Source organism: Theropithecus gelada, chromosome 8 (assembly GCF_003255815.1).
Source record: "Theropithecus gelada isolate Dixy chromosome 8, Tgel_1.0, whole genome shotgun sequence".
Lineage (NCBI taxonomy): Eukaryota > Metazoa > Chordata > Mammalia > Primates > Cercopithecidae > Theropithecus > Theropithecus gelada.
Window position 1 is genome coordinate 69,218,976 of NC_037676.1, and position 144,179 is coordinate 69,363,154.

The 144,179-nt window shown below is 40.3% G+C and overlaps 4 protein-coding genes and 2 pseudogenes across 13 annotated transcripts in view; 2 read left to right on the forward strand and 4 right to left on the reverse strand.

The window, feature by feature from the left end:
• Window positions 1–19,633: 19,633 nt before the first annotated feature.
• Window positions 19,634–28,388, reverse strand: TCF24 (transcription factor 24). Its single transcript, XM_025395179.1, has 4 exons — window positions 28,142–28,388; window positions 27,692–27,802; window positions 27,191–27,603; window positions 19,634–21,311 (listed from the first exon to the last, which is right to left on the reverse strand). The coding sequence occupies exons 3-4, from the start codon at window positions 27,578–27,580 to the stop codon at window positions 21,198–21,200; spliced, it is 504 nt and encodes a 167-aa protein (XP_025250964.1). The 5' UTR covers window positions 27,581–27,603; window positions 27,692–27,802; window positions 28,142–28,388; the 3' UTR covers window positions 19,634–21,197.
• A 1,501-nt stretch (window positions 28,389–29,889) lies between these two features.
• On the reverse strand, window positions 29,890–96,217 carry PPP1R42 (protein phosphatase 1 regulatory subunit 42). Of its 2 annotated transcripts, XM_025395267.1 has the most exons (10): window positions 96,147–96,217; window positions 88,500–88,599; window positions 84,961–85,173; window positions 80,661–80,827; window positions 79,191–79,329; window positions 76,953–77,069; window positions 53,678–53,795; window positions 47,265–47,396; window positions 36,794–36,953; window positions 29,890–30,116 (listed from the first exon to the last, which is right to left on the reverse strand). In XM_025395267.1, the coding sequence occupies exons 3-10, from the start codon at window positions 85,087–85,089 to the stop codon at window positions 30,005–30,007; spliced, it is 1,074 nt and encodes a 357-aa protein (XP_025251052.1). In that variant the 5' UTR covers window positions 85,090–85,173; window positions 88,500–88,599; window positions 96,147–96,217; the 3' UTR covers window positions 29,890–30,004. The 2 variants fall into 2 exon arrangements, with proteins under 2 accessions (XP_025251052.1, XP_025251053.1); XM_025395268.1 differs by lacking the exons at window positions 29,890–30,116; window positions 36,794–36,953; window positions 47,265–47,396; window positions 88,500–88,599 and having other exon boundaries at window positions 52,944–53,795; window positions 96,147–96,210.
• On the reverse strand, window positions 50,232–51,076 carry LOC112630732 (annotated as a pseudogene).
• Window positions 78,008–78,182, forward strand: LOC112630916 (annotated as a pseudogene).
• Window positions 96,218–111,079: 14,862 nt separating the features above from the next.
• Window positions 111,080–129,639, reverse strand: COPS5 (COP9 signalosome subunit 5). 4 transcript variants are annotated; one of them, XM_025395262.1, is made up of 10 exons: window positions 129,396–129,593; window positions 129,144–129,314; window positions 127,788–127,836; window positions 126,502–126,736; window positions 125,239–125,367; window positions 124,534–124,599; window positions 123,732–123,817; window positions 118,441–118,552; window positions 113,829–113,977; window positions 111,080–111,317 (listed from the first exon to the last, which is right to left on the reverse strand). In XM_025395262.1, exons 1-10 carry the CDS (start codon window positions 129,451–129,453, stop codon window positions 111,233–111,235), a joined length of 1,140 nt encoding a protein of 379 aa, XP_025251047.1. In that variant the 5' UTR covers window positions 129,454–129,593; the 3' UTR covers window positions 111,080–111,232. The 4 variants fall into 4 exon arrangements, with proteins under 4 accessions (XP_025251047.1, XP_025251049.1, XP_025251048.1 ...); XM_025395264.1 differs by lacking the exon at window positions 127,788–127,836 and having other exon boundaries at window positions 129,396–129,639; XM_025395263.1 differs by lacking the exon at window positions 127,788–127,836 and having other exon boundaries at window positions 129,144–129,617.
• Window positions 129,640–131,629: 1,990 nt separating this feature from the next.
• Window positions 131,630–144,179, forward strand: part of CSPP1 (centrosome and spindle pole associated protein 1) — a 130,332-nt gene continuing 117,782 nt past the window's right edge. For 2 of the 6 annotated variants that reach the window (XM_025395259.1, XM_025395260.1), the window contains exons 1-2: window positions 131,632–131,804; window positions 142,302–142,410. In XM_025395259.1, the coding sequence (XP_025251044.1) occupies window positions 142,312–142,410 (99 nt within the window). In that variant the 5' untranslated portion in view covers window positions 131,632–131,804; window positions 142,302–142,311. Of the gene's footprint in view, window positions 131,805–142,301; window positions 142,411–144,179 lie in introns of those variants that run through there. The other 4 variants (XM_025395256.1, XM_025395258.1, XM_025395257.1 and 1 more) reach the window with 4 other exon arrangements.

Genomic DNA, 144,179 nt, shown 5'->3' on the forward strand with positions numbered 1-144,179 from the left:
ATTTCAATTTGCCTCAAGTCACATAGAGTATGAATATCTAAGCCTAGTAAGCCTAGCAAAACAAATTGTGATTGTACCTCCTTTAACAAAGGATTGCAAAGTACTTTACAGGAGCTTAAAAATCTTTGCTTGGGCCTCCAAGTGGAAGTTGTTTCTCCTGTGAAGTAGTGACATGGACCTCAACCTGCTTCATGGACCTCCTGGGTTCAAGCTATTCTCCTGCCTCAGCCTCCAGAGTAGCTGGGATTATAGGTGCCTCCTGCCACACCCAGCTAATTTTTGTATTTTTAGTAGAGATGGGGTTTTATCATGTTGGCCAGGGTGGTCTTGAACTCCTGACCTCAAGTGATTTACCCGCCCCGGCCTCCCAAAGTGCCGAGTTACAGGCGTGAGTCACTGCACCCAGCTATGTCTTCATATAACAACATTCAAAGGTGGGAAGGAGGGACATTTCACATGTTTCTCTTTTAACTAGGTTGGAAAATCTTCCCGAGAACGCCCACAGTTGACTTGTCTTCTGGTCTCACTGGCCTTGATTGGGTTACAAGTCCAGGCATTATCAGCTTATAACATGGGAAAGTGGACTCTGACAGAAAGGGAAGGGAGATGCCTGTTCCGTAGGCTGCTAATAGTGTCTGCACACAGGGGAACCTTAACTTTAAAGTGTGAGGGTATTGCTGTGAATCCATGAGCTCACCTCTCATTACTATTCAAAGTGAGAGAAGATTACAAGGATATGATGAAAGATACAGGAATTCTGACAAAGAATGGATACAGATTTTCAGTTCCACTTCTGTTACAAAAGCAAAAATAGCTTTTCTTTAGCATAGCTTTATTGACATACAAAAACTGCACACATTGAAAATGAAAAATTGGATAAGTTTTGACATATGTGAAATCATCACCTGTGAAATCATCACCACATTCAAGATAATCAGCATACTCATCATCCCTAAACATTTCTTCATTCCCTAATCCAAAAGTCACCCTCACATCACTCTCCTCAACTGCACCAGGGAACCACTGACTTGTTTTCTGTCATTATAGATCAATTTGCTTTTTCTATAATTTGTTTAAATGAAATCATTCAGAATATACTTTATTTACAGTGTTATTGAGGTATTATTGACATACAAAAAAACTGCACATATTTAATGCATACAATTTGATGGGCCAGGATGCACTGTGTTTTGGTCTGGTTGCTTTCACTCAGCATAATTATTTTGAGATTCATCCATGCAGTTGTGTGTTACAACAGTTAATTCCTTTTTATTGCTGAATGGTATTCCCTTATCTGAGTATACCACAATTTTTTTTTTCTGTTTTTTGTTTGCTTGCTTGTTGGTTTGTTTGTCTTTTGAGACAGAGTCTTGCTCTGTTGCCCAAGCTGGAATGCAGTGGTAGGATCTTGGCTCACTGCAACCTCTGCCTCCTGGGTTTAAGCAATTCTCCTGCCTCAGCCTCCAGAGTAGCTGGGACTATAGGCGCCTGCCACCAAGCCTGGCTAATTTTTGTGTTTTTAGTAGACATGGCGTTTCACCATGTTGGCTAGGCTGAGCTCAAACTCCTTGCCTCAAGTGATCCGCCTACCTTGGCCTCTGGAAGTGCTAGGATTACAGGTGTAAGCCACTGCACCAGGCTCCTGTCTTCTTCCTCTTCCTCTTCTTCCTTTTCTCCTCCTCTTCTTCCTCCTCCTCTTGTTCTTCCTCCCTCTCTTCTTCCTCCTCCTCTTGTTCTTCCTCCCTCTCTTCTTCCTCCTCCTCCACTTCCTCCTCCTCTTCTTCCTTCTCCTCTTCTTCCTCCTCCTCCTCTTCCTTCTCTTCTTCCTCTTCCTCTCTCTCTTTTTCTGTTGAAGCCTTTGTATTTCTTCATCTCTATCGAAGACCTCCTTGACTTCCTCTCTTCTTTGAGTTCATTTCTCGAATTTCCTCTTCCTATGCAAAACTTTTTTTTCCTATAGTTTCTTGTTGGAAAAATGCAGTTTAATGTTCACTACTTTATGTTTTGCTCTTAGTAAAGAGATTTTTGGAATTTAGAACTCCCTTTTCCCTTTTGAGTCTGTCATCTCCAAAAGGGCTTAAGAAAGTTAATCTAGAGACTCAGAGTTGCCTAGAAGCCTTGATTACTAGTGTCCATCATTTCCCATTGTACTTTTAAAATATTCACTTGTGTGTATGGTCAATTGATTTTTGGCATGGGTGCCAATACCATCTATGTGGAAAGGACAAACTTTCCAACAAATGGTGCTGGGAAAACTGGATATCCAATGCAAAAAAATAAAATAAAATAAGTTGGACCTTTATCTGATATTATATTAAAAAATTAACTCAAAATGAATCAAAGACCTAAATTTAGGAGTTAAAACTATAAAATTCTAGAAGAAAACATAGGGGACAATCTTCATGACACTGGATCTGGCAGTGATTTTTTGGCTATAACACCAAAAGCACAGGCAACAAAAGGAAAAATAAATTGTACTTCATCAAATTAAAAAATTTTGTGCATCAAGGGATACAGACAAGAGAGTGGCCAGGCTAGTCTCCAACTCCTGGCCTCAAGCGATCCTCTTGCCTTGGCTTCCCAAAGTGCTGGGATTACAGGCATCAGCCACAGCTCCTGGCCAATCTCTCCTTTAAAAACTGGAAATCTAAGAAACAAATACAAAATCCAGTATGAAATTTCAATTTGCCTTAAATAACATAGGGTATGAATATCTAAGCCTAGCAAAACAAATTGTAATTTTTGGTCTTTATATATTCCAAATATTTTCTCCTAATCTGTAGATGGTTTGTATTTAATAACACTGAACCATACACTTAAAATTGGTTAAGATAGTAAATTTTGTTACATGTATTTTACTACAATAAACAATGTTTTTCTTTTCTTTTTTTTTTGAGATGGAGTCTCACTCTGTCGCCCAGGCTGGTGTGATCTGAGCTCACTGCAAGCTCCACCTCCTGCATTCAAGCGATTCTCCTGCCTCAGCCTCCCGAGTAGCTGGCTTTACAGGTGCCTGCCACCAATGCATGGCTAATTTTTGTAATTTTAGTAAAGACAGGATTTCACCATGTTGGCCAGGCTGGTCTCAAACTCCTGACCTCAAGTGATCCACCCACCTCAGCCTCCCAAAGTGCTGGAATTACAGGCGTGAGCCACCACATCTGGCCTACAATTAATAATTTTTTAAAAGACATTTTAAAAAGGAAAGAAATCCACCTATCTTCACATGGCCTATCTCATTTTCTGCTTCTCCTTTCTGGTGATGCTACAGTCACCATGGCCTACTCTTAGTTCTTGGAATATGTCAGATAATTTTCACATCCCAAGGCCTTTACTGTTGCCTGGAATTCTCTTGTCCCAGATTTTTTAGTAGCTGACTTATTTTCTTTTTTTGATCTCAGTTTTAATGTCAACTTCTCAGAGAGGCCACATTTCCCCCACCTGTCTAAAGTGGGCCAACTCCAACATATCTCCCTTTTTATTTCCTTCATTAACACTTAGCATAGGCTGGGCGTAGTGGCTCATGCCTGTAATCCCAGCACTCTGGGAGGCCAAGGCGGGTGGATCACCTGAGGTCGGGAGTTCGAGACCATCCTGACCAACATGGAGAAACCTTGTCTCTACTAAAAATACAAAAATTTAGCCGGGCGTGGTGGTGCATGTCTGTAATTCCAGCTACTCAGGAGGCTGAGGCAGGAGAATTGCTTGAACCACTGCACTCCAGCCTGGGCAACAAGAGTGAAACTCCGTCTCAAAAAAAACCCAAAAAACCACTTAGCATAATCTGCAATTTTCTTGTTTATTTACTTACATACTTTCACACCCTCACTGCATATAAATCCTGTGAGAGGAAAGTTCTTGTCTTATTCACCTTTTTATTCCTGGCACCTAATATAGTCCCTAGCACTTAATAAATATTTGTTGAATGAATAAATAAATGAATCACACATATGTGCTGATTTGGAAAAATTTTCAAGATATTTAAAAATTTTAAAGCTAGGTGCAGAAGGTATTTGGAAAGACTGCATTTTTGGTTAGATTTTAAAAATGCAGGACGGGAGGGAAGATCACCTGAGCCTAGGAGTTCAAGACCAGCTGGGCAACATAAGGAGACCCCATATCTACAAAAAATTAAAAAATGATCTGGGTGTGGTGGTACATGCCTGGTGGTATAGTCGCAGCTACACCAGAGGCTGAGGTGTGAGGATAGCTGAACCCAGAACACTGAGGCTGCAGTGAATCTGATCTCACCACTGCACGCCAGCCTTGGTGACAGAGTGAGACCCTGACTCAAAAAAAAAAAAAAAAAAAGAATAAAATAAGCATATATGTGATTGTTAATGCATAGGACTTTTTTTTAAGAGACTACAAAAGCACCTGTTTATGACTGGGCATGGTGGCTCACACCTGTAATCCCAACACTTTTGGAGGCCAAGACCGGTGGATTGCTCAAGCCCAGGGGTTCCAGACCAGCCTGGGCAACATTGTGAAACCCTGTCTCTACAAAAAAATACAAAAAAATTAGCCAGGCATGGTGGCACGTGCCTGTAGTCCCAGCTACTTGGAAGGCTGAGGCACGAGAATCACTTGAGCCCAGGAGGTGGAGGTTGCACTGAGCTGAGATGGCACCACTGTACTCGAGACTGGGTGACAGACCAATACTCTGTCTCAAACAAACGAGAAAACGAAAAAGAACCTGTTTGTAATTTTATAATGAATGCCTCTAGGAGTGAAACTTGAGTTTGTGGGGAAAGTGATCTTCTTATTTTTTAATATATCATTCTTTCCTATTTGGATTTTTACTATGCATATGCATTGATTTTGTAATTAAATTAAATTGAAAAAATACTATTAAAGTAGTACATTTTCTCTGCAGGGTGCAAAACTAGACCATTTCTAAGATTTGCCCCATCAGCCCATTATTTCTTCATCCTGAGTGGCATTATAAAAAGGGTTCAGTACTTTCCAGCAATGAGTGCATCCCTGGGGGTCACTGGTCTCTAAGTTGCTGAACTGAGCTAATGCTGACAATTACGAATACAACTAAAACCACTTCAAGGGGAAAATTTCATGGTTTAAATGTGATATACTTAGTTTATCAAAAGTAACTTTTAAAAAATAGCACTTCTTTGATGATATAATCATGATTACCTACCTTATGAAGTTTATGTTGTATAGATAGACATACATGTCGATTCAGGGACATATAGGATATTATTTTTTATGGGCTGTCATAATCTATAGTCTGCACTTACATATGTGAATCTCATTAGTAATTTAATACATTTGGCCCTTGGCCCTTTTTTATATTAGTGAATGATTTAGAGAACCTCCCATGTCCCCTAGATATTTGCAGCAGAAAATGGGGTTGGAACTGGTAGGAAGTTGGCTGTAATAACTATATCCTTGTGCTTTTCCTTGCTCAATAGTAAGCATGTCAAAATAGAGTTAATGCAAGAGAAATGTAAATGACCCTAGTCAAAAATGCATGACTTTTCTAGATAAGATTCTTTTACCTGAAGCAGAATTATTTCTAAACATAATATTGACATTGAGATAATCGTAGTATTTATACCTCTCATCAAGGTTAAAGTTCCAAATCTGTGGAAAAATACATTAAATTGTCAGAAACTAGGGCACTGATCTAAATGAAAATTGATTCTTAAACACTTGAAATATATGAACTTTACTGAGATAATTTTGGTGAAAATTAACTAAATTACTTATTATTTCTGCCAGGATCCAAAATAATGAGGTAGTCACAGTGGCTTTAATTGTCAATGTGAGACACTAGTGTTCTCCTTTTCTGTTTAAACATTTAAATTTTATGTTAAGAATAAACTTTGCAAATAACTACTTAAATACTACAAATTCTGAATGCAAAGGAATGCTTTAAAATTATTCAAGCTGGCCAATGAGACCTGATGGGAAGTCTGCTAGGGGACTTGAGGGAAGGTTTTCTTCTGTGATGAAGAGACACATATGGGAAGAAATGCCTCTTCTTCCCTGGATATTCTTATCTAGACACTGAAAGAACACCTGACCCTGTTGCAAATGTCTTGTTAAATGAGGGGGAGGGGAGTTTATCTCAGATGGCAAAGTGGAAAAGAGAAGGAGCCCAGCAACATAAAGACACCTAATAGTCACCAAATTAAATAGAATGAACTAGCCAAGGAGCCACTCCAGCGTAGGCTTCTTGTTAACATAAAATAATTTTTTTTAACTCTTAAAAAAGTATTCAAGAATGATTACACAGAGAGTCCAGAATGTGGAAGTAATTGAAACATTCAAATGAAGGTTAAATTACGTTATTCACGCTTCGGGGATAATATAATATAAATTATGTCCTGAAATTAACATCCCATTAAAGCTTTCAACAAATTACTATAAGGAATCAGCAACCCTTTTCTCAAATTTTACCAGCTTCACTTTTTTTTTTTTGAGATGGAGTCTCGCTCTGTCACCCAGGCTGGAGTGCAGTGGCGCAATCTCGGCTCGCTGCAACCTCCACCTCCCAGGTTCAAGCAATTCTTCTGCCTCAGCCTCCCAAGTAGCTTGGTTGTGCCACCATGGCCGGCTAATTTTTGTATTTTTAGTAGAGGTGGGCTTTCACTGTGTTGGCCAGGTTGGTTTTGAACTCCTGACCTCATGATCTGCCCACTTTAGCCTCCCAAAGTGTTGGGATTACAGGCGTGAGCCACGCTCCTGGCCACCATCTCACTTTTAAGGGACAGTAAGTATGCTGTTCTCGAAAGTCTCCAAGGGAAAAAATAATGATTGACAAGGAAGATATTAACTGGAAGGAACAGTTAACTAGAGGGCATAATGTTGCAATTGCAGCCATGTAGAAAACTGATTTGAATATCCTTCGTGTGTGTGTATTTACATACGTGTTCTTGTGTGTTACATATGTGTATGTCAGAGATTCCTGTGCCCCAAAAGACAAAAGTCACCTTTCAGAGAGTGTCATCCTTCTGTGTATATGAGCCCTCTCCCAGGAACCTGGAAACTTTGGTCCACTGGTGAGGTTATACATGGTCATGGGCGCTCTACCCCCTTGATAACCACACAGGACACAAAAACAGCAAGGCCCTATTTAAAGAAAAGAAAATGAATGACTGTCTTCCATTTTGCAACAGCCATCATACATAAATCTTGTAGTTCTTCAAAAAAAAAATAACATTTTCTCATGTGGATAAGCCTTTACTCTCTGGCTAGCTGCTATACCTTATCTACTGCCTCCACCCCACCGAGGTGGGATATCTTGGAGCAGAGGTGCTTAGAGATCATAAGTGGATTCAAAGACTCCCTGATTTGTTTGTGATGGGTTAAGTAAGTGAAGCTTTGTCTAAAACCTTGGGGTCACCAGAAAGGAAGTTACAGTCTGGCCCATGGGCATGACTTCCTCCAGGCCCCTCAGGAAGAAATTTAGAACAATGAACGGAGGTCAGATTTCAGTCCTCAGTTCCCCTGCATCTGAGGTCTATATGCCAGCAGATCTACCTGGTGGGGGTCCAGGTTTCTGAAAACAACTCAGATACATGTGCTAAGATGTTGAGACCTGTAATTCCAGCTACTCGAGAGGCTGAAGAGGGAGGATCGCCTGGGCCCAGGAGGTCGAGGCTGCAGTGAGCCATGATAGTGCCACTGCACAAAGTGAGACTCTTCGCACAAGTGAGCTACCCTGCCTGGCCGACTATTTGTATTTTTAAAAATTGATCTAGGGGATACTAATCTTTTTTCTTTCTTTCTTTTTGTTTTTATGGAGACTCACGCTGTCACCCAGGCTGGAATGCAGTGGTGTGATCTCAGCTCATTGTAACCTCTGCCTCCTGGGTTCAAGAGATTCAGCGATTCTCATGCCTCAGCCTCCCAAGTAGCTGGGATTACAGGCGCCCACCACCACACCCAGCTAGTTTTTATATTTTTAGTAGAGACGGGATTTCACCACGTTGGCCAGGATGGTCTCCAACTCCTGATCTCAGGTAATCCACCCACCTCGGCCTCCCAAAGTGCTGAGATTACAGGCGTGAGCCACCGTTCCCAGCCTAGAAGGTTCTTTTCATCCCTTTATGCCTTCCCTGATCGCTTATAACTGAGTTAGGTGCCCCTGGCAGACACTTTTTGTTTTTTGTTTTGTTTTGTTTTTAGAAATGGGTTCTCACTTTGTTGCCCAGGCTGGATTCAAACTCCAGGGCTCAAGATCCTCCTGTTTCAGCCTCCCTCACATTCGGTCCATAGCATCCAGAAATAATGTTTAACCAGTGATCTGAGCATCCCTTGGCCCAGTCAATTTGACACAAAAAATTAACCGTCATGTATGTCTAGCAAAGGCATCATGCTTCCAGAGTCAGTCACTGTAGGGCAGCTTCCTGTTTGGCAAGCAGAGTTCAGGTCATGATAGAAGTATCAGCTACCTTGGCAGCCCAGTTCCATGGAATGGATTTAGAAATTGTTACTATAAATCCAGCCCAGGTTAGTTTCATCTCATGATTCTGTAAGTCATTAATAACCTAAAACTTCTCCCTTCCCTTCCCTTCCCTTCCTTTCCCTTCCCTCCCCTCCCCTTCCCTTCCCTCCCCTCCCCTCTCCTCTCTCTCTCTCTCTTTCTTTCTCTCTCTCTTTTTCCCTCCCTCCCTCCCTCCTCTCGTTCCTTCCTTCTCTTTCTTTCTCACTCTCCTTTTCTTTCCTTTTTTTTTTTTTGAGACAGGGTCTTGCTCTGTCACCCAGGCTGCAGTGTGGTGGCTCAATCACAGCTCACTGTAGCCTTGCCACCCTGGTAAGCCCCTTTCTATTTAAACTAGCTAAAGCAGATACTGCAGCCAAACTGATATACCTTCCTTACACGTGGGGGTAACTTTATGACCCAGTTCTGGCAATAAAATATAAGTGGAAGCAGCCAGGCACGGTGGCTCACGCCTGTAATCCCAGCACTTTGGTAGGTGGAGGCGGGCGGATCACGAGGTCAGGAGATCGAAACCATCCTGGCTAACACAGTGAAACCCCGTCTCTACTAAAAATACAAAAAATTAGCCAGGCGTGGTGGCGGGCGCCTGTAGTCCCAGCTACTTGGGAGGTTGAGGCAAGAGAATGGCGTGAACCTGGGAGGCGGAGCTTGCAGTGAGCCGAGATTGAGCCACTGCACTCCAGCTTGGGCGACAGAGCAAGACTCCACCTCCAAAAAAAAAAAAAAAAAAAACATATATATATATATATATATGTATATGTATATTTGTGGACCAACCAATGATTGATGAACAAAGGCACTGAAGCATGAAATAGCTGTGTTTGCGTGCATGTGTTTACTAATAATTAAAATGTAAAATAGGAAATGGTGGAGGGCAGTGACATAGGAAGAGGGTTCATAAATCAAGTTAAGGGGTTGGACTTCATCCTTAGATCATGGGATACCACTGAAGGGATTTGAGCAAGTATGTTACATCTTCAGGTTTGCATTTTTTGATAGGTTACTTGGGTGCAGCCAATACTGAAGGCTGGGAAAACAGTCAAGGCTACAAATTATAAGGTAAAAATGATGAATACCTGAAATAATTATTCTTACATACGTTTACAAATGTAAGAATATTAGTAGGGATTTTGTTTTTTGTTTTTTTTTTGAGAGGAAGTCTTGCTCTGCTGCCCAGGCTGGTGTGCAGTGGCTCCGTCTCGGCTCAGTGCAACCGCCGCCTCCCCAGGTTCAAGCGATTCTCCTGCCTCAGCCTCTTGAGTAGCTGAAATTACAGGCTCCTGCCACCACGCCTGGCTAATTTTTTGTATTTTCAGTAGAGATGGGGTTTCACTGTGTTAGCCAGGCTGGTCTCAAACTCCTGACCTCATGATCCACCCGCCTCAGCCTCCCAAAGTGCTGGGATTACAGGTGTGAGCCACTGCGCCCAGCCTGGTAGGGAAATTTTTTAACATGGCATTGCTAAGTCAGAGTGTGTACACTTACAATAGTGGGAGATACTGTCAAATTACATTTAAAAGAGCTTATACTCCCAACAGTACAAAAGTCCTCATTTCCTCACCTTCACTAATGATGAGTATTTTTTGTTTGTATCATTGACAGGTGAAATATGTTCTTCCATTGCTTTTAAAATGTGTATTTCTTTTGAGAAATGTCTGTTCATATCCTTTGCCCACTTTTTGATGGGGTTGTTTGTTTTTTTCTTGTAAATTTGTTTGAGTTCTTTGTAGGTTCTGGATATTAGTCCTTTGTCAGATGAGTAGATTGCAAAAATTTTCTCCCATTCTGTAGTTTGCCTGTTCACTCTGATGGTAGTTTCTTTTGCTGTGCAGAAGCTCTTTAGTTTAATGAGATCCCATTTGTCAATTTTGGCTTTTGCTGCCGTTGCTTTTGGTGTTTTAGACATGAAGTCTTTGCCCATGCCTATGTCCTGAATGGTATTACCTAGGTTTTCTTCTAGGATTTTTATGGTATTAGGTCTAACATTTAAGTCTCTAATCCATCTTGAATTAATTTTCGTATAAGGAGTAAGGAAAGGATCCAGTTTCAGCTTTCTACTTATGGCTAGCCAATTTTCCCAGCACCATTTATTAAATAGGGAATCCTTTCCCCATTTCTTATTTTTGTCAGGTTTGTCAAAGATCAGATGGCTGTAGATGTGTGGTATTATTTCTGAGGACTCTGTTCTGTTCCATTGGTCTATATCTCTGTTTTGGTACCAGTACCATGCTGTTTTGGTTACTGTAGCCTTGTAGTATAGTTTGAAGTCAGGTAGCGTGATGCCTCCAGCTTTGTTCTTTTGACTTAGGATTGTCTTGGAGATGCGGGCTCTTTTTTGGTTCCATATGAACTTTAAAGCAGTTTTTTCCAATTCTGTGAAGAAACTCATTGGTAGCTTGATGGGGATGGCATTGAATCTATAAATTACCTTGGGCAGTATGGCCATTTTCATTATATTGATTCTTCCTATCCATGAGCATGGTATGTTCTTCCATTTGTTTGTGTCCTCTTTTATTTCACTGAGCAGTGGTTTGTAGTTCTCCTTGAAGAGGTCCTTTACATCCCTTGTAAGTTGGATTCCTAGGTATTTGATTCTCTTTGAAGCAATTGTGAATGGAAGTTCATTCCTGATTTGGCTCTCTGTTTGTCTGTTACTGGTGTATAAGAATGCTTGTGATTTTTGCACATTAATTTTGTATCCTGAGACTTTGCTGAAGTTGCTTATCAGCTTAAGGAGATTTTGGGCTGAGACAATGGGGTTTTCTAAATATACAATCATGTCATCTGCAAACAGGGACAATTTGACTTCTTCTTTTCCTAACTGAATACCCTTGATTTCTTTCTCTTGCCTGATTGCCCTAGCCAGAACTTCCAACACTATGTTGAAAAGGAGTGGTGAGAGAGGGCATCCCTGTCTTGTGCCAGTTTTCAAAGGGAATTTTTCCAGTTTTTGCCCATTCAGTATGATATTGGCTGTGGGTTTGTCATAAATGGCTCTTATTATTTTGAGGTACGTTCCATCAATACCGAATTTATTGAGCGTTTTTAGCATGAAGGGCTGTTGAATTTTGTCAAAAGCCTTTTCTGCATCTCTTGAGATAATCATGTGGTTCTTGTCTTTGGTTCTGTTTATATGCTGGATTATGTTTATTGATTTGCGAATGTTGAACCAGCCTTGCATCCCATTCATACAGCCAACAGACACATGAAAAAATGCTCGTCATCACTGGCCATCAGAGAAATGCAAATCAAAACCACAATGAAATACCATCTCACACCAGTTAGAATGGCGATCATTAAAAAGTCAGGAAACAACAGGTGCTGGAGAGGATGTGGAGAAATAGGAACACTTTTACACTGTTGGTGGGATTGTAAACTAGTTCAACCATTATGGAAAACAGTATGGCGATTCCTCAAGGATCTAGAACTAGATGTACCATATGACCCAGCCATCCCATTACTGGGTATATACCCAAAGGATTATAAATTATGCTGCTATAAAGACACATGCACACGTATGTTTATTGCAGCACTATTCACAATAGCAAAGATTTGGAATCAACCCAAATGTCCATCAGTGACAGACTGGATTAAGAAAATGTGGCACATATACACCATGGAATACTATGCAGCCATAAAAAAGGATGAGTTTGTGTCCTTTGTAGGGACATGGATGCAGCTGGAATCCATCATTCTTAGCAAACTATCACAAGAACAGAAAACCAAACACCGCATGTTCTCACTCATAGGTGGGAACTGAACAAGGAGATCACTTGGACTCAGGAAGGGGAACATCACACACCAGGGCCTATCATGGGGAGAGGGGAGGGGGGAGGGATTGCATTGGGAGTTATACCTGATGTAAATGACGAGTTGATGGGTGCAGCACACCAACATGGCACAAGTATACATATGTAACAAACCTGCACGTTATGCACATGTACCCTACAACTTAAAGTATAATAATAATAAATAAATTAAAAAAAATATGTATTTCTTAATTATGCCTGAACTTGTGTATCTTTTCATAAATCTCCCTCCCTCCCTCCCTCCCTCCCTCCCTTCCTTCCTCCCTTCCTTCCTCCCTTCCTTCCTCAGATTCTCATTCTATCACCCAGGCTGAAGTGCAGCGGGACAATCTCAGCTCACTGCAACCTCCGCCCCCTGGGTTCAAGTGATTCTCCTGCCTCAGCCTGCCAAGTAGCTGGGATTACAGAAGCCTGCCAACATCCATGGCTAATTTTTGTATTTTCAGTAGGGACAGGGGTCCTTGTTGGCCATGTTGGTCACGAACTCCTGACCTCAAGTGATCTGCCCACCTCAGCCTCCCAAAGTGCTGGGATTACAGGCGTGAGCCACCGTGCCCGGCCCTGTTTGGTTTCTTTGTATGAACTGCTGTTTCTTACCATTTGTGGAAGTTTTTCTTTTTTCTTTTTATTTTTTGGTGGGGGAGGAGGGACAGTCTCGCTCTGTCACCTAGGCTGGAGTGCAGTGGCTCGATCTTGGCTCCCATTTGTGCAAGCTTCTACTAAGTTGTTGGTGTTTTGCTTTTTTGAAATCTGAGAACTGATTTTATGTAAAGAGATTTACTGCTTTATCATGTGTTGTGATTTTTTCCTCTGGCTTGTGTTTTGTCTTTTGACCTTGTCTTTTGCGAATTTTTTTTTATGTAGTCAAAATTAGCCATCTTTCCCTTTAAGGCAGCTTGCGGGTTTTTGTGTCATGCGTCACCTTGCATGTTTAACTCTTCATCAAATGGAGATAATAAGCCAGGGAAGACACACCTGGCTTGCACTGAGCTGCCTACACGCACTTTCTCAGCTATTATTTCATATCAACTTTGTGAGCTAAGGGGAAGAGGGCAAAAGGCAAGAGAAATGTATTGAGAACAAACCCTATACCAAGTGCTTACCACAGTGAGAGACCTGTAGCAAAGGACAGTGTTTTCCAACCAAACTAGGGGTGCAAACTCAGGTGCTTTAAGCATCCAGGCAGTAACGGAGCAGGTAGTCTAGGAAAGGAACCAGGCTCTCAGAGCCATACTGCCTGGGCCTGAATCTGGGCTCTGATTAGCTGGACAACGCTGGGCAAGTTTCTCAGACTCTTTCCTAATCCATTTGCAAAGGTCCAGGAAGGTCCTCAGTATCACCACAGTCATTTTGGTGTGTTCTAACTATATATAAGGTCAAATAAGTTGGAATACTGAGCAATTAGGTTGTAAATTGTTGATGCAGATAGTTCATCTCTACTGTATAACTGGGCTAAAATGTCCATACCATGACTGGAATGTGAGGAAAATAATGTAGCTTTATGTCCTGTATCATCTTGTTCTAGAATCCCCACTCCTGAAGAGGAAAACCACCTGCCAAACAGATCCCTTTTGATGTTAGTCTCTGTTCATTAAATATTCAGCCAAGTAAAAGATGAAGCTGTATCAGTGCTGTTTACACTCAATGGGCTTCCTGCCTGCCCTTCTCCATCCATCCCTAGATGGCTTCAGGGAGCAGTTGTGAATCAAAAGGACATGGAGGGAGGGACTGCAGGCTCCCATGCTGTCTGTCCTCTGGGTCTAGACTGCACTGACATAGTGTCTGTCACCACCTGGTCCTTCAGGGTCATTTTGGCACCCACTGCTGAGATCCTGCATCCTGCTTACAATCTCCCCTTTTGCGGGCCATGTACTCTGCGGCCTCTCGTGTTCTGGCATCCTGGCCTGAGTACTCTCAGCAGCTTGTGACCTGTGGCAGCCTGCAGTGTGGGGCTGCCCTCAGGACCCTCCCTTAGCCATTGCTCATCTTGCCTGCCCGGGGTGTGGCTCTGGGCAGAATCCAGAGCTTTGTCAGGCTTTGTCTAGAGAACTGTGGCAAGGTCAGCCCTTGTCTCCAATTCCTCACTGCCCCACGCTTACCTATTCTTCCCAAGGTGGACACCAGTGGAGGTTGACACCTCCACTATCTCTCAGTGCTTTGGCCTCCCTTCCCTGTTAGCACCTTTAGTAAAACTCCATTTATAGACCTCCAATCTTGGCGCTTATACACAGAGGGGAGCTTTTGGAAATTAGAATTCGATTTTCTCTCTTCATAAAGTATGAAATTTAAGTCTATTATCTTGCTTGCTAGAGACTCTCAAAGTTATTTTTGCATTTTCATTTCTTTTTTGTTGAGATGGAGTTTTGCTCTTGTCACCCAGGCTGGAGGGCAATGGTGCTATCTCTACTCACTGCAACCTCTGCCTCCTGGGTTCAAGTGATTCTCCAGCCTCAGCCTCCCAAGTAGCTGGGATTATAGGCACCCGCCACCACACCCAGGTAATTCTTGTATTTTTAGTTGAGACGGGGTTTCACCATGTTGGCCAGGCTGATTTCGAACTCCTGACCGTAGGTGATCCATCCACCTTGGCCTCCCAAAGTACTGGGATTACAGGCATGAGCCACTGCACCCAGTCTATTTTTGTATTTTCAAAGGCGTACAGTGACTTCGCCTTTGGCCCTTAAGTCAATGAGTTAGGGATGCTGAGGGCCACAGATCAGTTTAGTAATTAAAAATATATTATCTCCTCTTTCCTCTAAACTGCTGCATGCCCTAAGGATATTTACTCACATGAGAGTCCCTAACTCAGCCTGTAATCCCAGCACTTTGGGAGGCCAAGGTATGTGGATCACTTGAGGTCAGGAGTTTGAGACCAGCCTGGCCAACATGGTGAAACCCCGTCTCTACTAATAGGACAAAAATTAGCCAGGTTTGGTGGTGTGTGCTTGTAATCCCACTACTCAGGAGGCTGAGGCAGAAGAATCACTTTAACCTGGGAGGCAGAGGTTGCAGTGAACCCAGATTGTGCCACTGCACTTCAGCCTGGGTGACAGAGTAAAACTGTTTCTCAAAAAAAAAAAAAAAAAAGTCCCCAACTCATCACCTATTAAGAAGCAGAAACTAAGTCTTTTGGTAGGATCTATTTCTTCTTCGACCCCTTCTTACCTCCCCTTTTCCCCCTCCTCAAGTTTGATTAAACCTCTATCTTGAAAAATAAGCTCTTACCTCCCACCACTGAACCATACTGTCCATTCCGGCAAGAAGCTCTACTTCCTGTCAACAAAGAAAAAGAATGTGCTAATGTAAACAAAGTGTGTATCCCTAGAGTGGCCACAAGTCTGGGTGGGGCTCGCATAGGTTAGGGGAAGAGGAGAGACTAGTAGTCATTGCTTACCGCAAGTTTTCTGCCTTCTGTTAAGCCACTTCCGCTACCACCATCACCCTAGACATTGTCCAGTGTCCAGTCTCTGGCACTGGCTGACTGGAGAGGAAAATAGACCACCTGGGCCCAGTCTTCATTACAGCAGGTGTGGCTGCTCTCTGGACCTCTCAGACCGAGTGTGGCTCACCACTGGCAGCTTTTGTTGTTCTGGTTTGGTTCCAAAGTCAGGTCTCCTCTTTGAGTCAGTCTCTCCTGTGTGTCCCTATAACCACACACCTATAGCAGGACTGGACACTGGTGGAACTGGCCTCTTCTTTCTAAATGGGGGATCTGAAAATAGCTTCGCACCTTTCCTCCTCTCTTGACTTGCCTGCCTCTGCCATTGCATACTATTATTTTCACTTGATTGTAGCCCATGTTTCAAGATGACTCTGGTACAGGGTCTTATGGCCGCAAGGTGGTACAGATGTTCTACACACAGAGTAGGGACAATCTTGCATATGCCTACTTTTTAAAAATACAGCTTAATTAAATTTTTTTTTTCTCCTGAGACAGGGTCTTACTGTCTCTCTCCTAGGCTGGAGTGCAGTGGCACAATGATGGCTCACTGCAGCCTCCACCTCCTGGGCTCAAGCAATCCTTCTACCTTAGTCTCCCGAGTAGCTGGGACCACAGGCACATGCCACCATGCCCGGCTAATTTTTAAATTTTTTTGTAGAGATGGATTCTCGCTACATTGCCCAGGCTAGTCTTGAACTCTTGGCCTCAAGTGATCCTTCTGTCTCAGCCTCCCAAAGTGCTGGGATTACAGGCATGAGCCACTGCACCTGGCCTTAAAAATTTTCCATCTACATAACATCATATATCCATCTACATAAACAATTAAGCTACCTTGGCCAGGCACAGTGGTTCACGCCTATAATTCCAGCACTTTGGGAGACTGAGGCGAGCAGAACACTTGAGGTCAGGAGTTCAAGACCAGTCTGGCCAACATGGTGAACCCCTATCTCTACTAAAAACACAAAAATTAGTTGAGCATGGTGGCGGGTGCCTGTAGTCCCAGCCACTCAGGAGGCTGAAGCAAAAGAATCGCTTGAACCCGGGAGGCGGAGGTTGCAATGAGCCGAGATGGTACCACTACACTCCAGCCTGGGCAACAGAGGGAAACTCTGTCTCAGAAAAACAAACAAACAAAAAAAACCAGAGTTAAGCTACTTTATAATAGCACACATTTAACATTTTTAAGTTAGTGATTTCAGAGTCTATCTGAAAGTAAAAATGGTTACAATAAATTTTTCTTTAGACATCACATTGCTTGAAATGGCCCCCAGTTTCTAATGGCTAAAAAAAATGGAGATGAGTGATTAAAGTTCATCCCCAGGACATATTTCTTGGCCCTGGGAGGGCAGGAATGCATGAGATAATTAAGTAACATTCATATGCACAAGAAAAGACTACTGACATAATCTTTAATAGGATTATTCTTCAGTTTATTATTTAAAACCTTATGACAGCTAAAATGCTAAGGTATAATTTATAATGAAAGCATTTGAGTGATTGAGGTATATTTCACTGAGCTGGTTTGTCCTATGAGTTGAAATTAAGACTTGTATAAACATAAAAAGGGAAACCTTTCCCAGATTTATGTAGTTAGGTAAGAATACTTAATGTCCCTCACTCCCAACTGTGCTGCAGTGCCATTGCGCAGTGCTCAGAGTCTAAAGGCAGCAAATCTACAGGATTTAAGGAACATTTATTTTTCAGTACAACAGCTGCCTATAAGACCACCAGCTAGCATTACATAACAAAAGTACGTATTATCTTTGAGATACACAACTTTACAGTATTTTCCTAGTGCTTTTAAAATTTTACAATCTTAGCTTTTGAGTTCTTTTAAAATGACAATAACAAAAACAAAATGAAAAAATCAGAAGTGCATGCATCAGAGAAAAACAGCAATACTATACTGTGTCTTACACCATCTGGGAAATTAGGTAACAATCACATCCTCTAGCCATCAGGGGCTGGAGTGCAGTGGCATGATCATGGCTCACTGTAGCCTCAATCTCCCAGGCTCAGGCAATCCTCTCACCTCAGCCTCCTGAGTAGCTGGTACTACAGGCACACACACCAAGCCCTGCTAATTTTTTTGTATTTTTAGTAGAGAAGGAAGGGATTTCACCATGTTGCCCAGGCTGGTCTTGAACTTCTGACCTCAAGTGATCCTCCCACCCTGGCTTCCCAAAGTGCTGGGATTACAGGCATGAGCCACCTTGCCTGGCCACCAACAATGATTTAAAAAAACTCGACTGGACGTGGTGGCTGACGCCTGTAATCCCAGCACTTTGGGAGGCCAAGGTGGATGGGAGATCGAGACCACCCTGGCTAACATGGTAAAACCCCGTCTCTACTAAAAATACAAAAAAATCAGCCGGGAGTGGTGGCAGGCACCTGCAGTCCGAGCTATTTGGGAGGCTGAGGCAGGAGAATGGCGTGAGCCTGGGAGGCAGAGCTTGCAGTGAGCCGAGATTGCGCCACTGCACTCCAGCCTGGGCGACACAGCGAGACTGTCTCAAAAAACAAAACAAAACAAAAAACAAACAAAATCATTAATTTGTCACCAGGTGAAGACAGAATCTGCTAGTGCTAGAGGAGTCAAAGTTCATAGCTTTTCAAATAAAATACACAATTGATATAATTTGTAGTAACCCACACGTAATAAGAAAAGAGCATTTAGATTAAGCCATCTCTCAAAATATCTACTATATAAATTGAGATCAGAAGCAGTTTGATTTGTGGTTTCTTCTCCCTGCCAGCTAATAATAACAATACGATTATACACAGAGCCAACAAGCCACTTGTCTAATCGTGTCATGATAACAAATATAAATCATGTGTTCATTTCTAAGTGAATCATGTTGGCCACTGTAAAGAGATGTTCTGTGTATATTAGATTATTTCCTCAGCAGTGGCTCATGCCTGTAATCCCAGTTGTTTGGGAGGCTGAGGTGGGTGGATCACTTGAGGCCAGGAGTTTGAGAACCCCCGGGGTCACATGGCAAAACCCCATCTCTACCCAAAATACAAAAATTAGCTGGGAATGGTGGCGCACCTCTGTAATCCCAGCTACTCGGGAGGCTGAGGCAGGAGAATCGCTTGAACCTGGGAGGTGGAGGTTGCAGTGAGCTGAGATCTCGCCACTGCACTCCAGCCTGGGCAGCAGAATGAGACTCCATCTCGAAAAACAACAGAGGCGGCCGGGCGCGGTGGCTCACGCCTGTAATCCCAGCACTTTGGGAGGCCGAGGCGGGCGGATCACAAGGTCAGGAGATCGAGACCACGGTGAAACCCCGTCTCTACTAAAAATACAAAAAATTAGCCGGGCGCGGTTGTGGGCGCCTGTAGTCCCAGCTACTCGGGAGGCTGAGGCAGGAGAATGGCGTGAACCCGGGAGGCGGAGCTTGCAGTGAGCCGAGATCGCGCCACTGCACTCCAGCCTGGGCGACAGAGCAAGACTCTGTCTCAAAAAAAAAAAAAAAAAAAAAAAAACAACAGAGGCTGGGCGCTGTGGCTTGCGCCTGTAATCCCAGCACTTTGGGAGGCCGAGGCAGGCGGATCACTTGAGGTCAGGAATTCGAGACCAGCCTGACCAACAAGTTGAAACCCTGTCTCCTACTAAAAATACAAAAGTTAGGTGGGCATGGTGGTACATGCCTGTAGTCCCACTTACTCAGGAGGCTGAGAGGCACGAGAATCGCTTGAACCCAAGAGGTGGAGGTTGCAGTGAATGGAGATTGTGCCACTGCACTCTAGCCTGGGAAACAGTGAGACTCTGTCTCAGAAAAAAAAAAAAAAAAAGACAGCATGGTAAAAAAGCAGCTAACACCAAGCAGGCATCTATCATCTAAAAAGATTTTCAAAAGTACCTTCAGTGTTTGTTAAATATCCAAAGAGAGAAATGCAAATTTAACAGACTAATTTTTAAATGAGTACTTTATTTTTATAATACCTCTTATCATGACCATTCACCATTAAAGCATTAAAACAGCATGTTCCTTTGAATCTTCGAGTGAAAATATGAAATTTCTCCTCTGTAATTTTCCAACCTACCAACACCTATCATCATATCTAGCAATTTAATAAAATGTTATGAAAATCTGTAACAAATACACTTCTTTGGCATTAAAACAACTTGTAACTGGATGAGAAGAATTAAAAAGTAATACCATCAAGGGCAAAGCTCTACTAACTATTTAACAGGATGACTTAGAAGTCTAATTATTCAACACATAGTTGTTTCCCCAGTTAAATGCTTTAAAAACTAGCCAAACTAATAAATCTTAAGAATTATTAGCAAGAAAACAATTTTTCTGAAATTCTTGCTGTTAAATTTAGTGTTTACAATTCAGTTTGGGGTAACTTTAAAGAAGTTTTGATTTCATTCCTTAGGATAAAGATTCTTTTTAGCACTTCTTATGTCAATAACTTATAATAGTGAATGGCTGAATCCAAATCTCATTTTACTTTTTATTTTTCCATGTTATATGAGTAGGTAAATATGTTTACAAATATTTAAATATGCAAGTACTTTTCTACATATTAATATGTAGAGAACTTTTATTATTTATCTTTCTTGAAAAAAGATATGCTTCGGTCACATTATGTGTATATTCACATTAAAACAATAAAACTGGGCCAGGCATGGTGGTTCTTGCCTATAATCCCAACACTTTGGGAGGTGAGGCGGGAGGATTTTTTGAGCCAGGATTTCAAGACTAGCCTAGGCAACACAGTGAGACCCCATCTCTACAAAAAATAAAAGAATTAGCCAGGTGTGGTGACATGCACCTACATTGTGAACTCTGCTGTCCGCTGACACCTGGTCTTCTGTTCACACTGGACTGCAGGGATTCCCAGTGCCTTCCACAAGTTGCAAACACAGTAAGATACAGAATAACCCTCTAGGAAGGTGGCCAAGCCCTGTCCTCTGAGCAAACCATTTCTAATACTCCAAACAAGTTTTCTGAGAGGGAAAAATAACTACTTATTGAATTTATTGCATCTTCATATTACTGCAACAGTTTTCTTCAACTGAAATGGCGTCTTAGACCAACTTAAGCACAGTATGGTTTTCACAAAAAAGGAATACTGGTATATTATAAACACAGATTTTATCTTTCTAAACTAGGAAGACTGCACCAACAGATGTGAACTTTTCTGTTTGTAATAGATACACTATAGCAATGTGTGCACTCTTTAGCTACATACACAATTGTTTGCTTTCAAGTGACTTCTTTTTTCTAATAATTTCTCTTGCACTATATAGTAGTGACTCTCATACTGAACAGATAAGCTGTGTGTTTTATATAACACTGATTATTTCATTCCACATTTAGACAGATAAACCTGAACATCCAACTATGGGTTCACATGTAAACTTTCAGAAATTTTGTTATGTCTCAAATAATAAATATAGAATTATGTCATAGTATTTAAAAACAATAGCCACCACTTCTACCAGCCCCCACCAGGGGAGAGCCTAAGGCTGTGAGTCTGTTGGAGTGTTGTCATTATTTGTTTTTTCTCCAGAAACAGAATGCTTCAGAAACTGACCAGTAGCACCGATGTACAATCTTGATCGCATGGGCCATTTCTGAAAAAGATTATTTCAACAAGAATTCAAAAGTTAGTATCTGTGACATATATTAACGTGGTCTACAATGTTAAAGATTGCAAACAGCCCAATGCAAATGCAATATTATGTAGCTAATAACAATTGTAAGTATGAAGTACAAGGAACAACATGAAAAAATGTTTATTAATGCTCACAGTAAAAAACAAAAATATACTCAGACTTTGATTAAAATTTTAGAAGTAATATGTGTGCTTATGGATAAGAACTGTAAGAAATCATGAAAAATAAATATAGTTAAAGTGTAGAAAAACATATCTGCCTGTAATGTTTTAATTTCAAACTAAACCTAAAACAAAATTAAGCCTAAAACTAGATCCTTGGCTTTAAAAATATTTTTAAAAGTCCCAATTTTAGTATATGTGGGGCTGAAGTGAGCACTATATTTTAAAAAGTTCTACGTGGTATTATGTGTCTACACGTATCAAAGGACCACAGTGAAAAGTGTCAACTATCTATACATGTTCTTTTTTTTTTTTTTTTTTTTTTTTGAGACGGAGTCTCGCTCTGTCACCCAGGCTGGAGTGCAGTGGCACGATCTCGGTTCACTGCAACCTCCGTCTCCTGGGTTCAAGCGATTCTCCTGCCTCAGCCTCCTGAATAGCTAGGATTATAGGCGCCTACCACCACGCCTGGCTAATTTTTGTATTTTTAGCAGAGATGGGGTTTTACCACATTGGCCAGGCTGGTCTTGAACTCCTGACCTCAAGAGATCACCTGCCTCAGCCTCCCAAAGTGCTGGGATTACAGGCGTGAGCCACCAAGCCCAGCCCCATCTATGCATCTTATCTAGCTAAAAACAGTATCTCGAAGTCATAAATATTAGAATATTTGGTATTATACTAAGAGAACATCCTGATTAAATGTCTGTATGTATTGACATCATCTAGCTCTAACCTTTTGGTAATCATCACATTTGAATTACTGATGGTGATTTTTCTAAATTCATCTCAAACAATATAATTTATTGCCAGACAGACATAATGATGAAAAAACATATTACATGAGTAGTTCTTTCAGAATAAAACTCTGTTTGGAAGGAGGCAGGTGTCATATAATCAGTTAAGTTCTAAGATCCTTAGAATACTACTTTTGTTTAATACAGAGATGGACTTTAAAAAAAAAAAAAAAAAAAAAAAGCAACTCCTAAAGGTCAGCAATCTGGTCCCACACTCTCCGGGGAGCAAGTGCTGCCTTATGTAAGCAGGCTACCTATCTTCATCAGCGAACACACACAGGCCAACTGCTAGTTACATAGCACCATAATATGTTTTTAAATGCCTGCCAGATAATTCATAGTGCTCAAATAGAGGTACAATTATTAACACACCAAAGAACATTAAGAGCTCTGGGTTCGCAACCCAAGTTGCATATAAGACTCACCCAGAGAGCTTTAAATAAATACTGATGGCCAAGTCACACCCCAGAACAATTAAGTCAGAATGGACTATTAATTCTGTTACAGAGTTAAAAGAATGTAAGTAGAGTTAGATCTCAGATGGAATAATATAAACTCTCATTGCACTTGTGAGCACAGTTATTTTCACCTAAACTGGGACTCCAAATGTAAAACATAGCCATAAAGAATAAGTGGGCATGTGATACTATCTGGAAAGTTTTGTTCTGTGGCAACCAAAGTCCTAATTTTTATTTTTTTATTTTATTATATTATTATTTATGAGACAGGGTCTCATTCTGCTGCACAAGCTGGAGTGGCAGTGGTGTGATCATGGCTCACTGCAGCCTAAACCTGCTGGGCTCATGCAATCTTCCTGCCTCAGCTTCCTGAGTTAGGACTACAGGTGCCTGCCACCATGCTGGGCTAATTAAAAATTTGTTTTTTTGTTTGTTTATTTATTTGTTTTTGCAGAGGCAGAGTCTCACTATGTTGCTTTGAGTTCGAGGGTGGTCTTAAACTACTGGGCTCAAGTGATCCTCCTGCCTCAGCCTCCCAAAGTGCTGGGATTATAGGTGTGATCCACCACGCCTGGACTCAATTTTTAAAAATAATACATACGCATTCCTATACATCCTAGGTGTATCATTGTCAGTGGTCCTGTTCCTGGGATCTTTTACAAAGATAAACTAATGTGTTTTTTATTTTTATTTTTTTTGAGACGGAGTCTTGCTCTGTCACCCAGGCTGGAGTGCAGTGGCGTGATCTTGGCTCACTGCAACCTCGGCCTCCAGGGTTCAAGTGATTCTCCTGCCTTAGCCTCCAAGTAGTTGGGATTACAGGCATGTGCCACCATGCCCAGCTAATTTTTGTATTTTTAGTAGAGATGGGGTTTTGCCATGTTGGCCAGGATGGTCTCGAACTCCTGACCTCAAGTGATCCGCCCACCTCAGCCTCCCAAAGTGCTGGGATTACAGTGTAAGCCACCACGCCCAGCCAAACTAATATGTTTTAGAAACTGGAGTGAGGTTTATCTGATGTATCAAGATCTGGCATTGTTATATCAGATTAAAGTCTTTCATTATACTGAAGATCCCAGTGCTGTAGTGTTTGTGTCCCTCCAAAATGCACATGTTGAAGCTCTTACCTCCAAGGTGATAGGATTTAGAGACAAGGCCTTTGGGAGGTAAAAAGAGTTAGATTAGGTCATGAGGAACTAATACCCATTTAAGAAGAGGAAAATCGGGCCAGGGCAGTGGCTCATGCCTGTAAGCCTAGCACTTTGGGAGACTGAGGCAGGCAGATCACGAGGTCAACAGACCAGGACCATCCTGGGCAACATGGGAATCGCTTCAACTCTGGAGGTGGAGGTTGCAGTGAGTTGAGATCACACCACCACACTCCAGCCTGACGACAGAGCAAGAGTCCATCTCAAAAAAAAAAAAAAAGTTGGATGTGGTGGCTCATGCCTGTAATCCCAGTACTTTGGGAGGCCGAGGTGGGTGGATCACCTGAGGTCAGGGGTTCGAGACCAGCCTCGCCAACATGGTGAAACCCCATCTCTACCAAAAATACAAATATTAGCTGGGCGTGGTGGTGGGTGCCTGTAATCCCAGCTACTTGGGAGGCTGAGGCAGAAGAATCACTTGAACCCAGGGGGCAGAGGTTGCAGTGAGCCGAGATTGCACCACTGCACTCCAGCTTGGGTGACAGAACGAGACCCCATCTCAAAAAACAACAACAACAAAAAGCACTTAGTTTAAATAAGTGACTCAAAAATAACAAAACCCTGTTATCTATTTTTTTCAATTATTGTTTACCTATCATAGACAATGATTATAAAATAAGGGGCACGATAATAAAGTCATTTGTATTTTTCTGCCAATGTAGAGATCTGAAATATATTTCTGTTTCTTAAGACGATCACTGCCTTTTGGGCAGCTGATGCTGATGGAAATAAATTGCTCATACCCCACAGGGATTAAAAACTGCCATTTCAGGCTATGCACCAGGTCCCCAGTCTCTTAAACTTCCAGTTTAATTTGAGATGTTTGTTCTCTTTTTTTGAGACAGGGTCGTGCTCAGTTGCCCAGGCATGCAGTGGTGCAATGTAGACACAATTTCTTGGGCTCAAGCAGTCCTCTCGCATAAGCCTCCCCAGTAGCTGGGACTACAGGTGCACACACCACAGCCACCTAATTTTTAAAATTCTTAGTATAGAGGAAGTCTTGCTATGAAATGCTCTTAAAGTAAATCCCCAACAGTGGTAATGTGCTAACAATACTGATAATAAGGACTTGTGATTCAAAATAATGACCTTGAAATATTTGTTAAAAAGCTTTGATCATCAGGGTAAGACTAACACTATGTTGTAAGGCAGAAAAATGAAGTCATTTTAGAACACTTTTTACTAAACAATAGTTTATAATGAGCCTTTAGTTAACCATAAAAGTACAAATAGGATATTTTAATTTCTTTCACATTAATCAAAGGTAGACAATGTTTAAACATTTTGGTAGTGTCTGTAAACTAATGTGTTAACAGTTAACAGGCGGTTTCAATTATGTACATAACATCTCTTTCCTCTGAACTTCCGTAGCACATAATTATAGTTCTTTTATGGAAAACGTAACATTCGCCCTTCCAGTACTGTTGTTTCTTTGTCGTTGTCTCAATAATATGTTCATATAGGAAAGGGACTGAGTCTTATTGTGTTCACTCCCCTAAAATAGTGCTTTGCACACAGTAAGAATTCAATACATGTTTGATTTTAAAACACGCTTGATTTTAGTCACTTGTTCAAGCAACATTAATTTCATTAAAAAAAATCTTTGGCTTTGTATCATTATCTCTAGAGTTGTCTTTTAAAATATTCAATTAAAACAATCAATATTTACAAATAAAAAGTTATGATTATAAAAACATTTGGTACATGAATCAGGTGCAAAAAGACACTTGCTATGCTTATTGTTACATGGAAATGACGCTTCTAACATTATTCATTCAAAAAAAGCATTCCAAGAAAAAATAAGATGAAAAGCATCTTGACTTCTCATTCTGAATTATGTCTCCCATAAAGTATTTAACGGATGCTCTTTGTATTACAATCTACTTAATGTTAAAATAAACTTCCTTGAGTATATGGCAAATGTCAAATCAAAAGAAATCTAATATTAATGGTATATTCGAATAGTAATCTAATGAACATGGTAATACAGAACCCCTTAATAATGACTTTTCTGCTGAGATTATAAACTTACAAATGAGATAAGGTATATCATAATTATAAATAATGATATTTCATGTCTTCATATTTCATATTGAAATGATTTGTCTATCATTATGATTATATTTGCAAAGTAAATTTTGTTAAACCTTACCACAGAATGGTTAGTTCAGTTAATATCAGAGGGTGTGCTTTACCATACTGAATAATTTATTGAACACTGATATACTTAAAGCTAAGTCTTAAGTATTAACTTTGCATTTGTGTGTGTGTGCGTGTGCACGCGTGTGGCCAAATATTTCAGGGTGGTGAAGCCAAAACTCTGAAAATTTAGGTTTGGCAAATAATGAGATGATTCATTTGGAACAGAAAGATTAGTGTAAGGTTTCAAAACAATCAAATCTAGAAGAAGAGGATGATGCAAAAACCGACTACTGTAATAGGTAACAAAGCATAATCATATATACCATGTTAAGTGAAAATTTTACCTATATGTAAAGAAATTATGCAAAATGGATTCTCTTGTCTAATTTTGTACATTACAGACTTTGAATTTAGTAATCAATTCACTCAACACACATGCCAATCTATTGCGAACGTATTTAAAAACACTGTAGTTTTTTCTAATACTTTTGGTAGCTGTCAAGTATATGATATTTAACCTTTATTTAAACGGACTGAAATTTTACTACACAGAGATGCAGAACGGTCTCATTTGTTCTTACTAGTTTTACCAAAAAATTTCAACAGTGTTTTCCTAGAATCACTTAGGGCCATTACTCCAGTGAAATCTTTCAAATATCCCATAAAAATCAATGAAAGCATAATTATATAAATAAAAGATGCTTAAAAACTCTCCGAGGGTCATACATACAACTCAGATATTAAACATTATCAGGATGTGCAACCAAGCCCCCATTTCTCACCTTGGAAGGTACACAAATCCTTCAGAGGCATCCTGTAAGGGGCCTGCGAGACTCTTACTCAAGCCACCCCGGCTTTAAACGCCTCACTCGCCACCTGCGAACGGCGAAGGAGCAGCCTCTCGCGGCGGGGACCTTGCCACCAGTACCCTCGCAGGCCGAGGTCGTTCTCCCGGTCGGCTTCCCGCCTCACCCGAAAAGGAATGAGAGCATCTACCCAAGACAGTGACTGGCAGGGCGGATCAAGGTGTCCTGGTCTCGGCCCCAGCCCCGCGGTGCGCCCCCGCCCGCTTACCTTGACCGGGTGCAGGTAGCCATCGCCGCGCAGGGAGCCCAACCCGGGGTCCGCCGCCGCCTCGGCGTCGTCCTGCAGGCTGCGGGTGAGGTGCGCGATGTAGGTGGTGGCCAGCAGCAGCACGTCCAACTTGGACAGCTTGGTGTCGGGCGGCACGGACGGCAGCGTGCGCTGCAGCTCCAGGAAGGCGTGCCGCAGGGTCTGCACCCGGCTGCGCTCCCGCGCTGCATTCGCCGCCGCCGGCCGCCCGCTCCCGGAACGCGCACCGCCCCCGGGGCCCGCCTGCCCCGGCCCGGTCAGCCCGGTACTCGAGTCGCGGATGGCGGCGGCCAGGGGCGCGGGCTCGGCGCTGACGCTGAGAGGGCTGCCCGCGGGGCGGTCGCGCTCCATGGCAGCTTACCGCGCCGCACGCCCTGCAAAGGACCGAAGGTGCGGTGAGGCCGGGGGGTGGTCGGGCTTAACCCTAGAGGCACAGCCCCCTGGTTCTCCCCGTGCGCCCACTAGCAGCCCAGCGGGGCTGAGGGCGATCTAAAGCGAGCTCGTTTTGCCTGGGGCGCGTTTTGCCTCCCGACGTCTGAGGCGAGTTGCGGGGCTCCGGAGTTCTTGGGCTTCCTAGAAGGATGAAGAGAGGCGCGGTGCCGGCTTTGCTTTTCAGGGGCAAATTAAGCGAAAGGTCTACTCTACCCGGGAAGAAAGATCTCGGAAGCTCAGTTTAGGATCGGCAGTCGTTCGCGATTCGGCGACTTTATCCAACCCGGGCGCACGAGAGGTGGCGCGGCTCCCCCTCGCCGACGCCGCGGAAAACCACGGCTCACCAGCCGCCCTCGGCCTTTCACGCCAGGGGGGATTTCTGCCCGAGGAGTGGGGGACCTTTAGCCTCACCTCGGAGTAGTCACCCGCCACCGTTCCAAGCCCAGGAGCCGCACAGTACGCGTCTGACGGGCCCCTCACCTTTCCTGGAGCAGCTGAGTGGAGCTCCGCTCTGCCGTGCGGCGGGCGAGGGGCGTCGAGCAGGGCCTGTGTGGCCAGGGCCGCACTGGTCACTCCATCCTCGTCCGGCCGAAGCCCAAATCGACGGCTGCTTCCAACTCACGCTGGCCGTGACTTTTATGCGGGCGCCCCGCGGCTCCGGCCGGCTACGACAGGTCGGGCGGAGGGCCTGGCCCACCCAAGGGGCTACACCAGGGGCTGAAGCGGCGTAGAGGGTCATTAATCAAACCGCCCGGTGAGTCGGGCTCAGGGGGCGGGGCGTCCTCCTGGCCCCGCCCCTCGGTTCAGCGCCTCACGCTGCTTTTCCCGAGGCGCCTCGCTGAGGGCGGCGTGTGGAAAGTCTGGGGTGTCGGCTGCCGGCTGCGGTGGGGCAGGGCTGGAGGCCGCGGGTGAGGCCTGTGGTTAACCTCGCGCTGCCGAGGTCCTACCTCTTCGGGTCCAGTCTGATTCCAGGGCGCTTCCAGCTGAGGCGGGAGCGTTGCCGTTTGGTTGAGGGTGACTTTTAAGCTCTGTGAGGAAAAGTCGAGCGCGCCACATCGAGGCGCTAGCCGTTTATTCTACCACAAGGTAAAAGATTCATACTGTCCTAGTTACCCTAAAGCTGGGAGATACACTGCACTTCCTACCAGACCCCGAATGCTCCCGCTGTCCGTAATTCTTTAAGAAATTCCCAGAGCAGGCAGCCCTTGGATCGTGGGCGCTTCTCCCCGGGGACGCGGACCTTGCTGACTGTCTCCGCTGCCCGCGCGGGGCCACCGCTCTTTAATTATTTGGACGAAACATTCTTTTCTGGTTTTGCTCTTGTGGACCCACGGGAAGCGTGACTTGCAGCGAGGCAGGACCGATCCCAGGCTTCTTTAGAAAGCGGGCACTGCGCCCCAAGGCCTGTTCAGAGTCGCCCCAGAAAGCCATGGGCCCCCGGCCGCCCCAATCCGCAGCGGTTTCTGCAGGTCCTGGACCCGTCGCCTTCCTAGGTGAAATCTGAGTACTTTCCAACAACGTAATTAGAACACACTCGAAACAATGCCTGCAATTCGCAGAGTAGGACATTTTCTGTTTTTGTGTTTGAGACAGGGTCTCTGTCGCCCAGGCTGGAGTGCAGTGGTGCCATCTCGGCTCACCTCAGCCTCCAACTTTCGGGCTCAAGCCAAGAGCAGGATATTTTCTTATATTCTTTGGGGTCAATCGGAATATCAAATTTAAAATGCCACTAAAGAAACCGCGCTCTTGTATGTGCACCATCATTTAATACTTTCCAGTAGATTTCTAAGTTGGAACTACTGTAACCAAGTCGTCAGCAGTCCTGGTGGCACTATTTGGATGTACTGGTCCACAAATTAAGTACATTAGTGAGTCAGAATGGCACTTAGGCTTTCATCTCAATTCCCACCCAATAACTGTAATTAGATTTACACTTTAGAAAGAAGCACACCAAAATTCCATTGATTCAAAAAGGGGCTCGGTGCGGTGGCTCATGTCTGTAGTCCCAGCTACCCCCGAAGGCTGAGACGGGAGGATCTCGTGAGCCCAGGAGGTTGAGGCTGCAGTGAGCTGTGATCGCACCATTGAAGGGACTTCTATTGCTGAATGAAAAAGTACATATTTTCCCAGTAAATTCTATGTAATGAGGAATAAAGCAACTAGATCCCTGGATTCACAGGCGGAAAGCAATGTTTCAGATTCTATAAAGCAGCAAATCAAACAATAACTTAAAAGTTTTTCTATGTGAGATACCATAAAGCTACAAACCCACAAAAGATATTGTTGCCTAGTTCTATAAGATTAAAAACAAAATCAAACATTTCCTGTCACTTGAGGCTGAATTTACTCATTTTCCGCAAACAAATTTTCTTTTTCTTTGGGGTTATGGAAAAGGTGAGGTTCATGCACATCATTTTTTGTCAGCAAGCTTTCAGATTGCTTCAAAGAGAGATTCCTATATTTATAGAGAAGGGAAAAAAGCATTAAATTAAAAAAATGAAAGTATCCCCAAAAGGTAGCAAACCTATAGAATCTAGGGCACAATATTAAAGGCTAATGATTAGTCACCAAACTGTGTGAATCTTGTTGGGCTTTAAAAAGGAAGCAGAAACAAAGATTTTCCTCTTGGTGTAGCGAAGAATGTAAAAAATCTGTGATTTGTGAGAGGTATGGAAAGAATATTAGAGGAAAGGTGGACCAGGTCTAAGATGAGGCAAATTTGAGGTGTCTAGGGCTTCTTATATTTTGCACCCAGATTGTCTTATAATGCAATATAATCACACATATCAATTTATTCCATATTGTTTTTAATATATAAATGTTTTATATGTATATAAAACAGTAAATTAATTGGTACTTTTTCACCTTTCAACTGTTTCCCTCATTATTTAAATTGTAATTTACATAGTTAAATTCACCCTTTTCAGTGTAAATTCACCCAGTTCAGCAAGCTTTCATAAACATATGTCTTATAACCATCAATGCAATAAAGATATAGAACATTAATTCTCCAAAATTATCTTGTGCTGACCCTTTGCAGTCCACCCTTTCTCCCACCTCCAGTTTCTGGCAACTACTAATCTCTTTTCTGTCTCTGTAGTTTGCCTTTGCTAGAAAGTCACACAAATAGAAGCATATTATATAGTATGTAACCTTTTGAGTCTGGTTTCTTTCACTTAGCATAATGCTTTTGAGATCCCTGTTGTTGAGTATATCACTAGTTCATTCGTTTGTATTGCTGAATAGTTTTCCATTGTATAGATGTACCACAGTTTGTTTATCCATTCCTCAGATGAAAACCTTTGGAACTGCAGTGAGTTGAGATTGCGCCACTGCACTCCAGCCTGGGCGACAGAACGAGACTCCGTCTCAAAAAAAAAAAAAAAAAAAAAAAAGAAAGAAAACCTTTGGATTGTTTTCAGTTTTTGGTGATTATGAATAATATTATAAATGTTCAGGTACAAGTTTTTGTGAGTATACGTTTTCATTTCACTTGGGAAAATAACCAGGAGTGAACCACTAGCTGCTAGATGTGTTAAATATATGTTTACCTTTTTTTTGTTTTTTTTTTTTTTGAAGGAGGCTTTCGTTGTGTCACCCAGGCTGAAGTGCAGTGGTGTGATCATAGCTCACTGTAGGCTTGAACTCTGGGGCTCAAGTGATCCTCCAAGTGATCCTCCCACCCTAGCCTCCCAAGTAGCTGTAACTACAGGCATGTACTACCATGCCCAGCTTAATGTTATAAGAATATGTCAAACTGGCTGGGTACAGTGGTTCACATCTGCAGTTCCAGCACTTTGGGAGACTGAGGTGGGAGGATTGTTTAAGTATAAGAGTTTGAGACCAGCCTGGATAGTATAGTGAGATCCGGTCTGTACAAAAAAATTTTAAAAATTACATGGGCGTGGTGGAACATGCCTGTAGTCTCAGCTACTCAGAAAGCTGGGGCAGGAGGATTGCTTGAACACAGAAGGTTGAGGCTGCAGTGAACTGTGTTTGAGCCACTGCACTCCAGCTTGGGCAACAAAGTGAGACCCTGTCTCTCAAAAGATAAATACATAAATAAAATAATATGTTAAACTACTGTCCAAAGTGTCTGTACTATTTTTGCATTCCAGCCAGTAGTACACGAGAGTTCCAGTTGCTCCATATCCTAGCCAGCATTACCAGCTTTTGTTTTTTCTTTTTATCCATTCTAGTGCATGTTATTTTTTAAGAAAAAATTAAATATTTAAAAATCAGATGATTTCGTAACCGAGATGTCTCACTTGCCAGCTAGTGTGATGCATGTCCATCTGGCCACACCATTGTGGAGCTGAATAGCTACAGTTGCCTTTAGTCGGGCATGTGCTTTCCAGTTCACCTTAGTCACCTCCTCACCTGTTCTCATTTATTAACTTCCTGTTCCTAAGGGTGGTTTTGTTTGAGAGTCCCCAGCAGAGTACTTGAGAGGCTGGCTATTGGAGTCAGTGAGCTGTGTTCAAGTCCTAGCTCTGCTCATGGCAATTGTGTGACCTTGGGTCCTTCTGATTGTACCTCTCGAAGCCTCATTTTCCCATCTATAAAATGGGGCTTATAGTATTCTTAAAAGAGTTCCATTGCCTTTTAAAATTTGTTTGGATGGGCCGGGCGCGGTGGCTTACGCCTGTAATCCCAGCACTTTGGGAGGCCCAGGCGGGCGGATCACGAGATCAGAAGAGAGAGACCATCCTGGCTAACACGGTGAAACCCTGTCTCTACTAAAAATACAAAAAATTAGCCGGCGTGGTAGCCAGCGCCTGTAGTCCCACCTACTTCGGAGACTGAGGCAGGAGAATGGCGTGAACCCGGGAGGTGGAGCTTGGAGTGAGCCGAGATTGCGCCACTGCACTCCAGCCTGGGCGACAGAGCGAGACTCTGTCTCCAAAAAGTAAAAATAAATAAAAAAACATAAATAAATAAATAAATAATTTGTTTGGATAATGAAGAGTCAGCTTTCAAAATATAGGCATTTTAAAATGGAAAATAATTCTTTTGAATTAGGTCTTATATAACTCTTGTTCACAGAGTAAACCATTGACAGATCACAAAAACTAGCTTGTTTTAACTAAAACTAGTCTGTTTTAACTAAAAAAAGTTTTTGTTTTTTGAGATAAGGTCTTTCTCTGTCGCCCAGTCTGGAGTGCAGTGGCACAATCGCGACTCACTGCAGTCTCAACCTCCTGGGCTCAAGCAATTCTCTCACCTTAGCCTCCCAAGTAGCTGGGACTACAGAGAGGTGTTACTACACCTGAATTTTTTTTTCTTATGGAGATGAGGTCTCACTGCGTTGCCCAGGCTGGTTTCGAACTCCTGGCCTCAAGCAATCCTCTCTCCTTCAGCTTCCCAAAGTGCTGGAATTATAGGCATGAGCCACCTGACCCAGCCTAAAAAAACTATGTTGCTTACCACTATTGTGCTTTTTTTGGGAAGGAGGGGAGTATCTTAATTTCAAAATGGTTCTTTGAGAACTGCAAATCCAAATATTAACATTATACCTACATTACTGATACACATAAGCTTATTTTTGCATATAAATTAAATAGACTGTTATGTTTAACAAAGCAAAATTTGCAAGTGAGTTTATATAACATAATTCCAGAGTTTTGTGACTAAAAATATCTGAGTTTTAAAAATTCTTTCCTAAGTACATAGATCTGTTGTTACAACTGTTCAAACAACCTTAACAGTGGTAAAGGAAGGTTGTTTTGACTGTTATTCAAGTTAACTTTTTAATTCAAAGAAATCTAACGCTTCCATATTCTAACAAAGGGTACTAGGTATCTTATAAATAGTTAATATACAGTGAATATTTCCTGTGAATTATGGGCCCCAGTGATTTGTATTCCTTAAAGGTATCTGAAATTAAGGGCATTTTTACCCAGCTAGAAAGTTATTATTTTTACATTAACAAAAGAGATGGATTGACTTTATTAACATTGCTTGGGTTTGAAAGTTAGTTAAATAATCAAGTAACAATTTGTTTTTCATTGTATGGTGCTACAGAGTATTCTCAGTGGATTTTATATGCAATATATAAATGCATTTAATGTCTATTTTAAAATTACTAAGGCTCAAGCACCTCCTAGCATGTTTGCAAAGAGAGGAAGCATCTGTCAGAAGTATTTACCGTGACAAACAAAGAAAGAAGCAATAATGTGTACCTTTTTGTTTGTTTAATACCATATTTTAAAAAATTGAACAGTGAAGGCATTTGTTCAGAATCAGCCTTTAAATAAAAAATAGTTTTGACCTAATCGTTAATTAAAGTATACATTGATAGTATCAAGTTCAGTTTGAGGGTCAAAAACAACGTCAATGAGTCTGACTTTTTCCTCCCAGTAGGGAAAGGAGGCTTGTATAAATATACATGAGCACAGATTGCATGCATTTATAAAAGAGGTGGAAAACATTCCCCTGTCTCTGGACAGATGTTGCTTCATTGGCTCCACATACGATACAGGCACAGCCCCCAGTGTGTAGAACCCTAAAGGAGTGTGGGGCACATACCTTTAGCTTTTTGGAAGATGCACTGTAAGCTTATTTCCACCTCTGAGCAGGCTCCCCACCTTGAATATTAAATATAGAGTGTAGGGACATGTCTGCTGATGCCAGCTCATTCTTTCCCTTAAAGTAATTAAGGCAAGGGGTAGCTTTAATCAATTTTCTAGAAACTAAAAATCTGTTCTTTGTGTTTGGGCTGAGTATTTTGTTTACAACACTTTACTGAACTTCTAGCTTTATTTTAGTTATCTCCTAGGTTTATGTTATATTACTAAAATTAGCAAAAGGCATGCCCTGATAATCTATATCAAGAGTTTGATGAAACTGTAATATATTTGATTACCTTTTATTAAAGAGAGGTAGAACTGATAATCTCCTTTAATACAGATTAAATCTTTTGATATACTAAAACAATATTTTGGCATACCTAAGGTGAAAGTATTGCCTGAGGAAATAATAAGCATTTAAACATTTATTTAATGCTTTTTCACAGGATAAAATTGAAGGCTCAGGATTGAACATAATTGGCTTCACTTGATGGTGGCTGAGGCAGGACATTCTTATGTTCTCACAGAACCCTTCTGGTTTGCTGGTTTCATTTAGGATAGCCTATCTTTGCAGTACATAGCAGTTTGTATTTTTAAAAATGCATTTAGTTCTGTATTTAGTGTTCGTAGTTAGGATAATGAGGGTAGAGTGATTTAATGTTTTATCAGTGCACTCCTAGTGACTTGAGCTTTGCTTGGGGCTATAGAGTATGTGGAATGGGCCACAGCTCACTATTGATCTAACAATGTACATGGCAATGTATAGAATTCATCAACATTGTTTTCTGAGGCTGTGTCATTTTTATTGTTTTATTTTCTTCCTTGATGATATACTAGTAAGATTTTTCAAAATGCTTGGCAAAGAAACAAAACCTAAAAGCACTGTTGTGGAATTGATAACAGTTGTGTAAACCTTTAAGAAACTGTTGTTGTGCTATGGACAACTACGCAATGGTTTGGTGGTAATGACAATGGACATAAGCAGTAAATGTCTCACATAGCTCCTGTTTTATTGTGAATGGAGAGGAGGCAAGACCAAAACGAGGACTCCCTGCACATCCTTTCACTTCTTCCCCAAATAAAGCATTTTCCATACCCACAGACCTTCTCTCTCCTAAGACTGCATCCCAGCAAGCCTGAGCCACTCTGCAGGGAATAGGGGTAGGACAGTGCAGCAGTAATGTTCACAGGGCTTCTTGAAGTGGGCTATACTAGGCAATTCTAAATCATCATCCCTTGATGGGACCCTGCAAAGAGGGTCTCATGATAAGCCCACTTGACCTTCAGCAGGCAGTTCTGGGAAAAGGAAAACGATTCCAAAGTGTGTCCCCTGGCTCTGTTTACTTTCTCAATGAAATGTGCTATTGGCCTTTAGTATATTGCGATCACTAATCTGATATGGTTGGAAGGATCAATAGAGCAATCATTGTATTGATTATAAATGAAAAAATAAGTTTAATGCAAAATGTATAAGATGTATTAGGATCTGGTTTTTAAAGCCCATAGCATTTATCACACTATAGAGTAGTTATACCATATTTGACTCCCCAGCTTGTTTGTGGCAAAATATTTGAGATCAGGATTATCTCATTATCTCAAAACAAGATTATCAGTTTTTGAGTTTTATATATATATAAAAACTCATTTGAGTTTTTATATTCAGTGTTGCCCAGCATATGGCAGATATCTCATGTTTTACATATAAATGCAGTTACTTTCTGGTATGGATATTTATTTATTTAATTTATTGAGATGGGGTCCCACTCTGTTGCCCAGGCTGGAGTGCAGTGGAGCGATCTCAGCTCATTGCAGCCTCTGTCTCCCAGGCTCAAGTGACCCTCCCACTTCAGCCTCCCAAGTTGCTGGGACTATAGGCACGCACCACCATGTCCAGCTGATTTTTGTATTTTTTTTTTTTGTAGAGAAGGGGTTTCTCCTTGTTGGCCAGGCTGGTCTTGAACTCCTGGACTAAAATGATCTGCCCACCTAAGCCTCCCAAAATGCTGGGATTACAGGCATAAACAACTGTCCCCAGCTCTGGTTTACTTTTCCATCAAAGCAATACCTTTTTTAAACCAAAAAGCAAATTTTTCCTCATCAGGAGAAACTTCTGTCTCCTTCAGAGACAACAGCTTAAAAATCTGGTTTGTAGAAGTGGTGAAAGTAGCCTAATTCTGTAGTCCTCTGGACTTTCTGCAACCATATGCTGTGCAGTCGCCCACCCACTGTTCATCAGCTAGGCCTCAGGCTCCTTTGACAGAATCCCTGATCATTGTCTTTACCTACCGCCTCTGGAACTTTTCTGAGTCCCCTACCTTACCTCAGTGGGTGTATCCAGTCTAACTGCCAAGTCTTCTGGAAACACCCCTTCCCACTGTAACTTTCTGACTGTTTGGGCAGACCAACAATGAACCTTTTTTTTTCTTTCTATGTTTGGCCAAAAAAGATTGAGAACAAAGAACTAGGAGACAGATTGGATGGCCTCTGTTCCTCTTTGTTTACTGTGAAGATGTCTCCTCCCCACCAAAAAGATAAAGTCACATAAATATTTGAAAGAACCTACCCCATCTCTTCAATAATTTTAGTGTAATCTTCTCGGGAACTTTCTGGAGATGCATTTCCATTTACAGGGTATCTCTGTATTTCAGAGAAAAAGACTAATTTTGGCTTACCCACCTGTGGGTAATAAACAGGAACGATGTGATGCGTTGTTTCAAAGTTACCTGTAGCACACAAAGAAATAAAAGCATTCTGCTTTGAAACTAATAACTGAATTGTAAAAAAGGGTATGACAATATTAGATTATCTAAAAATTAAATAGAGCTAAATGAATACACAGTAAAACTAGTAGTAAAATGAATAACCCAAGAAAAAATAGTGCAGACTTTCATACACAAAAACCTATACAGGAAAGTTCTTGGTCAACTCTTTAAAATAAAATAAAATGGGCATGCCAACATTAATATAAATATTAACTGCCCTTAATTTTACTGTTCTGAGTTAGTTCATTTTTTTCAAATTGTTTCATTTGTAGGGAGTAAATAAGTCATGTATCTTTTTGGGGATATGTCCATACCTTTATTCTGGCACTTAACATTCCACATCAGTTACCTGCTTTCAGATCCTCCTCCCTTTCCAGCAGTAAGTTCCTTTTAAGTGGGGACAGCCCTATTCACCTCTAATCCACAGTGACTGGCATATTCTTGGACACATTCGAGGTGCTTAATGTTTACTATGATTTTTTCTATAGAAGTGCTATAAAAGAAAGTGCTAAAAGATGTGAGTATATTTTGGATTTTATTAAGATATTAAAGTACGTTTACAATTTTGTGTCATATAGCTATATGACTATACTTAGGATAAGATTTTTAAATTGTAAGATCCTTGAAGTTAGAAGTTATAATAATTCCTATAATTTTACCATAATCCCCAATATAGAGCTCTAAATTTACGAGGCTATCAAAAATACATAAAAGATTAGGAAGTACAAAAATTATTACCATCTTTTTAAGAATTCCTATTCCCTTACAATGTATTTGGTTGTGCAGAGGTGCCTTTAAAAGATTCATTTTAACTCTTCTAAAGATCTGTACTGTAGATTTTGAAAATATATAATATATTTTCTAGATTTTAATTTATGCTTTCCCTTTCTCTTGCACAGTTATAAAAGTCTTTGCATAAAGACCATATAGTCTGCTATTGGACATATACAAAAGGATAGAGTTATTATATATTTATATACATGTATACAGGGATGTCACTGCTTTTAAGCCTGAGAGTTCCAGGTTTGTACCATCTGTTTGGATGGGGATGGCAAACATGGGCAAAGGGGAGGGAGGACCTACAAATGGCCAAGGAAGAATAACCAAGTACTCCTGAGAAAAGCTCAGAAAATTTTCTGCTGCAGCGAGTCAGTGTGTTCACTTTAAATTTTATTTTAATTGATTTTAGAGATGATTTTTTTTTTGAGACAGTGTCTCATCTTGTCACCCAGGCTGGAGTGCAGTGGCACGATCTCGGCTCACTGCAGCCCTTGCCTCCTGGGTTCAAGTTATTCTCCTGCCTCAGCCTCCCTAGTAGCTGGGATGATAGGTGCCTGCCACCACACCTGGTTAATTTTTGTACTATTAGTAGAGATGGGGTTTCACCATGTTGGCCAGGCTGGTCTTGAACTCCTGACCTCAGGTGATCTGCCTGCCTCGGCCTCCCAAAGTGCTGGGATTACAGTCATGAGCCACCGCACCCAGCCGAGACCATTTTTCAATATAGTAAATTATGTAATCTATTTGAGTACTCCTTATAAAATTTTGAAATTTGTTTTATTACCCTATTTCCTCTAGCTCCTTTTTAGTTATAAAAATTGTTTACATATCACATATTTCCATATCCGTGATTTTCCCAAATTCCCACCAAATTGAATTTCTTAGTAGAGCATTATTGCTTTAAATGATTAATTGTCCTTCTACCCCAGCTTAATTTAGCCTGTGCCCCCTGCTAGCTTTGTAAACTCAAGACAAGTCACTTCATTTTCTGAAACTGAACTTTCTCATCTGCAAAATGCATATAATAATCTTCTGCCTCACAGGTCATAATAATTAAATGCAATAATGTGTGTAAATATCTGAAATGTTTAGCACAGTAAATGTCAGTTCTTTTTCTTCCCTTGCCCCCTCTTCTTTGCCTTTTAATTCCGAGTGCTTTCCATTTTAAATTATTAATAATTATCATAACAGCAACTACCACAAGGTCTGAAATGAAGCTTACATACTATAACATTCTATACGGACTTTAAAAAATTGTAGCAAAACTATTTAACATGAGATCTACCCTCCTTTTTTTCTTTTTTTTTTTTTAGATGATATCTTGCTCTGTCACCCAGGGTGGGGTGCAGTGGTGCCATCTCGGCTCACTGCAGCCTCTGCCTCCCAGGTTCAAGCAGTTCTCTTGCCTCATCCTCCCAAGTAACTGGGACTACAGGCGCATGCCACCATATCCAGCTAATTGTTTTGTATTTTTGGTAGAGACAGGATTTCACCATATTGGCCAGGCTGGTCTCGAACTCCTGACCTCAAGTGATCTGCCTGCCTCAGCCTCCCAAAGTGCTGAGATTACAGGCGTGAGCCACTGCGCCCAGCCAAGATCTACCCTCTTAACAAAGTTTTAAATGTACAATACATTATTGTTTTACCTTAGGTACAATGTCGTACAGTAGATCTCTAGAGCTTATTCATCTTGTTTGGCCGAAACTTTATGCCCATTGATTAGTAAGTCCCCCTTTCCTCCCCTCATTTGCTGGCAATAGCACTCCACTCTTTGAGTGTAGGAATTTAACTATTTTAGTCTTATATAAGTTGAATCAGTATTTGTCTTTCTTTGACCTGGCTCATTTCACTTAGCATAATATCCTCAAGGCTCGCCCATGTTGTCACATATTGCAGAATTTCCTTTCTTTGTAAAGCTGAATAGTGTTCCATGTTCCATTTAATATACATTTCCTTTATCCATTCATCTCTCCAATGTCCATGTACCTAGTTTCCACATCTTGGCTATTGTGAATAGTGCTGCAATGAACATAGGAGTACTGATGTCTCTTGGAGATCCTGATTTCAATTCTTTTGGATAAATATCCATAAGTGGGATTGTTGGGTCATATGGCAGTCCTATTTTTAACTTTTTGAGGAATGTTCATACTGTTTGTTATAGTGGCTGCACCATTTTACGTTCCCACCAGTGGTGTGCAAGGGTTCGAATTTCTTCACATCCTTTCTAACACGTGTTACCTTTTTAAAAATAATAGCCATCCAGGCACAATGGCTCGTGTCTGTAATACCAGCACTTTGGGAGGCAGAGGCAGGTGGATCACTTGAGTTCAGGAGTTGGAGACCAGTCTGACCAACATGGTGAAACCCCATCTCTACTAAAAATGCAAAATTAGCCAAGTGTGGTGGTACATGCGTGTAATCTCAGCTACTTGGGAGGCTGAGGCAGGAGAATTGCTTGAACCCAGGAGGCGGAGGTTGCAGTGAGCCGAGATCACGCCATTGCACTCCAGCCTGGGCAACAAGAGTAAAACTCTGTCTCAAACAAACAAAAAAAAGCCACCCTGACAGGTGTGAGGTGATAGCTGATTACAATTTTGATTTGCATTTCCCTGATGATTACTGACATTGAGTATTTCTTCATATACCTGTTGGCCATTTGTATGTCTTCTTTGGAGGAACAAAAACCACTATTTGTTTAAGAGACTTTTCTTTCCCCATTGTGTATTCTAGGCACCTTTGTCAAAGATCAATTGATTACGTCTGCATGGATTTTTTCCTGGGTGCTCTATTCTGTTCTGTTTCTCTATATGTCTGTCTTCTGCCAGTACCATACTGTTTCGATTACTATATCTATGTAATATATTTCAAAATCAGGAAATGTGATGCCTTCAGCTTTGTTCTTCATTCTTAAGATTGATTTGGCTATTTGTGGTCTTCATTGGTTCCATATGAATTTTAGAATTGCTCTTTTCTATTTCTATAAAAAATGCCATTGGGATTTTGATAGAAATTGCATTGAATCTGTGGATCACTTTTGGTCTTATGGATATTTTACAATATTGAGTCTTCCAATTCATGAACATGAGGTGTCTTTTCATTTGTGTCTTGTTTAATTTCTTTTAAAATTTATAAGCAGACATTGCAGAAGATGTCTTGTTTAATTTCTTTCATCGATGTTTTGTAGTTTTCAGCATATGTCTTTCACCTCCTTAATTAAATTTATTCCTGGGTATTTTATTCTTTTGTTGTTATTGTAAATGGGATTATTTTCATAATTTCTTTTCAGATAGTTTGTTGTTAGTTTATCTACATGACTTGAAACATTGTTTTTGGGCTGGGTGCAGTGGCTCATGCCTGTAATCCCAGGACTTTGGAAGGCCGAGGTGGGTGGATCACTTGAGGTCTGGAGTTTAAGACCAGCCTGGCCCACATGGTGAAATCTTATTTACTAAAAATACAAAAATTAGTCGGGTGTGGTGGTGCACGCCTGTAATCCCAGCTACTCGGGAGGCTGAGGCAGGAGAATTGCTTGAACCTGGGAGGCAGAGGTTGCAGTGAGCTGCAATCGTGCCACTGCACTCTAGCTTGGGCAACAGAGAGATTACTCTATAAAAAAAAAAAAAAAAAAAAGATTGTTTTTGTTAGTTGGTGCTCACACTAGATTATAAAGAGATTAATAAGGACTGTTTTGAGAAAATTAAATGGCTAATTTAAAAAGATTTAGTTGAGACATAATTGTACATATTTATAGGGTACATAGTGATGTTGCAATACATATAATGTATAGTGATCAAATCAGGGAAATTAGCATATACATAATCTCAAACATTTATCATTTCTTTGTGTTGGCAACATTCAATATTCTCCTTCTAGCTATTTTAAACTATATATGATTGTTATCTATGGTCATCCTATAGTGCAGGGGTCCCCAACCCAATGGTCCTGGTCTGTAGCCTATTAGAAACTGGGCCGCACAGCAGAAGGTGAGTGGCAGGTGAGCGAGCGAGGCTTTATCTGTATTTACATCTGCTCTCCATCACTCGCATTACCACCTGAGCTCTGCCTCCTATCAGATCTACTACAGCATTAGATTATCATAGGAACACGAACCCTATTGTGAACTGTGCATGTGAGGGATCTAGGTTGTGAACTCCTTATGAGAATCTAATGCCCAATGATCTGTCACTGTCTCCCATTACCCCCAGATAGGATGATCTAGCTGCAGGAAAAAAAGTTCAGGGCTCCTGCTGATTCTACGTTATGGTGAATTACTATTTCATTATATGTTACAGTGCAATGTTAATAGAAATAAAGTGCATAATAAATGTAATGTACTTGTATCATCCCAAAACAATATCCCCCTCCACCACACTTCTGGTCCATGGAAAAATTGTCTTCCACAAAACCAGTCCCTGCTGCTACAAAGGTTGGGGACAGCTGCTATAGAACTCTAAAGTTTATTCCGCCTATCTGGTTGTAATTTTATAACCTTTACCAAATCTCTCTCTTCCCTCACCTTATTCCCTCTGCCCTTCCCAGTTTGTAATATCTTCGTTCTACTTTTTAATTCTATGAGATCAACTTTTTTTTTTTTTTTTTTTTTTTTTTTTTAGCTTTAACAGATGAGTGAGAACATGCACTGTTCCACTTTCTGTTTCTGGCTTATTTCACTTAATGTAACATTCCCCATTTCCATCCATGTTGTTGCAAATAACAGGATTTCATTCTTATTTATAGTTGAATAGTATTCCATTGTGTATATATACCACATTTTCTTTATTCATTCATCTGTTGGACACTTAGGGCGATTCTGTACCTTGGCTATTGTGAATACTCCTGCAACAAACACGAGGGTGTGGATGTCTCCTTGATAAACTGATTTCTTTTCCTTTGGATAGATGGTCAGTAGTGGGATTGCTAGATCATATGGTAGGTTTTTTTCTTTTTTTAACTCAAGGAATTTTTTTAAATTCGAGGAAAATCTGTAGTTCTATTTGTAGGTTTTTGTTTTGTTTTGTCTTTTTTTTTTTTTTTTTTTGAGATGGAGTCTTGCTCTGTCACCCAGGCTGCAGGTTTAAGAAATTCTCTGCCTCAGCCTCCCGAATAGCTGGGATTACAGGTGTGTGCCACCATGCTCAGCTAATTTTTTTGTATTTTTAGTAGAGATGAGGGTTTACCATGTTGGCCAGGCTGGTCTTGAACTCCTGACCTCAAGTGATCCACCTGCCTTGGCCTCCCAAAGTGCTGGGATTACAGGCGTGAGCCACCTCGCCTGGCTGCTAATTTTAAAAATAATGTTTTTGAAGAGATGGTGTCTTGCTTTGTTGCCCAGGCTGGTCTTGATGTCCTAGTCTCAACTGATACTCCTGCCTTGGCCTCCAAAAGCACTGGGATTACAGTTCTAAGCCACAACGTCCAGCCCCCTATTTGTAGTTTTTTGAGGAACCTCCATACTGTTCTCCATAGTGGTTGTACAACTTTACATTCCCACCAACAGTGTATAAGAGAGCTCCCTTTTCTCTGCATCCTCACCAGCTGTATTAGTCCATTTTCATGCTGCTGATAAAGACATACTTGAGACTAGGTAATTTATAAAGAAAAAGAGGTTTAATGGACTCACAGTTCCACATGGCTGGGGAGGCCTCACAATCATGGCAGAAGGCAAAAGGCACGTCTTACATGGTGGCAGACGAGAGAATGAGAGCCAAGCAAAAGGGGAAACTGCTTATAAAATCATCAGATCTCATGAGACTTACCCACTACCATGAGAACAGTGTGGGGGAAACTGCCCCCATAATTCAGTTATCTTCCAGCAGGTCCCTCCCACAACACATGGGAATTATGGAAGCTACAGTTCAAGATGAGATTTGGGTGGGGACACAGCCAACCCATATCACCACCATTTGGTTTTTATTTTTTGAGACTAAGTCTCGCTCTGTTACCCAGGCTAGAGTGCAGTGGTGCGATCTTGGCTCACTGCCAATGTCTGCCTCCTGGTTCAAGTGATTCTCGTGCCTCAGCCTTCTGAGTAGTTGGAATTGCAGGCATGCACCACCACGCCTGGCTAATTTTTGTATTGTCAGTAGAGACAGAGTTTCACCATGTTGGCCAGCCTGTTCTTGAACTCCCGACTTCAAGTGATCCACCCACCTCAGCCTCCCAAAGTGCTGGGATTACAGCCGTGAGCACTGTGCCTGGCCAGCTGTTGTTATTTTTTGTCTTTTTGTTAATAACCATCCTAACTGGGATGAGATGACACCTCATTGTAGTTTTGATTTGCATTCCTGATGATTAAGTGATATTGGGCATATTTTTCTTGGCCATTTATATGTCTTCTTTTGAGAAATGTCTGTTCAGATCCTTTGCCCATTTTAAAACTGGATTGTTGTTTTTTTGCTGTTGAGATATTGCAGTTTCTTGTATATTCTGAATAATAATCCTGTCAGATGAATAGTTTACAGATATTTTTCCCATTCTGTAGGTTGTCTTTTCACTCTTGATTGTTCCCTTTGCTGTGCAGAAGCTTTTTAGTTTGACATACCCCATTTGTTTATTTTTGTTCTCGTTGCCTGTGCTTTTGAGGTTCTATTATAAAATCTTTTCACAGACCAATGTCCTGAAGCATTTCCTCTGTTTTCTTCTAGTAGTTTTATAGTTTCAGGTCTTATATTTAGGTCTTTGATTCATACTGAGTTGATTTTTGCATAGGGTGATAGCTGAGGGTCTAGTTTCAGTCTTCTGCATATGGATATCCAGTTTTCCCATCACCATTTATTGAGGAGGAGGAGGATAGCTTGAGCCTAGGAGTTCCAAATTAGCTTGGGCAACACAGTGAGACTTCATCTCTACAAAAAGTATTTTAAAATTAGCCGGGTATGGTTGCACACACCTGTCATCTCAGCTACTTGGGAGTCTGAGGCAGGAGGATCATTTGAGCCTGGGAGATCAAGGCTGTAGTGAGCTGTGATCCAATGTATGTCCTTGGCACCTTTGTCAAAAATCAGTTGGCTGTAGCTAAGTGGATTGGTTTCTGGGTTCTCTATTCTGTTCTACTAGTCTATTTTCCTGTTTTTATACCAGTACCATGGTGTTTCAGTTACTATAGCTTTGTTGTATACCTTGAAGTCTAGTAGGTGGTGGCGCTGGCTTTGTTGGTTTTGCCCAGTATTGTTTTGGTTATTGGGGTTCCACACACATTTCAGGATTTTTTTTCTATTTCTGTGAAGAATGTCATTGGTATTTTTATAGGGATTGCATTGTATAGATTGCTTTGGTTAGTAGACTATAATTTTTTTAAGTTGTAAATTTAAAGACATATTATTTTGTCAAATTTCCTTGAAGTTAACAATTAATGTAGTTGTCCCTAAATTAGGAAGAATTTTTGAAATCAGTTAAAATGAAAGAAACTACATTATTTTTAGAATTGGCCCAATTCTGGGGTGAGGCTGGTATTAAATATTTAAAAAGTGACATCTTTGGTGTAATACTGAAAATATATAAAATACTAGAATCCTTACTCTAGGTCTAGTTCTGCCCTTCACAGCCAGCCAGGAATGAACAAAGGAATCATGCCTTCTGACTATTTTAGAAGTTTCAGATCTTGAGAAATTCACATTACAACACAGTATATTGCAATTTACTCATGAGTATATTATCAACTAAGAAAGTCCCATTCTACTTAATGATTTTCCATAGTTTATATTCTTTATTTTTTTCAGATGGGGTCTTGCTCTGTTCCCCAGGCTGGAGTGAAGTGGCACAATCACGCTCACCACAGCCTTGATCTCTCAGGCTCCAGTGATCCTCCTCCCTCAGCCTCCCAAGTAGCTGGGACAATAGGCACATGCCACCATGCCTGGCTAATTTTAAAATATTTTTTGTATAGATGAGGTTTCACTATGTTGCCCAAACTGATCTTGAACTCCTAGGCTGAAACTATCCTCCCACCTCAGCCTCCCAAAGTGCTGGAACTACAGGTGTGAACCACCACGTTTGGCCCCATAGTTTGTATTCAGTGAACATGATATGGCAAAATCACTAGAGCTCCATACCTCTCCACCTGTATTCCTCCTCATGTCAGACACCATGTCCTAGAGTGACAGAGCTCCTAGGATATGCTATCTGTGCATAAAACCTCACTACAGTGTCCCCATTTCCCTTTTTCTATTTCCCTGGCCTAGCCCCTTCACTATGTCCTTATCCCCTCCCTTAGTCAGTCGTAGAATCAAACACTATCATGGAAAGGAGGAAGGGGCTCATTGCAACGTTGTGGGCTAAAAAATCTGTGACTAGGCAGTTCTTTTTTTTTCTTTAAGATAGAGTCTTGCTCTGTCGCCCAGGCTGGAGTGCAATGGCGCAATCTTGGCTCACTGCAATCTCCACCTCTCAGGTTCAAGTGATTCTCCTGCCTTAGCCTCCCGAGTAGCTGGGATTACAGGCACCTGCCATCATGGCTGGTTAATTTTTGTATTCTTGTAGAGATGGGATTTCACCATGTTGGCCAGGATGGTCTTGAAATCCTGACCTCAGGTGATCCGCCTGTCTCAGCCTCCCACAGTGCTGGGATTACAGGCATGAGCCACTGTGCCCGGCCAGACTAGTCAATTCTTGGATGCTCCAAAATGAAGATAACTGTTACACATTGCTCTTAGTTACATTTTGTTGCATTAGTTAGGCAAGGGAGGTTGGTATGTCCTTTGTAACACAACTTTAGGTATATTATAATCCAAATTTTCAGGTGTTGGAGTATGTGCATAAGAAGGGGGACAGTCCACAGATGTGGCCATGATATATTTTTATTTTCTATATTGATAAAAAATGTTATTTTTGCACCTTTTTGTTTTCTTGAGATGGAGTTTTGCTCTTGTTGCCCAGGCTGGAGTGCAATGGCACAATCTTGGCTCACTGCAACCTCCGCCTCCTGGGTTCAAGCGATTCTACTGCTTCAGCCTCCCAAGTAGCTGGGATTACAGGTACCTGTCACCATGCCTGGCTAATCTTTTGTATTTTTAGTAGAAACAGGGTTTCATCATGTTGGCCAGGATGGTCTTGAACTCCTGACTTCAGGTGATCCACCCTCCTCATCCTCCCAAAGTGCTGGGATTACAGGCGTGAGCCTCCGTGCCTGGCCTTTTTGCACTGTTACTTAACAAATATACGAGTGGCTTAGGTTTCACAATTTACATAGCTGATATCATGCACTTTTGCCAGATATAAAATTATACATTTTTCCCTACCCTTGTGGCTCTGTGTCTACACAAAACCAAACACAGCTGTTGTTCACAGTGGCTACCATTTACATAAAGATTATAGGTAAAATTTCCATTACAAGACAAATTGTACTTATGTACAACTAAGTAAATAAGTTTTTAAAAAACCCATAAAACAACAACAAACTAAACAAAAAACATTTTATTTGTTGGCATTTTTCTGTTGCTTAGAATATTTCCTTTGCTAGAAGAGCAGTCACCTAATGAGTGACAGAGTGCTTACTTATGAGTGAATTGCTTGCATCCTCATTTTTACTGCTCCTTTTTTTGCTGATTTTCTTGGCATCTTTGGATGCTTTCCAATTCATTAGAAATTGTCTTTCTATATTTTTAATTTCTTTTCCATCAAGAAATTCTGGAGAAAAATACATACATTTAAAAATATATACATATATATACATATATACAATATATACATATAAACATAAGTCAAAATATGCAATTCTGGTTCAGAGCACAGAAACTTAAGTTACACCATAGACTGAAATAAATTTGTTTTTAAAATACGTTAATTACGCAACGTATGTACTTTTGTTGAGATTTTATTTATAGATTTTTTTCTGATTCCAAAAAGAACATATGCTTGTTATAAACAATGGAAATATCATCAAATAAAACATTAAAAGGCTCCGTAATTATTATCCATATCCCGTCTTTTTTTTTTTTTTTTTTTTTTTTTTTGGAGACAAGGTCTCGCTCTGTCATCCAGGCTGGAGTGCATAGAGTGATCTTGGCTTACAACAACCTCTGCCCCCTGGGGCTCAAGTGATCCTCCCACCTCAGCCTCCCGAGTCGCTGGGACCACAGGTGTGCACCACCATCCCCAGCTATTTTTTTGTATTTTTAGTAGAGACAAGGTCTTGCCATGTTGCCCAGGCTGGCCTGAAACTCCTGAGCTTAAGCAGTCCGCCTGCATCGGCCTCCCAAAGTGCTGGGATTACAGGCATGAGCCACCGTGCCTGACCATACCCCTTATTATGTTTGTTTGTTTATTTATTTATTTATTTTTGAGACAGGATCTCACTCTGCCATCCAGGCTGGAATGCAGTGGCATGATCTTAGCTCATTGCAACCTCAAAACTCCTCAGCTTAAGTGAGCCTCCTGCCTTAACCTCCAGAGTAGCTAGAACAATAGCCATGTGCCACCAAGCCTGGATAATTAAAGACATTTTTTTTTTGTAGAGGTGGGATCTCACTATGTTGCCCAGGCTGCTCTTGTATTCCTGGCCTCAAACAATCCTCTCACCTCGGCTTCCCAAAGCCCTGGGATTACAGAGGTGTGATAGAAATTGAGCTTCATAAATTATACAAATAATTTTTGCATGTTGTAAGACATTTGGAAAACACACAAAAAATAAAAAAATTATTCCCCAATGAGAAATAATCACTGGTAACACTTTTGTATATTTCTTAGCATGTTTTTATTTTCGATATATGTATGTAAAATTGGAATGCTCTATTTATATTAGTTTTGCATCCTGCTTTTTAATATTGTGTTGTGAATATTTTACCATGTTTTTCCTTAAATACAGTTTTTAATGGCTGGTGTTCTATTGTTTGTGGATATATTATGAAATACTGAACAATTCCCTTATTAAAGGTTATTTTATATTGCCTATATTGTTTCCTCAATTACATGAACACAGATGACCTTCATTTAATAGAAGGATGATTTTTTTCTTCAAAATTTTTTTCTTTCTTTCCATAGGACTCTGCTTGATAGATTTTTTTCTAATGAAATTTATGTATAGTAGTTTTGAAAATTAGATATTTTCTCTCATTATTCATGTAATCCACTAGATCCCAGAATGTAGAAAGGATGTAGTAAAATTTATTAGATCACACATTATTTCAGGTATAATGACAATATTCTGATAAAATATTAGTTGTACTACTGAAAATATTAATACTGCCACTTAAACATGAGCCATAATATTGTGTTATACCCAAAGTACAAAACAAAATGTTGAAACAAAGAATATAAACTAGAACTATAGAATCTAGAAGTAAAACTGTCTCCATATCTTATCTCATGCACTTTTTTTTCCACTGATGTAGCTAGTACTATCCAAACCATAAGAAATTGTCAAATATCTTAGTACTTATAACTTTACAATAAAAGTCATCTTTTTTATTATTTATTTTAAAAAAACCTCTTTAATCATATGCACATAAGGGGAATAAAGGGCAACACCAGGCTGACTGGGGAAGGGAGCAACATATTCTCCCTTTGTCCCAATGTCTGCTTGGCATAGTTCTGAGATCATACAAGTGGGAGTGGGTTGGGAAACAGAATAAATGAGAGGACAGAAGAGACAAAGGCAAGAGGGGAGAGGCAAGGGCTTGCAGTAGTCTCAATTAGTGGACTGTACGCAGATTCACTTAGGGCAAGTTTCCAGTAATGTTCAGTCCCATGCTTTCTGAAATGCTCACGAGCTATGTTCTCTGTAGGACACTGTTTAAACTTCATCTCTCCAAAGCTCCGGTCTTTGGCTGTACCCTCCCAGAATAGTATACATTTGTTGGTTTTCTTCACAGCTTCCTCATTAGATTCCTCATGATCATCTCCCTTTGTGTTAGATGCCCATTCATCCCACTTTATCCGATGCAGCATTAAGATGCTTACATTTCTTCTGGGCCTTGTGGCCCCCTTCCACTACTACCACGTTGACATCCTTGTGCAGTACCACCACCCCGTCAGGTACAGTTGCCCAGCAGTGGCCTCCATCTTGAACTTCTTGGCTGGGGTGCTCAAATTTCTAACTCCATCTCAATCTTGAACTTCTTGGCTGGGGTGCTCAAATTTCTAACTCCATATACAGATATGTGTACCCCTGTGAAATGTCTTAAGCTTTTAAATTTTCTTGACCTTTCTCTATTCTGCTGTGAGTTTTCAGGCAGAATTGACCTCTTCATGCACTTTTTGTCTTTTTGCCATCTGAGCTCTGACATGGACTTCTACCTTCGTGTAGTCTTGAACAGCTTCTGTTCCTAATACTTGCATCAAATTAGAATTCTCACTTTGGGTTCTGGAGGAGGCATCAGGCCCAGCCTGACTTTTTCTAGTAGTTCCTTCTGTGCTTCCCTCCTTGTCTGTCTCTGAAGTTTTTTCTGTTCCTTCTTGGTAAGATACACTCCCAGAGTAACTGGTGTGTCATTGTCGACTGGAGGATTGAGCTGGGCTGGATGTTCAACAAGATTTGTGATTCCAAAATAATCTTCTCTCTTGGGATTTTCCTCTGTAAGGTCAAAGCCATTGGGGATTATGTGAGTCCCACCACTCAATTTCAGGGATATCTACTTCCTTTAGCTCCTTCCTAGGAGCAATGAAGGCAAGCCTAGTCAAAGTATGGATGCCTATTTTTTGAGCTGCTTGTGAAATCTCTCCCTGAAGCTTCTCCAGTTGAGCCTTTGTTCTTAATTGCTGAGCAATCTTCTCAAATTTGCCCTTGTCATGGAATTTAAAAGTGCGTTTCTGGCGCTGGGAAGCGACAGTGGAGACTCAGGGTCAAAAAAGATATTGGACTCCATGTCTTCTGATGGTTTTTCTTTTAGCTGTTGCTTGAATGGTTCCCTCTTCACAGCACGAATATTGGCAGGAGTAGGCATGCAGTGTGTCAGCTCAATCTCCTTGCGTGTTGCATCTACAGTGCACCCTTGATCATCTAGGATCAGTGGTGTAGGTTTAATTTGGTCTTTTAACTCCACCTTTGGGGGAGCAATGCCCATGGCATGGAGATGAGCCAGGCCCAGCATGTTGGCATTGCTGATGAGTCCTGGCTTCAGTGCCACCCGGGCTTGGATTCGAGCTTGTAGTTCAGCTGCTTTCCTTGCCTTCTCAATGGCATCATTCATGAAAGTGACAGCCTGGGAGGGCAGAATAGTGTGGCCGATTGGAAGTCGCTCTGGTTGGGAGGAAGAAGGCGTCTTTGGCTGAGGTGTAGGGGGGCTAATAAAGCGTAGCTGTTTTTTCCTCTCCTCCATATGTCATTTTGCTGCGTCCATCATCTGTTTGATCTGGAGCTTAGTCAGCATGCCAGGACTCTCTGATGGAGGCCCAGGGATCACCTCAGGCTCTTCTTCCACCTCCTCAAAACGGGGTATTCGCTGCTTCTTTACTCCTGATGATTCCTTAGAGATCTCAAGAATCATCACCAAACACCTTCTTTAGCTCTCGTTTTCTGCTTCAGTCACTGCTAGACTTGGAATGCCTAGAGCTTCCGCCTTTCTCCTACAGCCTCAGTTTGTCCACAAATCAGAGAGTAGAATCATCAAGAAAAGGTATCAGATGATCGGCTGCCTTCTTCTTGTCCATGCTCTTCCCCACACAGTTCAATGCTGCTGTGACCACTGTAGGCTCTGAGAAACCCAGCACGCTCTTCACTGTCTTCTCATCCGCCTTGGAGCCTCCCAAAGTGCTGGGATTACAGGCGTGAGCCACTGTGCCCAGCCTGACATCACTGATAAATTAGGAAGAAAAGGTTAAGGAGTGTCTAATTCTAGTTATCAACGACTGTGAAAAGATCAATGGTTTCAGCTCATCCAGCTCCCTCTTAGTGCCATTTTTCAGGAAAAAGAGAACAATAGCTCGAATGGGACTCAATACTACAGCTCACAAACTTCAGCCCCGAGACGGAAGCCGAAAGTTAAACCTGAACCAGAAACCTTCTGACCGCCCTAGGCCTGTCGTCGCTATCGCCACGGCCGCTGCCACACCACTGTCTCCCAAAATGTGACCAGGGAGGGTGGGGCCGCCAATGCGTGCAGCCGTATTTGCCACTTTCCTGGAGGCAGAGTGCATGCGTCGCAGAACTGAAAAGTTTCCCTGAACAAGTTGCTTGCTTTCTGTTTCCCGGACTAAGCCTATTTCTGCCAAGTTAATGTCTTTAACTTCCTGAAGCGGAAATTGGGTTACTTGTAGTTTTCCTCATATGGAGAATAAGTGTGCAAAAGCAAAATTCTGCTAGAATGAAGAGCGAGGCTTCTGCGTTTGTGTTAAACACAGTCTTTCTGATAGAAAGTAAATCCTTTCACAGTCGTGATAACTAGAATTAGCCATCCTTCCTTAACATTTTCTCCCTAATTTAACAGTGGTGTCAGGCTGGGCCGGTGGCTCATGCTTGTAATCCCTGCACTTTGGGAGGCCAAGGCGGGTGGATCACTTGAGGTCAGGAGTTCGAGACCAGCCTGGCCAAAGTGGTGAAACCCCGCCTCTACTCTAAAGGTCATTCTTTGATGCTCAGTTTTTCCAGCCACTTATATTTATTGATGTCTTTCCAGATCTATTTTTATTAATAATTATATAACTTGTTAGTATATTTTTGGATGAGATATATGTAATCAATACATACTTTTAAAATATACTATAAAGATAAGGAATGAAAATTCTAAGTCTTTTATTGTAATCTCTTCTTCCTCATGTTAATGTCCCAAGCAGAGCTGAGGAATGACTAGGAAACTGTGCCTCTGTTAACCTGATTCCATCTGATTTTTAGCAAATGATCTTTTTTTTTTTTTTTTTTTTTTTTTTTTTTTGAGATATTCTCTCACTTCGTCGCCCAGGGTGGAGTGCAATGGCATGATCGCGGCTCACTGCAACCTCCGCCTACCAGGTTCAAGCGATTCTCCTGTCTCAGCCTCCTGAGTAGCTGGGATTATATGTGCACACCGCCACGCCCGGCTATTGTTTTGTATTTTAGTAGAGATGGAGTTTCACTGTGTTGCCCAGACTGGTCTTGAACTCCTGAGCTCAGGCAATCCACCTGCCGTGGCCTCCCAAAGTGCTGGGAATACAGGCGTGAGCCACCGCGGCCAGCCTCAAATGATCTTATTTGAAGTTAATAGGTGTGAAAATGGTTCAAGACTGGGAGCCAGGTAATGGATTCCAGATTATAGACCTAATGAGATTTATTTCATTTTAATAAGTTGCTCTCAATACAAAATTTGCTTCCACTCATGCTAAGTAAACCAAATATGTGGACTGTCACTCTGTTTGGTGAGGACTGGGTAACCTATAAAACATAAAAATGACTTCTTACAAGGACACAGCAAACCAGTGCCTTCGTGAGAGGTCACTGTGTGTCTTTCTGATGCTGTGTCACTTGGTCACTATTAATCTAGTGCTTTTGTCCATTTCTACCAGTATGGTGCATATTCAGGAATGTTATTTGTAAGGATCTCATAAAGGGTCTCCTCACTTAGCTCTCCTATCAAATGAAAGGGATTCCTGTATGTTCTTAGGGTAACATTTGGCAAATGTCAAGCAATGAAAGCTTTGATCAATTTTATCTACAGAACCAAGAGCTAAGGAGTCTCTTGGGATCATCAAAGGATTTGTGCCAGTGAAAGTTTGGCAAAAGGTCAGCAAGTTCTACACATATATGACTAACCATTTTTATTGGTAATAGCAAAATATCCTCCTTAAGGAATAAGTATCAGGTGCTTTAATTACTTCTGAACAGCAGATGTTTTTCATGCTTTATTTGTCAATTTTAACTTTTGCTCTTATTCAAAATATTGAATTTAAAGTTGACGGTTTTCACAGATCCAGATGTCATATTCATATTTCTGAAAGCGTACTGGTAAAATAACTAAAAATTAACTAATTGTCATTCTCTTATTAATATAAATATGTACCCAGTGATTTGGACACCAGTATCAGTCTGTCCCTGTATTTTGGTTTGAGACAAACAGGATTTCCATTTAGGTCAATTTTCCACAGCTTCATCAACTTGTTCAGTAAAAACTCCAAATCCTATAATTAGAGAAGAAAAAGCAAAGCACAAGCATTTCATATTTACCAATACTTCTAGCATGTCGGTTATTGTTTTTAAAGGTAATTACTGCTTTCATGGAATTCTAGCTCAGAGCCAGGTACTTAGAAGGTGCATAATAACACCTTCTAAATAAATTTTGTGCATAATAATACCTTCTAAAATAAATTTTGAATAAAACAATCTATACTGATAATAGAAGGCACTGAAGATAAGGCAAAAAAATGAGGTCTTAAGTTGAGGGCCACACAACTGTTCTCTGTCATACTCCCTTAAATGGCCCCCACTGCAGCTCAGAAAAATCTTTTTCCTGCGGAAGATGCCCTATTCTTAGTGTAGCTCATAGAAGTTTACAGATTAGGCAATTAAGGGGTAGTGAGTAAGCAGTCCCTTGCGATTGTAAGCAATGTGTGTTGTTGCTTTTTATTTTACAAATAATTCATATTAATTTTTTAAGTGTTAAAAACCAAAACCAAAAACAAACACCTACCAAAAGGAAAAATGGAAGAAAGGGGGAAAAATCATTTGTATGCTTATCATGCAAAGATCATTTTTAATATGTTGTTATGTATCCGTCTAATCTTTTTTGAGCATAGGGACTTTTGGGAGGGTACATATTTTTAATTGTCATAATTGTACTGTGAGTACAATTTTGTTTTACATTATATCATAAATGTTTACATGTTTTTATAGTTTATAAGAAGAAAATCAGCTAACTGATATTTCAAGGAATAATAAAGTTATTCTGTGTTCTACAACCCAAATAAATGTGAGGAAAACAGATTAACGGAACTTAAGAACTAACTGTCTCAGTTTGCTTTTTTCACAGCCTCTTTGTCCCTATTTGAGTTTCTTTTCCCATCCAATGTCACTCTTTCCCCAGTACCTTGTCTGTCATTTCTTGCTTTCTCCCCTTCCCCCCTTTCTAAAAAGTGTATTTTATCTTAACTACTATTTAATGAAAATGAAGTACACTTTGAGTATTTCTTATATGTGGCCAAAGTTCTGTTCTTTATCTTTAATATCAGATGCATTTAATCTGTTATGAATTACTCAACAAAAGTAGTGCACTTAGGTTGTTTCCATAGCTTGGCTATTGTGAATATTACTGCAAAGAACATGGGAGTGCACATGTTGCTTTTAAAATAGTAATTTCACTTCCTTTGGATATATATCCTAAATTTAGTCTGCGCTAGACTTTGAGGGATTCCAATAAATAATTTATGTGAAAATATAAGACTTTTTTTTAAAAATAAGGCAATCCTAAACTTCCTGGCACTGCTGCTTACTGTGTGACCTTAGGCAAATCTATGTCTTCATCTATAACTTGAGGTTAATTAAGATTAGTTGCCATGGCATATGAAGTGCCTGGAACAAAGAAAGTAATAAATGTGTCAGTTCTCTGCCTGTTTGCCTGCCCTGCTACCTCTTAACTAATTCCCTTTCTCTTAATTTTTGTCAACAGAGAGTGAAAACATTTTAAGTAAGGAAGAAGAAACTTCTTGACCTATTGACAAATAAGTAGTTGGCTTTTTATAAGAAAGTTATCTTCATAAATTATAACTTCAGCCTTCAGTTCTGGGCTCTGGAATATGCCTTCTCCAACAGCATTTGTTTGGCAGTGTTTAATACAACCATAACTACCTTATTTTACGTGAGAGTTACATTGTATTTCTCTTACTCTAGAAACCTGTAAGGAAGGGATTATGCGTCACATTTTTTACAGTGTTGAATGTGATGCCCATCATCTAAAAGTTAATAAGAACACTTACAGAACTTTAAATTGATATAGATAAAAGAGTGCTTAGAGTTTTGTTAATTGTTCTTTACTTGATAAATGACCCTCGACATACTCCCTCCAGTGTATGTTTATTTAAGACTAAACTAATCCTTTGCTGAAATACGATTACCCTTTGGATACGCTCTGGTTGTTCATTGCCTTCCTGTCTTTGCCTTCCTGTCTTTAATAAAAAGCTTTCACTTTCCTCCTCTTCAATAAGTTACTAAAGGAAGCAGACACTTTTCTGGACAGTCTCTGTTTGATAAATGATCATGTCATGCTATCACTTAGAGGAGTGCTGCAAAATACTGAGGAGCAAATTATATTTCCCCTGCAGGGTTGATGCCTAAGCTCCTGTATAGGCGTCTGCAGCACAGCAATGCTCTCTCTACCATTAATGATGACCGCTGATGAACCTGTATTTGACCAGCATACTCCAATCTTTATTGGCAATGTCTGGAACAACCATCCTTACTAAATCTAAAGACAGCCATTTGTCATCCCTCTGACTGCCTGTCATCATCTGCCTGGGAAAATCTATAATTTTTGGCTTGTTCCTGACTCAACTGTGGAATGAATAAATTTATCTTTGGGTCACTCTGCTTGTCAGGATCAATAATGAGCAGAGGTTGAATAAATTAGAAACTGAGAAAACATGACAGGCCGTAGAAGTTTGTTCATTTGTGACTTATAAATCAGATATTTAGTTCATATAAGAGGCAAATATGTCAAGTTTTTTATTTCCCTCATTCTGAAGATTCTATACCTCATGATAAATGGTCATCAGAAAACCAATGAAGTAAATCACTAATATATCTGACTTTGAGATGAACTTTCCAGATCATTGTATTGATTTAGCAAACTTTACAGACTTCAAAACTTAGGTAAATATTAAACTTTTTTTGTTCTTCAAATTGTATACATTTTTCAGCCATGATATTCCTTTGAGTTAATAGTGTCAGCAAGCTATATAATGCTGGCCCTAGTGAAGTTCATGGCTCAGCTTAGCCTCATCAGATTACTTGTACAAATGCAAAAGTTTTGTTGTAAATTGTTGTTAAAGTATTTAATAATTTTTATACATTGATGAATATCTGTTTAAAGGAGGTACAGGAAAAACATGCAAAGACATGTTAACCAAAAGTAAATGTCACTTAACTAGAGCCCTGTAAGTTAAAGGAGTTTCTAAACTATGAAATATTGTTTGGCCTAAAACCTCTCTTTTGCCTTCTCTCCAGTGGTTGACCTTGCCACCAGTTTTACTTAGGAGAAGTGGGTCATCCATCCACCAAGTTTTCTCAGTTATCTGCCTTTGATTTCACACTTCCTCTTCCATTCTTCTTTTCCATTTTTCTCAACAAAGGAAGAGTCACACCTCTTTCCCCAGGTTAAGTAGTTCTTTTGATCCCAGCCTTTTCTTCCTGGGTTCTCCTCTCTCTTTCATTTCCATTTCTAGTATCTCCCTCTTATCTGGATTTTATTTTGTCTCTTACCTACCATTGCCAAACTTCTTGAAGACTGATCTGGACTAATGCTTCTCAAACTTTCGTGTGCTTAAGAATCCTGAGTGATCTTATTTAAATGCAGGTTCTGATTTGTTAGGTCTGAGACAGAAGTTGAGATTCTGCATTTCTGCTGCTGCTGCTGCTGCTGCTGGTCTAGGTCACCACTTGGAGTTGGCCTAGTCTACTGCATGCCTATAGTGTGGAGACCAGCTGGTTGCTTCTTCAACCACTGGGCACTCATGCAATCTGGTGCCACTGAAAAGGCATTGCTAACCGTATCACTGATCCACACATTGCCAATCACATACTTTCTCAGTCTCAATTCTTTGGAATATCACACCCTGTTCATCACTCCCTTCATGGCTTTGTGATTCTACATTCTTGCAGGCTCCATGGATCCTTCATGAATCTCTGACCCCACAAGTAACAAACCCCTGACTACAGAAATCTCTAATGTATGAATAGGCTGTTTCATACATTGGGGAAAACTCTATCTCTCACTTCCTAACTAACCTGGCCTCTTCCAGTCTGTTCTTCACATTGTAGCCATGTGGATCGTTTCAAACCACTAATCTCAGCTATATACTGAGAACTGAACATCTAACTAATAAAACATCTAACTAATAGAAGCAACTAACTAATAAAACATCTAACTAACAGAACATCTAACTAATAAAAGCAATGCTATAAGAACATCTATGCAGGGACAGTCTTCGCCATAATGCATCAGGACGTTACCAGAGAGTGAGAGCTCCCACTGGGGAGCAGGAGCATATGTCCCTGCTGGGAGAACCTTGGGGACCAATTCACTTGATTCCTTTTCTATAATCTATGTTTATTCCTTTCAAACAGTGTTTGTTTCCCTTCCCTGGATCACAACAGAATGTAAAATCATAGCTAGAAAAAAGTTTGCCTCCTGTAACCCATTGCCTTCTCTATTTATACTTAGACCCTTTATAGAAAAAGAATGGCCACATTGATGATAATAGTCAAACTTCTGTTACCCTAAGGAAATAAAGGTCATCTATTCAAAAGAGGAAGAACCAAATTATTTGGGAGGCCAAGCTGAGCATTTCTTTTTACTCTCTGCCCTCCTGACTATAGGCAATCTTGTGAATGATGGTAGTTTCAGTGACCACTTAAACAATACACTGAAGATTCACATTTATCTATCCTCTGAGCTCTGGCCTCATATGTCCAATTATGTACTTGACATCTTCTCTGGAACATTTCAAAGGCACTTCAAACCCTACATTACCAAAACTCATGATCTCTCAAACTTGACTCTTGACTTCTTTATTTCTCATTGTGCAAGGCAAGAAGCCCAGGAATCACTCTTGACCTCTCCTCCTCCCATGCTCCCTATATCCAACTCACAACCAAGTCTTATCCATTTTACTTCCTGAACAGCTCTCCAATCTGTCCATTCCATTTCCATCCCTACCCTATTAAAGTTTCCATCATCTCTCACTTTGTAACTAGCCTGGCCTCTTCCAGGCTGTTCTTCACACTGTAGCCATGCAGATCTTTTCAAACTGCTAATCTTCAGTTACTTCACTCCTGGCTTAAACACCTCCAGTGGCTCCTCACTGTTCTTAGGATAAAGACAAAACTCTCTTTCATGACCTATGTGGCCCATCTACCCACTGGCGTCTGTACTATGTTCTACCTTCACTATCTCAGCTTCTTATCCCTCATAGTTGCCATGCTCCAACCTGCCCCAGGACCTTGACACATGCTGTTTTCTTTGCCTGATAAGTGCTTCTTTTCTGTCAGAGCTCAGCTGTCCCTTCCTTAGAGAAGCCTTTAGTGACCTCTCTAACTAGGACAGATCCCTCTCTTATAATAGGCTCTCAGAGCCACATACTTCATTTTTGTGGTACTTGTGCAATTTTATATTTGTTTTGGGATGATTATGTGCTTAATGTTTCTCTTCCCCTGAATGTTGAGAATTCCTCAAAGCCAGGGATCGTATCTGTTTTCTGCTGACTCTTGTGTCCCCCATTGTCTAGCAAGTACTGCCACATAGTAGGAGTAGGTGTTTTCAATGAATGTATAAGAGATGAATGAATAAATGAACGAATGAATGAACGAGAGAGAGGCAGGTGACCTAAGGCTAGAAGCAGGACAGGAATTATAGGGAGAAATAAGATGGAACCATTTTTGAAGAAGTTGCTAATTCGAGGTGCTGCAGACATGGAAAGAGAGAGAAAAGAAAGACTATCTTCTCTTTTCTTCTATTTCCTCCTCTGTCCCTTCTCTCCACTTCTATATCCTCCTGTCTAGAAGTCCCTGCCCTGGACCAGTTTTGGATTAAGGAATAGCAGAGACAAAGGCAGAGTTAGAGGATCTTGGTGGTAAGGAGTCCTTGACAGTCGTGGGTCTAAAGATGTGAGGAGAGGCAAGGGAATGAAATCTCAAGCAGCAGGAGGGACAAAAGTTGCTTGGCTACCCAGCTTCTTACAGGTCTATATCCTGTACCTCAGCCTCTAATGCAGTCACTCCCTTGTGGCTCTAGGACCCTCAGTAAGCTAGGGCATGGCATGTTTCAGAGTGCCTATATTTCTCAGAGACCCAGTTCTCTCTTTTCTTTCCACAGAGCTCAAGAATTTCAGTCCCTTGGTAGCACTTTTCCTTGCTACATGTGTTCCTTAAATATCTTCCTTTCTCAAACAAGAATCTTGGTTGAAAGATTCAAAGTTGTTTAACCATCTTAAGGGATCATTATTTTTTCATATTCTCTTAAAGCAGTCACTTAAAAAATGTGTCTTCTATGCCAAAAATATAAATTCAGTTTGATGGAACAGGACTACAAGAAGACAATTTGTAAATACACACAAATTACTAACATGTTTTAGTTTATAATACTTCACAAAAATCTATCTGCAATATTAATCAACAGGACTTTCATAGTATGGAGTAATCTATTACAATATTTATAATAATACAATGAGTGTGACTAAGGTTCCTTTTAAAAACACATTTGAATATTAATTTTAAATTTTGAATTTTTACTTTTGGAGATAATGGTAAATTATCAGCAAAAGTAATAACTTTAAAACGATAATTTCCTGTGTAAGAACTACACTAGTTATTTCCTGTATTTTCTGTAGGTACACTTAAGGAACTTAAGTCCATATAAAAGCAGCTGCTCTAAGTGCTGAAAACCTTGGGTAATTATAGTGGTTTTGTTAGGATTCTTTAATGATGTCCACTTCTTTTTTCCCATGGCACAAAGCTGTCTGTTGCTGACGACTCAGGATGGATGTCAGTGACCTTATGTATGGCATGAGAGATTTTTTTCCTGTAGCACAGGATTTGATGTCAGTAGCTTTTGGACAATGTCAGTGAACAAAAAGAAGGAAAAAAATTAAAGCCAAATATAGAGATGCTGACCCCAGGAATACATAACAGAAAAACAAGTTAATATTCTGATGCTAGGCTTCAACATGCCCTTTGATTAAGCCTTCAGAATATTATTTAAAATGAACCACAAAAAGCACATTTCAAACATATCCCGGGCAATGTCTATATTCAGAATGCCAAGAAGCTATGTCCAGGCATTTTTAATTGTTTGTGTCTTCATGGTGGAAGTAACAGAACTTAAGATTTTTTTCTTACTCTTTGGATATCTTCACTCTATGCGGGGGGAAAGCAACTTTTGGTATATATCAACAGCTGGAACTCAGTGAATGTTTTGCATTCCTTCTCCAGAATATTTTTTTGTGCCCTTCTTCGTTCATTCTATAAACATATAGTAAGTGCTTGCTACGTGCCAAGCACTGGGCTGGGCTCTGGGTAACCCTGAAGTAAATAAATCAAAATTCCTTGCATTCAAAGCTACTCAGTCTAATGAAGGATATGGTGATACACAATAACAAGGTTATATTAATCAAGTTTCTTCACCAACCATTCTGTATTTAAATTACGTTAAAAATTAAAGTGAGATAACACAGTTAAAATATCAAATAAGATCATAGGGTTTATAACAAAACTTAAAGAGTATGTGAGGGCTTATAACAAAACCATTTTCAACTTCTTCAGCTATTTCTACACACATTTATGTCCACATTTCTAAATAACAATGGCTATTTTTGATTTTTAAATCTTAGATATTTATCTACTAAATTTCTACTAAGAAAGATGATGATTTAATTCTCATAAGTACTGCCTCCAACCTCTACTACACTTCCCTTCTCCCACTATGTCAGTAGAGTTATACTAACATTGTTAATTAATTTTCACTGAGTGTATTATTATTATTATTATTATTATTATTATTAGAGACAGAGTCTCATTCTGTCACCCAGGCTGGAGTGCAGTGTATGATCATGGCTCACTGCAGCTTTAACCTTCCAGGCTCAAGCGATCCTCCCACTGAAGCCTCCCGAATAGCTGGGACTCAGGCATGCGCCACCACGCCTGTCTAATGTTTCTGTACTTTTGTAGAGATAGGGTTTCACCATCTTTCCCAGGCTGGTCTAGAACTCGTGAGTTCAATCAATCCTCCTGCCTTGGCCTCCCAAAGTGCTGGGATTACAGATGTGAGCCACTGCACCTGGCCAATTTTCAGTGACTATATTATTAAGCTCAATTAAGTCTTGTTCATAGCTAAACTACATAGTACACTAGGATTGCTTCTTATTTTCCACAGAGTTAAAAATTGCCTAATTTCTTAATTTTCTATGTACTTACCACAATTCAGTCTGTTGCAACATGGGCTGGGTGCCTTCTAGCCTACCGTACAGCTGCTGTCCTAAGACTTACCTTCACTTCTGTGAATTTCCTTAGCTTTTTTACTGTTTCCTAGATACCATGTCTTCCCTTTTCCTAGTTTACTCTCCTGTTTAGGTGAAATACTCAATTTTTATGGGTCGTGCTTTTTGTGTTCTTTTAAAGAAATTTTTATTTTTTTCTAGAAGTTTTATATTTTAGCAGTTAAATTTGGATATGATCCATTTTGAGTAAATTTTTGTGCATGGGGTAAAGAGTAAAGGTTCACTTTTTCTATTTGGATATCCAGTTGTTCCACCATTTGTTGAAAACATTATCCCTTCTTCCATTGAAATATTGGGATTTTTGGCTGGGCGCAGTGGCTTACACCTGTATTTCTAGCACTTTGGGAGGCTGAGGCAGGTGGATCACTGGAGGTCAGGAGATCAGGAAGAGCCTGGCCAACATGCTGAAACCCTGTCTCTACCAAAAATATAAAAAATTGGCTGGGCGTGGTGGCACGTGTCTGTAATCCCAGTTACTTGGGAAGCTGAGGTAGAAGAATTGCTTGAACCCAGGAGGCGGAGGTTGCAGTGAGCTGAATTGTGCCACTGCACTCCAGCGTGGGCAACAGAGCGAGACTCTTAAAAATCAATTGACCCTATGTGTGAGTTTATTTATAAACTATTCTGTTTCCTTAATCTTCATGGCTACCCTATGTCAATGCCACATTGTCTTGATTATCATAACTTTAAAGTTGTGAAATCAGGTAGGGTAAGTTCTCCAAATGTATTTTATTTTATTTATTTTATTTTTGAGAAAGGATCTCACTTTGACACCCACGCTGGAGTGCAGTGCCGTGATCATGTCTCACTGCTGTCTCAATCTCCTGGGCTTATGAGATCCTCTCACCTCAGCCTCCTGAGTAGCTGGGACCACAGGCATGTGCCACCACACCCAGCTAATTAAAAAACAAATTTTTTTTGTAGAGATGGAGTGCCAAACTCCTGGGCTCAAGTGATTCTCTAGCCTCAGCCTCCCAAAGAGCTAGGATTACAGATGTGAGCCGCTGTGCCGCGCTTTTTTTTTTTTTTTTTTTTTTTAGAAACACGGTCTCACTCTCTTGTCCAGGCTGAAGTGCAGTGGCACAATCATGGTCCACTGTAGCCACGACCTCCAGGGCTCATGCAATCCTCCCACCTCAGCCTTTTGGGTAGCTGGTACTATAGGCCACCATTTCCAGCTAATTTTTTTTTTTTAAAAAAATCTTTTAGGCCAGGCACGGTGGCTCACGCCTGTAATCCCAGCACTTTGGGAGGCCGAGACGGGCGGATCACGAGGTCAGGAGATCAGACCATCCTGGCTAACACGGTGAAACCCTGTCTCTACTAAAAATACAAAAAAATTAGCCAGGCATAGTGGCGGGCGCCTGTAGTCCCAGCTACTCGGGAGGCTGAGGCAGGAGAATGGTGTGAACCCGGGAGGTGAAGCTTGCAGTGAGCCGAGATCGGGCCACCGCACTCCAGCCTGGGCGACAGAGCAAGACTCCGTCTCAAAAAAAAAAAAAAAAAAGAAAAAAACATCTTTTAGAGAAGGGGTCTTGCTATCCTGGGCTCAAGCAATCCTCCTGCCTCATCCTCCCAAGGTACTGGGATTATAAGCATGAGTTACCATGCCCATGATGGTTTTACCAATTGGTTCTTTTTACCAATGTTGCGTTGGTATTCTAGGTCCCTTTCTTATAAATTTTAGGATTGATTTGTCAATTTCTAAGAGAAAAGAATCTGAGATATTGATTGGGATTATGTTGAATGTATAGATCAATTGAGAAGGAATTAGCACTTTAAGAATACAGATCTTCTACCATGCAAGTGTAGGGCCAGGCAGTATATGAGAAATCTCTGTACTTTTAATTTTGCTATGAATCTAAAATTAATCTAAATCATAAAGTCTATTAAAATAAAAAAATCAAAACCAGAAAAAAAGTCTATTAAAACAAAAAATCAAAACTAGAATACAATCTGCTAATACATGAAAATGGTATCTCTCTTCATTTATGTAGATCTTCTTTAATTTCTTCCAATATTTTGTGTTTTTATTGTACAGTTCTTGCACATAGTTTAAAAAATGTATCCCTAAGTATTTTATGTATCTTGATGAAGTTATAAATGCCAATTTAAAAAATTTCATTTCTAATTGTTCACTGCTAGTCAATGGAAATACAGTTACGTTTTGCATATTGACCTTGCCATTAAGCATATGGATTTGCTAAATACACTCCATAAGTTCTAATAGCTTTTTGCGGATTTCTAATCATTTTATATGTACCCAATCACGTAGTCTGCAAATAAAGAACATTTTGTTTCTTCCTTTTCAAGCAATGTCATTGTTTCATTTTTTTGGCCTTATTGCACTGGCTAAGACAGGTGCAACTCTAAGGTTGAGTAATGTGGTATAGCAAATATCCTTCCTTTATTCTTAATCTTAGGGAAAGCATTCAATCTTTCATCATTAAGTATCTTGTTATGTAGATTTTATATAGATGCCTATTAAGGTTAAGTTCCTTTCTATTTACAGTTTGCTGATAATTTTAAAAATCATGCATGGTGCTGAATATAATGCATTTTGTGCATCTATTTAGATGATCATATAATACTTCTCCTTTATTCTGTTTGGTGAATCATATTGATTTATGTCTGAATGCCAAAACAATCTTGCATTCCTGAGATAAGCCTCATCTGGTCTTTGCGTGTTATCTATTTATATATTGCTGGACTTGATTTGCTAATATTTTAGTAGGGATTTTTGCTTCTCTGTTCCTAGGGTATATTGCTCTGCAGTGTTCTTGTAATATTGCTGATTTGATAACATGAGTTGGGAAGTAGTCCCTGCTTCTCTGTTTTCTTTCTTTTTTTCTTTGTGAGACAGGGTCTCACTTTGTTCCCCCAGCCAGCTGGAGAGCAGTGGCATGATCTCAGCTCACTGCAGCCTCGACTTCCCGGGTTCATGTGATCCTCCCACCTCAGCCTCCTGAGTAGCTGGGACTACAGATGATCACCACCATGGCTGGCTAATTTTTTTTTTTTTTCTTTGAGATGGAGTCTCACTCTGTTGCCTAGGCTGGAACGCGGTGGCATGATCTCAGCTCATTGCAACCTCTGCCTCTTGGGTTCAAGAGATTCTCCTGCCTCAGCCTCCCAAGTAGCTGGGATGACAGGCATATGTCACCACACCGAGCTAATTTTTGCATTTTCAGTAGACACGGGGTTTCACCATGTTGGTTAGGCTGGCCTTGAACTCCTGACCTCAGGTGATCCTCCTGCCTTGGCCTCCCAAAGTGTTGGGATAACAGGCATGAGCCCTGGCTAATTTTTGTATTTTTTGTAGAGATGGGGTCTCACCACGTTGCCCAGGCTGGGTTTGGAACTCCTGAGCTCAAGAGATCTGCTCACCTTGGCCTCCTGAAGTGCTAGGATTACAGGTGTGAGCCACTGCACCTGGCCTTGCTTTTCTGTTTTCTGAAAGAGTTTGTGTAAGATTGGTATCATTTCTTTACTAATTTTGTGATAAAGTGCACCAGTGAGGTAATCTGGTCTTGGAGTTCTCTTTGTGGAAATATTTTTATTTGTGAAATATGATGCATTTAATAGATACAGAGCTATTCAGACTTCCTGTTTCTTATATCAGTTTTGGTATTTATGTCTTGCAAGGAATATGTTTTTAACTAAGTTGCCAACTTTATGGCATAAAGTTCTTTACAACATTCCCGTCTTATCCTTTTAACTGTAGTGACATATTTTTCATTCCTGATATTGTTAATTTGTGTTTTCTCTGTTTTCTTGAACAGCCTAGATAGAAGTTTATTAATTTTATTAATATTTGCAAAGAACCAGCTTTTGGCATCATTGATTTTTTCCTAATGGTTGCCTATATTTCTATTTCATTAATTTCTGCTGTTATTTTCATTATTTCCTTCTTTCCTTCCTTTTCATTTCCTTCCTTCAAATTTATTTTGTATTTAATTTGCATGTATTTTTCTTGCTCCTTGACGTACAAGATTAGAGCATTGTTTTAATTTTTCTTCATCTTAAATTTATTATCATTATTGTTTGTATTTTTCCCTCATTCTTGTTGTCATTTTATAATTTTTCTTCTTTTTTACTATAAGCGTTCAAAGCTATAAATTTCCCTCTAAGTATTACTTTACTGTATCCCACAAATTTTCAAATGTTTTGTTTTCATTTTCATTCAGTTCAAGTATTTTCTAATTTTCTTTGTGATTTCTATGGACTTTGTTTCATTTCATACGGATTATGTTGATAATTTTGTTTTTTGAGACAGGGTCTCACTCGGTTGCCCAGGCTGGAGTGCAGTGTTTTGATCTTGGTCACTGTAGCCTCCACCTCCTGGGCTCAAACGATCCTCCCAACTCAGCCTCCTGAGTAGCTGGGGCTACAGGCATGCACCACTATGCCTGGCTAATTTTTGTATTTTTAGTGGAGACAGGGTTTCACCATGTTGCCCAGGCTGGTCTTGAACTCCTGGGCTCAAAAATTCCACCTGCCTCAGTCTCCCAAAATGATAGTATTACAGGCATGAACTACTGCACCCAACTCTAAATATTCTAACTCCTATTTTAAGGTGGAATGTTCTATAAGAGTAAATTAGATCAAGTTGATTGGTTATGTTATACCTATCTTTTATATCATTACTGGTTTACTATCTGCTTGTTCTATCAACCAATGCAAGAGAAATGTGGAAATCTCTGTTATAATTATGAATTTGTCAATTTCTCCTTTTACTTCTGTGAATTTTTACTTCATATAGTTTGTAATTCTGTTGCTAGGAGCATAACTTTGAGGATTGTTATGTTTCCTTAAAGAACTGGCACTTTTTATCATTATAAATTTTCCTTATGTATCTCTGGTAATATTTCTTGTCCTAGAATCTATTTTATTTTATATTAATGTAGCCATTTCATTTTTCATATTACTTGTGTTTGCAGTATATTTTTTTCATAATTTTATTTTTAACTCACATATCTTTATGTATAAAGTGTGTTTCTTCCAGAGAGTACTATTGGATTTTTTATTTTTTTTAAAGCATAAATAACAAGACCCAGGCTGGTCTCGAACTCCTGGGCTCAAGTAATCCTCCCACCTTGGCCTCTTAAAGTGCTGACATTACAGGTGTCACCATGCCCAGCTAAGATTGGATTAAAAAAAATCTGGTCCTACTATCTCTGCCTTTTAATTGAACTATTTAAATTATTTGTTAATATAATTATTAATATTAATATATAATTACTGATATTGGCTGAGTTTAAGACTACTGTCTTGCTATTTGTCTTATCTGTTCTTTATTTCCTTTTTCTTTTCCTGTCCCCTACTTTTTTTTGGCATTTGAGTTTCTCTTAATTATTGGCTTACTAGTTGCAAAATTCTTTGACTGTATTTTAGTGGTTGCTTCAGGGTTTAAAACAATCATTTTTAAATATGCACAGGCTACTATCAAATAGCATGATACTATTTCATGTGTAATGTAAGAACTTGACAACAATATGCCGCTATTTTCTCCATTCCTGTCATTTGTGCTATTGTTACTGTTTATTTTACTTTTACATGTCATAAACCCCATGCTATATAGTTATTATTTATTTTGCCTTCATTTTATTGCTTGTGTGGTTGCACACATCAGTGATCCCAGCTACAGTGAGGCTGTGGCAGGAGGTTCACTTAAGCCTAGGAAATTTAGGCTGCAGTGAGCTGCGATCACACTACTGCACTACAGACTGGCCAACAGAGTAAGACCCTGTCTAAAAAAAAAATTATCTTAGGTTTTATTTTTCTTTATTTTGCCTTCATTTTTTTGAAGGATGGTTTCACTGGATATATAATTCTAAGTTGACAAGGGTGTTTTTCTTTTAGCATTTTAAATATGTTTCATGATCTTCTGGCTTGTATGGCTTTTGACAAGAAGCTTGTAATAATTCTTATCTTTCTATGTACATAAAATATCTTTTAAATGTCTTTTCTTCTGGTAGCTTTTAAGATGTACATATATATATATTTTTTACATGGAGTTTTGCTCTTGTCGCCCAGGCTGGAGTGTAATGGTGCAATCTTGGCTAACTGCAACCTCCGCCTCCTGGGTTCAAGCGACTCTCCTGCCTTAGCCTCCCAAGTAGCTGGGACTATAGGCATGAGCCACTACACCTGGCTAATTTTGTATTTTTAGTAGAGACAGGGTTTCACCATGTTGGCCAGGCTAGTCACAAACTCCTGACCTTGAGTCATCCGCCCGCCTTGGCCTCCCAAAGTGCTGGGATTACAGGCGTGAGCCACTGTGCCTGGCTGCTTTTAAGATATTCTTATTATCATTGGTTGTTTAGCAATTTTACTGTAGTGTACTTTGGTGTAATTTTCTTTGGGATTTTCCTGTTTGGGTTTTGTTGAGCTTCATGGATCAGGGATTAAAATTTTCATCAAATTTGGTAATTTTGGGGCCACTATTTTTGTTGTTGTTCTGTGTTTGTTTGCTTGTTTGTTTTGTTTTGAGATAGGGGCTCGCTCTGTTGCCCCAGTTTTTTTTTTTTTTTCAGTGTTTTTTCTTTCCATGCTTTACTTTGGACAGTTCTAATGCTATGTCTTTAAGGTCACTGATCTTTTCTTGCACAATGGCTAATCTACTTTTAATCTTATCCAATAAATTTTTTATTTTAGAAATATTTTTAGTCGGGCTTGGTGGCTCACGCCTGTAATCCCAGCACTTTGGGAGGCCAAGGCAGGTGGATCGCCTGAGGTCAGGAGTTCGATACCAGCCTGGCCAACATGATGAAGCCCCGTCTCTCTAAAAATACAAAATAAATAAATAAATAAATATTAGCTGGCTGTGGTGGCAGGCACCTGTAATCCCAGCTGCTAGGCGGGGCTGAGGCAAGAGAATCGTTTGAACCCTGGAGGCGGAGGTTGCAGTGAGCTGAGATTGCCCCATTGCACTTCAACCTGGGCAACAAGAGTGAAACTCTGTCTCAAAAAATAAATAAATAAAATAAATAAATAAATAAATAAATATTTTTTAGCTCTAGAAGTTATGTCTTCCCCACACTTTCCATTTCTCTTCCCTTTCTGTTCACAATTTCTTTAAATTTTACAGTATATTTATAATTGCTTTTTTTTTTTTTTTTAAAGTCTTGTCTCCTAATTCTATCCTTCATGTCATTTCTGGGTATTTTTTTTTTTTGGACTGATTTTTCTCGGGTTATGATTTACATTTTCATGCTGCTTCTTCTTTTTTTTTCCCCCACAAGATTACATCTGAAAGCAAGATTTTTGTGGTTCTTGTTTGCTGTTCCTCTCCCTGCACTGTGGTCGATATTCATTTTGTTGTTTTTTTTCTCTTAGGGACAACAGGCCTGTGCTGCCTATTGTCCAAGGTCTGAAAAAGTTGTTTCACATATTTTGTCTAGGTTTCTCTTTGTTTTTATGGAGGGCAATTCTGGTCCTGGTTACTACATCATGGCCCATTAGATTGTCTTTATAATTTAAAAACATATTTTTCCATTTTCCCCCTATTGCTATGGTCCATATGTGTCCCCCAAAGTTCATATGTTGAAACTTTTTTTTCCCTGCCTTATTCTTCCTGGACATATGTTGAAACTTAATTGCCAATGCAGTAGTATTAAGAGGTAGGCCTTTGGGGTCTGGCACAGTGGCTCATGCCTGTAATCCCAGCACTTTGGGAGGCTGAGGCAGGTGGATCACGAGGTCAGGAGATCGAGACCATCCTGGCTAACACGGTGAAACCCTGTCTCTACTAAAAATACAAAAAATTAGCCGGGCGTGGTGGCGGGTACCTGTAGTCCCAGCTACTTGGGAGGCTGAGGCAGGAGAATGGCGTGAACCCGGGAGGAGGAGCTTGCAGTGAGCCGAGATGGTGCCACTGCATTCCAGCTTGCGCAACAGAGCGAGACTTTGTCTCAAAAAAAAAAAAAAAAAAAAGAGGTAGGCCTTTAGGAAGTGACTAATTTATGAGGGCAGAGCCTTTATGAAGGGATGAGAACCTTATAAAAGGGTGATTTTGCTCCTTTCATCCTTCTGCCGTATGAGGACACATCCCCTCTGGATGCCCCAAGGCTCTATCTTGGAAGCAGAGAGCAGCCCTTGCCAGAAACCAACCTTTGGTGCCTTGATCTTAGGCTTCTCAGCTTCCAGAACTTTCAGAAGTAGGTTTCTGCTGATAAATTAATCAGTCTCAGGTATTTTGTTATAGCAGCACAAATGGACTAAGATACCTATTCTCTGATTCTGGTTCTGATTCTGGTACTCTTATTAGTCATATCTTCTGAATTAATTCTGTAAGTTTCTTTTCTACTTGCTTATATTCAGTTCTTTTTGTTTGTTCTTTCTGGGAGACTGTCAATTTTATCATTTAAACTTTATATTGAATATTTAATTTCCTCATCCTATTTTTAATTTCTAAGTGCTCTGTTATTCATGTTTCTTTTAAAAAATAGAATCTTGCTTTATTTCAAGTTTATGGAATCTTTTTCATTTCTCTTGGGAAATTATAGTGGGATTTTAAAGGATTGTTTTCCTGTTTCCACATGATTTATTTCTTTAGAATTCTTTCTTTTTGTTTCTGTTTCTCTCTCTTTGATTTTAGAGGCTCTTTTCAGAGGTCTCCTAATCCTGAGCTGCCTGTTTATTCATTAAAGTGAATGAGAGCTTTCTGTGAGAGGGCAAGGCTTGTTGACTGTCTCACTGTGGGGCAACTGGGCAGGCAGCTGGCATTTCCCTCTGAAACTCTTAAATGTCAGGATTGGGAGATGTTTTGTTGTGAGCTAGTCAGTTTCCCTAAAGAGGAATGAATTCACCAACTTTTGCCCAATGTTTTAAAGCCATGCAGGCAGGGTTTTGAGAGTAGAGCCTACTTGTATGTAAGAGAGGGAGAGAAATATTGGCTAACATTTCAGTGTTTAGTCTTTCATGAAGTCCACCCACTTGTGGTTTTTTTTTGGTTTGTTTGTTTTTTTAGCATTACCATTTGCTGTGGTTTTTGACCCACAGACTCTGTGGTTCAACTTCTTCACAAATTAAACTTATCCCCTGTAACTTTGTTGTTCAGATATTCTATCCAGGTGTTCTTTAAACTCTCCTCTGCCCTCATGTTAACCATTCAACATCATTCAGTGCAAGTGGCCACTCCCTCTTTCTTGAAACTCCTTTTTCTCTTCTTCTACATCACTGACTCCTGATGGAGTCTTCTAACTGATCTCTAAATACTGGAGTGTTTCTGTGATTGGTCTTGGCCTCATTTTTTTTTTCTGTCTCTATTGTCTTTCACCTCATGCCATGGCTTTTAAATATCATGTAAATGCTGTTTACTCTCAAACTTTCCAATCTTACTTCTCCCTTAAACTCCAGATGATTACTTGACATGTCCATTTCAGTATCCAACAGGCATTTCACAAGGTGGAATTTTTCTGTTTCTTCCTTATAAAGGCTACTACTGTCTTCCCGTTTCCTCACACAAAATTTAGGAGTCATCCTGATTCCTTCCCTTCCTTTATGCCTACATCCTGCTCATCAACAAGTTATGTGAATTCCACCTTAAAATATAACTCATTACTTTCAAACCCACCCACTCCTCTTCATCTCTAAGCAACCATCTTCTCTTATTTAACTTCTGCAGTAGTCTCCCAACTGATCTCTTTGCTGTCATTCTTGAAACTCATTCTTCATATAGCACATATAGCAGTAGATAAATCTTTTTTTTTTTTTTTAAATAATCCTTCAATTGACAGAGGAAGGGAAGAAAAAGAAAACAATCCTTTCAGTGGCTTTCTATTATACTCAGAATAAAGTAAACATTTGTGATTATATCCTAAAATGACCTTTATGATCTGGCCTCTGTGCCTTCTTTTCTAATCTCATATTGTACTGTTGCCTCTTCATTCACTCAACAGTGCATTTACTGAGCACCTACAATGTATCGGAAACTAAGGTAGACACTGGGTACCATACTACAGTGTTCCTTGGACACTCAAGCTTTCTTTGGCCTCAGAGCCTTTGCATCTACTTTCGCTAGTGCCTGGCATGTTCTTTCCCTAGCTCTTTGCATATCTTCTTTCTCATCCTTCAGATCTCAATGTAAATGTCATTTCTTCAGAGGCCTTTCATATTAACCTGATCTAAAATATCCACTGACTCCTCTTTTTCTGTTATCTTATTTAATTCCCTCATAGCACTTTTCAAAATCTTCTCTGCTTAGGTCTCTTCTCTTTTCTTCTCTTTTCTTCTTTTTTTAATTTTTTTTTTTTGCGACAGGGTCTCACTCTATTACCCAGTCTGGAGTGCAGTGGATGGATCACAGGTCACTGCTTCACTGCAAGGGATCCCTTGGGGCAAGGGATCCCGTCCTGGGCTCAAGCGATCCTCCCACTTCAGCCTCCTGAGTACCTGGGACTGAGTACCTAAGTCCAGGCACATGCCATCACACGAAGCAAATTGCTAATTTCTTTTTTAATTTTTTTTTTTTTTTTGTAGAGAAAAGATCTTCTTGTGTTGTCCAGGCTGGTTTTGAATTCCTGGCCTCAAGCAATCTTCTCCTGCCTCGGCCTCCCAAAGTGCGGTGATTACAGGCATGAGCCACCATATCCGGCCTTGCTTATGTATTTTCTTACCATTTCCTCCCTTGTACCTCTGTAAAGTAAGCGCCTTGAGGGTAGAGGCTTTTTTTTTTTTTAATTTTTATTTCTTTATTTTTAGACAGAGTCTTGCTCTGTGGCCCAGGCTGGAGTGCAGTGGCGCAATCTCGGCTCACTGCAAGCTCTGCCTCCCGGGTTTACACCATTCTCCTGCCTCAGCCTCCTGAGTAGCTGGGACTACAGGCGCCGGCCACCACACCCGGCTAATTTTTTTGTATTTTTAGTAGAGACGGGGTTTTACCATGTTAGCCAGGATGGTCTCGATCTCCTGACCTCGTGATCCACCCACCTCGGCCTCCCAAAGTGCTGGGATTACAGGTGTGAGTCACTGCACCTGGCCTCTTTTTTTTTTTTTTTTTTTAAAGAGACAGGGTTTCACCATGTTGGCCAGGCTGGTCTCAAACCCCTAATGTCATGATCCACCCACCTCGGCCTCCCAAAGTGCAGGGATTACAGGCGTGAACCACTGTGCCTGGCCGAGGGTAGAGACTTTGTCTTATTTATCATGTATCTCCAGTATCTAAGATGTGTTTTTCCAAGGGCCTAGAACAGTGCCTGGAACGTAGAATATAATATAGTAGTTCCCCCAACCCCGTTATTCAGTTGCCCTCAGTCAACTGTCATCCAAAAATATTTAATGGAAAATCCCAGAAAAAATAATTTGTAAGTTTTAAAATGGATATTCTTTTTTTCACTCTGTCACCCAGGCTGGAGTGCAGTGGCACAATCCTGGTTTACTGCAACCTCTGGCTCTGGGTTCAAGCAATTCTCCTGCCTCAGCCTCCTGAGTAGCTGGGATTACAGGTGTGCACCACCACGCGGGGCAAATTATTGTATAGGGTTTTGCCATGTCAGCCAGGGTGATCTTAAACTTCTGGCCTCAAGTGATCGGCCTGCCTCAGCCTTCCAAAGTGCTGGGATTACAGGCATCAGCTGCCTAGCCCAGCTGAGTACAATGGATGCTGTTCTGAGTATCATGATGAAATCTTGCGCTGGCCTGTTTGTCCTGCCTGGGCCATGAATTATTTCTTTGTCCAGCATTTCCAAACTATACATGCTACCAACCCATTAGTCACTTAGGTTATCATATCTACTGTGTGGTTATTGTAGTGCTTGTGTTCAAGCAACCCTTATTTCACTTGCCCCAAAGTGCAAGAGCAGTCATGCTGACATTGTAACCGCTCCCTTTTTTTTTTTTTTTTTTTTTTAAAAAGACAGAGTCTTGCTCTGTCACCCAGGCTGGAGTGCAGTGGCACCATCTCGACTCACTGCAACCTTTGCCTCCAAGGTTCAAGCGATTCTCCTGCCTCAGCCTCCGAGCAGCTGGGACTACAGGCACCCGCCACCATGCATGGCTAATTTTTTGTATTTTTAGTAGAGATGGGGTTTCACCACGTTAGCCAGGATCGTCTCAATCTCCTGATTGAGTGCTGGGATTACAGGTATGAACCACTGCAGCCAGCCTCCATTTATTATTATTGTTGTTAATCTCTTAGTATGCCTAATTTATAAATTAAACTTTATCATAGATATGTACACTTAGAAAAAACTAATATATATAGCATTCAATACTACCTATGGTTTCAGGGATCCACTGAGGGTCTTAGAATGTAGCCTTCACATATAAGTTGGGACTACTGTAAATTTTTTTTTTTTTTTTTTTTTTTTTTGAGACGGATTCTCGCTCTGTTGCCCAGGCTGGAGTGCAGTGGCCGGATCTCGGCTCACTGCAAGCTCCGCCTCCTGGGTTTACGCCATTCGCCATTCTCCTGCCTCAGCCTCCCGAGTAGCTGGGACTACAGGCGCCCGCCACCTCGCCCGGCTAGTTTTTTTGTATTTTTTAGTAGAGACGGAGTTCCACTGTCTTAGCCAGGATGGTCGCGATCTCCTGACCTCATGATCCACCCGTCTCGGCCTCCCAAAGTGCTAGGATTACAGGCTTGAGCCACCGCGCCCGGCCTGTAAATATTTTTTAATAGATTAACTTGATGGGGAGGTTCAGGAAAAGCTACATAGGGGAGATAATATGGAGTTCAGTCTTTAATAGATTAACTTGATGGGGAGGTTCAGGAAAAGCTACATAGGGGAGATAATATGGAGTTCAGTCGTTAAAGAGGATTTGGGTCAGGTGCAGTGGCTCACGCCTGTAATCCTAGCACTTTGGGAGGCTGGGGCAGGTGGGTCACCTGAGGTTAGGAGTTCGAGACCAGCCTGGCCAACATGGCAAAACCCCATCTCTACTATAAATACAAAACTTAGCTGGACGTGGTGGCACATGCCTGTAATCCCAGCTACTTGAGAGGCTGAGGCAGGAGAATCTCTTGAACCAAGGTGGTGAAGGTGGCAGTGAGCCAAGATCACACCACTGCACTCCAGCCTGCATGACAGAGCGAGACTCTGTCTCAAAAAAAAAAAAAGAGGATTTAGATGTTGGTCATTAGATAGAATAATTAGCAATAATGAAGGTATTTATTTTGGCTGCACATTTATTCTGGGTATGCATTATTAACATGGTCTAAGAGTAATCATGTAGGCAAAACAGCTTTGTCTTAATGTCATGCAGAAAAACCTCCTTTGGGATCATTTAGAGGCTAGAAGTTTTGCCCTGTTATCAAACTCCCCTTTCTCTGTTTGGAGTTAAAAAGCATAATAGAATAACTCTTTAAAAGTAATGGCCATTACCAGGCTGGGTGCAGTGGCATACGCCTAGAATCCCAGCACTTTGGGAGGTTGAGGCGGGTAGATCACTTGAGCTCAGGAGTTCGAGACCAGCCTGGCCAATATGGTGAAACCCTGTCTCTACTAAAATACAAAAATAAGCCAGGCATGGTGGTGCACATCTGTAATCCCAGTTACTCAGGAGGCTGAGGCAGGAGAATGACTTGAACCCGGGAGGCGGAGGTTTCAGTGACCCAAGATCACGCCACTGCACTCCAGCCTGGGCAACAGAGTGAGACGCCGTCTCAAAAAATAAAATAAAGGGCCGGGTGCGGTGGCTCACACCTGTAATCCCAGCACTTTGGGAGGCTGAGGTGGGCGAATCCCCTGAGGTCAGGAGTTCAAGACCAACCTGGCTAACCTGGTGAAATCCCGTCCCTACTGAAAATATAAAAATTAGCTGGGTGTGGTGGCAGGCACCTGTAATCCCAGATACTCGGGAGGCTGAGGCAGGAGAATCACTTGAATCTGGGAGGCAGAGGTTGCAGTGATTCGAGATCTCGCCATTGCACTCCAGTCTGGGTGACAGAGACTCTGTCTCAAAATAAAAAGAAAAAAATAAAATAAAATGTAAAATATATTTTAATTCAGAATTTATCCCATGAATGTCTTACATTTTTCACATTGTAAGTTGAAACAACTAATTGAGTTGTGCTTCCTAAGGTCTTCTTATTTTAAACATTCACCCTGATTATTCAATGGCATTTTAGATATTTTGAGGAATTCATTTGTGCTAGAATACATATATTTATTTTCATAATTATCTATTGCTTATAGCAGCTTTGGGATGAACCAGGTCATAGATCTGAATTTGGAAACAAGGTCAACGTAACATTTTTAGGGTCAACAAATGGCTGTGTGGAAGTAGTTCTGAAACAAAAGCTGTTTTGGGAGAAAGAAGCTCATTCTTCTTCCTGTGGTTTGTATGTCAAGAAATTATACCACAGCTCATTCCATTGCCAAACTAGAAACTTTAAGGTCATAGCAATGGCTCAACTCATGGATGACTGTTTCGAGGAAGCCTTCTATAGCCCTAGGCTGAGTTAGGGCTATCACAATACTTATAAAAACAGTATCATATTGTAGTCTCATTACTGGTTGATTGGTCGACCTTGTTTTCAAATTCTTGAAGATCAAGACCGTATATTCCTTCCTTTGTTCTACACTGAGTAGTATTAGTGCCTGACAAATACGTAGATGGCCAATACATATTTGATTAAATGAATAATTGAATGAATATGGCATGATATGATATAACATGACATTAATATAGCTGGTACAAATTAGAGTAAGTTCAATCAGAATAATTTCCAGTACTTCCCCAAAAAGAAGTAGCCAAGAGAGAGTTCAGGTCTAGTCATAGTTACTAGAAACTCATTCATTGGGAGATCAGGCTTAAGGGGCAAGAAATCTAGTCTCTAGAAGAAAAAGTTTGATGAGAAAATAATGCAAAGAAGAAATACTTCCCATCTCAGAGAAACTTTTCTTCTGTTGGTGAGGGATAGAGGTATTGGAGTATAAAGGAGAAAACTGAATAAGAGGACAGAATTTTACACACAAATACATTAAGAAGTAGGGATTCATTAGCTAATTTTAGAAAAAATCCAGAGTAGTTTCTAATGTGATATATTTATTTTATAGCTATTTCAAAACACATATTTTTCAATCATAATTTCATGTAAATATCTTAAAAATTAATTTCTCTTTACACTACCTTCACATGCAGAAGTTGGTTGTCAACGGCTATGAGCTGATTAAGATTCTCCAGTATTTCTAAGTCTCTAATGTCATCAATATTATTATTGCTGATATTCAATATAGAGAGGGATTTCTGTAAGAAAAATAACCAAGTTAGCATTAGTAAATAGTCTAAATACTGTATATAGGAACCAGAAATCCTAATCTTTGAAAATTTTAAGCTTGATCAGTTCAGGTTGTTTTACTCTTTAGGTAAAAACATCAAAAGCCATGAAATGCTTTTTAATGCATTTTTTTTTCAGATGAAAGTTTCAGAACCACAGTATGTCATATAACTTACCCTTTCTCCCTATAATTCCTCCATAAGTCATATTTTTCTTTTCCAAGATACAAAATAAACTTATAGAATAAAAAAGCCAAGAATCAAAAAGCAAAGAAAGAAAAAAAGATGCCCCAATAAACAAGTAACACAATACTGTAGCTTTAGCAAATTATCATTTTGTGCTAAATATTACTAACATTTGTACTTACATAGGGGCTGGGTGCAGTGGCTCATGCCTGTAATCTCAGCACTTTAGGAGGTGAAGCGGGCAGATCACTTGAGGTCAGGAGTTCAAGACCAGCCTGACCAACATGGCGAAACCCCATCTCTACTAAAAATACAAAAAATTAGCTGGGCATGGTGCTGCACGCCTGTAGTCCCAGCTACTCGGGAGGCTGAGGCAGGAGAATCGCTTGAACCTGGGAGGTGGAGGTTGCAGTGAGCAGAGATCACACCTGGGAGACAGAGCAAAACTCCGTCTCAAAAAAAGATTTATACTTACATAGGAAGAAATAGTTTTTGTCTTTATTTTACTAAATAGGAAACATGATCAAGAATAAAATAATATCTGGTTTTTATTTTTCTCTCTACTTGTCTATATGGTTTTCTCCCATCAATCTATATGTTCAGGAACTACTTAAAATAATAATTAGCTAATTAACAGGAATTTCAGTGTTGTTGTAACACTATAACACTAAATCAGAGTCATCTTACGAGGCTCAGGAATCTCTGCCAAGATGGAGTCAATCATCGCTTCATGGCCTTTTTGCTAAGATCAAGTGCAGTATCTGTTCTTATTAGTTTAAGTTTAAAAAAAACATGGAGGCATCCATGCACAGTCAACCTTTAGAAAAAATATTTCCTGATACTAAAGTATTGGGAAAACTACCTCTTAATTTTTATAAATTTGGGTCAAAATCCATCCACTATCCTCTATTTCTGGGCCCTCTAAAATAAAACTGATGAGACTGGGCACGGTGGCTCACACCTGTAATCCCAACACTGTAATCCCAGACTAGCCTGGCCAACATGGTGAAACCCCATCTCTACTAAAAATACAAAAATTAGTCGGGCGTGGTGGCGCACGCCTGTAGTCCCAGCTACTTGGGAGGCTGAGGCAGGAGAACTGCTTGAACTGGGGAGGTGGAGGTTGCAGTGAGCAGAGGTCGTGCCACTGCACTCCAACTTGGGCGACAGAGTTTATTTTTATTTTTAAAATAAAAATAAAATAAAATAAAACTGATGAAATCTGTAAAACAACTACCATGTCCCATTTATGTCCCTTGCCCCAGAATTAAAGTTAGCCTATCCCAGTAAGTCTGTTGTTTTGAGGATTAGCAGGAGCCTAAGTGGTACCCTCTGGCTTCTCAATTTATTGTGGTACCTCCATCCAATGTGACTGGTTTCAGGCGACACAGTTAGAGCCCCAACCCCAGGGCTCCCAGGCCTACATAGTTCTGATGTGGTAGAGCTGTATGTAGTGCAATCTACAATCAAATCAGGATCCCAGAAGAAAACAACTTATTATTACAATGGCTCTCTACTATATTGTCTAAAGGTTTCCAAATAATTGCACATTCCTCTCTCCTTAGGCTTTTTCCTAAAATTTAAAATGTTGAGCCATGATAATCACCAAGGTCCACATTATGAATGAATGAACATCTGTATTAGAACTTCAGTTAACATAGCTTTTCACATTCTTCTCATCCTTCCAGTTACCCAAAGAGGCAAGTTTTATTATCTCACTTTATAAATGCTGAGTCTCTGAGATTGTACCTGAGAAAATCAGCTTCAGTCCTCAGATAAACTCTGAGCTGGCCATATAAAATGCAGAGGATGTACAATGTCCAAATATACCTTCACCACATTCCTGTTTCATTATAACTTGTTAATCACTATATTCCTTGTCAAAATATTCAAATGTGAACTTACTGCCAGAGAATGAAGAGTTCTTGGATCAAACAGAAGCTTTTCCCCAAGGGGAAGCCTCTGATTCTCAACATGAAGCTCTCTTAGTTCTCCTAATCCTTCTAAACCTTCTATGACAGCAATGTAATTGCCTCCCAGATACCTGCAAAACATAGACATAGTTCTAAATAGACATTCTGAGAATATCATGGTCTTTATTAAGTGTGACAAAAGTGTAATAACAAAACAATTGAGCTGAACAAAATTATAAATGAGGAATTTTGTGTTATATTAAATCTATGAAAGGTTGGTTTATCTAAATGAGAACAAATTATATTCTTATACTTCATTTAGTCTAGAAGTACATTTTTTTGCTTTTTAAAAAAGTGAGCGAATTGTAATAGTTATTATCAAACTATCTACCAGCACTATCTACTTCATCTGACATATGAAGAGCCCTGGTAGATAGTTTGATAATAACCTTTCTGGGTTGTAGGTTTAAAAAAATGAAGATTTCACGGCTAGACACAGTGGCTCACACCTGTAATCCCAGCACTTTGGGAGCCTGGAAGTTTAAGACCAGTCTGGGCAACATAGGAAGATCCCATCTCTAAATAAATAAATAAATAAATAAGCCAGCTAGCCAGCCAGTCATTGTGGTGCATGCTTGTGGACCCAGCTACTCAGGAAGCTGAAGTGGGAAGATCACTTGGACCTAGGACATCAAGGCTGCGATAAGTCATGATCGCACCACTGCACTCAAGCCTGGGTGGCAGAGCGAGACTCTGTCTCAAAACTAAGAGATAAAAGGAAAAATGAAGATACCTGGGCCTAACCCCTGGAGATTCTAATTTGGATATGTAGGTTAGAACCCAGTGCTCTGCATTTTTAATAAGCATTCACCAGCCAACTATTGTGTCCCCATTCTGAGGCTTTTAGCCGGTTCTTTGAGGAGCATGATAGTTATTCCAGTCTGGGAAATTGGATCCACCAATCTTCATTGCCTAATTATAATCACTATAGGCAGTAAATGCCGTTTTACAATCAAGTTTACATCAATAGGATCAATTATATGACCCAGATGGTATGAGATGTGTGATTCTGAAAGGCACATAACTCATCTGGGTTCCATGGAAACTTCTTTTATCAGTTGAGCCCACATGAGGATGTTTTAAGTATCCCTATTAGCCCTTAAGACAACCCCTCCCCAGAATGAAAAGTGTATCAGGCTTAATAAAACACAAATTATTAATATTATATGTGAAACAATTTACTTCTTAATAATAGTACAAGAAAATAGAAATTGAGGTCTGTTCCACAAAACCCATGTGGGAATCATATGCTTTTTTTTCATATGAGTATGAAATCATATCAATTTCATATTCAATTTACTTTTGGAATTTAATGCAAAAAATGGAAATGCCTTCATGCAAAAAAATATAAGTACCATAATCATAAAAATCAGATACATTATTAAAAAATAAAAGCACTTACAGTTTTTCCAGTTTCTTTAATGACCTGAGGTTCTCTATACATGAAATACAATTGTTTTGTAGGTACAAGTGGGTCAGATTTGTGGCATAATTCAGGTTAGTGATTTGACTAATACAATTATCATATAAATATAAAACACTAAGATTTTTGCAAAGAGAGAGGTCTTCCTAAAAGGGAAACAAAAACATGTTAAATGTAATTTCTCCTGAAAACTTGTTTGTTTTTAACAAAAATTTTCAGTTGATCATTCTGCAAATTTTCCTAAGTATTTCAGTATTTTCCAGTATTTCTCTGTTCTTGGCATAGTTAAAACAAGACTAGACTGATTACAAAAGAAATTCTGTAATGTTTTTTCTTTTTTTAAGAAATTCTGTAATCATATCAATAAAACTGGAATTGTTTTTTTTTTAATTTTTTTTATTTTTTATTTTTATTTATTTTTTATTATTATTATACTTTAAGTTCTAGGATACATGTGCATAACGTGCAGGTTTGTTACATATGTATACTTGTGCCATGTTGGTGTGCTGCACCCATCAACTCGGCAGCACCCATCAACTCGTCATTTACATCAGGTATAACTCCCAATGCAATCCCTCCCCCACCACCCTCCCCATGATAGGCCCCGGTGTGTGATGTTCCCCTTCCCGAGTCCAAGTGATCTCATTGTTCAGTTCCCACCTATGAGTGAGAACATGCGGTATTTGGTTTTCTGTTCCTGTGATAGTTTGCTAAGAATGATGGTTTCCAGCTGCATCCATGTCCCTACAAAGGACACAAACTCATCCTTTTTTATGGCTGCATGGTATTGCATGGTGTATATGTGCCACATTTTCTTTTTTTTTTTTTTTTTTGAGACGGAGTCTCACTGTGTCTCCCAGGCTGGAGTGCAGTGGCGCGATCTCGGCTCACTGCAAGCTCCGCCCCCCGGGGTTCACGCCATTCTCCCGCCTCAGCCTCCCAAGTAGCTGGGACTACAGGCGCCCGCTACCGCGCCCGGCTAGTTTTTTGGATTTTTAGTAGAGACGGGGTTTCACCATGTTAGCCAGGATAGTCTCGATCTCCTGACCTTGTGATCCACCCGCCTCAGCCTCCCAAAGTGCTGGGATTACAGGTTTGAGCCACCGCGCCCGGCCCTGCCACATTTTCTTAATCCAGTCTGTCACTTGATGGACATTTGGGTTGATTCCAAGTCTTTGCTATTGTGAATAGTGCCGCAATAAACATATGTGTGCATCTGTCTTTATAGCAGCATGATTTATAATCCTTTGGGTATATACCCAGTAATGGGATCGCTGGGTCATATGGTACATCTAGTTCTAGATCCTTGAGGAATCACCATACTGTTTTCCATAATGGTTGAACTAGTTTACAATCCCACCAACAGTGTAAAAGTGTTCCTATTTCTCCACATCCTCTCCAGCACCTGTTGTTTCCTGACTTTTTAATGATTGCCATTCTAACTGGTGTGAGATGGTATCTCATAAAACTGGAATTGTTAAGATTTTCCCAGTGCAAGCAATTTTCCTTGGAAGCCATTAGGCTCCTCTGGAAGTTGAAGCATTGAATAAATTATTGTCTCAACATTACAAATAGGGGTTAATATTTCTGTAGGATTGGAAGTCAACTATTGTGGTTTATAATACTGAAAACTGGAAGTCATCTAGATATCCAGAATAATAGATTAATTTTTTTTTTTTGGTTTTGAGATGGAGTCTCGCTCTGTTGCCCAGGCTAGAGTGCAGTGACACGATCTTGGCTCACCATAACCTCTGCCTCCTGGGTTCCAGCGATTCTCCTGCCTCAGTCTCCTGAGTAGCTGGGACTACAGGTGTGCACCACCATGCCCGGCTAATTTTTGTATTTTTAGTAGAGACTGATGTTTCTACTGGGTTTCACTGTGTTAGCTAGGCTGGTCTTGAACTCCTGACCTTGTGATCCACCTGCCTTGGCCTCCCAGAGTGCAAGGATTACAGGTGTGAGCCACCGCACACAGCCTCATACATTAATTTTTTAAAAACTATGATAATGCTATCAAAAGAAATACCATAGAACCATTAAATATCCTTTTGTTTCTTCAGTAGTATCTAATACATAGTTAAGTGAAATTCATAATATGTAGTTAAGTGAAAATAGTACATTTAATATGACCCACTATTGTAAAATTATATGAATAAAAGACTGAAAGGATATTACCTAAATGTTAAAAGTGATTATGTCTGAATAGGATTACATTCTTTCTTTTTACATGTATTTTGTATGAATAAGAACACCAATTATTATTATTATTATTATTTTTTGAAACAGGGTCTGCCCAGACTGGTGTCTAACTCCTGGGCTCAAGTGATCCTAGCGCCCCAGCCTCTCGAGTAGCTGGGATTGTAGGCATGCGCCACCATGCCCAGCTACCAGTTACTTTTGAGATAAAATAATTAAAGGGACTTTTTAAAAGGCTGCCATTTCTTGTGTCATGGCAGATCAGCCTAGAGTAAATAGACAAGCGGTGAAGTTCTGCTCAAAAATTTCTCAGCCTTCATTAAGTTAACTTCTTTTAAAATACAGCTATGTGTTGGAAACTGTAAGTTTAGAAGTTATTCTCATTTTAGTGTGAATTACTTTAACCAATTTGCCATCCTTCTATCAAAGATCATCCACCCTGGAGGAGCACTGATTGATATGAGGACAGAGTATGAAATAGGGACTTTACTGGGGGCTCTCCAGAGAAAGTAGTCTTATATGATATCATGAAGTAGAGAGTTCTGGGCAACAAAAGAGAAACATGAGGTTTGGGCAAAGGAATTATGGGAAGAAGGATCACCAGGAAACCAGAAGGGGATCTAGAATGGGAGCTGGGTTGGGGTCCCTACAAAAAAACCAAGTATTTAATTGATCATTTTGCCTGGGGTGTTAGTATTTCTTTCATTTGTTCAATAAATATTTATTAAGCATGTAATATGAGTCAGGCATTGTAATGGATGAGGGATTTAGAGTGATGTGAAATAATAGACATGATTTCTGCCCTCAGGTAGCTCATGTGTTTCCAAGAAAATTTATCTCACCTGTAGTCTAGCATTTACTGTAGACAACAGATACCAACACAGATGGCCTAAGAGTGTTATTGCAGCCTTTAAAGTTTCCCAAATTACAGCCAAGAATTACCTTAGTGCTGAGAAAATGTAGTTTCAGATTATATCCAGATAAACATAAACTTGTCTGATGTAATTGACCCAGTATAACATACATTTACATAACCAGTTAAATTATGTGCAAAAAAGATTACACTGTTAAACTCTTTTTTTCTTGTGTGAATTTTAATTTTAATTTCCATAGTTTTGGGGATACAGGTGGTTTTTGGTTACATGGATAGGTTCTTTTTTGAAACGTAGTCTCACTTTGTTGCCCAGGCTGTATTACAGGTATGACCCACCGCGCTTAGCCAGGATAAATTCTTTAGTGGTGAGTTCTGAGATTTTAGTGCACCCTTCACCTGAGCAGTGTACACTGTACCCAATATGTAGTCTTTTATCCCTCACCCCCTTCCCAACCTTCTCTCACTGATAAACTTTTGAAATATGGTACTCACATAGTTACTTCTTAACATTTTGGTATACTTAAAAAATTCATATTTCAAGGTTTTACAATAATACAAAAGTAATTATTGTCTATGAAATTATTTCCCAACATACACTTTCAAATCTAGTTTGCTACACTATACAGTGTTGTAGAAGAACAGTAATACAAATATTTAAAATATATATATTTAAAAATCACAATGGTATATTTTATAGATTTAATTTTAACAAATCTAATATCACAAGTAGGAAGTTAAAATAAAAACACAATATAAAGCTTACTGATAAAAATAAGTTAATAAGGCCGAGTGCGGTGGCTAACAAGTGTAATCCTAGCACTTTGGGAGGCCAAGGCAGGCGGATCACTTCTTGAGCTCAGAAGTCTGAGCTCAAGAACTCAACATGGTGAACCTGGAAACATGGCGAAACCCCATCTGTACTAAAAATACAAAAGTTAGCTGGGCATGGTGGCACATGCCTGTAATCCCAGCTACTCAGGAGGCTGAGGCACAAGAGTCACTTGAACCTGGGAGGCGGAGGTTGCAGTGAGCTTTGATCACGTCACTATATTCCAGCCTGGGCAACAGACCGAGAGAGACTCTACCTCAAAAAAAAAGTTAGTAAGAATAATGAAAATATAGTTAATATATTACGTATGGCCCCAAACCAATTCCTAAACTTTACATTATTAATTATATAAAAACAGGAAATAATTTCAAAGTTCTTACAATTGCATCTATATTTTTGTCTGAAAAATTTATATGAGTTATTTTCTTCAGGCACTGTGAAATGGTTTCTTCTTTTCGGGGTTTAAGATTGCTGTTTCTGGCAATTAGATCCAAGGTCAGTCGAACCATAATTTCTTTATAAATCAAACTCTCAGCAAAAGCTCTGTTTTGATACCATGTCAAGAAGTAGGCTTAGGTATTATTTCCAGCTTTCTAAAGATTAAAGAAAAAAGCATTATGATTATCATAGTAATTTAAGGAAAAGTTATTCTGACTTACTCTTTAAATAATTCCCTCATATGAAACTATTTGATAAGCTAGTTTATAGACATTTTTAGGGGCACCTGAGGTATTTTCTAAGTTTATAGACTTAACTTCATAAAAAGATTTAAAGCATCAAAATTAAACACATAATACTCATTCACTTTTAGTTTTTTTTTGTTTGTTTGTTTGTTTTGTTTTTGTTTTTGTTTTTGTTTTTTTTTTTTTTTGAGACGGAGTCTCGCTCTGTCACCCAGGCTGGAGTGCAGTGGCCGGATCTCAGCTCACTACAAGCTCCGCCTCCCGGGTTTACGCCATTCTCCTGCCTCAGCGTCCCGAGTAGCTGGGACTACAGGCGCCCGCCACACTTTTAGTTTTAAATCTTTTCTTCTTCCTGAGTATATTTGAATCATTGCAAGTACCCTTTTTTCTTTCTTTTCTTTCCTTTCCTTTTTTTTTGAGACGGAGTTTCACTCTTGTTGCTCAGGCTGGAGTGCAGTGGTGCAATCTCAGCTCACTGCAATCTCTGCCTCCCAGGTTCAAGCAATTCTCCTCTCAAGCCTCCATAGTAGCTGAGATTACAGGAGCGTGCCACCACGCCCAGCTAATTTTTGTATTTTGAGTAGAGATGGGTTTTCGCCATATTAGCCAGGATGGTCTCGAACCCCTGAGCTTAGGCAATTGGCCCGCCTCAGCCTCCCAAAGTGTTGAGATTACAGGCGTGAGCCACCGCGCCCAACCTCTTTTTTCTTTTAAGAGACTGGGTCTCATGTTATGGTTCCCAGGCTGGCGTGTAGTAGTGGCTATTCACAGGCATGTAGGCATGATCATAGTCCTCTGCAGCCTTTTTTTTTTTTTTTTTTTTTTAAGACTCCATTGCCAGGCTGGAGTGCAGTAGTGTGGTCTTGGCTCACTGCAACCTCTGTCTCCTGGGTTCAAGCGATTCTCCTGCCTCAGCCTCCCAAAGCAGCTGGGATTACAGGCACGTGCCACCATACCCAGCAAATTTTTGTATTTTTAGTAGAGATGGGGTTTCGCCATGTTGGCCAGGCTGGTCTTGAACTCCTGACCTTGTGATCTGCCCGCCTCGGCCTCCCAAAGTACTGGGATTACAGGCGTGAGCCACCGCGCCCCTCCCCCCGCTTTGTTTGTTTGTTTGTTTGTTTTTAGAGACGGGGTCTTGCTCTGTCTCCAAGGCTGGAGTGCAGTGGCGCAATCTCGGCTCACCGCAACCTCTGCCTCCCAGGTTAAAGCAGTTCTCCTGCCTCAGCCTTCCAAGTAGCTGGGACCATAGGCACACACCGCCATGCCCGGCTAACTTTTTTTTCTTTTTGTATTTTAATGCAGATGGCGGTTTCACTGTGTTGCCCAGGCTGGTCTCCCTGAGCTCAGGCAATTGGCCTGCCTCGGCCTCCCAAAGTGCTAGGATTACAGGCGTGAGCCACCCCGCCCCAGTCATGCACTGCAATCTTTGAACTCCTGGGCTCAAGTGCTCCTCCTGCCTATGCCTCAGCTACAGGGACCTACAGGGGTGCAGCACTACGCCTGGTTTATGAGCATCTTTTTTTTTTTTTTTTTTTTTGAGATAGAGTCTCACTGTGTCACCCAGTCTGGAGTGCAGTGGCGTGATCTCGGCTCACTGCAACCTCTGCCTCCTGGGTTCAAGCAATTCTCTGCCTCAGCCTCCGGAGTAGCAGGGATTACAGGTGCCCGCCACCATGCCCGGCTAATTTTTGTATTTTTAGTAGACAGGGTTTCACCATCTTGGCTAGGCTGGTCTTGAACTCCTGACCTTGTGATCCACCCACCTCGGCCTCCCAAAGTGCTGGGATTACAGGCATGAGCCATCGCGCCCGGCCTTATGAGCATCTTTTAAAGGATTATTATTCACTCTTGGAGTCAAAAAGGCCCTTGAGGAATATCCTCCAATGTTCTCATTTCACAGGTGAAGAAACTAAGTCCCAGAGATTTATCTTAAGCTACTCAAGCTAGTGACAGTTGAGAAAGGGACCAGGTCTCTTGGCTCCTTTTCCCATAGTACCCATAGAGACCATATGTCTGAAACCCCTAAATCAGAACACATGGTGTGAAAACCTTAAGTACACAGGTCAATAGTACAAAATACTTGAAAATGAAGCTGGCCTAGAAATTTATGTTTTATTAGTACAACCATAATCCACAAAGAGGCAACATAATCCAGGGTTTTTTTGTTTTTTTGTTTGTTTGTTTGTTTGTTTTGTTTTGTTTTTGAGACGAAGTCTTGCTCTTGTTGCCCAGGCTGGAGTGCAATGGTGCGATCTTGGCTCACTGCAACCTCCGCCTCCTGGGTTCAAGCAATTCTCCTGCCTCAGCCTCCCGAGTAGCTGAGATTACAGGTGCCTGCCACCATGCCCGACTAATTTTTGTTTTTTTAGTAGAGATGGAGTTTCACCATGTTGGCCAGGCTGGTCTCAAACTCCTGACCTCAGGTGATCCGCCCGCTTCAGCCTCCTAAAGTGCTGGGATTACAGGCATGAGCCACTGTGCCCGACCAATCCAGTGTTTTTCAATCCAGATTTGCCTGGTTCAAATTTTGGCTTCATCCCTTACTAGTTAGGCATCTTGGGCAGGTTACTTCAATTTCTTACAAAATAAGGATAATAATGGTCCCTATTTCCAAGGGATAATGGGAGGATGGGTGAAATAATCATTATAGAGTGTTCTGCACAGTACCTGGTACATAGGTCAATAAACATTCGCTATCATTATTATTATTATTATGTTACTGGTTTGTTCACACATAAGGTTATCTTAACTGTCTCACTGGAAATATATCAGGACTGTTAAAGATGAGAAACATGCCGGGGGCGGTGCTGCATGCCTGTAGTTCCAGCAACTCGGGAGGCTGAGGCAAGATTACTTGAGCTCATGAGTTCCAGGTTAGAGTAAGCTATGATCATGCCACTGCACTCCAGCCTGGATGACAGAGGGAGACTGTCTCTAAATAAGTAAATAAAATATTGCCATATATTGTCTATAGATTTGAGGTAGCCCATTTTTTTTCAATTGCTGAGGAAGTATAGCTATTTAAGTGATAAATATCCCAGTTTCCCCAATTGTGCTTCACATTCGTTTACTACAAATGTAACCAAAAACGCAGTTTAAAATTAAACATTATTCCAGTGTATATGGAATTTAACCAACCAAATACCTCAATGTGTACAATATTCTGTACATGAAATCAGTGCTTAGGAGGAAAAATGAATTCAGTAGACTATAAATTAAATTTATATACTCACACATTGGCATTACCCAGGCTATGTTATTGTAAATTGCTCACAATAAAATATTTGAAGATATGGAATGTATTCTCAGACTCTTCAAAATGCAAAGTACAACCTACAGAATAAAATTATAAAATCTTAAGCCTCAGAACTGAGCAGGAAAAAAATTATAAAATCTTCATAGATTTTTGAAATTTGCATATATCTGATTATTTTTATAACAAAATTTTAAGCTTATTGTTGACTTTTCAGATCACATTTCAAATATGATACTATATTCTGAACAAAGTATCTAATTCAATTAAAATAACTTATTAATATTACCTTGAAAATATTTCATAAAATATTTCACGATAAAAGTATAAGAATAGTATAACACCCATGGACCCTCAGATCAGCTTAAAATATAAAACATTACAAATACATTTGAAACCCCTGTATACCTTTCTTCCTCTTCATTCTCTTAAATTTAGGATTTATCTAAAATTTAGACTATTAATGTTTTTATGCTTTTACTACAGATGTATATATACCTAAATAATATCTAGTACTGTTTTTCACAATTTTACATGTCATCAATGATGTTAATATTATTCTGTCTTCAGCTTTCTTTTCTGCTTTATGTTTTATATGTGAGAGTCATGTGGGTTGATGTGTGTAGCTCTAGAATATTTACTATACAATATTCCATTGTAAGAAATTAATTTTTCCTAATGACTGATCTTTGGGTATTTCCTTTTTTTTTTCGCTTTTACAATGTTGCTTTTATGATTTTGTATGTATCATTTAGCACATGTGCAAGAGCTTCTTTAAGGTTTAAAACTAGGAGTGGCCACTCTGGGTTGGACATTTCAACTTTACTATATATACTGTCAAATTTTTCTCCAAAGGAATTTTACCACTGGCAAGTAAAAGAGTTCCCACTGCTCTACAATGCAGCCTGCACCATTGTTGGCACCTGATATTGGCAATCTTTAACTTTTTGCCAAGCTGATGGGTATAAAATGATATCTCATTACTGTGTTTTAATTTGCCTTTCTCTACTTATTGAGAGACTGAGAGTATTTTCCTGATTATTGGCCATGTGGAGTTTCTCTTCTGTTAATTGCTATTTCTTATATTTTGCACATTTTTCCTACTGAGTTCTGCTTTTCTAAGAAATTGGCAGAACACACACACATTTCTATTACATACTAATATTTCATTGATAACATGTGTTGCAAATGTCTTTTCCCACACTGTAGCTTGTCTTTTCTCTCTTTTTCACCTGTTAGTTTGCTTTTAATGGTATTGTCTAAAAAACAGAAACTTTATTTTTTAATATAGTCAAATGTATCATTATTTTTCTCATGTTTTGTGCTTTTTGTGGCTTTTTTAATAACGCCTTCCCTACCTTAATTTCAGAAAAAAATGACCTCTATAGTCTTCTGAACATGTTAAAGTTTTCCTTGATGCATTTTGGTCTTTATCTAGAGTTGACTACTGTGTAGGAAGTGAGATATTCAATATTTTTTTCCTTATGGAGAACCAATTATCCCAGTACTTGGTGTATTTTCTCTTCTATGGTTCTTTTCTCTTGCATTCACTTATATATTTATCCCCATGACAACACAGTCTTAATTAGTACAGATTAATAATCTTTCTCTCTACTTGGGTTATTCTTGGTCCTTGACTCTTTCATATAAATTTAAACATCAATTTTTCATTCCATGAAAAGTCCTTTCATGATTGTTAGGAATTGCAAATTTATAAATAATTCACGAAGCACTGACATTTCTCTAATATCAAGTCTTCTTTTCCATGAGTATGGTAAGTCTCTCCATTTTGGTAGTGCTAATTTAGTGATTTTCAGTAGTTAAAAATTTTTCTTTTATATTTAAGGTCATGCATAAGTTTTTTGTTTTGTTTTGTTTTTTCATTTGTTTGCTTGTTTTTGAGACAGAGTCTCGCTCTGTACAGTGGCCTGATCTCGATTCACTGCAGTTTCCGTCTCTCAGTCTCAAATGATCCTCCCATCTCAGCCTTCTGAGAAGCTGGGACTACAAGCCTGCGCCACCATGCTCAGCTAATTTTTGTATTTTTAGTAGAGATGGGGTTTTGCCAAGTTGCCAGGGGAATCTCAAACTCTTGGGCTTAAGCAATCCACCTGCCTCAGCCTCCCAAATTGTTGAGATTGCAGGCATGAGCCACCATGCCCAGCTCAAGTTTTTATTTTTGAGTTATTGGGATCATGTATTTTTGTTGATATTGCAAATGCTATTCTTTTAGAAATTATATTTTCTGTTTGTAGCTACTGTATAGAAACACAGTATTTTTAAAATACTGATTTTATATCCAGCAACACTGGTAAGGACACATTAATTTTATTTTATAGAGTCTTTGTGTTTTCCATGTAGACAATCAGATTATATATGAGTAACAGTCTACTACTTCCCAAACCTTTTATCTTTTTTTTTTTTTTTTATTGTGTTATTGCACTTGCTAGGACCTCTAGGAACAAGGTTGAGTAGAAGCGATGAGGGCACATGCACTTGTCTTATTGCTGATCTCAAAAGAAATACTTGCAACATTTCACCACTAAGTATGATATTTGCTGTAAGTTTTTTTTTTTTAGTATGATATTTGCTGTAAGTTTTGTTTTTTTTTTTAAGATAGCATGGGCACCATGGCTTACGCATGTAATCCCAGCACTTTGGGAGGCTGAGGTGGGCAGATCACGAGGTCAAGAGATTGAGACTATCCTGGCCAAAATGGTGAAACCCCGTCTCTACTAAAAATACAAAAAAATTAGCTGGACATGGTGGTGTGCGCTGTAGTCCCAGCTACTCAGGAGGCTGAGGCAGGAGAATCACTTGAACCCGGGAGGAGGAGGTTGCAGTGAGCTGAGATCGCGCCACTGCACTCCAGCCTGGTGACAGACCAAGACTCTGTCTCAAAAAAAAAAAAAAAAAAAAAGATAGCCATATTCAGATTAAGAAAGTGCTTTTATATTCATAGTTTGTAAAGTATTTTTTAAACTCATGAATGAAGGTTGATGGTTATGAAATGTTTTTCTTTTGCCTTAGGAGATGTGGTGAAATACATTAATAGACTTCTAATGGTTCTTTTTGTATGTGTGTGTGCATGAAAGGGTCTCGCTCTGTCACTCAGGCTGGAGTACAGTGGCACAATCTCGGCTCACAGCAACCTCTGCCTCCTGGGCTCAAGCAATCCTCCCACCTCAGCCTCCCGAGTAGCTCATGCCCTACAGGCTCATGCCACCATGCCAGCTTATTTTATTTTATTTATTTTTTTTAGACGGAGTCTTGTTCTGTCACCCAGGCTGGACTGCAGTGGCGCATCTTGGCTCACTGCAAGCTCCCCCTCCCGGGTTCACGCCATTCTCCTGCCTCAGCCTCCTGAGTAGCTGGGACTACAGGCGCCTGTCACCACGCCCAGCTAATTTTTTTGTATTGTTTTAGTAGGGAATGGGGTTTCACCGTGTTAGCCAGGATGGTCTCAATCTCCTGACCTTGTGATCTGCCCGCCTCAGTCTCCCAAAGTGCTGGGATTACAGGCGTGAGCCACCGCACCCGGCCTAATTTTTGTATTTTTTGTAGAGACAGGGTTGTACCATGTTACCCAGGCTGGTAGACTTCTAATGTTAAATCTTTTTGCATTCCAGGGATAAACCAAACTTAGTCAGAATAACATATATATGCAAATTAAGTTTGCTAATGTTTTATTTAGGATTTTATTATTATTATTATTATTATTATTATTATTTTGTACAATAGGGGTTTACTCTTGCCAAGGCTTGAGTGCAGTGGTGTGATTATAGCTCACTGCAGTGTCAAACTCCTGGGCTCACGTGTTTCTCCCACCTCAGCCTCCTGAGCAGCTGGGACTATAGGTGTATAACACCATCCTCAGCTAATTTTTTTATTTTTTATTTTTTTATTTTTGTAGAGACAGGGTCTTACTATGTTGCCCAGGCTGGTCTCAAACACGTGGCCTCAAGCTATCCTCCCACCTCAGCCTCCCAAAGTGCCAAGATTATAGGAATGAGCCACCATGCCTTGCCAGGAATTTTTTCATCTAAGCTTAATAAGAGGATATTTCTTTTCTTTTTTTACAGACAGGGTCTTATTATGTTGCCCAGGCTGGTCTCAAACTTCTGGGTTCAAGTGATCCTCCTGCTTTGGCTTTTCAAAGTGCTGGGATTACAGGTGTAAGCCATCATGCCCAGCCTATCACATGAGTTTTTACTTCAGGCTCTGTTTTCTAACTTTGGCTAAAACAGAGAAAATTTGGATCACCCGAAACCTCATGAATGGCCATGCTATTGTAGGGAAGGCAAAATTTTACCTCTTCCATTTTAGGGTTTTTTGTTTGTTTGTTTGTTTGTTTTGTGGCTGAGCCTAATAATTAAATTGACATATAGCAGATCAAGAGGAGAAAAGCAAGCAAATTTAGTTAATACAAGTTTAATGTGGCATGGGAACCTTCATAAGAAATGAAGACTCAAATATGCAGAGTTGTATACTTGCATACTAAGTTAGAAAAAGGATAGTAGGCCAGGTGCAGTGGCTCATGCCTGTAATCCCAGCACTTTCGGAGGCCGAGGTGGGCAGATCACTTGAGGTCAGGAGTTCGAGACCAGCCTGGACAACATGGTGACACCCCATCTGTACTAAAAATATAAAAATTAGCTGGTGGTGGTGGCACATGCCTATAATCCCAGCTACTCAGGAGGCTGAGGCAGGAGAATCGCTTGAACCTGGGAGGCAGAGGTGGCAGTGAGCCCAGATCGCACCACTACACTCCAGCCTGGGCAACAGAGTGAGACTCTGTCTCAAAAAAAAAAAAAGAAAGAAAAGAAAAGAAAAAATTAAGAGCATAGTAAATTGTGAAAATGTGGCCGGGCACGGTGGCTCATGATTGTAATCCCAGCACTTTGGGAGGCTGAGGTGGGTGGATCACCTGAGGTCAGGAATTTGAGACCAGCCTGACCGATATGATGAAACCCCGTCTCTACTAAATATACAAAAAACTTAGCCAGGCATGGTGGCATATGCCTGTAATCCCAGCTACTCGGGAGGCTGAGGCAGAAGAATCGCTTGCACCCGGGAGGCAGAGGTTGTGGTGAGCCAAGATTGTGCCATTGCACTCCAGCCTGGGCAACAAGAGCGAAACTCCGTCTCAAAAAAAATAAAAAAGAAAATGTGACAAGGTAAAGGAGCTTGGGTTAGGGCTAGGGTAGTTGATTGGTGAAGGGTTCTTGTAAAAACGTTTGTTTATACAGCTTTTCCTTGGCTTCAGCTTCCAGTCCTTGATGGTAAGAATGATACTTTCTAGTATAGGGAGGAAATCGTTCATATAAAAATTTCTTTTCCTGCTTTTAAGAAACAGAACAGACAGGGTGTGGTGGCTCACACCTGTAGTCCCAGCACTTTGGGAGGCTGAGGCAGGAGGATTGCTTGAGCCCAGGAGCTCGAGACCAGCCTGAGCAACATGGCGAGACCCCTGTCTCTACAAAAAATAAATGAGCCAGGCATGGTGGTACATGCCTGTGGTCCCAGCTGTTTGGGAGGTTGAGGGAGGAGGATTGCTTGAGCCTGGGAAGTCAAGGCTGTGGTGAGCTGTGATTGCGCCACTGCACTTCAGCCTGCCAAACAGAGCATGACCCTGTCTCAAAACAAAAAAGCAAAAAAAAAAAAAACAGAATAAAAGTCAGAGCACTCATCTTTTACCTGTCATTTTTCTTTACTTTTTTTTTTTTTTTGAGACGGAGTCTCACTCTGTCGCCCAGGCTGGAGTGCAGTGGCCGGATCTCAGCTCACTGCAAGCTCCGCCTCCCGGGTTTACGCCATTCTCCTGCCTCAGCCTCCCGAGTAGCTGGGACTACAGGCGCCCACCACCTCGCCCGGCTAGTTTTTTGTATTTTTTAGTAGAGCCGGGGTTTCACTGTGTTAGCCAGGATGGTCTCGATCTCCTGACCTCGTGATCCGCCCGTCTCGGCCTCCCAAAGTGCTGGGATTACAGGCTTGAGCCACCGCGCCCGGCCTACCTGTCATTTTTCAAGTGCTTTTCTTTATTTTTTCCTGAGATGGAGTCTTGGTCTGTTGCTTAGGCTGGAGTGCAGTGGTGCGATTTTGGCACACTGCAACCTCTGCCTCCTGGGTTCAAGCGATTCTCCTGCCTCAGTCTCTCAAGCAGCTGGGATGACAGGCATGCACCACCACGCCTGGCTAATTTTTTATTTTTAGTAGAGACAGGGTTTCGCCATGTTGGCCAGGCTGGTCTGGAACTCCTGATCTCAAGTGATCCGCCCGCCTTAGTCTCCCAAAGTGCTACGATTACAGGTGTGAGCCACTATGCCCAGTCATTTTTCAAGTGCTTTTAACTAAATATAGTCAATATGCCAGAGCAGCATATTTTGAAATGACATATTCTTAATACTTTCACTTTAGAAATGGATTCTGTCTGTAGATTTCAGTGTATAAATTGGTGTTCACATAGATAAAAATTAATGACCTTAGATAATTTTGGAAAAGGACAGAGGCAAACTTTGTATGTAAGCGAAGTAGTTACTAAACCAAGGGAAGGTTAATGGACCTCATCAGTAAGCTATAGGAAAATTTTCTAGCTTGAATATGGAAAAGGAGAGAACTGAATCAACCCACAACACAAAATAATAGACTGTTAACTCAAAAGAATTTGCACTGTAGCAGTCCATAAGAGAGAATTTAGTTTCATCAAAACACCACCATTCATCTTGTTAAAAACAATATTAATTTAAACTGTACTGGTAGTTTTATTGTTTTTAGAAAATTAAAAACTTCAGGAGTTTAAACTGAACCTAGAGTGGATTTGGATACATTTTAGAACATTATAATAAAAATAATGTCAGCACTTGTGAAGTGTCTTTGGTTTTCTTTTAAAAGAGATTAATTGTGTTCTAAAGTTTGAGAAACTGCTTTTGCCTACTTTCCACCCTCTAGGTATCTCTTGTTACTTTGGGACTCCTCTTGCTAGATCTCTCTCTCCCAGGCCACCGGTGGGAACGGCTTAGAGCTTCTTTACAGGCTCTAGGAATCCATTTTATTGTTAGCTTTTTGTTGTTGTTGTTGTTGTTTGTTTTTTTGTTTGTTCCTGTTGTTGTTATTGTTGTTTTCCACCTTTTCGGTTCGGGGGGTACCTGTGTAGGTTTCTTACATGGGTGGAATCCATTTTAACGAACCCCTTGTCTTTCATCTGCTGGAATTCCCACAGGCTAGAGGCAGTGGACAACGTTTTCTGAATTCTGTTAATATCTATACTTCCACTTAGGCCACAGGTTCAGTGGCTTCCAGATGCTCTAAATCACTGGCTCCAGCCCTTAGGCTTTTCAAAACCCTTTCAAACTCAGCTCCACGCCCACCGGGCTGCTTCCTCAGCCCCGCGACCACCCCTTCACCTGTGACTCCCTCCTCTAGAGCTGTTTCCCAATCTTGCCAGGTAACCATTTGTTAAAAACAGACTTCCAGACCATTTTTTCTGGAAATTCTGTATGTCTAAAGATAGGGCCCAAGGATCTGCATTTTAACAAATGTCCCAGAAAGTCTTACTGGCAGGCAAGTTTGAGAAACATGGTTCTAGGATTTCCTCGGTCCCCACGCTTATTCCCCGCGGGCAGCTCACCGCTCGCGGGACAGTCGGGTCGGTAACTCCGGTTTGGTAGGTTTCGCCAGCGCCGGGTCTCTACGCAGACCAGCGGCGGTTGCTGGGCGACCAGACGCTCTGTCCAAGCGCCACTCACGAGAAATCTCGCGACGTCGCAGGCAGCTCCCTCCCCGGTGCGTCCTGCTCTCTGTGACACGGCGGCCGGGCGCTAATGGGCACTGACGGTGGCCAGTAGGCGGACTCCGACTAGAGTCCTGTTAGCTTGAAGAGGCCGTGAGGCATCGGTCACCGTATTGTTTTAGTGGACCAATTAGTAGCCGGAACAATTTTTGGCAGACTACCATTTCCCCCTACCGGATTATCCTGCCATCGGCTTTGACCGTTTCAGTGCCCAACAACCACCTTTTCCCAATAACAGACCAGGAAAGGAATTATCTGATTCAGAATACAGCCTGTACTCCATCCTTTCCTCGGTGAAACCTCAAATTCCTTAGGGTGACATTGAGGGCTATTCATCATGACCAACCTCACCGCTTGCCACCTGCCCTCTATACTCCAGTGTTTTTCAGTATACCCTGTTCTTAATAATAAAAAAAATAATAATTCCTCTCTCTTCTCTGCCCTTCAAGGAAGACATAGCACACATTTTGTCACCTCCTTCAGTCTTATTTTTCCTTTTAAGATTTAAAGACTCAGTTTGGAATTAGTGCAGCCTTTCCGAAGTCTTCCTGGGTATCCCATTTTGTTAAGTGATGCCCATTCTTCCCCTGAAACAGCTGAGATGTATTACTTTTTTCAGCATAGCACGTAATACAATATTATATGTTACCTACTTAGCCACATCTCCAATGAGATGGTAAATTCTTTGAGGGCAAGGATTATGTGGTTTACCTCGCCATTTCCAGGACCTAGCAAAGTGTCTTGTACATTAATAGTTACTCCATAAATGCTTGTAAAAAAAATAATTTAATTGCAGAAGAAGAACAATAGTACAGGGAACTGACATTTATAGTGGAAAGCCCGGGGCTTATTAGGGATATGGTGAGCAGTCTGGATGTAAGGGACAATGCAAGCTGGAACACATTGAGTACCAGCTGTGATTCTGGTGAGAAAAAGATTGTCATTGCCTTTCTTTGAGCAAAGAAGTGTCAGAGTAGAAGATTGTTAGAATTGCAAGGCAGCTTAGAGCCCATGAGGTAGTCCAAATTGCCATTTTGCAGATAAGGAAATTCCCAGGGCTCAAAAGAAGAAAGAAACATGCTCAAGGTCACACCTGGGGTGGCAGAGAGGGAACTTCTTGGCCTCCTGATTTTAAGCCCAGTTCCCTTTTCATTTTATCCCCCTGACCATTACAATGAGAGTATCCTAGGAAGGTGGGGGAATGGGGGCAAAGGAGCCCTAACCCCATTCAGGATATTTTCGCTTAAGTCCAGTTGTGAAAGCAATCTTGGCCTGGGTTGGAGTGAAGGCAAAGAAAGTGGAAAGGAATGAAAAACTTTAGGAGATATTTCGAAGCATGATTTAATAGAGACTGGGTAGGATAAAGGGAGGGGAGAAGTTGAAGATAATTCCCAGATGTTAGCTATGATAAAGGAACAATACTGGGGAAAGAGGAGAGATGGTGAGTAATTTGAGGGGAAGTGGACGAGTTTGGTTTACATACTTTAAGTGTGAGGTGAGAAAGGTTTTAATAGTCTCCAATATAAAGCTGATTATTTAAACCATGAGGCCATAAATGGTAGTGAGGGAGAAAACAAGGAAAGCGAAATAGTGGGTTAGTAGCTATGCCAACTAGTTTGGATAAAAGAGGGAAGAAAAGCTAGTAAAGATGGTATGGAAAGAATCATCAGAGGTGAGATTTGTCCTGAGAAGCACAATAATTCAGTGATTCAGAAACTCATAATTCAGATTCAGACACCGGGGGAGGGAGTTTAAGGAGGGGGTACCTAACAGAATAAAAAGGTTAAGAAATAAAAGAATGGCTGGGCATAGTGGCTCACGCCTGTAATCCCAGCACTTTGGGAGGCTAAGGCGGGCGGATCACGAAGTCAGGAGTTTGAGACCAGCCTGACCAACATGGTGAAACTCCGTCTCTACTAAAAATACAAAGGGTGGCCGGTTGTGGTGGCGTGTGGCTGTGATCCCAGCTACTCGGGAGGCTGAGGCAGGAGAGTTGCTTGAACCCAGGAGGCAGAGGTTGCGGTGAGCCAAGATTGTGCCATTGCACTCTAGCCTGGGCAACAGAGCGAGACTCTGTCTCAAAAAAAAAAAAAAAAGGAAATAAAAGCATGATCAACGTAATACGGCTAAAACACTACTAGAGGGGCACGAATTAGATGTCCCCCCAATTATCTGTTTTGTAGTTCATTCCTTTGGGGATAACAGCTTTATCCCCTTCATCATTTAACAATGATGCAGGGCTGGTCCATTGCTCTGTGTAGCACTTGGTCAACCTGCTGCTAGCATTACTTTGCTAGGAGCCTTGTTTAGCAATGCCTCATTGAAAATCAGTTGCTCTGGAAATCTTCATTTTGGAACAATTGCATATATCATTATAAAATGGAGTATTATCTCATTTGCGGTAATATTATTTAACACATTTAACATATTTAAATTAAATAACATTTAAATAAAACATATTTAATAGTCTAAAAGGATATACATATAGATACATACCAAAATGTTTAATAGTGATTGTTTCTTGGTGATAGAATCATGATTTTTCCCTCCTATTTTTAGCAATAAGATTTTTTTAAATGATAAAATTACACTCTGAAAATTTATTTTGCATTCCACTGTTCATGGAATTGAAAATGTGACTGCTGGTAGTTACAATGGTTTGAATTACTGATTTTTCTTTTTCTTTTCTTTTCTTTTTTTTTTATTTTTCGAGACAGAGTCTCACTCTGTTGCCCAGGCTGGAGTGCAGTGGCATGATCTCGGCTCACTGCAACTTCTACCTCCTGGGTTCAAGCAATTCTCCTGCCTCAGCCTCCCAAGTAGCTGGGAGAACAGGTGTGCGCCACCACACCCGGCTAATTTTTTATATTTTTAGTAGAGACAGGGTTTCACCATATTGGCCAGGCTGGTCTTGAACTCCTGACCTCATGATCCACCTGCCTCAGCCTCCCAAAGTGCTGGGATTACAGGTGTGAGCCACCGCGCCCAGCCGAATTACTAATTATTTTTTTGATGCAACAAGTTAAGAGAAGGTATTTTCTCATTAAGATGTGAAATATAGGCCAGGTGCGGTGGCTCACGCCTGTAATCCCAGGACTTTGGGAGACCAAGGTGGGCGGATCATGAGGTCAGCAGATCGAGACCATCCTGGTCAACGTGGTGAAACCCCGTCTCTATTAAAAATACAAAAATTGGCCGGGTGTGGTGGCACCCACCTGTAGTCCTAGCTGCTCAGGAGGCTGAGGCAGGAGAATTGCTTGAACCTGGGAGGCAGAGGTTGCAGTGAGCTGAGATCGCGCCACTGTACTCCAGCCTGACAACAGAACAAGACTCCGTCTCAAAAAAAAAAAAAAAGATGTGAAATATAATTCCTGTCTGATGGCACAGAATGTTAAACAATCATCTGCATATTTTCCATTGTGGCAGAAATTTGGCAGACTACAAGAAATACTTATCTTCAGTACCAAATTTGTAAGTTCAGCATAAAATACTCTTAAGATTTACACTTTTACAGATGTTGGGAAATATGTATTTGTAAAAAATGTATGTATATTGTGAAGCCTTGAGAATCATTTTAAAAGGTACTTTTGGAAGAATGATGCTTAAAAGCACTTTATAAAAGCCTCGACTAGAGTTTCCAAGAAACCTTGATGGAAACATACTTTATATTTCATATATTTTTCTTTGTAGCCCATATGTATTTCCTTACCTTCCAGAGTACATACAGCACACTAGCTTTAATGATTAGTCATCTTTCACTGAGAAACCAGGAAGTTAAAGGGCCCAGACCCGCGCAACATCACATAACTCCATCCAGAAAAGTTGGCATTTTTGTTAATGCCTCTTTTTGTCTTGATCTTGTAGATTGGTAAATATTAGTTATATGGTAGGCAGACTTCTAAGATGGCCTCAGTGATCTCACCTCCTGATATGCAGGCCCTTGTGTGATCCTTTCTTCTGGAATGTGGACTAGACCTACTGACCTGTTCTAGCCCATAGAATAAGGCAAAGCTGATAGACTTTCTTTCTGTGATTAGGTTACAAAAGATTATAACTTCTGTATTGTTAGCAGACTTTATTACATTTTGGGTTTGCAGTCTTTGATAAAACAAGTTGTCATTTAGGAGAGCGCATATGGCAAGGATCTAAGCATAGTCTCTAGCCAATAGCTAGTGAGGAACTGAGACTGTCAATCCGATGAGAAACTAAATGCCAACAAATACCATCTGAGCTAGGAAGCTGAGCTTTCAGATGAGATCTCATCTGTAGCCAACACCTTGATAGCAGCATTGTGAGAGAGACTCTGAAGCAGAGGACCTAGATCCCTGACCTACAAAATCTGTGAAGCAATATGTGTTATTTTAATCTACTGAGTTTTGTAATTTGTTATATAGCAATAAATACCTAACAGGAACAATGGAAAATTCCCTTAAGTAGAGGTTAAATCAGAAAATTGGGACATCATTCCCATTTTTATAGGACATTTCAAAAGGAAACTCAGAGGAGAGAAAAGAAAATGACTACAGGAAGCTTAGTTAAACAAGTATCTATTGATCGATCGATCTATCTATCTATCTATCTATCTATCTATCTATCTATCTATCTATCAGAAGCTGCAAGCTGTAGAATGAATACAAACAAAACCCTTCTGATTATGGATGAAGCAGTCTCTATTCAAGGTATCCTGTAACCTGGAGATGATCATTTCATTGGGAGCTTCTGTAGAAGATACTAGGAGCCTTCCAAGGCCATGATGTACACAATATGAGCCCTAATAATAAGTGATTTTAAAAAAATAATTTAGTAACTGATTTATAAAATTTATTATATAATGTATGTTATAAATATAAATGATTATTACATAGGTTATATATAAAACAATCCATAGCATTTCTTCTGTGTTCCAGACCTATGCCTCCAACTGGCTGCTAGACATTGATTCCACCTGGATATAAATGTCCTGGAGGCATTGAAAACTCAAGCTGTCAAAACTGAACTAATTTCCATCCTTCACAAATCTGATAGACTTCCTCTAGTTCCTGTCTTGCCCACAGTTCACCCTGCTACAGATGTAGAGCCTGAGAGCCATCTCCAGTACTCTCACATATTAATACTAGTCAAACCGTGTCCACTTAATATCAGCATGACTTTCAAATCTAGTTTTCTCTTCATGTCCCCATTATTAACTAAGAACAGATGTGAAAGGACTTTGTGAAATTCTATTTTTAAAGACTTTGTGAAGTTCTGTTTTTAAAAGTTATATTAATTTTAATACACAAAGATTTTCTCAAGTTCTATTTTTACAGTTCTATTATGTTTAGTATTAGTTCTATTAGTTCTATTATGTTTAGTAGACTCTTTTCTAAAATGGTTCACTTGCACTCTTCACTAGAGGATCAAATTGAAATAAATATAACATGTGAGATGTGGCTATAAATTAAGGATCTCAGCTGAAAATCAGTTTCATTACCTTAAAGACACATTTTTTTTTTTTCGAGATAGGGTCTTATTCTGTCACTCAGGCTAGAGTTCAGTGGTAGGGTCACAGCTTACTGCAGCCTCGACCCTCCGGGCTCAAGAGATGGCTCACCTCAGCCTCCCGAGTAGCTGGGACTATAGGTGTGCTGCAATGCCTGGCTAATTTTTGTATTTTTTATAGAGACGAGATTTTACCATGTTGCTCAGGCTAGTCTTGAACCCCTGGGTTCAAGCAATCTACCTGCCTCGGCCTCCTAAAGTGCTGGGATTACAGGCATGAGCCACTGCACCCAGCCTAAAGACACATTTAATATTATACCTTAAAGTAAAAAGATTTTACCTTAAAGTGAAAAGAAGTTTTCTGAAAATTATTTTGTAAACATTGCCACTAGCATTCTAATTTAAGTAATGTTTTATCTCAATTTCTGAAACATTTATTGTCAACAGAGTCTAAAATTTTAGTTTGAGTTTTCAGGTAGCATTTTGCAAGACATACACTTACAATTTTAGAAAAAGTTTGGGTTACGTTTCAGGAGCAGTTCCCTGCTTATGTTTTAGGAATTTCAAAAAAAATTGTCTTTTGTACCAGAGATGGGAAACCTCTGGAGATTCAAGACTTTGCTTAAGTTTATCAGGCCAATAATAAGTTCAGCAAAAGTTTAATTAGTTCGTGATGGATAGGGGCTAAGAGCGAAACTCAGCAATGTAATATACTCTATCCTCATATCTTTCAAAATAACTTAAAATAAGTGAAAACATGTTATATATCTGTATACCTCTATTTAATTGCTTCGCTTTTTGGTTCCTGTTTGCTTTTTGAGGTAAGCTCATTTGAAAAGAGTTCCACTCCTTCATGCTTGTTTTTGTAAGTGGCTGGTGTTTTTTACTATTGTGTGTCCTTTTATATATTTCTGCAGTAGTGATCCTTTATAGAATAAAGCTTTTTTTCACACCTACTTTAAACCTCTTAAGAAGTTTTGGGAAAAGGTATTCATTTTTATAATGATCTCACAGTGTAACAAAAGTCACAGTAGTGCATGCCTGTAGACCCAGCTACTTGGGAGGCTGAGGCAGGAAGATTGCTTGAGCCCAGGAGTTTGAGGCTGCAGTACACTATGATTGTGCCTGTGAATAGCTACTGCACCCCAGTCTGGGCAACATAGCAAGACCCCATCTCTAAAAAAATAAAGTCACTTTAAGTGTGGGCACCAGGCCGGGTGCGGTGGCTCACGCCTGTAATCCCAGCACTTTGGGAGGCAGAGGGGGGTGGATTATGAGGTCAGGAGATTGAGACCATCCTGGCTAACATGGTGAAACCCCATCTCTACTAAAAATACAAAAAAATTAGCCAGGCGTGGCGGTGTGCGCCTGTAGTCCCAGCTGCTGGGGAGGCTGAGGCAGGAGAATGGTGTGAACCTGGGAGACAGAGCTTGCAGTGAGCTGAGGTCGCGCCACTGCATTCCATCCTGGGCAACAGAGCAAGACTCTGTCTCAAAGCAAAAACAAACAAACAAAAAACAAACAAATATGGACACATTTAATTTCCTCCTCTAAAAATGCAATATATTGTTGATGTTTCTGAAAAGCAAATAAAATATGTGCAGTAAGTTTATTTTTTTTCTGAACAGATATTTATGGGTTGACTGCCAGGTGCCACTGCTTAAGGTGCTGGGGATACAAAGGTGAGTTAGACCAAGTCCCCACCCTCTGGAGCTTACATTCTAGAAAGGGGAAACAGACTAATAAATCAAGCACCCAAATAATTTCAGATTGCAGTAAATTCTGTGAAAGAAAGAAATAGAGTGTAATGAAATTGTGTAACTGGGGTAGGGAGGAAGAAGGGAAGGAGAAAAGTATTTCCTTGAGATGAGGGAGATGGGCATTTGAACTGAGACAAGAATGAGGAGCCAAGTGTGTGAGAGCCTGCAAGGAAGTGTTCCAGGTCCAGAAAGCAGCCACTGTAAAGTCTGGAGTGGGGAAGAGCTGGGTGAGCATAAGGACCCAGAGGACAGTGTGGGTGGAAGATAGTGAAGGAGTGCGAGAATGGGTGAGAGGAAAGTAGGAATCAGATGTAAAGGGCCTTTTGGTCACAGTGAGAAATTTGGATTTTGGTATTAATATGTCACAGTATTTAACTCATAAGGCAGAATGTAAATTTTCCTTTTGTTAACAGGAAAAAACTAACTTTATTATATGTATTATATTTACAGTTTGAAGGAGAGAGCAATTGCTACTTTATAAGATGAAAAAATACTGTTTTTGTAGTGTGATATTAATGTAATTAATAGTATTAAGGATGCCCTTAGAAATCTAAGCAGGAGGGTCTTGAGAACTTGGAAATATAATTTCAACTTGTGTTCCAAATTGTCAGATTCAATATAGCTGTTGTTTTAGTTTTGCTCTTTGGTGTAGGTAAAGCATGTGTTATTTTCAGATCTTGGAATAACTAGAAGTCTATAATGTTGATGTCTGTCTATATGAATTACCATTTCAACATTCCATAGTTTTAAGTAATGTAGTGTTTACCTTAAATATTAAGACTAGTTAGACAGCATAATCTTCCCTAAAAAGTGGTGTTCATTTGTAATTCTGACATCAGTGGCCTATCAAGGTAACTTTCTTGAAGCTACAGAACATTTCACTTTTTTCTTTTCCGCCCTCTCTCCCTTCCTTCCTTCCTTCCCTTTCCTTCTTTCTTTTTCTTTTCTTTTTTTTCTTCCTTCCTTCCTTCCTTCCCTTTCCTTCTTTTTTTTTTCCTTCCTTCCTTCCTTCCCTCCCTCCCTCCCTCCCTTCCTTCCTTCCTTCCTTCCTTCCTCTCCTCCTCCTCCTCCCCCCTCTCTCTGTCTCTCTGTTTCTCTCCCATCCCCAACTCTTACTTTTACCCTCTTTCCTAGGGTGCTGATACAGAACATTTCAGATGGCTGTACTTATTTAAGATGATGTGTCCTCACATATAAGATCACATACTAATTTCTGTCCAGGCATGGTGGCTCACGCCTGTAATCCCAGCACTTTGGGAGGCCAAGGTGGGCGGATCACCTGAGGTCGGCAGTTCAAGACCAATCTGACCAACATGGAGAAACCCTGTCTCTACTAAAAATACAAAATTAGCCGGGCATAGTGGTGCATGCTTATAATCCCAGCTACTCGGGAGTCTGAGGCAGGAGAATTGCTTGAACCCGGGAGGCGGAGGTTGCAGTGAGCCGAGATTGTGCCATTGCACTCCAGCCTGGGCAACAAGAGTGAAACTCCATCTCAAAACAAACAAACAAACAAAATTGCATATTAATTTTTTCACCTAATTTGTGTTACTTTATTTTCTTTTTTTTTTTTTTTGAGATGGAGTCTCGCTCTGTCGCCCAGGCTGGAGTGCAGTGGCGCGATCTCGGCTCACTGCAAGCTCCGCCTCCCGGGTTCACGCCATTCTCCCGCCTCAGCCTCCGAGTAGCTGGGACTACAGGCGCCCGCCACCACGCCCGGCTAGTTTTTTGTATTTTTAGTAGAGACGGGGTTTCACCATGTTAGCCAGGATGGTCTCGATCTCCTGACCTCGTGATCCACCCGCCTCGGCCTCCCAAAGTGCTGGGATTACAGGCTTGAGCCACCGCGCCCGGCCGTGTTACTTTATTTTCTAAGCCCAGAACCTTAAGAGAGCTTCAATTATACTGAAAAGATATGCAAGAAATGAGAGATGGATTATATAGGAGTTGAAGTAAAAAGTTAAAGCTAATTCTATATGTGTTTTAAAGGACTTATTTAGTAACATCAATGATACATAGAATAAGTTCAACTGAATATAAGGATGGAGTATGAAGTAGCAAGTGCTAGGAACAAAAATGAATCATGTAAGTTAAACATTTATTTGGAGATGAATTTATACCAACTGATTTTTCAGGAAGGTAAGTAGTTTAAAGTAACAACTATCAATGGTAAACATATTTATAGTTTTACAATAGGTACTTATAATAATCCTCTGAAATCGAATATAAAGTTTAAACAGAGATTTATTATAGTCAATATACTTTTTAAAGCATGTGCCTCTTAGGTTTTGAAAAGTACAACTGTAGTTCATCAAAACGTGCCCAAGGCACAAATACCATTTTACTCAGTCATTAGAAACTTTAGCATAATTGCTTAGTATAATCCAAAGAAAATATGAGCATTGACATCAGGGACTCTCCAATTTGTTAAGCAGTTGTTCTATAATTTTTGGCACCAAGATAATCCACATGTTGAAAAAGCAATTAATCATTGGTGTTGGTTATCAAGCTATGATTTTGGCTGTTTCCTCCCAAATGACCTGAAATGATAGAGTTCCTGATTGTATTTTTGTAATATTTTTTCTGAGATCAAAAGTTTAAGTATGCCAATCTGGTCACAGTTGACATGAGTTTCGTGTTATTAGATTTCTAAAGTAGATTATAACTTTATGTTTACAAAGATAAATGGTATTTCTTCTGGTAGTATATGGATAAAAAGTTTAGAAACCTTTAGAAACCTGATTATCTCAGACTGATTATCTCAGAAGTAGTTACTTAAACTAGAATTTTCGCCCCAAGAAAGTAAATTTATTTGCTGTTGGAGCTTGTATTGAAAATAGGCCAAAATGAGAGAACACACAACTATACTTTCAATTTTCTAACAAGTATTTTATGAATACAATGGCATAGAGACATTGATTATTAAACAGTGAATGACATTATGATCTCATTATAATTTAAACAATTATATAAGAATGAGCAAAAATAAAAGCTGTCATTCTGTGTAGTATATCTTCCTGTCTTCAAAACCAGAACAAAAAAAAATTACTCACCATATAGGTATATTAAGTTATAGTTAAAACAATCCATAAATACAGAAACCTTGGATACTTAACAGTCTGTGTTCAGTTGCCTTTACTCAGCTACATGTGGATACAGTGCAGACTTAGTAATATAAATGAACTCTTCTCTGCATGCATGACTTATGCATCTGTACCTCATCACTCACAGAACAGTTTTTGGAAACTTTGAAACTCTGCAATATGCAGCACTCCAACCCTCCAACAGTTTCTCCAATTCACTGTAAAGTTCCTTATGCTCCTGCTCTCTTCTGTGTTTATTTTTAAGTGGATGCTCTGTGGGGCGGTTTATTCTATTGTGCAATGCAGTGATTTTTCAAAGTCCTGAATACTAGGTAGTCATACTAATTTGTGACAACAATCTTCAGACTTGATCCGTCTAACAGAGCACATGATGTTTGGTCTCAAAGCTTATTTTTCAAATTAAGAACAATGGAGCGCAAATGGCTATTCTTCCCCTATTGGCTTTTTTGTTCTTGGCAGTACTTGTGTGGTGTGTTGTTAATCAATAAATAAAACATGCAGATTGAAGTACTCATATAATTGGACAGTGTACCATAAAAGTGGTACTACAGGTATATTGTACATGTCAACAATATATATAAGGTCATTTTGTTCACTTTTTGGAACTAGGACCTTGAGATATTAAAACAAGCTGGAAAATTTGGAACACCCTCAATTCTGGTATCTCACTGTCCTCCTTAACTGGCTCCAATCCCCATTCCATATCCAGTGACTTCTCACTCCATCTCTGCTCCAGCCTGGGCTTCTAGTTCTGCTGTGACTCATTTTATTACTTGGACATTGGGATTTTTTATGATAATTGACATTTCCTGTATATTATTACCAAAGAGCTTTGGAAATTACCTCTGAAAAATTTGAAACTGAACAAAAAACAGACTTCACTTGGGAAAAATGACCTTTTCAGCTTGGAGTAGGTCAAGGCTGTAAGATAATACTTTGCAGGAGAAGGCAACCCCAACTTAGTTTAGTCAAACCCAACTTAGTTTCTAAATGATGGCTGCAAATTGAACCCTGATTTCCTAAAAGCTCAATGTTATAAACTGGAACACTAATACCAAAAGTAATCATGAAAATAGATTAAAATGTAAAGAAGTGCTTAAAAATATTTGTAAAGGATTTCTTTAGTAAAGTAGCTACATTAAATAAAATGCAATTGCCTCATTCTGGGGCTGGTATTGCCTGGGCTGGTTGGTTGCTTGAGGGGACATTGGTGGTTGTGTCTGTGGCATCAATTGACCCACTGCTTGTTCATTTTGGTTTATTGTCCCTACTCTAGAAGTAGCCCTTAATTATCTCAGCAGTTGCGATATGTAATCCCAAAGGTGGGCTCATGACCCGTTAGATCAATCAGAGTGAAGTCAGAATCTTTTTTTTTACAATGAGCCAATATATTCTTTTAAAGTGACTTTTGTTTTGTTTTGTAGTTACTTCCAACCAAGGTATCATTACTGAAATACTGACACTTCTCAAAATGAATCCAATGAAATTAGGACTGAAAAGCTTTCTTTCCCTGGTAATTCTCTGTTGTAAGCATAGGTATTTTTCATCCCAGCAGGATAATTTTTTTTTTTTTTTTTGAGATGTCTCACTCTGTCATCTAGGCTGGAGTGCGGTGGCACGATCTCTGCTCACTGTACCCTCCACCTCTGGATTCAAGCACTCTCCTGCCTCAGCCTCCCGAGTAGCTGGGACTACAGGCATGTGCCACTACATATGGCTAATTTTGTATTTTTAGTAGAAATAGGGTTTCGCCAGGTTGGCCAGGCTGGTCTCGAACTCCTGACCTCAGGTGATCCACCTGCCTCGGCCTCCCAAAGTGTTAGGATTACAGGCATGCGCCACTGCACCCAGCATCCGAGATAATCTTAATAAGTTTACCAGTGTCAAATTAAATGTGGATTGTCAAATTAAATGTGAATAACTGTATTCAAGTCAGGTCAACTTGGTCAATTTGAAGTCAACTCCTGATCTCAAGTGATCCACCCACCTTGGCCTCCCAAAGTGCTGGGATTACAGGCGCGAGCCACCGTGCCCAGCCTCCAAGATAATAAGTTCACCAATGTCAAATTAAATGTGGAATGCCAAATTAAATATGAATAACTGTATTCAAGTCTTGGAATGAAAACTGCTAATGTTTTCATGGAGACTTCAATGACTCCTTACTTTTTCATGTCAAAACTTTAACCATTTATTCATGTCTGTGAGAGAAACCTCAATTCGTTTTCCGAGAATGACTCAATATGATGCTGGTGTTGCTATATCTATCTGTGGCAGTAACTGCAGATTTTGGCTGTTCCTTGGGGGCAGAATTTTTTTTTTTTTTTTTTTTTTTTTTTTCTGTAGAGACAGGGTTTCACCTTGTTGCCCAGGCTGGTCCTGAACTCCTGAGCTCAAGCGATCCACCCACCTCAGCCTCTCAAAGTGCTAGGATTGAAGGTATGAGCCACCGCTCCTGGCTCATGATTTTTGTTTTAAAGTGCATAAAAATAGAGGTCAGGTTGTGCTATCTGAAATTGGGGGCGGGGGGATGCCTCCTTTAAAAGGACATAGACCAAAATGTTAATATATCAGCAACCAAGTATTTGGATATTAATATTAATTGGCTTCCGCATCTTAACCAAAAGCTGCCTCATTGCTAACTCTAACAAAACTCATGTTTTCTTTTCCTTGACCATTTGTAGCATGTGAAGTCACTGGTAAGTTCCTATTTACTTATTTAATTTAGAGACAGGGACTCAACTCTGTTGCCCAGGCTGGAGTGCAGAGGTGCAATTATGGCTCACTGCCACCTCAACTTCCTGGGCTCAGGTGATCCTCCTACTTAAGCCTCCCAAGTAGCTGGGACCACAGGCGCATGCCACCATGCCTGGTTAATTTTTGTATGTTTTTTGTAGAGAGATGGTTTTGCTATGTTGCCCAGGCTGATATTAAACTGCTGGGCTCAAGTGACCCTCCCGCCTCAGCCTTCCAAAATGCTGGTATTATGGGCCATGCCACCGTGCCCTGCCCTAACTTCATTTTTAAAGGTTTCTTACTCCTTGGCTCGTGTGGTCTCCTCTTCCTCTGCCCATTTTAAATATCTGATGTTTTCATGATTCAGTCTTGGACCCTCTTCTCATTCTTTATTCTCCAAGGGTTATCTCATTTGCTGTCATCTAGGCTTTACTGCCAAATCTCTCAACAGGAAGCTCTTAGAAAAGACAATACAGTACATTTTTGCTCTGTTTAAAACTCTCTAACTCCCTAATGCTGTGAGGATACACTCCAGAATACCACCGCAGGATCTACCCTGGTCCTACCTCTGAAGTCATCTCTCGTCACTCCCCAAGTCCTACTCACATATATATGTATATATATACATACACATATATATGTATATCTTTTATTTTTTTGAGACAGGGTCTCACTGTCACCCAGGCTGGAGTGCAGTAGTGCGATCACGGCTCACTGCACCCCCAATCCCTGCCACTGGCTCAAGTGGTCTTCCCACCTCAGCCTCCCAAGTAGTTGGCACCACAGGCACGCACTACCACACCTGGGTATTTTTTTGTACTTTTAGTAGAGATGGCATTTTGCCATTTACCCAGGCTGGTCTCGAATTGCTGAGCTCAAGCAATTCTCCTGCCTTAGCTTCCCAAAGTGCTGGGGTTACAGGTGTGAGTCACCATGCTTGGCTCTACTTACCAATCTTAAGTCTAACTGAATCTCATTTCCTTGAAGGTTTTAGGTTCTTGCTTTCTACCTCTGAGCTTCTACATACTGCTGTACTCCCTGCCTGTAATAGTAATCACCTCCCTATTACTCTTTCTGACTAATCCTTTCATATTTCAACTTAATGGTCAGGCCACATCCTTCAGGAAGCCAACTCTGCCAACCCCTCTTGAGGATATGCATTCCTCCTCAAGAGTCCCCAACACACTTTATTTCTCCCCTCATAGCAGTATCTTTAAGTTCTTGTTAATTAAGCTTTAGCCTCCAGAAGTTCTGTGAGGACAGTGGCCATGTCCAGCTTGTTTAGCGTATTTCCAGAGAGTAACAGTCGCCTGTTCAGGAAAGGTATGTGATGAATATGTGAAGGACTAGATACCCTGTGCTAGGCTGTCTCTAATAAATATTTGATTTTCAGGAAAATAATTTATGGTACCACTCAGCTAATGTTTTGTAGGAACATTAAAAGTGTTCCTGTTACATTATTAAAATAATTAACTGTTAAATTATATTTTACTTATAGACAGTCAAAAGAAGGGACAAATTGAAAAGTGGTTCTGACAGTATGGCAAGTGAAATGCTGAAATTCTTTGACTAATTTAGTTAGTCTAAACTCTTAAAAATAGAAAGTTCTAATAAATATATTTTCTCTCATATTCAGGAACCATAATGGATACTAGAAAAATATTGTGAATCTTCCCACAAAAAAATGAAAGGACAATTCATTTTAAAGAGTTTTATTACAGGATGTTAATATTTAGGACACTTCAGAGCACCTTATACTTCCAATCAGATTTTGGGTAACTGGTTTTAAAGTGTTACTTGAATATTTTTCTCATACTGTCTTTCAGGTAAAGTACTTCTCAGAGACCGTTTAAGAGATGTTAATTTGATTAAACAGTTTATCCTTAATAACCTGAGACATCAATCCATGGATAGCTTCTATGGTAGTTTTACAGCTGGAAAACAAAACACACATCACATGATGTCATAAATTGAAAACTATTTCAAACACAGAAGATCAGCCCCAATCCATCCATGTAACTCCAATGAGTTTGGTTTTATTCATACTTCTCAAACCACCCCAATGTGAAGTTTTCCCTTGTTATTTTATTAGTTTTCCACATGTCTTTTTAACCATTTCATTACTTACTAGAACTTTCACAAGATAATGACACATAAAATTTGATACAATTGTTCTGTTTTAGAAGGTGAGTAAAATTATACAAACCTGTAATTAGAGATTGATTCCAATATTATATTACATTATAATCTGTTATTCCTTGTTTATTACTTGGGATAATTTGAAAAATAATTTTGAAGAATACTATTTTTTTCCTGAAATAATCACAAGCAATTGTCCTCCAACAATTAGAAGTCAAAGTTAGATTAGCGGGTGAAGGCCTTAGATTTTAGAAATGATAAAAAGTATAAGGCAAAAAGCAATGAAAAAACCCCATCAATATTCAGAAGAGATGCAATTCTTGTAAAGCTACTGCAAAAAGGAAAATACTCTACTTTTGATTACTACTTCTGTTCTATTTCTTATATAATTGAAGACATTGCCATAGTAAAATTTTTGCTTCATAAGACATTGAGAAATAAATGTAGATAAATGATAAATTACATACATAAAGACAGAGGAACAAAACACACACTCAAAGCAAGTATCTAAAATGACAACTAATGCCAACGAAAAATACTTTTTTTTGGAGACAGTGTCTCACTCTGTCACCCAGGCTGGAGTGCAGTGGCACAATCATGGGTCACCGCAACCTCTGCCTCCTAGGCTCCAGTGATTCTTGTGCCTCAGGCTCCTAAGTAGCTAGAACCACAGATGTGTGCCACCATGCCCAGCTAATTTTTTTTGTAATTTTTGCAGAGATGGGGTTTTGCCATGTTGCCCAGGCTGGTTTTGAACTCTTGAGCTCAAGCAATATGCCTGCCTTGGCCTCCCAAAGTGCTGGTATTATAAGCATGTGTCACCATGCCCAGCCGAAAAATGCAACTTTTATGCAGGCCACTAGCTCTACCTTCTAAAAACCCACTGAGTAGATGGCAGTGAAATAAGGCTAACCCAAAATGACCTCCAATCCCAGGATACACTTCAGGTACCCTTTTCTCCTCTTTTCCCTATAAACCAAACCAGTTCTTAAAATAGATACCAACATGTAAGTGTGTATAGAAGTCAATGTAGTTCTCCCTTCCTTTCTGCCCCTAATTATTGCATTACAATTCAAATTTCTTTTCCTTCTTTCTTTTTTTGAGACAGAGGTTCATTCTTGTTGGCCAGGCTGGAGTGAAATGGCGCCATCTTGGCTCACTGCAATCTCCACCTCCTGGGTTGAGGCGATGCTCCTGCCACGGCCTCCCGAGTAGCTGGGATTACAGGCGCCCGCCACCACGCCTGGCTAATTTTTGTATTTTTAGTAGAGACGGGCTTTTACCATGTTGGCCAGGTTGGTCTTGAACTCCTGACCTCAGGTGATCTGCCCGCCTTGGCCTCCCAAAGTGCTGGGATTACAGGTGTGAGCCACTGTGCCCAGCCTAAAATTCAAATTTCTGTGAAAGTAAATGTTGTTAATCTATGCAACTTTGTATAGCCTATATATCTGAAGGTCCACATAATTATTTCATAAGTTATTAGAGAACATATCCCAAATTTGTTCCTAATAAAATCTTTGGTAGTAAAATTTGGGATACCAAATTACTGTTTTAGAAGCACAATTTAAGAGAGAGACAATCACTTCCGTAATATCTTAGGATTTAAAGCTTTATTGAATATTAAAATATTATAAATTTAAGAAATCCTAATTTTGGCTGGGCGCGGTGGTTCGTGCCTGTAATCCCAGCACTTTGGGAGGCCCAGGTGGGTGGATCACCTGAGGTCAGGAGTTCAAGATCAGCCTGGCCAACATGGTGAAACTCCATCTCTACAAAAAATACAAAAAAATTAGCCAGGCATGATGGTGAGTGCCTATATTCCCAGTTACCTAGGAGGCTGAGGCAAGAGAATCGCTTGCATCCAGTAGGCGGAGGTTGCAGTGAGCCAAGATCACACCATTGTACCATTGTACTCCAGCCTGGGTGACAGAGCAAGACTCTGTCTAAAAAAAAAGAAATCCTAGTTACTTACACACACACACACACACACTTTAAAGATCCACTGAAGGGCTGGTTTTCTTTGTTACACTTTCTAGTTGAACTTAGAAAAGGTGACTGGGAGTGTTCCATAACACTGCTTAGATCTTTGATTTAAGCCTTTTAATGTTCTTACCTGATGTATCCTAAATTTTTCAAAGTTAAAACTTGTGTCTGACAGCTCCTAAAGTTTCCAAGAAGTTAATATTCAGGTACCGTTCTAAGTCGTAACTAAGTTGAGCCATAAGGAATCTGAATCCTACTATTGTTTGCAAATTTTGAAAGAAAAAGAGTTAGGGGCAACAAGAATCTTACAGATTTACTCTTACCTGTCTCTCGTAGCTTTGGCAAGTTTGTCTTCTGATTTTCTGTCATGCGTTTCCAAACCCAGCATGAAACTCCCTCGTCCCAGCTGGGCTTCTGACTGCTCTAACTTTTCAGACAAATCAAAGACCTGACCAGTGGTATAGTCTGCATTCTGTGGGGAAAATGGTATTGTGTCACTACAAAACACAAGTCTACCATTTAAAAAATCTATTTTAATGTAAACTAATTTCCTACAAAGAATATTTCATTTGCAAAGAATTCCACTATAAAATCTGAGTGAATAGTCAGTGAGAAGAGAAATCAAATTACATTTGCAAATCTGCTTCCAAATTCAGGTAGTTCAAGTGTAGATAGATGTTTTCCCTTTTATAATTTCAAGATTACTTGGAATTTTTCTCCTTGACTGCTTAAATCTAATATTTGTTATTATGGGAGGCTGTCAAGTATACAGACCTAAGTCCAAGTTCTGGAAGTATGGCAGATTAGTTGAAGGCCTGAGGTATGCCTCCAGGTTCTCTTCTGAAAATGGTAAGGGAGTCGATAATTCCTACTTTAGAGCTACAGTGAAAATTAAATGAAGTAATGCATATAAAATTTTTGGCACTGTCCATGACACCTAGTAAAGGCTTAGTAATATTAGCTGATTTTGCTATTATTTTTGTTGAACTTTTAGAATTAGTACTTATGACAATATTGATAAAAATAACATTTTAAAAGCTTTTCTGGGTCGGGCGCGGTGGCTCATGCCTATAATCCGCATTTTGAGAGGCTGAGGCAGGTGGATCACCTGAGGTCGAGTTTGAGACCAGCCTGGCCAACAAGATGAAACCCCATCTCTACTAAAAATACAAAAAAAAATAGCTGGGCGTGGTGGCAGGAGCCTGTAATCCCAGCTACTTGGGAGGCTGAGGCAGGAGAATCACTTGAACCCAGGAGGCGGAGGTTGCAGTNTCCAGGCCGAAGCAGGAGAATCGCTTGAACCCAGGAGGCAGAGGAGGTTGCAGTGAGCCGAGATCGCGCCACTGTACTCCAGACTGGGCTGGGCTACAGGGCAAAACTCTGTCTTTTTAAAAAAAAAAAAAAAAAAAAAAAAAAAAATCTTTTCTGGTTACAAAATTAATAATTATACAAAAAAATTTGGAAAATGTAGAGCAATATAAAGAAGAAAACAAACACATTTATAATCTCTTCATTTAGCTTTAACCACAATTACAGAGCATTGCTATATGCTTACATGCATACCTACATTTAAAAAACTATAATATTACATATTTTACCAATATTTTTATGGGGTATACTTTTTTAATTGTAGTCTAAAACACACAAAAAATTTCACAAAGTTATTAAGTATACATTATATTTCTTTCCTAGATCTTCAATAGAAGAGTGTGAAGAGGAAATAAACTAGTTGGCAAAAAGTAGCATGTCATTCTATTTGCTCAGTTTGCAAGGAAAGACAGTCAGTCACCAAACAAGAAAAGTTATTTGCTGCCATACCAGTTCTTCCAGTGATTTTTACAAACTTAGTATTTTTAAAAGATGCAAGTATATTCATTTTGTCTGGATCTAAATGGTTTAGGAAACCAGTATGTTTTTCCTCCCACAGACTTGGAAAAAACCCTAAAGTTTATAGAGCTATTTAAGCCATAAAAATATAGGCTACCAGAAATAGTTATACTATTAAAATGACAATAAAAGATATCCAATTACATTTCAAATGTACACAAAATGAATATAGTAAACTAATTTCTTAAATTAGAAAATAACTTAGGTTACATGCTATAATTAACTTCCTTAGCTGGGGGAAGAGAGAAGTTGAACATATGTCTACATATTTGTTCTTAAAATGCTGCAATGTACTATACATAAAACAACAAAAAGGCAGAAATGTAATTTAACCTTTTCTTGATTATTAATGTCCTCATCTATGCAGTGCTGGAATACAGGGACAGACATTGGGCTGAGTAGGTAGATCTGCTTGCCTTATACAAAGGTTCAGACTGCTCTGGTCTTACAGTGTTTTCTCCCCTTGCCATCAGGTGTCACTTCTGGCTGCTATTAGTATACTTGCCTCTAAGGAAACAACACATATAAAGCACTTAGCAGTGTCTGGCACATAGGAAGCATGTAACACATATTTGCTATTATGATCATTCTCCATCCTAATTTGCTACTTCTGACTACTAAAGATAAGAAATAAGAACAAATGCTGGTCGCCATGGCTCATGCCTGTAATCCCAGCACTTTGTGAGGCCGAGGTGGGCAGAAGACTTGTGCCCAGGAGCTCCAGACCACCCTGGACAACATGGTGAAACCCTGTCTCTATGAAAAAATACAGAAAATTAGTCAGGCATGGTGGTGTACATCCCTGTAGTCCCAGCTACTCAGGAGGCTGAGGTGGGAAAATCACCTAAGTCCAGGAGGTCCAGGCTATAGTGAGATGTGATTGTACCACTGTACTTCAGCCTGGGCAACAGAGTGAGATCCTGTCTCAAAATAAAATAAAATTTAAAAAAAAAGGAAAAAAGAAAAAAAAGAACAGAAAGCTTGTCAGAGTTGTATTTAAAATAACAGTAAATACACTGCTTCACTTGACTAGCCTAAAAAAAATTCCAGTAAATAACAGGCTTAAGTGAAGTCTTTTCCCATGAATATAATGCACCAAATTAAAAAAAAAATCATTTACTGAGGCTTTATTATATGCCAGACACTTTACTAATTGCTTTATATAAAGTAGCCCATTTAATTCTCTCAGAGTACTTAATGATGTATGTAGTATATCACCATTTCACAACAAAGAAATGCTTAGTCACATTAAATAACTTTCTGAAAGTCACTCAGAACTAGTAAAGTGACAGAGTTGTTTTCAAAGTCAATTTTATTTTTTAGTATAGATATCATTTATTATAGAAGAGACATGGAAATTTACATAATTAAATATTTCGGAACTTAAGTGCAATGAGCAGCTTCATGTTGATGGCATTTCAATAGTGATTTACTTCAGTCTATATACTTTCTAAGAATGTCAGCATCTGTAAATAAGAAATAATCTGGCTAGGCATGGTGGCTCACAGCCTGTAATGCTAGCACTTTGGGAGGCCAAGGCGGGCAGATTGCTCAAACCTAGGAGTTCATGAAGCCAGCTTGGGCAACATGGCAAAACCCTGTCTCCACAAAAAGATACAAAAATTAGCCAGGTGTGGTGGCTCACCCTTGTAATACCAGCTACTTGGGAGGCTGAGGCGGGAGGATCGCTCAAGCCTGGGAGGTTGAAGCTGCAGTGAGCTGAGATCATGCCACCACATTAGCCTGGACAACAGACAGAGACCCTGTCTCAAAAAAAAAAAAAAAAAAAAAAAATCAAATCCTTGGCCTTCCAGGTCAACTGAATAAACCTGAAGAGTGGCAAAGTAGTTCTCTACTTTGGTGCCTCCATATTCTGGGAGAATAATTCTTTATCTCTAACTTTCACATTAACTGGCTGAATCCACCTTTTCCTTGAAAGCTCAATCCAACAGCTACTACCGTTGCTAGCAATGCTTTACCTTAAGATTTTTCTGGAAGTGTAATGCCTCCTTTGGTTACAGTTTCAGCTGTACTCCTTTCAACCAATACTCGATCAAAGAGCGTAAGAAACTTCTAAGTGCTGGTCCTGCTATGACTCCTGCTGCTGTAGCTCATATTCTCCAAACCCAGTTTATTTAATTCTAAATCCTGTGGTTCTAACCACTATATAGATATATACTGCGATGTGTCTCCCAGTATCTACTGCTTTAAAGTAATGCTATTCTGATTCCCTGTGGGAACCTCTCCTTACCCATTTTTAGTCCTTGAGCTCCTGAAGGAGTTTTCTACGATGTGGCCCAGCAGTAAAGCACTTGCTGTGGCCCTAGCCACTCATCAAGCTTATTCAGTTGGCCCACACCAGGCCTAAAGAAAGGCATGTGATTAAGTAAAGCCAGTCAGACACAATGAAGTTTTGCCTGGGAATGTGAGTGTGTGTTTGAGTATGTGTGTGTGTGTGTATCTTGATCTTCTCTTTGAACATGAAACTGAGAGGCTTGGAGGTCTAAAGCTAAAGCTGCTGTCTTGCTTTCACATGAAGCCTAAAAGTAGCGGTAACTAAGATGAAATCAATGCTAAGAGAGAGAAAAAAAACCAAGACCTCATAATATTGTTTGAATGCAAACTTAGCTGTGCCTGAGTTAAGCCCTATTCCTCAACTTTGCAACTTAGACAATTCCCTTTCTTGTTTAAGCTAGTTTCATTAGGTATCCTGTTACTTGTAATCAAGAGTCCAAGCTGAGACACTTGACACACAAAAATCAGTATGTGTATTTTTTTTTTAATCCATAAATCTCTTTATGGCAGGGGCAGATCTCACCCTGATCTGGACACTCTATTTGCTACTTAGACTTGGTCTCTGTGAGTCATGACACAGATCCTGAATTGGCCTAGCATCCTAATCCAGCTCTGGTGGTGCAGAATCCCACTCTAGCCCTGGTGTCTTGGCCAAGTCAGGTACAGCCTTTCTGTGAAACAGTGTTTGAGATATTAAAGGTCTATGGAGCTTAGATAAAATTCAAATGCATTCCTTACAAGTATAGTACTTACAGTTAGCAAGCTAGAGGAACTCAACGTATTCACCCAATATTTATTCCACAACAGCTCGAGCAATTTGCGATCCAAAGAGGATTTAAAATATGAGACTTCTAAGGCATAATATCTATGAAATAAAAGCACAAAATTTAGTAAGTAAAAAAAAATATTCAACTACATCACATAAAAGTTATGGCTAGTTTTAAGTGAATTACACTTTATTCTCAAATATTCATGTTTTAGTTTTTATTCCAATGAGGCAAGAGCTAACCATGGTTTCCTCACACTTCAAGGGTTGTGGATCCAAATCTCCTACTAAACTTCTTGTTTTATTCCTTTTTTTCTGTAGAGCCCAGAAATTCCCAAAATGTTATTAACAACCAGTCAAAACTTCTGAATGACAAGTTTATTCCTGTTACTGAGTTTATAAATTAAGCCAACAGCACATAAACTTAATGAGCTGCCTCTCTAGAGTCAACTACAATTTTTGTTAGTCTCTTTAAAATAATAAAAATGACATGTGGATTCCATTATTCCCTTCCTAATTCCCCAGTTAGGACCTACTGCTTTTTGAAAAGCAAATTTTAAGGTAGGTCCTTAAGGCATCCAAAGTAATTGCTCCCACTTTCAAAGGTGCTTAATTTATCATCAGGGCATAGTAAGGAAAAATCTAGTTAAATGTCTGAAAAATATATGTATTTTTAAGATGTAAACTTACATCTTAAACTTACACATGCTTCTGTGTATCAACGGATATAAAAAAGGATAAGAGACATCTTTACCTTAAGGAACTCAACATTTATATGGGGGATGTGGTCTAAACCCACAAAAAAATTAAATATGAAGATATACATTGAATAACAATAAGTGATGCTACAGTGCTATATAAAATGAATCACCTACCAACTAAAGGTTAGAGATTAATAAGTATTCTTCATATAGAGAAGCTCAAGTGATCACTTGGAGCTAGAACTGTCTGAGAAGCCTCAGGGAAAAGGCAAGGTGTAGGGTAACCATTTTTGAGTCTATGGTACGGATATGTGGAGAGCAAGGAGGGCATTAGGCAGAGAGCATCAACACACAAAAAGGAAAGACATGTAAGGGATAATAAGGCAATGGGTTTAGCTGGAAAATTTAGCAAGAGAAGAATTATGTGAGGGGAAGCTAGAAAGCTATGCTGGGGTCTAGGTGGTGAAGGATGTTACATAAAAGGTTAAGAACATTTTTTTTTTTTTTTTTTTTTTGAGATGGAGTCTTGCTCGGTTGCCCAGGCTGGAGTGCAATGGCGCGATCACAGCTAACCATAACCTCTGCTTCCTGAGTTCAAGCGATTCTCCTGCCTCAGCCTCCCAAGTAGCTGGGACTACAGGCACCCTCCACCACGCCCAGCTAATTTTTGTATTTTTAGTAGAGATGGGGGTTTCACGATGTTGGTCAGGCTGGTCTTGAACTCCCAACCTCAGGTGATCTCCCTGCCTTGGCCTCCCAAAGTGCTGGGAGCCACAGTACCCGGCCAAACTTTGGGAGGCAGAGGCAGAAGAATCACTTGAACCCAGGAGGTGGAGGTTGCAGTGAGCCAAGATCGCGCCATTGCACTACAGCCTGCACAAGAGCGAGACTCTGTCTTAAAAAAAAAAAAAGAAAGAAACTTAAACTTTATCCTGTAGATACCTGGGACTCTTGGAAGGTGCTTGAGTAGAATGGAAGGTACTTGAGTAGAGTAATAATACAGTCAAACGGGTGTTTTATAGAAGCCTGGCTGTGGCAGTACCATTGGGAGATGTTACAGGAGAGAAACTAGAGGCAGGGATTCCACAAAGGAAGCCACTGCAGAAGGGCAGATGAGAAGAGAGAGAGGTTCAGACTCAGAGGTTAGTGGTGCAAAAGATAAAGACACATGGGCACCCTTTTAAAAACAGACTGCTTTTTCTGAGCCGCATCTCGCTCTGTCACTTAGGCTGGTGTGCAGTGGCACAATCTGGGCTCACTGCAACGTTTGCCTCCCAGGTTTAAGTGATCGTCCTGCCGTAGCCTCCCGAGTAGCTGGGATTATAGGTGCCCACCACCATGCCCAGCTAATTTTTTGTATTTTTAGCAGGGATGGGGTTTCACCATGTTGTCCAGGCTGGTCTCGAACTCCTGACCTCAAGTGATCCACCCACCTCAGACTCCCAAAGTGCAAAAATGTTTACTGATTAAAGTTCAGCAGTGAAGAAATAAAACATAATAAATTAAAGACATCATGCTGGGCGCAGTGGCTCATGCCTGTAATCCCAGCACTTTGGGAGGCTGAGGCAGGCAGATCACCTGAGGTCAGGAGTTCGAGACCAGCCTGGCCAACATGGTGAAACCCTGTCTCTACTAAAAATACAAAAATTAGCTGGGTGTGGTGGTGCGTGCTTGTGATCCCAGCTACTTCGGAGGCTGAGGCAGGAGAATCACTTGAACCTGGGAGGCAGAGGTTGCAGTGAGCCGTGACGGCGCAACTGTACTGCAGCCTAGGCAACAGAGTGCGACTCCATCACACACACAAAAAAGAACATTTTTGGGCTGGGCATGGTGGCTCATGCCTGTAATCCCAGCACTTTGGGAGGCTGAGGTGGGCAGATCACGAGGTCAGGAGATCCACGCCATCCTGGCTAACACGGTGAAACCCCATCTCTACTAAAAATACAAAAAATTAGCTGGGCGTGGTGGCGGGCGCCTATAGTTCCAGCTACTCGGGAGGCTGAGGCAGGAGAATGGCGTGAACCTGGGAGGCGGAGCTTGCAGTGAGCCGAGATCGCACCACTGCACTCCAGCCTGGGTGACAGAGCGAGACTCCGTCTCAAAAAAAAAAAAGATCATTTTTGAATATTCTAGCAATTCTAGGTTCAAAATTCTAATCTTTAGCAATGTAGGCTGCCAGCAAAGTAGCTATCCCTCTTTGGTAGGCTCATATTTCAGAGTGGCAAGGTAAGGTATTAGACAAAAGAAAGTTATTTAAGGCTTGGTATGCAACAAGATCTTTTAAAAAAAAGTTATTTAAAGAAGACAGAAGGATAAACTAATGAAATAGACAAACAGGGAAATTAGATCTGTTTGAATACAGAAAACATAAAGTATCTCAATCTTTTTTGTTTCAAAGTATAAACCTTTGATACCACTGCAACTCAATATAAATAAAAAAAATTGAGAGTTCCTCTGAAGATTAAAGTATCACAGCAAAGGTGTTTCCAGGCTTAGGAGCAAGTCTCTCAAACAGGAATTATTTAAATTCCTTTTAATAGGGCAAATTAAATAATTAACACTAAACCTCTATCTGAATATGTATTTTTTCTATAACCGGGCACGGTGGTGTGCCTGTAGTCCCTGGGCAACCTAGTGAGACTCCATCTCAAATAAAAAAACAGAAACCAAAAAACAAAGGAAGAGAATTGTATTTACAGAAATATGTCAGAGATTATTGAAAACCACATATATTTAAAAATTCAATTTTAGAAATTCTAGAATTTTCTAAGAACCTCTAAACAGAAAAATAGAGCAGTAGTAGCACATTGGTAGCCAAAGTATTCTTTGAAGTTGGGATAAGTGGTACAGAGAAAAGGGGGCACTAGATAATCATTTATAAGCAGTAATTTTTTTTGGTGCCCACTCTTCTATGTGGTATGCCCTGTTTCAAATCCAAGGATACAGCAGTAAATTTGTGTTCACATTCTAAAGGGGTCAGAAAAAAATATGTCAAAACATATCAGATGGTTACAAGTGCTAAGAAGAAAAAGCGGGGAAAGAGGAAACAGAAGGTGTTATTTTACATAGATAAAATAGTACATCATGATCATGCCTAATGAACTAATGAACATTTTCTATTAGGACGACCCTGTAAACAGATACTCAATGCTTAAAGTAGTTAAGTGAGCCACATGGAAATAAGAGTGTTCTAGGCAGAGGGAACAGCAAGTGCCAGTGCCCTGAGCCATGAGCCTGCTGGCACATTTGACAAACCATAAGGAAGTCAATATGGCTGGATTGCAGACCAGCAAAAGTTCAGTGATAGAGTTGTGTAGTCTGTGATAAGGACTAAGGATCTTGTTCTTGGTGAGATGGGAAGTCATTCTGAAAAGGAAGAGTATGATCTGACTTACAGATCTTAACAGAATCAGTCTGGCTGAAAACAGAGCTTTAAGAAGTGAAGGGCACAAGTAGAAAGACTCGCCAGAAAGCAAGTGCTTGACTGAGGCTCCAGATGGCAGTGGCTTGGGTGAAAATGATAGTAAGAGAGGTGGTGAGATATTTTTAGAAGGTAGATAAAACTGTCCCCATTGACTTCTTTAACATTAAAAAAATTTAAGATATAATTCATACATCATAAAATTCACCATTAAAAAAAGTATGTAGGCTGGGCATGATGGCTCACACCTGTAATCCCAGCACTTTGGGAGGCCAAGGCAGGTGGATCATGAGGTAAGGAGTTTGAGACCAGCCTGGCCGACATGGTGAAACCCCGTTTCTACTAAAAATACAAAAATTAGCTGGGTGTGGTGGCATGCGCCTGTAATCCCAGCTACTTGGGATGTTGAGGCAAGAGAATTGCTTGGACCCAGGTGGTGGAGGTTGCAGTAAGCCAAGATCATGCTACTGCACTCCAGCCTGGGCAACAGAGCAAGACCATGTCTTGTGGGTCGTGGGGGAAGGTATGTAATACAGTGGTTTTTAGTAAGAATTCTTATACTTTATAACTTTAACTTTTTAATATGGCTTCTTTAATCTTTCAAATCTTTCAAAGATTAGAAAGAATCTTTGTTCAGTAGAAATTATATATTTTGAGGGCTGTAGACATGCTAGTGTCAGCTGGCCCTGAACCCATCTTTATCTTATCATAATTTTATATAGGCCAAGTATCTTGTACATTGAAAAAATGTTTAGGTTGTGTAAAAGGCAAATGACATGCTAGTTTGAAACATTAATAAAAAATGCAAAAGAAAAAAATTTAAAAATGCAAACATTCACCTAAATTCATATACTATTATTGTAAAAGCTATCATGAAATGTATTTTGTGCCTTTTTTCTCATCTGTAAAAAACGGCCTTGGACTGGTTGATATCTATGGTTTCTTTCAGCCTCCTGAGTGCTGGGACTATAGGACTGTGCCACCTCATCTGGCTAACTTTTATAACATGTTTTGTAGAGATGGGATCTCACTATGTTGCCCAGGCTAGTGTTGAATTCCTGTCCTCAAGCAATTCTCTCACTTTGGCTTCCCAAAGTGCTGGGATTATAGGTGTGAGTCACCATGCCTGGCCCAGATATCTTTTTAAATTACTTACTGTTTGCAGTGTACACCAAAATCTTCTATTTTATTAAGTGGGATAGTCTGGTACTCAGAAGGTCCTTCATCAGGAGGTTTGTAGCCCTAAACAAAAATGAGGCAAACAGAAGATTAAAAATATATATATATAAACGAGAAAAACATCATGTTTTCTATGCAGCTTTCTAATTATAGGATTATTAATTTTGGGAGGCAAATACTTAACATGAGCACTCTAATAAAAAAAAAAAAATACTGTTTCTACTTTCCCCCTACCCTGTTTGGTGGCTATAGGCTGGATTTTGCTTACAGATTTATTTTTCTTCTCCTTAGGTGATGTACTTTTGTTCTAATTAACTATTTTAGATTGCAGGCTCCTGCCAGGGAAGGAAACAGACCTATAGATTTAGCTCGTTTTTTCTCTAGTACCTGTCAGAATGCCACAGGCACACAGATAGTTATTAAAGACTGCTTTCCCAGTAAAATTAACAATATATAACATAAATGTATTACCCTTTGCTAGGGACAGCTTGTGGTAGTTTACTATTTTGTAAATATTATTAAATTGTTTTAACAAAAAGAGATATTGCTAATGTCTTTAATAATAAGTCAAATATTTGGAATTTAAAACATGTAAGGACTTATAATTTTAAAAATTACTAAGCATTCCTACAGTCCCAGCTACTTGGGAGGCTGAGTTGGCTTGAGCCTAGGAGATGAAGGCTAGTACACTATGATCATGCCTGTGAATAGCCACTGTACTCCAGCCTAGGTAACACAGTGAGACTCTATCTATCTCTTAAAAAAAAAAAAAAAGTTACCTTTGGGTATGTCCTAAAGGCGCCAAGATTCACTTTCCCTGCAGATATTGTTCTTGTTGGATCAATCTATAAGAAAGATATATTTAATATTTACTGATATAAAACTGTATGCCTTTTATTGAAACATTATTAACCTAGAAATGTATACATACATATAACACTATATACATACACAATAACCAAATAAGAATAAACAAACCAAAAAACCATAAAAGTTCAGTAAGAGGGTAATATAAGTGTCTCACAGCTAACTTAGAGATTAGAATTATTATAATATTTAAGAATATTATTTGAAGGTTTGCTCATCTCTTTTTAAAGTTTTCTTTTTTCCTTTTAAGAGATGAATAATTCCTACCTTCCTCATAAAACTGGATTGCACTTAAAACACCCTGAACATAATAAGAGCTGCTCTAGCAATTCCTGCTTATCTCAGATCAGTCAACACTGATTGAATGCCTATGATGAGCTGGCACTGAGACATAGATGCTATGACTATCCACATTTTATAGAGGGGGGAAGTGAGATACACAGTGGTTAAAAACACTTGCTCAAAGTCCCAGCTTCTAGGAGATGGAATTCACATTGAAATCTAGGCAGACTGACACCAGAGCAATTTCTCTTTACTACACTGTTATTATTTCTCAGTATACTTGCTTCAGCAAATCTTCATAAAGAACTTAATTAAACTAGTTTTAAAATTCTTACCACCACTGCTACAAATGGTTCCTGGAACTGCTGATTGAGCATCTGAGTACTAACATCAATCCCAGAAAGCCAGCAGCCATAGCCAGGATGGCTATGATACCACCCGATTGCATTTTCAAGGCGGCCAACCTAACAAATGAAGGGGCAAAAAAGTTTAAGATTACTCTTTAATTAATTTACAAGGTACCAGTACAATAAAGGTAACCAGTCTCCTTCCCATCTCTTTCTGCTCAATTACCCAGTTTTATCAGCCCAGATGTGAAATCTATAGGCAATTGCTTACCCTTAGAGATATTCTTTCTATACAGAATACATATTCTTTGCATATATATAGATTGATAAAAACACACACAGTAGCATACCACGTAACAATAATAATGTTTTACACTTTGCTTTTTCACTCAATAAACTGCTTTGGAGTTTGCTTCACATAAGTCATCAATATACATGATGGTTACCTTTTTTTCTTTTTTTCTTTTAAAGGCTGCTTGGCAGTCCACTGATGGGATATACCATAATTTATTTAGCCAGTTTTATACTCAGGAACTGAGTTAGATTGTTTCCAAATTTTTTATTTTAAACACATATCTGGTAATAAGTGTGAGAGTTTATTTAAAAAAAAATAAAATCCATGCCATAGACCGGGTGCAGTGGCTCATGCCTGTAATCCCAGCACTTTGGGAGGCTGAGGTGGGTGGATCACTTGAGGACAGGAGTGGCCAACACTCCTGTCCTGGCCAACACAGAGAAAACCTGTCTCTACTAAAAATACAAAAATTATGGAAGGGCATGGTGGCTCATGTCTATAATCCCAGCACTTTGGTAGGCCAAGGTGGGCAGATCACTTGAAGTCAGGAGTTTGAGACCAGTCAGGCCAACACGGCAAAATCCATCTCTACTAAAAATACAAAAATTATCCAGGCCTACTGGTGCACGCCTGTAGTCCCAGCTACTCAGGAGGCTGAGGAGGGAGAATTGCTTGAGCCCAGGAGGTGGAGGTTGCAGTGAGCCAAGATCACGCCACTGTACTCTAGCCTGGGCAACAGAGTGAGTCCCTGTCTTGAAAAAAAAAAACAAAAAACAAAAACAAAAAACCATGCTATAAATCTTACCAGGCTTTTAATCTCGTACATTTTACATATAAATCATTAAAATTTAAATATAACATTTCCTATAAAAGGGATAATTTTAAGTCTAGAAACTCAAAAGTCACCTTGAGACTCTAACTTGCACTTACTAAACTATAAGAAACAACATTTTTACCTGTTTGGCATTTTCTATGTATGCAGCCATGTATTCATATGCAGCAGCCTGAGCATTTACTCGAGTTTCAGTGCCCTCCACAGGCAAAGCAAAGCTGTCCATAATGATCATGGTTTCACCATCCACCTTTCCTAGCATCAGACCCATCACTTCCAAGTTGCCTCCTGATCTGGCATGCATCACCATCTTCAGTAGAGCCAATGCCGAGATTTTGCAGTACTTAAAGTAATGGTGACTGCAAAACAAAATCACAATGTAATTAAATTTCTTATATAAAGTAAAATTTCAGAAAAGTTTTTATGAAGATAAAGAGTAAGTACTGAAGGAATTTACAGCGATGGAAGGGGAGTGTAGACTATGGGGAGAAAAAGTAGAAAAGGACAATTTTTGTAGGCTGGAAACAATAAGTATGTTATAGTCCTGCAATGTATCCCCCTTGGGGGAGGGGAAAAGTCTGAAATAGTTTTTTAATATGCTAAATAAGGGAATAACATGACCAGTTCAATAGACTTTTTCTCCATTAATCTGGAATCACCCAATCTTGGATTCTGACTGCTTGGATGGTTGTGCCTAACTGTTCTGAGGCCTAACCTCTGGCCTAATGGTTAAGAATGTGGGTTCTGACATTCATCTGCTAAGGTTTGAATCTTGACATTGCCATTCCCTAGCTGTGGTATTGGGACAACCATGTAATGTCTATGCCTAGGTTTCCTTTTCTGTAAATAGGGATAGTCATAATTGTTATTAGGATAAAGTAAATGAAATAATGTATATAAAGTGCTTAGCTTAGCACCTTACACATACTAGAACCCTAATAAGTGCTAGCTGTTATCAGCATTATTAACCTGTCTCTTAACCCTACTCTCAAAGAACAGAGTGTTGAAGGGTGGGCTTCCCTGTTATAACAGCCTCAAATTAAAAAGTAGCCATAATATCCTAGTCTTCTATGATCATTATTTCAGAGTTGGTCATCAGTGAATTAAACTCTTGAATAAAATTACATTTTGGTCTCATTAGTGCAGCCCAAGACAGCTAGGATGAATATAATTAGAGCCACAATTAGACAGTGAAGCAGGCCGACAGTTTCCAAATATTTAAGAGTACACAAACCTAAAATGCACAACCTGCTACAGAAACAAGCAGACAACCAAGCAACTTAAGCAGCCTTACAGAGCAGTCAGTCAATGTCTCTACAAAGCCTTTTTAGATGTCTGCCCACAGAAAGAATCCAAATTTAATTCCTATGCTTTGCCAGATTTCAACCAAAAGCTGAAAAATGTGTAGACCTCATGTTGGAAATCAAGACATGAATCGAAATCTTGGCTTCTCCCTTTACTGGAGAAAAGAAGAAAGACAAGTTACTGTGCTCCTATTACATATATTCTAGACGACTCTTTTTATACATTATCTCACCTAATCTCTATGACAATACCAATAGGTAGGTCTTATTTCCACACTATGACAAATGAAGATGGATAAGTAAATTTCCTAAGGTCAGTCAACTAGTTAGTGACAGCTGTGAAGTTTGATCTTAGGTCTGACTATTTGTCAGCTAAGAGTTCACTTATTTCAGTGTGATCATAAATTACATAATGTATTTGCTTGTTTTTTAATTTGTAAAAAAAGGATGGATATACTGTACTGGGTTGTCATAAAGATTAAATGACGTGGAAATCTCTAGCTAGATGCTTCCACAATTCACCATTGTGGAATCTGAATACTGAGAGACAAGGCTAGCTTTGTAAAAAAAACTGTGAGGCAGTAGAAGTATGTCCTCTTGTTGACTACAGCTCTCATTTCTATCTAACCATTAGCTTTTGTGCTCCTTTTACTCTCTCTCAAACATAGCCCGTAATAATTATCTTTTCCTGAGAGCAGGAAATCTCTCAGGAGATGCTCTCAGGAAAACATAAATATTATGGGTAAAGATCCCTCGACTTGTCACCACTCCCAGGGAAAAATGGGTATTGTTGAAGGGCAAAAAGTCTTAAGCTCGATTTTTAAAATTTCTGGCTTATGGGAACTGATGGAGTAACATTGTAGAGACCAGGTAGAGCCTCCGTGTGCCTCCGAAATAATTACCAGCAATCAAAAAACTTTTATAGACCCAGGCCTCACGCCTGTAATTCCAGCATTTTGGAAGGCCAAGGTGGGAGGATCGCTTGAAGGCAGGAGCTCGAGATCAGCCTGAGCGACATAGCGAGGACCCACCTCTAGTTAAAAAAGAAAATAAAAGAAAATAGCTCATAGCTATTTTTGAGACCTTGAGCTGCTGACTCGATTTCTGAAAACAGCTGCGGTCCCCAGTAAGGGAATAGCTGAAGACCCAAATAAGGTGCATGTCGACACTGGGTTCAAGGCAGGGTGTGCGGCATATATGACAATACGGATGTTCAGAAGTGACAAATCACCGCTTGTTGTTCTCCCCTTACATCATCCGGGGGTAAATGGATTAAAGCGACAGAAAGGGGAGTCAAAGCCCCAGCGGAGGGCTTAGGCTCTACTTGCAGATCCAAGGCGCATATTCTGTCCCCCTCCCCGTCGGTGAAAGCTCTTCACCCCTTTCACCTCCCTCTCCCTCTGGGTCTCTTAAACTCCCGCCAACCCTTCCCTCCCCTGCGTCTCGCCAGGGACCTCCTCACTCCTTAGTCCAGGGCTTCGCCGCCAGGATTTCTTGCTGCTGTTTCTTGTCGTATTTGTAGATTTCATCGATACTCTGAGCTTCCTGCATATTGTTGGCCAATTCCCAGGTTTTCTGAGCCATACCGCTCCCGGACGCCGCCATTGCAGAGAAAGCGGAGAAGTTGTCGTCTCTACAACCAAGACGCAACTTTACCTCGCTAGGTCTCCGGGTGTGGGCCTTGACCCTCCGCACCACGGGAACAAGCTCTTACCTAGACTCTCGGGGCAGCCATGACACCTAGAACCGGAGGTGAACTTGGTAGAGACCATTCAGGGAAGACAGGGACCTTTCCGGGACATGACGATATAAGCAGCAGTTACAGTAATAGGGAGAGACGAATCTTCTTGTGACTTAAATTAGAACATCTTGTCTCGGAAAATTGTATGTGTGAAATAGAACAAACAAAATTATAGGGTATGGGAATGGTATAGTCTTCCATACCGGAAGAAGGGCATGTAACGTTATTCCAGAAACTGTTATTTGCCTTCTCTGCTTGTACTGCGCAGGCTCGGCCTCCGCCATATTAAAGGTACTTGGAGCCTTAACGGTGAGATGTGGGGAGCAGAAAGTGTTTTTGTGTGGGTATAGGTACCTTAAATGAGATAAGTTTGTTGAAAGACTAAAGGGTAAGGCCATCTGTTGTACAACTGAGCTAAAAGTCGTTCTGGAAGCTGGTTGAGAGGAAGGTAAACATGGCATTCCAGTTTACTTTAAGATGACTCACTGCACATGCGTAAAAGCTAACGGGCTCGTGGTGGCTTGGCACTTAACTTGCAGATGGCCTTTTTCTATCGATGCCAGGAGGCAGTGGGTACTCCTTGATTGCTATTGTCATGCCTTTTTGGGTGTCGGTAAAAATTAACATCTACATATGCATAATGCGCCATTACTGTTCTGAAAATGTCAAGTACTCAGTTCTTATAATAGGTTACAGTTAAATCTTTGGTACTCCTGTGAACCGCATTTGTTCCCAAAGCGTAATTAATCTCGGCAACTGGTTTGTTTTCTTCCTACAGTTAATACAATGTTTAATTATTTTTAAAATTAGTTTACGTGTTTTAGGTTTTCTTTTTTCTCCATCTCATTCCTCCATCCATGCAAGATTTTAAGTTTCAAGACACAGGGAGCAGGTCTGCGTTCCTTGTTTTATCTCCTAGCACCTAGCATAGGTGTTCAAGATTTTTTTTTTTTTTTTTTTCCTTTCCTGAAAAGATAGCATCACAGGCCAGGCGCGGTGGCTCACGCCTGTAATCCCAGCACTTTGGGCAGCCGAGGCGGGCGGATCACTTGAGATCGAGAGTTCGAGACCAGCCTGGCCAACATGGTGAAGTCTCTAAAAAAATACAAAAAAATTAGCCAGTCGTGATGGTGTGCGCCTGTAGACCCAGCTACTCAGGAGGCTGAGGCAGGAGAATCGTTTGAACCCAGGAGGCGGAAGTTGCAGTATCCTAGATCGCGCCACTCCAGCCTGTGAGACAGAGCCAGTCTCAAAAAAAAAAAAAAAAGAAAAAGAAAAAAGAAAAGATAGCACCACAGCTGTTAACAACCTGGCCCCTACGCACCTCTTCCAGCTTCATCTCTCTTTAGTCCCCCCTGAAACTTTTCGTTCTAGCAATGCAAATATATTTCCTTTGCCTTTGCATATGTGGTCAGCATTGCTTGAAATGCTCTTTCCTACATTTTCTGCCTGGGAACTCATATTAATCTTTAAAAATACAGTCCAGTGAGATCGACCACGAACTCTTTCTTGACACTCCAATGACCATTCCTTCCATGATGTCTCTTAAGTCTCTGTAGGTGCTTCTGTAACTGTTACAATGCGTTGTAATAATCAGTTAAGACAAAAACATTGGAATTATCGAATCCACACCACAGCTTGCTGTTTTGGCAGTTTCAGTTGAAGAAAATTTGCTTTAAAACCATCTTACAAAGAAATTTAGGGTAAAATAGTACATTAATACCTACCCTTAGTTCCACTCTCCTGGGAAACTAGAGGTCTCTTTTCTAGTAGTAGCATATGGCCATATGCTATTGTATTGGGGTGAACTGAATAACATGTTGAAAATGATAAGGAAAGCCCAGGACCCAACGTTGACGACACTCGTGGGCTAGGAGTAACGCCCTGAGAGGTATGCCAACATTTTTCCTCTCACTACCTCCCCATTTTTCTTTCCAGGCTCTGGCACTGTTCCCAAGCTGGCTGGTGCATGGGAGGTTGGAGAGGCTGAAGTAGATTTAGCCTGAGAAGTGGCCCCCACGGTTTAATAGCCCCTGGGCACAGCGGGAGAACGGGTTGTCCCCTGCCAGGGTGCTGGAGAACCGAGAGAGCAGCGGGCAGCTATGCGGCCTCCGGGACAGCAGGGGGCGATGTCTTGCCGCGCGGCCGCCTGCAGTGGGGGCGGGGCCGCACCCGGCGGTGGGCGAAGGGCGGGCGGAGGGCTGGGCCTGAGGGGCGGAGCCCAGGCCCGGAGGTTTTTCACGCTGTTCCCGCGCCAGGTGGCGGCTGCTACCTTTTCGGTTCGCGACGATCCTGTAGAGCACTGTTCGTCTCCCGGTCTCAGGGAGCCCGCTCCCCTGAGTAAGAGTCAGCCAGCCGCGGATGGGGAGCGTGAGCTGCGGGGTGTCGTGCGGCGTGGTGTGGGTTGAGAGTGGAGAGTCCTGGGGCTGCATTCGCGGCCCCGGAGCGGGGGTAGGGGCAGGGGCTCCCTCGGGGCGTAGGTCTCGAGGCAACTAGGCCGGCAGCCTGGGAGTGGAAGAGGGGGGTGGTTTCTTGTCGGCAGGGGGCATCGTGGCGGTTGGGCGCGGTGGGGGAGGTGCCCGAGTTACGGGTGTGGAGAGTTGGGGTCTCGCGGCCGAGAGGCGGGCACCATTGACTGAGTTATGAGGGTTGGGGGCGGGAGTTCCTGTAAGCAGGGGTCTTGCAGCTGCCGGGTTCGGGGAGGTGCCCTGGTTACACGGTCCGGATTCCTGGGCCACCGTGGTCGCTGCGGCCCGCGGTGTTGTTAGCTGGTTGCCTGACGACGCACTGACGCTTCGTAGTCAGTCACCTCCAGGGCCTGAGGGCGAGCAGTGCCTTGGTTCCCACGCGCCTCCTCTACCCAACTGCGAGGCCTCCCCTGCTCTGTCAAGCCTCCCCAGGCGCCTTTCTAGCCCCTCGGTGCTTGTTAACGTGGGAGCGCTTGTGCGCACTGCTTTGCTAGTAAAACTTACTTAATCTTCACTGTAGCTCGGTATTGTTGTTACCGTATTTCCCCCCGTGATTGCCCGATTGCTTGAGCTTGAACCTCTTTTTTCTAACTGCCTTGATTTTAGGAATCTTACGTGGGACTTGAATCCAGTTGTCAGTACATGTTATTAATGGAACTCATCTTTTGAGAGAGGCTAGCTCTCAAGATTGTAGGATTAAGACGCTTAACTAGGATTTCGGGGAAGACTAAATTCTGAAGTAAACCACCACCTGGTTTCCAAACACCATGGAAAATGCAGGGGCCTAAAAGCAACCAATAGGAATTTGTAAAATGCTAATTTAGGCCTTTTACAAGTTATTTAGGCTCTGTTCTGTGTGAAAGAATGACTTGTCATGTTAACAAGCTCCATGGAAGCTACTGAGGTATTTTCTCCGTATCATTCTTCTCCCTAGGAGGTCGCTAGCTTTCTGGTGATTAAATATCTACTGAAATGCTCCACAAGGATCAATTTTTTGTTTGTTTGTTTTGTTTTTGGAGACAGGGTCTCGCTCTGTTGTACAGGCTGGAGTGCAGTGCACCATCTGGACTCACTGCAACCTCCCCCTTCCAGGTTCAAGCAGTTCTCCTGCCTCAGCCTCCTGAGTAGCTGGAACTACAAGTGCATGCCACCACGCCCAGCTAATTTTTGTACTTTTAGTAGAGAAGTCTCACCTTGTTGGCCAGGCTGGTCTCGAACTTCTGACCTCAAGTCAGAAGCCTTTGCCTAGGCTTCCCAAAAATGCTGGGATTACGGCCCTGAGCCACATGCCAGGCCACGTTTGGGTCTTCTGCCAGATAGCCTTCTGGGAGGCAGTGGGTGCGTTTAGACAGAGTAAATTGAAACAGGCCACTTTCGGTACAGTTTTTCTCAAATGAAGCTTTCAGACAAATATTATTTAACTGTTACACATTTGAGCAGATTTCAGATTATCCTTTTTTTTTTTTTTTTTTTTTTTTGAGACGGAGTCTTGCTCTGTCGCCCAGGCTGGAGTGCAGTGGCCTGATCTCAGCTCACTGCAAGCTCCGCCTCCTGGGTTTACGCCATTCTCCTGCCTCAGCCTCCCGAGTAGCTGGGACTACAGGCATCCGCCACCTCGCCCGGCTCATTTTTCGTATTTTTAGTAGAGACGGGGTTTCACCGTGTTAGCCAGGATGGTCTCAATCTCCTGACCTCGTGATCCGCTCGTCTGGGCCTCCCAAAGTGCTGGGATTACAGGCTTGAGCCACCGCGCCCCATTCTGACTTAGGTTCTGATGTACTTTTCTGAGTGGCAGGCAAGGATGTTTGAGCAAGTGTTTCAGCAATTTGGCATAACCCTAAGGCTAATTTATGTTATTGCCCTTTATCACCATTAAGGGTGTATTATTAGTAGCTGCTGAAAGACTTCAACATGGTTTTATATATTTATTCACTCTCTCTTTGTATCCTGTCTCCCAGCCTCCCTCTTTCCCCCAGCAACAGTATTTACATGTTAGCAATATTAGGGAAATTTGTCAAAATTTGGGTGTACCCATGGGAGGAAGTTGCTCATGTGGATGCCATCTGCCAGGAGAAAGATGGAGAACCTTTCATTCGGTAGACAAATCTCTGGATGGATGAGAAGTGAGAAACATTGTCCTGGTCACTTTGTCCCTCCCTCTCTTCTAAAGCTCTTTCACTGGCCCCTCCCCCTACCCCACATGTTATCACACTTTGACACCTAGGTCCTGTTCCCCTACTCTAGGGTCTCTTTTTCCAGACAAAACTTCTCCCACAGCCTTAATGATTATTTTATATACTGCTAGATCTTTATTTCCAGCCTGGGTTCTATTCTGAGTTCTAGACATTTTTAGATTGTTTTCTTCATATCTCCAGTGCATCCATTATGGATATCTCACATTTAGCTCCTAAACCCCTGTCAGCCGCTGTGGCAGGGGGCATTATCTTGTCCAAATTTGAGGACAAGAATCATGTTTATATATATACATATATATACGTATACATGTATACTTATATACGCATATATACTTATATACACACATATATACATATATACACATATATACATACACACATACATATATACACACATATATACATATATACGCATTGGTTTTTTTTGTTTGTTTTTTGTTTTTTGAGACAGAGTCTCACTCTGTCACCCATGCTGGAGTTCAGTGATGTGATCTTGGCTCACTGCAACCTCTGCTTCCCGTTTTCAAGCAATGGTTCAGCCTCCTGCTACGCCCTGCTAATTTTTTATATTTTTAGTAAAGATGAGGTTTTGTCATGTTGGCCGGCCTGGTCTCAAACTCTTGACCTCAAGCCATCTGCTTGTCTTGACCTACCAAAGTGCTGGGATTACAGGCATGAGCCACCATGCCCCGGCCACATTTTATATTTTTGATCACGCCAGCCTCTAGCACAATGTCTTGCTTTAGGAGGGGAGTCATTTTCCGTTTCTCATGCTCCCATAGTGGGAAGGAAATTTGTACTCCAGTCCTTGAGAGGGAAAAGGATAGGAGCAACATTTTCCCATCTTTTTGTGACTGATGAATTTGGGAGAAGGAATTGGGCAAACTCAGTTCTTACTGGGTTCTGTTTATTGGATTTGACTAGACTTAGCAGAACGGGTATGCTCTGGTCTGCTTATATCTATATGATAAGCATAACGAGCCAAAGGTTAAGATTTAGAGAAGTTGGTATGGATTATGATAACCAAGTATCAATTATTGATGATTTAAATCTCAGCATACTTTATGTTTGCAGGCTCTGTTTTTTTGTTTGTTTGTTTTGTTTTTTGAGACAGAGTCTCGCTCTGTCACCTAGGCTAGAGTGCAGTGGCACGATCTCGGCTCACTGCAAGCTCTGCCTCTCGGGTTCACTCCATTCTCCTGCCTCAGCCTCCTGAGTAGTTGGGACTACAGGTGTCTGCCACCAAGCCTGGCTAATTTTTTTGTATTTTTAGTAGAGATGGGGTTTCACCGTGTTAGCCGGGATGGTCTTGATCTCCTGACCTCGTGATCCGACAGCCTCAGCCTCCCAAAGCGCTGGGATTACAGGTGTGAGCCACTGCGCCCGGCCACAGGCTCTGTTTTTAAGAGGTAAATCTTCATATATGCAAAGACTATAAAGATACAACAATAAACAATAAAAGAATTGATCTTTTTTTTTTTTTGACACTGAGTATTGCTCTGTCATCCAGGCTGTAGTACAGTGGCGTGATCTGGGCTCATTACAACCTCTGCTTCCTGGTTTCAAGCCATTCTCCTGCCTCAGCCTCCTGATTAGCTGGGACTACAGAGGTGTGCCACCATGCCTGGCTAATTTTTGTATTTTTAGTGGAGATGAGTTTTGCTGTGTTAACCAGACTGGTCTCAAACTCCTGACCTCGGGTGATCCATTCCCCTTGGCCTCCCAAAGTGCTGGGATCACAGGTATGGGCCACCACGCCTGGCCTGATCTGTTGATTTCCAAGTGTTAGGTTCTCTGTCATACTTTTTGTATGCATTATTTTGCTTTTTCTTTATAATATACTAGAATAAATGATATTTCCGTTTTATAGATTAGGCATAGAGCAGTTAAGGAACATACTTGAGGTCATTCACGTTGAGATCAGTAAGTGATGGAAATATATTTCAAACCCAGTTCTTTCAATTAAACTGTTTTCCTGAGAACTGTTTATTATCTACATACTATGTACACAGCTACTGGGGAAATAATACTTGGCCATGATGTCTTGAAAAAAGTTGTGAGTGACTTTATATTGTAGAGTGTCAGAGATATAAATAATCTCATTTAGGTTTCTTTCAGCTGATTTATTTTTGGCAACTTAATGCTTAAATTACAACCTTTCTTACTGTATATTGTACATATGCCATATTTATTAACCCTGTCTCTGTGATTCACCAAGTAATTCTTGAATAATTGTGTAGTTGAAATATGTTTTATGTAAGTTATCACATGCTTTTAGGAGTGAGAAAAAGAAAAATGGCCGTGACATCTGACATCTAGAAACTAGTATTGCTAGAAACTAGCCTGGCATTCACAGTAACTTTGTGTTTTTCTGTTGAAGATAAACTATTGTACAGAATGTCAACATCAGATAAGGCCACTCTGTGTCTATGATGGATCAAGACAAAAATATTCCATCATTGTGTCCAAACACAGACAAATGTTGTCCAAGACACAAGATACCAAACATTCCCTTTCCCAGCTGATGTGAATGTCTACTGCTTGTTTACCAGTTACAGCATTAGCCTCCCCCTATATTTTAGATTTATTGAGTGGTACCATCATAGAATTAACCCCACTTCCAACAGTGTTCAATCCTGAGCAAAACTCCACTTCCTTAAATGAAGCCTTCTCCCAAATCACCCAACACATATAAGTCTTTTCCAATACCCTCTTACCACAATACCACAGGGTTCCCCATGGTGTGTGTTCTCCGTGCATTCTTTAATGCAATGAGTAGTAAATCCAACTTAACTGTAGTAGTTTTCCTGGTGGTCTTTGACTGGAGATCATTACCAGGAGAAGACTCATTAGTGTCTTTGACTCTTTAATATTAAAGTCATTATAATCTAATTGGATTAGATATAGGACAAAATTAGAAGTGATTAGAAATGTACTTATATCTCGGATAAATCTTACGTTTTAGTTATGGCATATGCTATATTTACTATGGTTGTTTAAAAGTATGTTTTATTATTGGTACTTTTTGTACTTTTGATTACTGTAAGTTAAAATCAGTTCTATAATTTATAATGTTAAATAATTACAGTAAAGATAAATATAAGCATCTAGGCCGGGCGCGGTGGCTCAAGCCTGTAATCCCAGCACTTTGGGAGGCCGAGATGGGCGGATCACGAGGTCAGGAGATCGAGACCTTCCTGGCTAACACAGTGAAACCCCGTCTCTACTAAAAATAATACAAAAAGCTAGCCGGGCGAGGTGGCGGGCGCCTGTAGTCCCAGCTACTCAGGAGGCTGTGGCAGGAGAATGGCGTGAACCTGGGAGGCGGAGCTTGCAGTGAGCCCAGAACGCGCCACTGCACTCCAGCCTGGGCAACGGAGCGAGACTCTGTCTCAAAAAAAAAAAAATATATATATATATATAAATAAAAGCATCTATAAATTCAAAAGGGAGATCTTTCAAAGCCTGGTTAGACCAACATGTAAATGAACATGTTAATAATTGTTAATAGGTTGTATGGAAACCTTAGTTCCGTGTGAAGGTGGCATGTTACTGCTTTTTTTTCTTTTTAGATAAATGACATTTCTTTCTTTCTTTCTTTTTTTTTTTTTTAAGACGGAGTCTTACTCTGTTGCCCAGACTGGAGTGAAGTGGCATGCTCTCGGCTCATTGCAACCTCCACTTACCTGGTTCAAGCAATTCTCCTGCCTCAGTGTCCCCTAGTAGCTGGGATTACAGGTTTACACCACCATGCCTGGCTAATTTTTGTATTTTTAGTAGAGACGGGGTTTCGCCATGTTGGCCAGCCGGTGTTGAACTCCTGACCTCAGGTGATCCACCTGCCTCAGCCTCCCAAAGTGTTGGGATTACAGGCATGAGCCACTGCCCCCAGCCTAGATAAATGATATTTCTGTTTAAATTCTGTGCAAAATTCTATAGCAAAATATATGCATTATCTCATCATTTTATTCCTATCAAGACATAGAATATTTAGGAAGATTAGAGGATTTTAGGGATTGATTTTTTTAAACATGATAACTTGTTTGCTGTTGAGTTGTTCAGAATTTTTAGGATTTAGGAAATCTTTGTTTCAGAAAGATTTAGGAAGAATCTTTTGTGACTATTAGCAAATTAAAAATGGCTGAAATAGGCCGGGCATGGTGGCTTATGCCTGTAATCCCAGCACTTTGGGAGGCCAAGGCGGGCAGATCTTGAGGTCAGGAGATAGAGACCATTCTGGCTAACACAGTGAAACCCCGTCTCTACTAATAATACAAAAAAATTAGCTGGGCATGGTGGTGGGCACCTGTAGTCTCAGCTACTCGGGAGGCTGAGGCAGGAGAATGGCGTGAACCCAGGAGGCAGAGCTTGCAGTGAGCCGAGATTGCACCACTGCACTCCAGCCTAGGTGACAGAGCGAGAAAAAAAAAAAAAAAAAAAGCTGAAATAAGCTGAATGTGGTGGCTGGCAGTTATAATCCCCGTGATTCTGGTGGCCAAGGTGGGAGGATCACTTGAGCTTAGGAGTTCAGAGTTACAGTGAACTATGATCGTGCCACTGCACACCAGCCTGGGCAGCAGAGTGAGACCTCATCTCTAAAAAACAAAAAACAACAAAAGAAATTGACCAGACTGTATCAACTTTTGTTGATTTGAAATATATTTTGCTAAAACTATATATGTAAATGTATATATTTTTTAATTTTTAATTTTTTTTTTTTGAGATTGGGTCTTGCTTTGTTGCCCAGGCTGGAGTCCAGTGGCATGCTCATAAGCTCACTGTAGCCTTGATCTCCTGGGCTCAAGTGATCTAATCCTCCTGCCTCAGCTTCCCCAATAGCTGGGACGACAGGATGCACCACCATGCCTGGCTAATTTTTTTTATTTTTATTTTTAGTAGAGATGAGATCTTACTATGTTGCCCACGCTGGTCTTGACCTCCAGCGCTCAAGTGATCCCACCTTGGCCTCTCAAAGTGCTGGGATTACAAGTGTGAGCCACCAAGCCCAGCCTAAAGCTATGTTTTAAAATCAGTGTTTCGTTTGGTAGTAAATAATAGCATGAAGTTTACATTAGGTACTACTTACCAGTTATAAGTTTCATCATATTCTTTTAGGTAAAGCCTGCTTTTCTACAATTATGTATATATATATATATTTTACAAATTATTATTATCCCAAACATTAAGTTCAGTGGATGCTTTTTTTCTTTAACTTGCTTGCGTTTGATACTGTTCACTAGTTCTATTTTGTATCTCTCCTCTTTTCCTCAACTAATTATGCTGATTGGGTTTGTTTCATGTCCCTGTTTTAATTATTATTTAATTATTCCTTCTTTTTTTTTTTTTTTTTTCCCAGCTTCAATTCTTCTGTCACTCCCTCAAGTGAACACTGGCTGTTGTTTAGTTCTGGGTCATCTCTCTTTTTCCCTGTCTGTGCTCATTTACTGTGGCTTCAACTGTTATCTTTAAAATACATAGTTAATGTAGTTCATTTTCTTGAATTTGAATCTTAAATTTATAACCATCTACTGGAAATTTCCAGTAGCACATCTTACTAGCTCCAACTTTTTAACATATGTAAACCAAACTTTTCTAAATCTTCCAAGTTGCTCTGACTTACTTCTGTCCAAGATTCTATCCACATTTAGCTTCCAGGCCTTAAAACATTGATCATTAGTGGCTTCTTTTTTTTCTATGTACCCAATTAGATGCTAACTTTCATGGGACTTTGGAAGATGTGTTTGGAAAAAAATTCTAGGTTAAATGAAGAAAGGTTAGTCCTTTCAAAAAATGGTGCTGGGATACTCTATTCATATGCAAAAAAGTTGAGTCTTGACCCTTACAGATTTGCAAAAATTAACTTTGAATGGATCATAGACTTAAATGTAAGTGAAAAAACTAAAAACTTCTAAAAGGAAACATAAAAGAAAATATTTGTGATCTTGGGTTAGGCAAAGATTTTTTTTAGCTGGGCACGGTGGCTCACGCCTGTAATCCCAGCACTTTGGGAGGCCGAGGCAGGCGGATCACGAGATCAGGAGATCGAGACCATCCTGGCTAACATGGTGAAACCCCGTCTGTACAAAAAATACAAAAAAATTAGCTTGGCGTGGTGGCATGTGCCTGTAGTCCTAGCTACTCAGGAGGCTGAGGCAGGAGAATTGCTTGAACCCGAGAGGCGGAGGCTGCAGTGAGCCAAGATTGCGTTACTGCACTCCAGCCTGGGCGACAGAGCAGGACTCAGTCTCAAAAAAAAAAAAAAAAATTTTTTTTAGATAGGACACAAAAAGTACAAACAATAAATTAAAAAATTGATGAAAAAATTGTTAAATTGGACTTGATAAAAATTAAAAACTTTCACTGTTAAAAATATATCAAGAAAACTTACAAAGCACAGATTGGCAGAAAATATTTTTACAAAGCAAGTTTTGTAAAATATTGCTTTGTAAAAATAAAGCAAGTTTAATAAAGGACTTTTATTAAGTATATATAAAGAAATCTTACAATTTAATGGTAATAAAACAACCTGCTGGGCTTCGTGGCTCATGCCTGTAGTCCGAACACTTTAGGAGGCCGAGGCAGGAGTATCACTTGAGTCCAGGAATTGAATGGGTAACATTGAGCTGTGATCATACCACTCCAGCCTGGGCAACATAGTGAGATCCTGTGTCTGCAATAAACAAACAAATGAAAAAACTAGCTGGGGATGGTGGTGCTTACCTATAGTCCTAGCTGTTCAGGAGGCTGAGGTGGAAGGATTGCTTGAGCCCAGGAGTTCAAGGCAGAAGGTACACTATGATGGCAGCACTGCACTCCAGCCTGGGAAACAACGTGAGAGCCTGTCTCAAAAAAAAAAAAGAAAGAAAGAAAGAAAGAAAGAAAAGCTAATTTTAACAAAAGGTCAGATCTGAGTAGATACTTTCCCAATGATTGTATGTATGGTAAATAAATAGATGAAAAGATGCTCAACATCATAGTTCTCGGAGAAATGCAGATTAAAACCTCACAGAGATGCCACTAAATACACAATAGAATGACTAAGATAAAAATGACTGAAAATATCACACCTTGGCAAGAATGTGTAGAAATTGCAATTGTCATTACAACCCACATACATTCTTATACATTGGAATGTAATATGGTACTTTATACTTTGAGGAACAGTTTAGCGTTCAGAAATTAGACAACATCTTGACCATATGATAAAAAATACCATCACTAACGAGGGGCAGGTAAATATCATGTGCCTTCTTTTTGTGACACCTTGAAATTTCACCTAATATATCTGATGAGAATGCATAATCTAAATTTAGTCATGAAGAAACATCAGGCACATCCCAGATAAGGGATGTTCTATTGAAAAGGTTGTTCTATTACACAGGATTCTTTCACCTGTGTAAATTGGTAAAAGACAAAAAGATGGTAGAGATAGATATTCCAAATTAAATAAGGCAAAAGAGATATAACAGGGAAATGCAATCAATACCTAACTTAGATGGGGTCCTGAATTAGAGAAAAATAGGCTCTTAAGGTTGCTATTGAGTCAGTTGACAAAAGTGGAATATGGACAATAGATTAAAAAATCAGTGTTACAAAAGTTGATAATTATGTTGAGGTTATATAAGAAAATAACCCAGTTCTTAAGACACACACACTGAAGAGCTTAGGGGCAAAGGGCTATGATATATGTACTTTATTCTCTGAATAATTTTAGAAAAAATTGTGTGTATAGAGAGAATGAGCTTGTGTGCACAAGCAAAGGATGAAGCAAGTGGAGCAAAATCTTAATAGGGAATTAATAAAGAATCTTTGTATGTTCTTGGTATTATTACTGTAACTTCTCTGTAAGTCAGAAATTATCTCCCAATAGTTAAAAAAAACTTTTTATTTTATTTATTTATTTTTAAAGTGCTTTGGCTTAAGGATTTAAAGAACTTTTTGTTTGCTTGCCTTTGTTTTTTGCCGGGGAGGGGGTGTATATGGAAGGTGGTGGTAGTTTTTCATTTTCTTTTTATTTCAGATATTTTAAAGTATATTGTAGGCTTTTTGGGGAAGTTGGGAGAGGCAGTAGGCAGGCATATTTATGATCAATCTTAAGTTTGAATTTCTCAATTTGATAAGTGAGATTGAAAACTAAATGTGGGCTAAGTCTACATGTTGATAATTAGGCTAAAAATACTGTGATACAGATATGCTCATTGAAATTTTTTTAAAAGAATCTGCAAAATGGCTGATAATTTGGATGAATTTATCGAAGAGCGAAAAGCCAAGTTGGCCAAAGACAAAGCAGAGTTGGAAAGTGATCCACCTTACATGGAAATGAAGGTAAACTTAATAATTTTCTTTGAACATGTTTTATTATAATTGTCTATGGAGATTACTCCTGTGTAAATGCAAAATATCCTCTTCTATGAGTGAGAATCTTCTGTTTCGTTCTATGCTGTCATTCTGGGAGCCTAACTCCAGACAGGATTGCAATAATTTTGAATGCAGTTTTTATTTTGTGGTGGTTTATATCTCACAGTGTTTCTCTTATCTCTTGTTGAAGAATTATTTGGTTTATAAAATGATTATGAGACCAGTTCCATTACAAAGAACTTCCGCAACATAAACAGAATAGTTGTGAAAGCAAGTTCTTATGGTCTGTGTGAAAAAATTCGATTTAATTAGTTTAAAAAGTTTTTTTGAAATCTACAAAAGTGAGTTTATTAATTTATTTCGTACTATTTGTATTTCTTAATATAAATTTCTTAAAATAATTGCTTTTTTTTTTTTTTTTTTTTGAGATAGAATCTCGCTCTGTTGGCCAGACTGGACTGCAGTGGTGTGATCTCAGCTCACCACAACCTCCGCCTCCCAGGCTCAAGTGATTCTTCTGCCTCAGCCTCATGAGTAGCTGGGACTATAGGTGCCCGCCACTATGCCTGGCTAATTTTTGTATTTTTAGTAGAGTTGAGGTTTTTCTATGTTGGCCAGGCTGGTCTTGAAGTCCTGACCTCGAGATCCACCCACCTCGGCCTCCCAAAATGCTGAGATTACAGGCGTGAGCCACTGCACCCAGCCTAAAATAATTGTTTCTTAAAGCAATGTCTGAAAGGCTTTCTTAAAGCTTTCCTTGTTTAGGTGAAACTGATTTATCCATTTAGCAAATACTTACTGAGATTGTGTTAGGTACTATGCTAAGCTCTGAGAATACAGCCCTGATTAGAGTGTTGTGGCACCTTCTCAGGGCTCAGTGTGTGTAATAAGATACAGCATGTAGTTTAATCTGTGTCATGTGGTTCATCATAATGAAAGTCACCATATATATTGGTTTGTTCAAGATGATCCTGGTTTACCTGTTGTCCAGTGTTTTTTTCTGGTTTAGCATTTGTCCTGGACAAAGGTATCTTGGCTGAAATGACAAATACTATAGATGCCCTAATTACAATTTTACTTACATGGCTAACATTTATTGAGTACTAGCTATGGACAAGGCATATTCTTAAGAGGTTATATTTCACAGTAATCTATGAGGTAAGTGCTGTTATTGTAATTTTCCAGATGAGTAAACTGAGGCAAGTTAAGTAATGAGACTAAAGCAGTAGAGTTGGTGGAACTAGGCTTTGATCCCTGGCAGCCTGGCTCCAGTGCTTGTCCTCGGAACCAACATAATAGGTTGCCTTTCTTCCATAATAACCTGTTATGTACCAGGAATGCCAAGGACTTTATATGTATCATTTTATTTAATCATAATATCCCTGTTAAGTAGGTAAAAATTTTTTGTTTTATGGATTAAGAAAGTGAAGCTCACAGGAGTTAAGTAATTTGTCCAGGTCCACACAGTGGTGGATTGAGGAGTAGAACCTTTATGCAGCTCCAGAGTCTATCTCTTAACCACTCTCCAGTGTTTAGGACCAGCTTATGGCTTTGGAGTTACATAATTTGGAGTACATAGCTTTAAAGACAGTTTTGCTGTAATTTCTAATATTAATTTGTACATAAGTAATTTTAAGTCTTGGTTCAAGTATCACCTGCTCAGTGAGGCCTTGTAGTCCCTCCCCCACCATTTCTGGGCCTCCTTACTTTAATCTGTTTTCTTTTCCCATAACCCC

Excerpts from the sequence above, each read along its gene's own strand:
- TCF24 (XM_025395179.1), bottom strand. The coding sequence starts at position 27,580 with ATGGAGCGCGACCGCCCCGCGGGCAGCCCTCTCAGCGTCAGCGCCGAG. Across the intron at positions 21,312-27,190 it reads GCTACCTGCACCCGGTCAAG|AAATGGCCCATGCGATCAAG; the intron begins GTAAGCGGGCGG and ends AATCTTTTTCAG.
- PPP1R42 (XM_025395267.1), bottom strand. The coding sequence starts at position 85,089 with ATGGTTCGACTGACCTTGGATCTAATTGCCAGAAACAGCAATCTTAAA. Across the intron at positions 80,828-84,960 it reads ACAAAAATATAGATGCAATT|GAAGACCTCTCTCTTTGCAA; the intron begins GTAAGAACTTTG and ends TTTCCCTTTTAG. Across the intron at positions 47,397-53,677 it reads ACTGGTGTCCAAATCACTGG|AATTTCTTGATGGAAAAGAA; the intron begins GTACATATTTAT and ends ATTTTTCTCCAG.
- COPS5 (XM_025395262.1), bottom strand. The coding sequence starts at position 129,453 with ATGGTCTCTACCAAGTTCACCTCCGGTTCTAGGTGTCATGGCTGCCCC. Across the intron at positions 124,600-125,238 it reads AACCATTTGTAGCAGTGGTG|ATTGATCCAACAAGAACAAT; the intron begins GTAAGAATTTTA and ends TCTTTCTTATAG. Across the intron at positions 113,978-118,440 it reads GTTCCTCTAGCTTGCTAACT|AATGCAGACTATACCACTGG; the intron begins GTAAGTACTATA and ends TTTTCCCCACAG.